The sequence below is a fragment of the Periplaneta americana genome, chromosome 6 (assembly GCF_040183065.1).
Source record: "Periplaneta americana isolate PAMFEO1 chromosome 6, P.americana_PAMFEO1_priV1, whole genome shotgun sequence".
Lineage (NCBI taxonomy): Eukaryota > Metazoa > Arthropoda > Insecta > Blattodea > Blattidae > Periplaneta > Periplaneta americana.
In genome coordinates, this window is record NC_091122.1 from 69336775 (window position 1) to 69480953 (window position 144179).

At 35.8% G+C, this 144179-nt stretch overlaps 1 protein-coding gene across 1 annotated transcript; it reads right to left on the reverse strand.

The window, feature by feature from the left end:
* Positions 1–8095: 8095 nt before the first annotated feature.
* Positions 8096–115846, reverse strand: LOC138701416 (knirps-related protein-like). Its single transcript, XM_069828281.1, has 3 exons — positions 115287–115846; positions 40208–40285; positions 8096–10080 (listed from the first exon to the last, which is right to left on the reverse strand). Exons 2-3 carry the CDS (start codon positions 40283–40285, stop codon positions 8917–8919), a joined length of 1242 nt encoding a protein of 413 aa, XP_069684382.1. The 5' UTR covers positions 115287–115846; the 3' UTR covers positions 8096–8916.
* Positions 115847–144179: the final 28333 nt, after the last annotated feature.

Consider the following 144179-nt stretch of genomic DNA (forward strand, 5'->3'; position numbering starts at 1 on the left):
CTCCGATCAACGTATTTCAGCCAAAGACAGTCTTGTAGTGTTACTCCGTCCCGGCGTCTTCCAGGGAATATCGCACCTCATTTTGGACTTTGTTTTATCTTGATCTTATCTTTATGAAACCAAGTACAGCAGATGATGGTTCGAGAGTACCCGATCTGAATTATAATGGGAAATGGAAGCGTAAGTTCTCATACATTATTATCGAGTCTCTCTGTGCAGAGATGTGTAGCCACGTCATGCGTGTTTGGAAGCAGATAACTTCATTTCCGCAAGATATCCAGTGATTTGCTAACAAGCGTTCCACAGATGACCAAACAACGCATGATCGCATACTACGCGTCTTTGCACGAGCCGAACAGATAGGAACTTCTCCATTCATCAAGCTGTCCATATCTGGCATAACTGGATTATCACCCGTTTGGTTTTGTAACAGATACATAATGACCAATGAAGATGTTCAACGGATTTCGCATTATTGTCTGTAGGATGACGGAAATAAATTGTACCGCAGAAGCACTTTTTTAAGGGGTTAGGGACAGCTTACAGCAGTACAAGTTTTGGAAATATTCAACATTTTTTCCTTCCATTACTGTATCTTGTGCAATAATGAAAATTGGTATGTGTAGAACACTATTTATATATCTTTTCAAAATTCAAAATTGTGGCAGTTTACTGTGCAGTGATGAAAAGCGTTTCCCTCATAACTCATAAACTTGTTAACTTTTTCATGTTCTCTCTCTTTTATTTTATTGCTGAAACTCATGTTTACAATACCATGCTCTTTCAACTACATTCCTTAATAAATAATATTTTTTTTATTTTGTGTTAGAAAAATACTGATATTTGACCATTTTTAAATAAATTTATTTTTTATCAATCTATCAAAGGTAGAGAAGTGACCTTGCATCATATTTAGATATGACATGCATAAATATACACAAAAAGTGTCATCACATAATGTTGTATAGTTTTTGAGTTATGTGGGAAACGCTTCCTCACTGCACAGTGAACTGAATTTTGAAAAAAAAAAAAAAGATTTTTTTAATTGTAAAAATATATATCTTTATTTTCACATAGCAGGAGTACAGTGTTTTACTCATACCAATGTTCATTATTGTACAAGATACAGTAATGGAAGAAAAAAATGTTGAATATTTACAAAATTTTACTGCTGTAAGCTGTACCTAACCCCTTGAGTTCGAAGTTGTCAAAAATGTGCTCATCTACATTACAATTTCTTAGGAAAATACTATGAGTTTAATACACGTCTCTCATAAAGAGTTTATTCCTATGAATGTCTTTCTGTGATTAGGATATTTACATTCTGGTCACTTTTGGTAGGTACTACTATCCGCTTGCCTCCTCGAACACAATTCACCTTTGGGACGTCTCTTGACCACATCCTTGGGGATGATAATGTGTAAATATTTTCTTTTGCTTTATGCATTTGCAATATTAATTATTATAAGTTTTGAATAAGTATTACAATTGCGGTGGAGAAGCTTTAGTAATCCAAAACAATTGCTTACTCTACACCATTATTCTTCGTCACATATTCTACTCGATGTAACAAGATCCACTCATTCCTTTCGACTATGTTTTGTCCTTTTATGTCTAACTTAGAGGGTTTATAATTAGTACAGTTATAGTAATTGTTGAAAATTAAATATGTACTGCAAATACTCCGTTATTTCATTTAGTTCTTCGTTTACGTTAACGAATAACTCACTGTTTTTTTTTTTTTTTAACTTTTAGTCAGTAATCTATGTATTGCGCTATGAAATTAAAAGGTATTTTGATAAACCTCTATTATGAAAGGAAATAAAAATTAAATATAATTCTTTAGGAATATTTTATTCAAAATATTACTAGCACATTTGCTGATTTCCCATACTTTCCTTCATAATTACATAGAAATATGGGTTCAATTAAAACAAATTAGTTCATCTTTTATGACCATAGCCTTGAACTTCTATATTTGTTCTTTCGCAAGTAGAACGATGTCCGAAATTCCGCTAGAAGACTAGATTTAAGACTTATGGATTTTTTACTCATAAAATTGCTCGTATATGAAAGATCTAGATGGAGATAGCTGAGTAAGAAAAAAATAGATTCCTTGCAGAAATATTACGGAAGGGCTATAAGAAAGAATAATTCCAACGTAGAAGACATGAGGAAAGCAATCTGAGACACTTACTTCCATAAATTGTTTATCGATGAGAATCTGATGCATCAGTTGTGCCCCAAAAAAGGATGGTGCAAATATAATATCGATAGCATCAAATATACTGATACACATTCACTCCTTGAAGCAGAAATGAATGAATAAAACCTGTATTTAGATCACTGTCGGATCCTGCATGGCAAAACTCAAAATAGAAATGAAAGTTTCAATAATTTAGTATTGATTAGGAGTCCCAAAACCATATTTTGTGGAATGAAAATATTGAATATTGCTGTGTATGATGCTGTCCTATGGTCCAATGAAGGAATTCATGGCAGGATTCAAGTATTCAGAAAAACTTGGCTAGAGGCTGGAGTGCACACTAGGATGTTAAATGATATTATATTGTTCAGAGGCAGATAATGAAGGCGGAAGAAAATTTACAGAAATTGCAACAGAGAGCAAGGCAAGAGAGAAGAGGTAAAAGGAAGAACCTAAAGGATGGTGAGGAATATGGATATGGGGAACACTGAGCTTTTCTGTCGTCTGTAAGTTAGGATGTATTGTTTCAAATAAATAAAAAAAAAAAAACTTATGTTCCATTTTCCCAGCAACCATGAAGTGTAGAGCCATGAAATTTTCAGTGGAGCTTTATAGCATATTTATAATGATTTTAGGCGTAATAGATCGATTATTGATCAGATTTTTTTGTATTCGACAGATAATGGAGAAAAAATGGGAGTATAAGGGTACAGTACATCAGTTATTCATAGATTTGAAAAAGGCATATGACTCGGTTAAGAGAGAAGTTTTATATAACGTTCTTATTGAATTTGGTATTCCCAAGAAACTAGTTCGATTAATTAAATTGTGTCTTAGTGAAACTTACAGCAGAGTCCGTATAGGCCAGTTTTTATCTGATGCTTTTCCAATTCACTGCGGGCTAAAGCAAGGAGATGCACTATCACCTTTACTTTTTAACTTCACTCTAGAATATGCCATTAGGAAGTTCAGGATAACAGAGAGGGTTTGGAATTGAACGGGTTACATCAGCTTCTTGTCTGTGCGGATGACGTGAATATGTTAGGAGAAAATCCACAAGTATTTATATTTTAAACGTGCAATTGGCGAATAAGTTTCATATAAACATAAAAAATGTGTGCAATTTGTCGATATATTCACGAAGAAAGCGAGAAGGAACTCCACTGCGTTGATAAAATTCATATATTGAAGTTCAGAATTATTTAAAAAAAATTGATTTATTCATCGCTGTATTCCCACAATGAGCGTATGACAATAATCATAAATAGGTGTTCTCCCGTGGGTAGGTATTTCACTACAAACCCAGCATTCTCCAATATTTCCTATTTTCTGCCTTCCTCTTAAGGTGAGCGTTCACAACATCGTATCGCACTCATTGGACGAATCGCACGGATCGGGAAAAGACAGTCTTTGCTGTAATTCTTATGTAACCGCGTTCACTACATCGTATCATACGCATCGGCTCTCGGCAAATCCGTCCACGTTTCTCGGATGAGCAACTTTTCCGACGCGTGCGATCATGGCCTCCTTTAATAAATCAATGTTAATTCCTCAACTGTTACTATTATGTTGTGCCATGTTCAGTGCCGCGCCAAAATATCAGACGGAGAACTTCTGTCGCTTGTAGAAAACTGAGAAGAATTATATAATTTGAGGCGTTCCCATTACAATAATCAGGTCGTGTTTTACATATATATTATGTAACCAATATCTCTTTCGTTTCTTCCTCTTCAATTAAGACGCATGAAGCAATTACAAATTCTTATTCGCTAACATTCATAATTAATAGACCTTACCTCAAACTCCTCTGTTTTCAGCAATGTCAATATCGTACGACGTCATGTTTTAAACAGCTGATAGGGAATCCTCTGAGGCGATGAGATGGAGCCGTTACAGTGAACGCACTGCACTTAAATATCCATTTGCGTGCGATTCGTACCGTAAACTGGGGTAAAAGGATCACATGTGATAAAGTGGATCATATGTGTATTGCCTAGATAAGGCAGCGCCAGATGGATCACACATGAAAAGAAAACCTTTTTTCTATAAGTGCCACTAAAAATAGTTTTCTTTGCATGTGTGAACCATGTGGCGCTGACTTATCTAACAATACACATATGATCCACTTTACCACATGTGATCCTCTTTACCCCAGTTTACGGTACGAGGAGTGCAGTACGATGTAGTGAATGCTTACCTTAAGATGACAATAATAATATGTGAAATATTTATTTAATGAAATTGGTATCAATATGAATAGCAGTAGAAATATTCATTATTCATTACCTGTTTGTGTTGTATCTGTTTTCTATTGTATGATGGAAAAGTAAAAGTTCTATGGACTTTAATAATTTGTTTTCATATGTGAACTCTTAATTTGTATGATTTTCTTCAAAATGGGTAACATAGATACTGTTTCTGCCTCCGATTACGTAAAAGTTTCTCTCAGGCATGTTCCATAGTAAAAGGGATGAAGATATTGTCTATAGTACTCAAAATATTAGGAATAATAAATAGATATCAAGAATTGTTTATACTTTCATTCAAGGAAATTAAAATTTTACTATAAATACTGGCCACTTATTTAAAATAACAATCCTTTGGAATAGCAAAATTGAGTTGATTCACAAGTACATATGAATGAATTCTGTAAGTACATGATCTATAATATTTTTATGTTGCATTACATTTAACTTATAAGACTAAAAACGGTACTTGATATTCAACCCAACAGAACTATTATCTCGAGGAAAGATAAGCAAATCTCTATTATACAGTATATATGTACATAATAACTATGCTATCTTCTCAATTAAAACTAAACATATTTTCGACTATTAAAATTGTAACACATTTATGTGCTAATAAAGTCATTGGTAACATTTTGCACAAAATCAACAAATAATTAAAATAATTGTCTGATCATTTCATTCACGTTTCAACAGTCTTCTATGGGATTAATATTCATTCACAAAGCACAGCATTCAGTTCTCTCCCATTTTTAACAATGTTACATTCTTGAATCTCAACACTTTTATAGCTAACTGCACAGCTCACGTTTTAGTCCTGTGATGTAGTTTCTCTTTTAAAAATGGACAGGACTGTAACAATAATCTTCAAATTCTTTTAATACTTAGTCCATGTGCTAATGTGTAAAAACACTTACATTATAGTTTGAATTATTTATTTGTTTCCTATATTAAAATTCACAATGTTGCAAGTTACTATAAATAGATCTATTATAATTTATAATTCAACTTCTATTTTTGCATGTGTATGATGAATACATATTCATCACTCTGCAATACGCCTGAATTAATTACCACTGAATAATTTCATAGGATTAAAAGGCGAGGTCTTCTTGTTTTTTGCGAGCTCTCCATTTCTTTTACGTTTCACTACTGCTTACTGATCAGATTAACATGAAGAGGATTTTTATCTGTTGGTATTATGTTCATGTATTTTGTCTATGTTTACAAAAGAAAGAATATTGATTTCCCGCTAATATTATTACAGAAAAGGAACCTAAAAATTGACCAATATTCCCTTTGACGTTGGAGGATGATGGCCACATATTACATGAAATGATCCAGCGCAGCTGAAATTTTATTTTGAAAATGCATCTGGTAGCACTTTTGAAGAGTTGTGCGGTTGTTAGTGACGTCGTGTAAAACTTTCCTGCCATGAGGAGCTATAAAAATAGTTAAAGAAGTAGGAAGTAATATACAATAGCTTGAAAAGTAATGATGCAGCAATTAAAGAAAATATTGCAACAAAGTTCGATAATACAGGCATCAAGATTAAGGAAATTTCAGTAAGCAATGAAGAACATGTTATCAGTAGCGCTGCATAGTCATAAATAATATTAAATCCTCGATTCCGATTAAAGGGGATAGTTCGTAGTTGCGTGAAATATCGAGAGTAGAAAAATAAGTAGGCCTAACATGACTTAGCAAACAACCAGTTTCAAACTGCGAAATATGCAATCATTAATATCATTTATTAAAACATTGATTGTATTTCATACACAGTGTTCTCAAATACTTTTGGAACCGCATGGTCCACACTGCTTTGAGCCCATGCAAAAGTATCACTTTTTGTGGTGATTTTTTTCTAAGGGGTAAAACCATTGTTATGGACTAGCATTGAGATGTTTATGAGCATACTGCCCTCGTGAATTCACTGCAAACATATTAATAATATTATGGTATACGTTTTATAGCTTTTAAAATATGAAGATCTCCATAGAGAGGCAAATGATATGTCAAAATCACTTAGAAGATCTCTATGAAGGAGACTAAAAGTGTGTATTTTAGTCAACTTGTCGATACAGACACTATACACCATCATAACAATGCTTTATTTGTACTTTATAGATTTAATTTCGATAGGTAGTTGAGTGTCAACATTTCGACTGCATCTCATTTCATGGAGATACAAAGTTTCTAGCAACTCGTTCATCTATATGGTCTTCGTAGAAATATTTCTTCTGAACTAGTTAACACCTACAAGTAAATTCAACCGAGCAGTATGCACATGATAAATAATAAATCTTACACAAGCTCAATGAGTTTACTTGAAGTTCCTAACCTAAAATTTCACAGAACTTTGATTTGCTTAAAATTGACCTTAGCGACATAATTGTTCTTCTGCTAGGATAAGTACAGGATGAAATGGTATATAGCAATACGTTCGCATAAATATATTATTCAAAATGATAATTTTGTACAACATTACATCGGAGCTACAGGCCGATTACTATTTAAGGGAACACTCCACTAAAATGACAACTTTTACCCAATCATTTTTTCAACGAAATTCTGAGAGCTTGTTTACTATGTAAAGGACTAACAAAATCCAAATTTTTGGCTTCCAAATGCTTTTCGCTTCTGATTTTGTATTATTTTTTTATATATTTTAGAAATATTTTCAAACCCAAGATTTTAGTAGATCTTAATTTTTTAAGTTTTTTTTTTTTTTTTTTTTGGTTACATTCACAAGACATAGAGAAACCCCACTGTAAGGTTCGAGATTAATGAAGATCAACCAAAGCAGGTACATGAAGAGAAATGCGCTATTTACCTTCCATGATGTGATGATCTCAGTCATAAATATAATATTCAAGATTGGAATGTCATTGGACTTATGTTTGGTACGCGAGGAACAATTCCCAAATTTACATTAGAGATCCTCAGAAAATTAAAGGTTCCAGATAACACTCTTCAGACAATTGCATCAACCATTTTAAAATCTTCACTGAACATCATCAATCACCATCTCTATTCATCTTTATAATATTCAATGTATATTATTTATTTATTTTCAATAATTTTATACCATTTTGATAGCCACCACATCTTGTCGCAGAATATTCTTTTTTAAAATTTCATTGTGTATTTTTTTAACATTAATTTACATTTCTTTTTTGTTCATTTGAATTGATAAGGATGCCGATATTTTAAATCCAAGATTTGGCCGGCTATCATTTCGATGATATTCTCTCTTCTATGCATTAAATTTATGAAATATTTTATTTATTCATTTTCAAAATTCTTTTTTTTTTTTTTTTTTTTTGAAATTTTGAAAATTTATTTTTCTGTAATTCATGAAAAAAATTAATAAAATGACCTAGCAGCATTTCTTAACAAATAAATGCATAGAGACATACAGTTACCTCATAAATACTTGCAGTAAAAATTTCATCCAGAGTGATTAATATTTGGCATAAAAAAGTTGGTGCTGAATCAAGAAAAACAAACTTGCATAAAAACTGATTTGAAAGAAAAATGAATATTTATGTAACATATACTTATTAAAATTCTCCTCCGTTATATTCATCTAGTAACTTCAGCGAGCCAACTTTATAACAAAAAGTTACTACATTTTTAATCAGAAATTTGTAAAAAGAATTATTTTATGAAAAAATAATTTCGACAGCTCTTTAATACCACGCCCCCTTACAGCATTTATTTAAAACGTAAATTTAATCATATTTGTAATCAGAATTGAGCTAAATCCATTTGGGGTATGGAAATACACATTCTAAACAAGTGAAATAGCCAATAAATTTTTGTTTTTAAAATGTTCATTATTTTCAGTGGAGTCTCCCCTTAAACTTATTCAGTTCTTTAACTATCAGTATTTTATCTTGTTAGAAAGTTATACGACATTGAAAAGGTGAGGATAATTTAACAAAGAACTTCATAACATCACGACTGTTCAATTCATTTGGAAACAACGATAAATCTTAAGTAGAGTAGCATTGGGTAGTTTTTTTAGATCGTGCTCACGTATTACTATGTTTACTCTAAGTTTCGAAAATGTGTGTGTGTGTGTGTGTGTGTGTGCAGGAATTGGAATTATTCCATGCAAACTGAATTATTGCAGCGTAGTTGAAATTTTGAAAACAATAAGTGTAGCAATGTGAAACAGTTCATACTGAATATTAGAAGCAGGTTCGAACAACTGTAAAAAAAGTATAGAGCACTTGATATTAGGAAACTGTACTCAAAAGAAATAAGGAGATAATGATACAGTTGTGAGAGAGGACGAGTTAAAGATTTGTACTGATGGGAGCAAATCTTTTTTCATTATAACGACCTGACTATTCTCATTTTGAATGCAATGTACGATGTATAAATTATGGTGCTTAAAACTATCCTGTTTTAAAATAGTGCAAGCACACCATGCCGGCTTAGTCTCATACAGTCTCATGCCCGGGTCGTGAGATCCATCGGAGTGGCCACCCCTCTGGCGAGATGTTCTGTGTGCTCACTACCCAAGCTGTCGCTCTCCCTCTCGTACGCATCGTCCTCAATATCCTTAACCACGATGTCCGTGTCCTCTTCTTCTTCTTGGTCTGTCACTTCTCCTTCCATACTTGCTCCAGACAACGATCTCCTATCGTCGTCACACCTGCTCGTGCAGCCTTTCATCGACAAGTCCATAGGGTTCTCCTGCACTGGCTCCTCTTGCCTAGGAGACGTGGAGATGAGCACCTTCCTGTTGTATTCCAGACTTGGTTGATGTTTGGGCGATGCCGTGTCCTCGGTGGGCGCCTCGTCCTCATCCTCATCTTCATCGTCCTCCCTGTGGACGCTGCCGCTTCCAGGAGATTCCTGCTGTGACCGCAGGATCGCGTCTAATAAAAATCTCTTGCTGTACACGTCACTTTGGCCCAGAGGGTCGTTGTTGTTTTGAGTGAAGCGGTTGTTGTTTTTGAGGAGGGTCGAGTGTGTCTTGTGGTGTTGCTGGTGGTACAGATAACTGGTCGGTGGGAACAGGAAAGCCCCGTGTTGTGTTGTGGCACCGTTGAAGGCTGCGTGGGGAGGAAAGAAAGCCGCAGGCGGTGGGAATCCAGGCGCCAGGGACGCCAAGGGTGGAAAAGGGATAGGAACGAACATGTCCTTCCCGGGACGGTGCGCCTGCGTGCTGTTGTTGATGAAGAGGCCGCCGCGCGTTTCGCTCACCTCGACGGAGGTGTCCGAGTTGTGCGACTCCGGCGAGCTAATGGACGGCGACGTGGAGATCTTGTACTCGTCCAGGCCTAGCAGCAGCAGATCGTCTTTGCGTTGCGACATGGCGGCTGCCAGTTGGTGGTGGCCCAGCACGCTGAGCGCAGGATGTGCGCCGGGGGGAGGCGTCTTCTGCTGTCGTTGTTGTTGCTGCTGCTGCTCCTGCAGCAGGCAGTGGATCTTGAACCAGTTGGAGCGCCGGCCATAGCGGGACCCGCTCTTCGACATGCCCACCATCAGACACTTCCGTAGTCTACACGCCTTGCACGACGTCCGGTTCTTCTTGTTGATGATGCACTCACCGTTGTTCTTGCAATCTGAGATGGAGTTCAGATTGTTGTAGGATCGCCCGAAAAATGACTGAAACACAGAGGAAGACCTAATGTCAATATTTTTTTTATTATCCAATTTAATAAACCCTATTTCACCCTGAGGTATATTAAGGTTATTATTATTCTTTATTAGGTTATTTTACGACGCTTTATCAACAGCTTAGGTTATTTAGCGTCTGAATGAGATGAAGGTGATAATGCCGGTGAAATGAGTCCGGGGTTCAACACCGAATGTTACCCAGCATTTGCTCATATTGGGTTGAGGGAAAACCCCGGAAAAAACCTCAACCAGGTAACTTGTCCCGACCGGGAATCGAACCCGGGCCAACTGGTTTCGCGGCTAGACGCGCTAACCGTTATATTAGGGTTATAGTTGGCATCAAAATACATATTTTATAACCAATAAACAATAGTAAAATAATATAAAATTGTGGTCACGGTTACAATTCACATGAATTATGTAGAAGAATACACCTTAATGAAAGAATGGATCCTGTTTAAGATTAATGAGATGTTTGAGGAATAATCAATGCAAAAGATATACAAGAATGTCTAACCGTTTCAGAGTAAATACACGACCTTAAAAAGATAATCAATAGTACATTAATATAACAAAGTTTGACTTTCACTTTCAAATTAATACTTAATTCATGAACAATGGAACAGTTAAGAGTAATAAAAGGATATTACAAGCAATGATTTACGGTTACAAGTTACATACGTGATTCAGGAACAAGTACAATAATTGAAATAATAACACAAGTAATGACTTATAACTAACGAATAACGAAATTCTTGAAGGGCAATATATAATAGTAGGGGCAATACAAAAGATTTAAAAACAAATGTAAACAGTAAAGGAATAGTAGAAAAATTGACTTAAAATTACAAGTTAAACACATTCTTTTTAAAGCAATAGGTAACAACAAAGAGATACTAATATCAATACACTGACTAGTTACAGATTAAACACATTATTTAAAAAAAAAAATAACACGCAAAGGATCAATAGCTATTTTCAGGCATTATATACATGGACCATGTCTTAAATTCACATCTTTTTGACGTTACTTCGTATATTATTTTGTGTTTCAATCTATTTCAGTTTGTTATTTTTCACTGTAACAACAAAAATATGTTTTACAAAGCCTCAAGGCATTTCTCTATATTTATTGTATCATGGTACTCTTTGTCAATGGCAACCTGTAATGGTTATAGGAATATATATATGTATATATATATATATATATATATATATATATATATAAAATAGCTATTAAACATATTATTTTAGAAGCAATAAATAGCTATACTGAGAGATGACTTAAAATTTACGAATTAAATACCCGGTACATTATTTAGTAACAACAGTTGGCAATAAGGAGGTATTACAAGAAGTGGCTCAAAATTAGAAATCAAATACCTAATTAAAATAAAAATTAAAACTAATAGTACAATTATAGTATGCGAAATTGAAGACTTACAGTTTCATAATAGTTGATTAGAACTAATACGATTTTTTTTCCCGGAATAATTTAACATTTTACAGTTTCACGAATATTCTATTCAAGAAGGACATGAAATAATTATATGATTTAGAGTTGGTAAGTATATTGGTTAATGGTTTGGTAAATGTATGATTTAAAGTGTTCAGTAACAACTCAAACTCGTATCTTTCACGGTAAAAGACTGGACAATCATATAATACATGTTTGACATCTTGAGATTCCTCCCCACAAATGCAAGTTGCATCGTCTTTAATATGGAATCTATTTAAGTATTCCCCGAATTTTCCATGCCCAGTCAAAAACTGTGTCAGTACGAAATTTGGCGTTATTACTTTACATTTATTTCGATCATAGACCGTTGGAAAATATAGCTCTTTTGTAAGAATTCCCTTATCACTATTGACCCATCTTTCGTTCCACTCTTGCATATAATGTTCTTTGGCTACTTTTTTGATATAGGATATCGGACATAAATTGTACGACAGTGGCACATCAGAGTTGGCTGCCATCCTTGCCAATTCATCGGCTCTCTCATTTCCAACTATCCCAGTGTGCCCTCTGACCCAAGTTATACAAATATGGACGGCACTTTTCATTACTAAAGTTCTTATCTCTGATGTCTAATATCAATATTACCAGCATCCATATACCGCCTTCTAGCTCCACTGTTAATATTACCATTCGAAGTGGTAAACCTAGTACAGTGGACTCTCCTAAGTTCGAAAGAACAGAATTGAAAGTTCTGACCAATAAGGGTAGTGGGTGTGGCAGGTGAAATGAATACAAATTCTTATTGGTTATCCATCAACGAATACAGAACTATACTTCCATTTCCTGCTCGTCCCGAGACTTGTGTATGCGCTTCTAGTATCACAGCGGTTTCGACAGTTCCGTGTCACAAACTGCACAATTCTCAAATAGAAAAAAAAAGTTCATTAATTTAAAATCAGTGATCAATATGGATGTCCTAATCAATAAAATATTCTGTTTTCCTTTAACAAAAGTATCACTATAAGACACAGAATCAATTTCCATTCAAATGGCAAACCCATTTCTTAGTGCCCGTATAGGGGCGTGTCTAATTCTCCTACGTAAGCAGTCGAACTGTAGAATGTCGAACTTGATTTCCACTGTAGATGTAGCTGTTGTTGGTCGGTATTGGTTGAATGTGTATTATATCTCTCAACCACATGATTGTCAGCAGCACCTAAGCCAGCTGTTTTAAAATTATCGGATCACTATACTAAATATATTAACACAAAGAAAAGTAAAATTAAATTTCTATAACCAATATAAAACGAATTCTTATACTGAGACACAATAACACTATCATAATCACGAAGGTACACACTGGCAAAAGTGCATAATATTTTTCTCATCAGAAAGAATTTGCTTGTAAAATAGGAACTCTGTTAACACATGCGTCACCGTTTTCTAAGTCCTGGCTGCTGTCTTCAGAGGATTGTCATGATTGAGTAAGTCTCTCTATTTGAAGCAATGTTCTGTGAGCCGTGGCGATGCTAACAAATAGGCTACCACCTGAGTGCTTGTCGTTAATTCTTAAATGAGAAAAAAAATTATGAACAATGAATGCCGGATTCTAATCAATCGAAAATAATATTTAATCGTATTGACAGATATGCATTTACTTTTGTGATGCTGTTATTTGGGATAAGGATCTGAAGTCACTGTAATACAACGGCTGAAACTTGTAGTGTGCCTACCATACGAGAGATAACGGAGGACAATATTGAACAATAATTTTACGTTATACTAAATATTTTATCCTAGTCCATTTTAATCTTTTTAATGTTAGTTGACGTGCAAGTTAAATAGTGAAACGAAACTGCGGAACACTTAGTGGGCAGTCTGTAGAAGTTCACGTCTTGTCTTACCATTAAGTCTGCTGCTTTACGTAACACACCATAGTCATAAAAAATACTTTTCTAACTGGAAGAGATTTCATAAAAGGTCAATGATGGGCTGGAAAGATTTAAGTGATTTCTGAACATATGGCATACTGTGAAAGATTCTGAGTTACGATTGAGAGGAAGGACCTATAGCATTGATCAAATATGTGTCAAAATTAACAATTTTTAGCCTAAAAACACTTTATAGGATTGACTTCATTTGAGCGAAATTTCAAGGTCATTAGGAAAAAAATAATTGCTTTTACGCCATTTTTAAATATGTGTGCTCAAACTTCTTCGTTGAATATCCAGAGTTTATTTTATATTTTTCAACATTTAATAATATGTAGGTAATATCATTCTCAGACAAAAATGGAGATAATTGAATAAAATTTTCAGGACATATTCTCACATTATTCATGAATAATTCTGTAAGAGGAAATTGTCAAATTGCAATAAGTTAAAATATACGTGCAATTTTTCTTTCTGTTCATAAAAATGCAAAATAAAAATAAAATTATCTTCTTCTTCTTCTTCTTCTTCTTCTTCTATCGGTTTCATGACTGCTGACGCCGTCTTCCGGCTACTCTGGTGTCAAATTCCTGGAAGTCACAGCAGTGTGTACCCCTTCTATCCACGTCTTTGCTGGACGATCTCTTTTCCTTCTTTCTGTCGGTATCCATTCCATAATTTGTAGTGGTAATCGTTCTTCTGTCATTCTCTTTACATGTCCATACCATTGTAGTCTTTTCTTCTCTATAACGTCAATAACGTCTGGTTCTTCCTCTACTTTCATAATTACTTTTATCTGTCTATTTTTTACTCTTTCTTTTCCTGATTTCCCTGCTGATCTTCTTAAAACATCCATTTCTGTAGCCAAAATTTCATTTTGTTCCCTTGTAGAAATTTGCCATACTTCTGCGCCATAGGTGAGAATACGTTGAATTACTGTTTTATAAATTTGCAGTTTCCTGTTTCTTGTTATATGTTTGTTCCACCAAGAGATTTTAGAGCATTAATTGCTTTCTTTGTGTCGGAAATTCTATGTTCAATTTCTGTATTACTTTTCTCAAATTGATCTATTTTCGTCCCTAAATATATACATTCCGTACTTGGTACTGTAATTTCTCCATTGTCTAGTTGCAATGGTGCTACCTCCTCGCCAATACATAAATATTTAGTTTTCTTTATATTTATCGTCAATCCCCAGCGTTCGTTAATTTTCTTGTCATGTATCCTATGTCGTCATGATCTTGTGCAAGTATTACTTGGTCATCTGCATAATTGAAAATTAAAACAAAAAATGCTAAACAACCAAACACAAAGCCTCGGAAGGCTGACATTTAAGATACGACATACGCGACGGAAAAGGATTTTAAGATTCGGAAAAATAAAATTATAACAATTAAAATTTTAAACAAAATTGGTTAAAAGTCTTTTAGCTTTCATTTAAGACAAGATTTATGATTATGTGATACTCTTGAGAGCAGATATATTATTTTCTTTATAATACATAAATTCCGTTCAGTGAATCAGTAAAGAATCTAGGCATTTATATGGATAAATTGGAACATTCAAGTTGCAGAAACCTGCAAAAAAGTATTCTCATTAATCCACTCGTTTAGACGATTGAAGAATTTTCTACCCTTTTCCATGAAAAAAATGTTAGTGCAAACACTCCTGATGCCCCACTTGATTACTGTGATATTCTGCTTACTGACCTAAGCGTTACTTCGGCGAAGAGACTACAACGTGTTCATAATATGTATGTCCGTTTCGTCTGCAATATTCGCCGGGCTGAGCACGTAACACGAAATGTTGTCCTGACTCCGTCCAGAAGATCGTAGGAAAATCCACTGTCTTTCCCTTCTCTTTCACATATTGCATTTCTCCACTCCTGTCTATCTTGCGTCTCGTTTTCAAAATTTATCCACCCATCATAACCTAGACACACGATCACAACACTCCTCAATATTATCCATTCCCTCCCACCGAACATCCTCATATTCATCTTCTTTCACTGCGGCTGTTCCTCGACTTTGGAATTCCCTACCGAGTAATGTCAGGGACTGTCAGACATCAAACCAATTTAAGAATAGGCTAACGAGATATTTTTCTAACAATTCTTGTTAACAATAATAGCAGTTTCAGGTTTCTCAATGTATAATGGTTATATATATAATAAATATTTAAATTATCTCATTATTATTACTATTATTATTATTATTATTATTATTATTATTATTATAACTATTTCTTACCGATGTTTATTATTGTCACACTAACATTACTTATCCAACTCTCATTATTTACTTTCATGTTGTTTTATGGTCTAGATATTAATGCAATAACTATGTAAGCAATTGTATTCAATTATAATTAGAGTCTGGCTGGGCGGAAGAGAAGGCCTACTGGCCTTAGCTCTGCCAGATTAAATAAATAAATAATAATAATGAATAATTATATTGCATTTCTTTTATGTCTGTGATTGTACCATAAAGGGCAAAAGCGAAAATGTTTTATTTAAAAGGCTCCACTCATTGATATGAAACTATGTTAGGAAATAGAGGCTCTACTTAAAATAATATGAGAGAAGAGATTTCCAGTAGGCCCTTCCTCTTAAGATTTGTTTATAATGCTGGTCTATAAAAAATATACGTATTGTTGAATCACAAGTCTGTGCAGTTCCTTTCTCTACGCGCATGAAGGAGCTACGTTCACAGTCCAGTCGTCAGATGACTCTACATCCAACGTCATCCTACAGAGACCTCTTGTGTCGAAAGTGAGGAACTCCTTCGAGTTCAACTTTCTGACGAGGTGCGTCAGAGTGATACAGAGAAGTGCATAAGAACAATACGGTAAACCAAGCAATCAGTCCACAGCATTTTATGTAGATAAAAATATCGTACGTCAATGCGATGTTCTCGAAATTACTTTAAGAATGGATGTACAAAAAGTAGGTACCATATTTATTTCAGCATGACGTACTCTACATGAACGCTTATCATCGGTACAGAAGTCACCAGAGAATTTCAAAATGTTCTTGGTCTGTCTGTAGCAATTTTGAATTTGCAAGTCTTTTTGTGAGTATCTCTGATCTCCCTCCCATCACTATATATTTTTAGAATAATGAAACATTAATATCTTCTCATACAAAGATAATTTTTCATATGAAAGTTTATTTGCTTTAGTTTTAAAGGGAAAATTAATTTAATTATCAGCACATTCGCAGTAGATTTACTCATTTACAAAAATCTACCCTTCCTTTACTTAATCTTAAATACAGTATTTGCTTAATTCACAAATCACAAAATTACTTCACCGTAATTTAAATCCGCTTCGCCTGTAAGACTTTACTTAGTAGTAATGAACACAACGAATACAGTTTCCCCTTTCAGTGGGGAAAAAGGGAAGACCTCACATAACAAAATAATACATTCATCACTTATCCAATCATCTTCCTAGGAGAAAAAGCTGCGAGTAAATAAACTATAGAAGAGTGACATTTTTCTTCTCTTATAACAGTGAGGGATAAGATAAAAATGGAAAGCTACCATTTTGTTCTTGTTAAGAATTATAATTCTAAGAAAATATTTAACTCAAATTTAAATATATATCAAATTAAAATAGAAGATGAAATGAAAGAAAAGATTGATATTTAAAGAGAACATAAAAAATCCCTACAAACATTTAATTTAGAATAAATTATCTGTAGTAATGTCGCGAGAGGTCTGAGATCTGCCGATAAATCTCAGATCTCGAGTGACATTTATTAGGACTATTTCGTGAATAAAATAAAAATTTAAATAACATATCCCTAAAATTCGATCACAAAATGTTAATAATTGTATATTAACGAATACTTAACCTATTCAGACATTGTGAAGTTGAAATACTCGTAGATGATTATCGAGTATTGCAATAAAGAAATTCGATGTTATTATTCAGTAATGCCAATTGCGAAAAGCGAAATACAAGTTTAACAATGTTAATTACATGTACTGCACTTTTATTATTATAACAAATACATTTTCATTATCTACTGAAATCATAATTTAATTTAACAGTAACAGTGGAGACAGCTATATAATACCAATGCTTACGTATTCACAGCGAGACATGTTGCTACACAGTGAAGCCATCTCTGTATAGATAGGCCTAATTAAAACACGAATTTTATTACGCCATACGAAAGGCAGTTTGATCAAAGACGTCATTACTATGCAAGGTGTTTGAGTTTGATATGCGATGATGTTACATAAATTTGAACGTCTATTAATTGTTTAATTTCAATACAAATGTTGTAGGCTACAATTTTATAGGTTACGTTAGGCCTACCTGTGGAAGCAGGACCAATGTCAGCTGTGCCTTGTTTCGACCGTTACTTACAATGAGTGCTACACGAAAGCATTTTTTATAGCTCGACAAACGCATTCTCGCTGTAGTGTGTAACGGAACTAAAGCTGCATCTACACAGTTCAATATTCCAACCGCGTATGCGTGCAATCTGGGAAGAATAGAATCAAGTTTAAAAGGTACGTTCAATTAAGATGCATAAAGATTTTGTGTCTACATGGTGCGCCGTTTTGAACGTGGTCTTCACTGCGTAAATATATTAATTAATATTAAATATCAATCTTGCATTCATTGCTTTAAAGTTGAAAGAAAAGTTTAACCGTGTAGTTGCATCTTAATGTATTCATGATCATCAATTTACGGGGAAACAGTTGGCGACGACTAAACAAAAGAACGACCATGCGATAAATTGAGCGATAAATCTAGCTGCAGAAATTATCGCAAAGTGTGACTGTGATCGGTTGGAATTCAAAATTTCATTACACTTCATTGGTCGAAAATGGAATGACGTCATATAAACGAAATAGTCTATACAAAACTAGAAAGGTATTGACAGTTCAGCGGCTTCAATGCGTCACCATGGCAACAGCTCAAATCAGCCAACCAGAGTCCATGGCAACACGTCGGCGTTGCCGACTTTTTCACAGCCAGCACGTGCTAGCCAGTTGTTTCGTTCGGAAGAGTTTAATCTACAGTACTGTGTCACAGAAATGATTGGTTCTGTCGTGGCTATTGTTTTCGTAGTTATTCCGGTGGCATGTGTATTTATATTACTGACTATGTTCAAAAAGATGCAAATTTCGCTGCGAGAAGCGGAATCTTCCACTGCAGTGTTTCTTCTCTGCACACTATCGTAAAGAATGTAGGTTTCATATCTCCGGTGGGAGGGCAAAAGGACTTAAGTCATTACTTTTTGTGATATAAGATTTCCTTAATTAAATTCGTTTCGTAAAAGAAAAACATCAATTTAGCGATATGATTGCGAAGGTGTTAATTTATTATCCACCTTGTAGGATCTTCAGAAATAGGATCACTATCTTTAACCCCTTGTGAGTTATCGGTATAATATGATAATTTCCTAGAACTTGGAATAAATCCCTAGGGTTGACAATACTGAACAGACTTAACATGCATGCCGTTTTAAATTATTTTAAACTACAGATTCAAACACTAATTTCAATTGAGGCGGTTAGAAGCAAAGGGATGTAACCACATCGCACATTAACGTTTAAAATTAAAACTTCACGGAATTTACAAATGCTTAGTAAATTTTAATCACATTTTATGGAAAATAACGTAAGTGCACTTACACTGCTTTGCTTCTGACCGCCTCAATTTAGAAGCGATTTGTATGCTAATGGGCAGTAGCCTATTTTGTAACGCTGTTAAGATTCTTTCAACATTGTTAGTTATTGTTTACGTTGTTGAACGGATTGTAATTTTGCTGACAAGTTTATTAAAAAATATCCTCTCTACTTTTGTCAATAGATAACAATGTTGTCTCCAAATATTTAAAAGACTTACAATTTTTAATTGCTTATGTTCCAAGCAGTGGCGGCTCCTGCACATTTCTTAAGAGGAGGAAAGAAGTTAACAGCGCAAAATGACACCTTCTTGAATGAAACATGCTACAAATTAGCCTATATGCATACATGTAAGACCAAGTAGTGTTAGGGTTGGCCTTCCCTTCTGTATAGCAATAATCTGTTTTTGTAAACTGAGTTTCCTAAATTGTCCAAAATATAATATGTTTTCACTTCCATTCATTGTTGAATAATTGCGCAAATTAACAATTACGAGGATATTCACAACCTCGCAGCATTTTTCATGCACACTACAGCATCACACGTGTTGGAAGAGACCAGCTACTAACACGTAATCGGAACCGTTTTACGGAAATGGGAATGGGAAACAATCTGTTAGGAAAGCGAGAACACTGCACCCACCCACGTGGTCTGTGTTGCCATATGTACATTTTACAAGTTCAGTATCACATGCTTTTGAAGAATATCAGTTCTTGTAAAGTCATATTACCATTATTGTTCAAAGCTGCCGGTGGCCGATTAATTTTTTTATGCTAAAAATAATGTAGTTTGCAGTACCTTCAATTTCAAATATATTTGTACAAAACTGACAACTTGGCTGTTGTCCTGTCTAGTAGACAATGAATGGAAATGAATTTCAGAGGCCAAAAAGATCTGCGATACTAACTTAGAACTACTTCCTCTTTATTTTATATAAATCCAACTTCAATTTTCAGATATCCTCGTAAGTTTCAAATCATGAATATAGCTTATATAAAGTGCAATGAATAATATATTTTGATTTATAATTTAAAAAAAGTTTATATGGTGTCTTTCATAGCTTTGCGTTAAAACTGTTTTTATTGTGTCTCCTCCTAGATGACTAGTCTGGTTGAATGCAGCATCATTAGATGGCAGCGGTAGCGAGCTTGCTGCAAGACCAGTCGGTTTCTATTTCCCGCCCATGCGCTGATTCAGAGGAGGATCTCCTCCCTATCCGTTCATTTACTTGCTTTAAAACTCTGCTTCTTTTTCTGGCCGCTAGCGCGCTGTTGTCTATGTGTGTTAACTGCAGTAAAGGAGGAATGGATTGGCTTTCCTCTACACAAACAATCTCGCACCCTTCTCACAGTTTTCTAGCAGGACATGAGTGCGCGTGGTTTAAAACTCGATGAACCGAGATTTTCTTATAGCTGTGAACTTAAAAATTATCGAATCTTCCTCGAATTTCAAGGCATATATTACATTTGGTATTTACTTTCAAAAGAGGAAAAATGTGAGGAGGACGTTCCTCCCTTCCCTCCCCCGAGGAACCGCCACTGGTTCCAAGATCCAATTGTTGGGAATTTTCTTTCCCAATTACCAGATGGCCTGATTTGGAAATGTTCTGATATTCGTGTTGCAAGTGTCTTACCATGTAACTTGAATCGTCGTCTCCCCTGGCCACTATTATCTGATCATCGGCAAATAGTAACGTCGAAAGGGTTCCATCTCCTTCGTATTCGACCGTATTTCCATTTACAGTTTAGAAGAGTTTCTTCTAAATATATCTTGAAGGGTCTTGGTGCCAATAAGCAGCCCTGTCGTAGTTCTTTATTAGCTGGGAATTCCTCTTGTTAGAGTTGTCTGCTTATTTTAACCATGTTACCGCAGCCACTACATAAACCTTTAATACCATAGATCTTACTATTTTTTTCTCTATTAGTCCACAACTTTCTTAACGGCACCGTGTCGTAAGCCTTCTCTAAATCTATAAACGTCAGATGGACTGTTCTCCCGCACATTACTTGTTTCTCGACTAAATTTTTATTGTAACTATACCATCAATACATGAACGTCAGTTCTCAACCCATTTTGTTCTTCCGACTGTTTTATCTGTTGATCTACTTTACATTTTCTTAGTCTTACATTTATAATCTAGCCATAGAGCACATCTCACTAATTCTACGATAGTTCCGGCAGTCTTGTCTACTTCCCGTTCTATATATTATTACATTGTCATTGCTGTTGCTTTTTCTACTCATCTGATACTTTATCTCCTACAAATTTATTGAAAAATTTGCCTAACAATTCTACCAGTATATCAGGAACCATTTTTAGAAGTAATGCATTTCTATGTAATGCTGAAAACAAAAGTGCATCTTCTTCTTTAGATGCATTCGAGTAAATTATTTAGATGTGTTTTGAATAATAGCTCAAGAATATAAACTATAAATAGTAATACCTTTCACAGGATAAAGTAACTATTGTTACGTAACGCATAGAATGAAGATTACAACGACTATGGGTCATATTTGTGGCACTTTTTATTTCATTTTACATATTTTTGTGAATAACTGAGAAAAATTTCTCATAATTTAATGACGACTTTAGATTCGGTGTCATCTTGTTTCGAGTGAAATTGAAGGACTCCCTGCAAAAATGAGGTAGCTCCACTTTTACAAAGTTGTGGAAAACTACATAAAACATTAAAAACATTCTAAAAAATTCAAAATTTAACTGAGCTTCTTTCCTTTTTCATAGTAAGTTTTAGTTACTTAGAAGTTTCATTTTTATCACTCAGTCATTTATTGTAGTCAGCAATTTATTGGGGGGGGGGGGGTAAAATATAAACAAATAATGGAGCTACCCACTTTTTGCAATAAAATTGGATGTAATTAGCCACATTTTGCACTCAGCAGACAATTAGGCTTACTATGTTAATATCATAAAATACAACACAAGACATAGCAGATATATTTAATATAATCGGGAATTTAGCGGGGTAAAATATAAACAAATAATGGAGCTACACGCTTTTTGCAATAAAATTGGATATGATTAGCCACATTTTGCACACTGAACACACAATTACTATATCAGTATCATAAAATGCAACACAAGACATAGCAGATATAATACGTTTATATTAATCATTTCATAGCGTGTTTCGGGAAAACCATTGATTTAATCCCTAATGTGCTCGGTTATTTTAAGAGAGCACTGTAGTATTATGGTAATGAATTATTAAGAGAATAGTTTTGTCCTTTAAGTGTGCAGAAATCCGATTCGACCAAATGTAACACTGTAAAATTCCTTTGCAGAACGAAAAGTTACATTTGTTGGGATGAAATTTGTGCACATTTGAAGAACAAAACTAAAATTATTTCAGTAATTTATTATCATAATACACTGCTCTTAAATTGAGTGAGCGTAATGAAAATTATATCAATGGCTTTCTCAAAATACGGTATGCTATGTTTATATAAAACATTTTTCATCTCAAAAAGGAAGCAAAAACGAGCAAAATTATATTAAACATTTTTGTTTGAAATGTCTCAAAGAATAACCCCCTGAAATTAATGACACTACTTACAGTTCACTGTATATAGCTGTAGGAGCTTTCTCCTTTTTGCAACGAAACGAATGGGAGCTCAGCTCCAGTTCCACTGTAACTTAATAGAAATGCTCGGAATCACACGTTCTTGCACTAAAAGGTCGGGCATATTTGTTAACGTATTAAACAAGAAAAACATTAATTTTACCAAAAAGTGGAGCTACCTCCTTTGTGTAGGAAGCCCTTCAATTATTAAATGTATGCTAGTTATATTTTATGAACTTTTGGTATATTTATGGTATAAATATTTCGTAAAACTATAAAAATGTGACTTTATGTTATATCCCTGAGTTTACAAACTTAGATTTCGAATATTTAAATTTCAAAATTTTTAAAATTAACACCACTATCACCATTAATAATAATCAGGCTTAGGATCCGGGACATTTTGGCAACCAATGTACGCACAACTTGACTATAGAGTTCCTAGAACATAGTAGACAGACATACTGTGAATGTAAACAACGACGTCAGTGTGCTGCGTTATATTGTACTGTTAATAGTATAATCTAGTGACGGTGGAAAATGAAGTAGAATACATATCTCACAAGTTTTCATGTCCTTCGGCGACGTTGAAGGCGTTAGCGTTACAATAAACAACCATATACATACTTGCAACTAGTTCGAAAAACTGTTCACTATGAATTGAAAATGGACTGTGATGGCCTCAGTTCGTTTCGTAGGGAGAGACGGAAGAATAACCTACTGTACCTCTGATATGAATCGGATTGTACACTCGCGCACAGGTAAATAAAACTCTAAGCACCACCTCACTCCATTTGTACTCCGTTGTACCACATTCACGAAGCTCAATACGTAGAAAATATGCATCCATAGATAGTTGCTTATCACTAGGATTGCTAATATGGCCTCATTACACACAATGCGAAATAGTACCGGCACAGTCTATTGTTCCTAGCACCCTGACAACTCAAGCTTCGTGACTGTATATACTAGACTGTGGTTGCACTGTAACTACACTTCATTCTTAAGTTGTCTCGGATCGTAAGCCTGATAATAGGCTAGTAATAGTAGTAATAATAATAATAATAATAATAATAATAATAATAATAATAGGCCTAATAATAATAATACTTACTTACTTACAAATGGCTTTTAAGGAACCCGAAGGTTCATTGCCGCCCTCACATAAGCCCGCCAGCGGTCCCTATCCTGTGCAAGATTAATCCAGTCTCTATCATCATACCCCACCTCCCTCAAATCCATTTTAATATTATCTTCCCATCTACGTCTCGGTCTCCCTAAAGGTCTTTTTCCCTCTGGTCTCCCAACTAACACTCTATATGAATTTCTGGATTCGCCCATACGTGCTACATGCCCTGCCCATCTCAAACGTCTGGATTTAATGTTCCTAATTATGTCAGGTGAAGAATACAATGCTTGCAGTTCTGTGTTGTGTAACTTTCTCCATTCTCCTCTTACTTCATCCCGCTTAGCCCCAAATATTTTCCTAAGCACCTTATTCTCAAAAACCCTTAACCTATGTTCCTCTCTCAGAGTGAGAGTCCAAGTTTCACAACCATACAGAAGAACCGGTAATATAACTGTTTTATGAATTCTAACTTTCAGATTTTTGGATAGCAGACTGGATGATAAGAGCTTCTCAACCGAATAATAACACGCATTTCCCATATTTATTCTGCGTTTAATTTCCTCCCGAGTGTCATTTATATTTGTTACTGTTGCTCCAAGATATTTGAATTTTTCCACCTCTTCGAAGGATAAATCTCCAATTTTTATATATCCATTTCGTACAATATTCTGGTCACGAGACATAATCATGTACTTTGTCTTTTCGGGATTTACTTCCAAACCGATCGCTTTACTTGCTTCAAGTAAAATTTCCGTGTTTTCCCTAATCGTTTGTGTATTTTCTCCTAACATATTTACGTCATCCGCATAGACAAGCTGATGTAACCCGTTCAATTCCAAACCCTGCCTGTTATCCTGAACTTTCCTAATGGCATATTCTAGAGCGAAGTTAAAAAGTAAAGGTGATAGTGCATCTCCCTGCTTTAGCCCGCAGTGAATTGGAAAAGCATCAGAAACTGACCTATACGGACTCTGCTGTATGTTTCACTGAGACACATTTTAATTAATCGAACTAGTTTCTTGGGAATACCAAATTCAATAAGAATATCATATAATACTTCCCTCTTAACAGAATCATATGCCTTTTTGAAATCTATGAATAACTGATGTACTGTACCCTTATACTCCCATTTTTTCTCCATTATCTGTCGAATACAAAAAATCTGATCAGTAGTCGATCTATTACGCCGAAAACCGCACTGATGATCCCCAATAATTTCATCTACGTACGGAGTTAATCTTCTCAAAAGAATATTGGACAAAATTTTGTACCGACGTCAACAAAAGTGATATTCCTCGAAAGTTACCACAGTTGGTTTTGTCCCCCTTTTTAAAAATAGGTACAATTATGGACTCCTTCCATTGTTCTGGTACAATTTCCTTTTCCCAAATAGCAAGTACAAGTTTATAAATTTCGCTATATAATGCACTTCCACCCTCTTGTATTAATTCTGCTGGAATTTGATCGATACCTGGAGACTTGTACTTTTTCAGATTTTCGATCGCAATTTCGATAATAATATAATAATAATACTAATACTAATAATAATAATAATAATAATAACTTCGCTCTAGAATATTCATTAGGAAATAACACAGAGGGTTTGGAATTGAACGGGTCACATCAGCTTCTTGTCTATGCGGATGACGAGAATATATTAGGAGAAAATCCACAAATGATTAGGGAAAACACGGAAATTTTACTTGAAGCAAGTAAGGCGATAGGTTCGGAAGTAAGTTCCGAAAAGACAAAGTATATGATTATGTCTCGTGACCAAAATATTGTACGAAATGGAAATATAAAAATTTGAGATTTATCCTTCGAAGAGGTGGAGAAATTCAGATATCTTGGAGCAACAGTTACAAATATAAATGACACTCGGGAGGAAATTAAACGCAGAAAATATATGGGAAATGCCTGCTATTATTTGGTTGAGAAGCTTTTGTCATCTAGTCTGCTGTCAAACAATCTGAAAGTTAGAATTTATAAAACAGTTATATTACCGGTTGTTCTGTATGGTTGTGAAACTTGGACTCTCCTTTGAGAGAGGAACAGAGATTAAAGGTATTTGAGAATAATGTTCTTAGTAAAATATTTGGGACAAAGAGGGATGAAGTTACAGGAGAATGGAGGAAGTTACACAACGGAGAACTGCACGCATTGTATTCTTCACCTGACATAATTAGGAACATTAAATCCAGACGTTTGAGATGGGCAGGGCATGTGGCACGTATGGGCGAATCGAGAAATGCTTATAGAGTGTTAGTTGGGAGGCCGGAGGAAAAAAGACCTTTAGGGAGACCGAGACGTAGGTGGGAGGATAATATAAAAATGGATTTGAGGGAGGTGAGATATGATAGAGACTGGATTAATCTTGCACAGGATAGGGACCGATGGCGGGCTTATGTGAGGGCGGCAATGAACCTTCGGGTCCTTAAAAGCCATTTGTAAGTAAGTAAATAATAATAATAATAATAATAATAATAATAATAATAATAATAATAATAATAACTTTTCAGTGCTACAGAAATACAATGACAAGAAAGATACACGCAGTCCTTGAAATGACCAGAATAGACGACTAATCCGAATGTTGGGGGTGACAACAACTATGACGACTAATAAAACAGGAAGTCTTCAAAATGTTCCATCGCTATCGCCGCCTTGCCTGAACTTATATCTTCAAGGTTAACTTGGCATTTAGTTCACTAGGTCGGAAGTGTTGCGTATAAACTTCGCTTTTATTTACTACTCTGTTCCGGTTAAGTCACGGGCGGCAAGGAACAGGCTTTGTGTCTGTGTACAGCAGGAGGCAGTATTTACATGTTGGTAATTCAGTTAGCACTTTCCCTTGCCAAGTGCTGGGCTCTGCTGGCCAAGTGTGTAATGTCAGAACAATTAACGGTGCTCATCAGACGAGAAAACAGTGTATTGTTAGGATGATGAAGTGGGACTTGCTTGTTTTGCATATTATCGGCTATTTCGATGATGTTAGTTACCTTCATTTTCGGTGCGTCTTTCATACAATGTAAATATGACGAAATCCTCTTGTTATTCATTCTAATTGAGTTTTAGAAGAGGAAGGAAGCTGAGTGAAGTATTATTGCAGTTATTAAAAATGAAAGCGAAATTCAGATCATTTTTACAGTCCCCAGTGTTTTGTTTCGACACATGTAAAAACTTCACATTTTTATAAAAATCTTAATTTATTACAATAAAAATAGGGTAGATGAGGGCAATTGTAAACAGGGGGTAATTGTAAACAAATGCTGTAAGAAATGCAAAACTGTCAATATAAAAATTTTAATTAGGGGGAAATATTTAAATTAACATGTTGGCTAACCTACAAAGCAGTTTGGCGCCAAATAGGAGTAACTGCTTAGTTGTGAACGAATGTTTAGTAAGAACCGACAAAAAGTTGAGAAAGAATTTTGTTTCACCTTCATTTTTGGCATTGTAAGTAAACGTACATTGCTATTTTTTAAGAATATGTTGTTTTTATGAGTAATGTATAGTAGTTAACATTTATTACAATGGTTTTGGGATCTCCCATAATCTCAGTTCATTAAATTATGACGTGTTTACATTTGCCCCATAGTTTTAATAGCTTGGCGTAATTGTAAACATGTTTTACTATGGTTACATTTCGTACGGTTCAGTAATCAAAGAGCCCCCACCCAACTACACTGTAGAGGATTTAGAGAGGGTTGTCACAGATGTGAAAAATAGTAACTACAGTTATCGTGAAGCTCAGGACAGTACTGAGTTCCTATATCCGTCATATATCATAGGTTAAAGGGACGAAATGTACCAGTGGCCAAAATTGGAATTGGAAGAAGTACAGCTCTTTCTTCTGAAACAGAACAAAAAATGTTCAGTGTCTGATAGCCCATGCGAAAATTGGTGTTTACAATTACCCCCTCTCAAAGGGGTAAATGTAAACAAGTGGGGTAAATGTAAACTAGCAATTAAAAGATGAAAAAAGTCAACCTTATTATTTTAAACCCATTTTCAGGGAAAAGAAAAATCTACAAATAACACAATGTTTCTTTGTCATGCTTACCGTTACTGAGGGTTGTGTAATGTTGAAATATATTTGAAATCAGTGAAAAGTGTTTACAATTATCCTGGTCTACCCTATTTCCGTTCAAATATTAATGACAATTTTATGAAAACAACATAATTGATTATAAATAATACTGAAACATTATTAGCAATATGCATGTAACTCACAATTTTCTGTAATTTTCGCAGAACTTGAAATTTTGAAACTATCTCGGATCACGATTTTGTCAATATAAGGCCAATGAAAACAAAGTTAAGGTTTACAATGAACCTCTTGACGTCACTTATCACTAAAAGTGAATATTTCCACCCCTGGCGTCTATGACAGCCTGTAATCGTTGAGGCATACTGCTCACTAAACGTTGGAGGGCCTCTTGAGATGAGATCCCAATCGTTCAGCAATGTTGCCCTCAACTGTGCCAAGGTGTTGATGTCACGCCGTTGGACATTCCTCCCGAGCATATCCCACATGTGCTCAATAGCATTTATGTCGGGATTACGAGCTGGCCAGTCTAGGATTCGTATCCCAACTTCCTGTAGGTACTGCACAAGACAATGAGCGGTATGCGGACGGGCATAATGGTGCATGAGTATAAACTTCTGGCCAATGAAAGGTGCAAAGGGCATCACATGATATTCCAGGATCTCTTCGATGTACCTTTGTGCATTGAGGGTCCCGCGTTCGACGAACACGAGCTCAGTGCGGGCTACATTGCTGATGCCAGCCCACACCATTGCTGAGCTTCCCCTAAACGGAGATCTCGAGGAGAAAGCAACGGGTGAGCCTCTCTCCAGGCCTTCTCCACAGCCTTTCTCGTCCATCAGCAGACCTCAGATTAAAACGGCTCTCTTCAGAGAAGAGGACAGAGGCCCACTGCTCTGGAATCCATCCTTGATGCTGCCTCGTGAAACGAAGGCGCGCTTCCCTGTGCCGTGGTTCGAGTTGGGGTCCATATGCAGTTTTCTGGACAGAAGATTAGCTTCTGCAAACCTCCTCCTCACTGTTCGCTCACTCACGCTCACATGTCTGACATTTTCCAGTCGAATTCTTGCCTGTACTGCTGTGGTATAGCTATAACGCAGAACTTGCAGGGTGAGAAATCTGTCATCCCTGGCACTTGTGCTCCTCCTACGGCCTGATCCCCATCTTCTATCGTATATTCCAAGTTCCTTACAGCGCACAGTGTGCGATTTTCTCAGTCTAGGTCGACAAAAAAACAAATTTCGACTTGTTTGATTAAGCATAGGTGAATATGAATTCATGTTCTTTAACATTTGAAGAATGTTGTGAAAAATAGCTTTTACTGTTTTATCAGCGGCAAGCTGTATTTAGAACAGTATGAACAATGAGTTTTTCCTAACACTTCTCGCTCCTGTTCGACCATAGACAGAGACGCTTATTATGTGGATTAAAAAGAGCTATTTGTTAGTGATTTATTGTGTTTTGAGCCATGTAATCTGTTCAGATAGGTACGTTCTTACATATGTAACTTCAATTACAAGTTCGTAAAGTATTTTTCGTCTTACAGAAGGGTTTAAACATTACAATTAAAAAAAAATTTAAAGTTCTCCAAATATAATGTGAGTTTTAATATAGCCGGTCTCGTCCGGTTACAACAATTATTTTACCAATTAATGCAGCATCATTTAGAAGAGTGTTGAAACCCTGTTTAAAGTTTGCGCGTTTTTGCGCATTTATCAGTAATTTTTTTTTCCAGTGATGGGGCATATGATACACTGTTCCATGTTTGACTTAACAGTAGAAAAGAATCATGGAATAAATAAGTTTTTAATCATTTGTGAGTGTTTTAGGCCTGCAGTATTATCCACATAACATCGAACATCAGGTTGAAAATACATTGGACACATTTTTATCTAACTTTAACAAACGCACAGTGAGTCAGACCGCAAATCACTAGCTGGACAAAATGAATAGCAGGTAGACATTAAGGAAAACAAACTTATAGGCGATCAAGAAAATTGATTGAGAGCATGTAAACGAGGCAGAAGTAAAAATATAATAAAAAAAATCGAGGCATTTGAACAGCGGCCGGAATTTTAGAAGATTCTTTCAGTTACATAGCTAATTAAATCTTCAAAATAAGTAAGCCTTGTATGAAGTGATATGTTTAGATATCCCTCCGAATACAGTACTTGAATTATCGATATCGTTTTCATTTAATGTGTTAACTGATTATTTAGTGCCATTTTGAGACAAACGTTACATGAAAACTACTGTAGGGTTCAGAGCCATAGTGGGCCAAGCGCCATTTATTAAAAACGGAGAAAGCAAGGGTTAAAGTTAAGTGAATACCATATTTTAATGAATGTCATTTAGTTTGAATGTGTATAAGCCTACTTCATATTACTTGCTTTGTGTTTCCATTTAATTATGGTAATAACTTCATTTTAACCCTTGTTTTCTATGGTTTTAGTAAATGGCGCTTGGCCCATTATGGTTATGAACCCTTCAATTACGTACAAATACTATTTTATAGCAGTACGTATTGTTGAGCTCTTAATCTAATTTCTCATATCCATTTTTCTCCTGTTCTCCAAAGGTATATGCCTATATAAATACACAGCGGCATTGTCGAGAAGCTAGGGAGGCGATCCATAGCCGCACATCTGCCGAAGACAATCATCACCATACTGATAACGTGGTAACGAACGAACAGCTATGACCATGGAATCCTATCAGCGTTAAAGCAGCGCTCAAGCGTTGCTGAATTTCTTCTCTGTCATTAATAAACTTTATTGAAAGATTTACTTAATAAAGGAAGGCAAGCAAATTGTTGCAGTTATTTAAAATGAAAGAGAAATTTATTGAATTCCATTTTGCTTCGGTCGTTCCGTTTCGTTTGTGATTCTAAGACCAAAACAAGAAAAACGTTCTGTGGCTATGAATTTGTATTGTTTTCGACTAGGGAGGAGGAGAGATTGTGTTGGATACGCTCCGGTTCGCAGATTTTTGTGGTTGATGTTGTAACTAACATATATTATTCCTCCCCTCCTACTTGCGTAACCGTTTTCAGTTTCAAATTCATTGTTGCATGAACCCAGAGTCTGTGGAGCATGTAACACTCTTCAAGAGGGAGGGGAAGAATAGATGTTGTGTGTCAATTTCTGACGGCTATGTCCGGTGCATCGTAAAATAGACGATGATCACGGGATCTTGGCCAATATTGCAACTCTTCAGCGTTGTTAATTGGTGTTTGTAATTTTCCTTTGTTAGATTTCCAAACCTGTAAGAAGCAATTATCAGAAAAGGTTGGTGCAAAAGTAAAGATCTCTATCGAGAGTGACAACAATGATAAAAGGTCAATTATCCAAAATAATGAAAGCGAAGGGTCTCAAGTTGTTGTGTGTTTATTTGCTAGCTCATGTACTCCCCAACAGAGATACCACTAGAGATGTAGTGTAGAAGAGATGGGAAAAGTTGTTATTTTCTCATAACAGTTCCAACTGTTCCTCTTCCTTCAAAATACTAGGTTCGAAATAACAGTACCATATGTAACTACACCGGTGCACAGTGGTATCTTGGAACATGCACGCATGACTACTATCTGATGGGACAGTACTATTTCGGAACAGGTACGTACTACTAGTATCTAATGGAACAGTAGTAGGCCTATTTTGGAACATGCACGTACGTCTAGTATGTAATATAACAGTGGTATTTTGGACGCTAAATGACCACATATTTTACTGTATGCCATGTGATGCAATATGATATCATAATGAGCTGGGATGTGAATTCGTGGAAAACAAATGTTTTCTAATGTCAAATTGAATTCGTAGATAAGGTTTGTTCGAAGCAGGAAATGTAATTTTAAATTATTTGTAAATTGGTCACGAAATCGAAGTGGATTCCAATGGTAAATAAAAGCTAATCTAGACTTTCTCGTCTGCTCAGCTCAAGTTCACAATGGTGTTCAGTTTCTCAAAAAATTAGTAAATAAAAGCTATAATCATTTCAACTGTACTAAAATTCATATTAATACCGTCATGAAGAGTAATAATCTCACTGTAATAAAATAGGAAAATTTACCTTTGTATTTTCGTAAATAAAAAAACTTCAACAATAGTCATGTTTCAACAGAGTTTAGTTTAATTTCAAGAATTCGTAATGAAACTAAAAATGTAAAATATTTATAAATAAAACATAACCTATATATTTTCATCTCCCTTGATAAAATTCACAATGCAATTATTATATCATAATACAGGCATTATGTTAATAATTGTTTGATAGCTAACATCAGTTTCAAGATAATTTGTACATTTTTTAAGGAAGCTCTTCATGTCTTTACTATCTTTTACTTTAATTTCCAACATTTCTTTCAGTGCGACGAAGGGATTCCCACTTCTGCTTTAAAACAGTGATGCCAACTTATATGGCCTCGTGGGGTCCGAGCCCACCCAATAATTTATCGTGTTACCATTATACTTATGAGATTTATTTAACTTATACCTTAAATGCTTGAGCCCACACAGTATTTTTCGAAAGTTGGCGCCACTGGTTTCAATAGTGCCAAACATGTTCCTTTCTATGGAACAGGCGTTGTCATAATGTAGTTCCAAAGTGAAACGAGTATTTGTAACAGCAAGTATCTCGTACTAGCTCAGAACAACGTAGTTATTTTGGAACGCAGTATTCCAAGATGCTATTATTTTTTGGAACAATTCCAAGCAAGGAACTGTTCCAAAATAGCCGTTACGTTATTTTTCCTCACCTTTATAGTGTAGTGCTACACAAGATAGCGACATAGAAACAAGTAAGAGGAGATTTCCGTTATGGAATTCGCACGAACTTGGGGCTGATACGACAATAAAGTGAAACTTTAGGATTAAATTTGGTAAGAACACACCACATAGAAACTGCATTGCGCGCTGGGTGACGTAATTCGAAACTAGTGGTTGTTTATCCCCTAGGAAATGCCCGGCCCATTCTCAGACTTTGCAAGGTGCAGTAAACAGGATACAAGCCGTAGCCCTAGAAAGTCAACAAGGCGTGATCGTAGGTAACTACAAGTGCCATAATCCACAGTATAGTGTTTCTTATGTAAACTTAATAATATTCTCTCAGAACATTGGATCGATCATGCAGAATATCAATGTAACTCTGGCCTCCGCGATCGCCAGACTTAACCCGTGAATTCTTTTTGTGAGAGTATACCAAAGATTTCGTGTCTGTCACCCCATGCCACAGAACCTGAACGACCTGATACGACGCATCATAAAAGCAGTGCAGTCAATATCCGAGGATATGCTGGCATCAGTCTGGACAGAACTGGAGTACCGTCTCGACATCTGTCGTGTCACCAACGAGGTTCAAATCGAGCTTTTGTAGTGAAATTTGTAAGTTAATGCGTCTTTCCATGTTCATACAGTTGTGTTAAGTTTGTTCAGTCATGAATAAATCAGCTATATATATATGTATATTTTTTCGATCGTGAAGTTACAAAAATATTTAAAAATTCAGTAATTAAATCTACATAACCCTTTTATAAATATTTTCTTTTTGTTTATTTTAACTTGTTCAGTATTCCATCATTAACGATTTTATAATATTAGCGTTGTGAAAAATACGAAAAAACTATGATTTTAATTTAAAGAAACACAAATGTTAACTAGACTTTACAAAGTCTAGTTAACATTTGTGTTGTTGAATTTATGATGATTTTATTTAACTCGTTTTCAATATTTTGTCCATATTTCCGTCCTTCATTCATTATAGAGTGAAATATATAGTGATCACATTGGTCACATAATATTGTCCTAGTCTGTGAAACTGTTTCAATCTTATATACTAATATGCCGAGTATTAAGGGGGGTATTGGGTGAAATTTCTATTTTCTACATTTTTCATCCTGTATACTTGATTTTTGTACATATAATCACGGTGTGATAGATAAAGACGTAGTTATTTCAGTCATTTAGTTTCTGAGTTATTGACAAACGAAACTGAGGATGACAATTTTCACGGGCGTATAAGAATCTGTTTACTCTCGTGTGCTATACTTACAATATTTTATCCATTTCAGGTGTCTAAATTTAATTTTAAATTGTAGGCCTTTTCTTTGTAATGTGTTGTTTGTGAAGGAGTTATTAATGAATTCATGTATGGATTTTATTGTTGCTAATGTGTTGGTTGCCACGGAAAGAATTATTTAAGAAATTTATGCTGTGAGATAATAGTAATTTAGAGTATAAGAGAGTAAAATTGGATTTTATGCGCGAGTAGGAAGTTTAGTGCCCCAGGCGAAGCCGAGGGTGATAATTTCCACGAGAGAATAAAATCTGTTTACTGTCGTGAGCTATACAGTATTTTAACCATTACTGGTATCTACATTTCACTATTGGTATCTAAATTCAATTTTAAATTGTACGCCTTTTCTTTGTAATGTGTTGTTTGTGAAGAAGTTATAAATAAATGAATGTATGGATTTTATGGTTGCTAATGTGTTGGTTGTCATGGAAAAGTTTTTAATTCACAGCAGTGAATTAAAAACTTTTAATTCAGTGCAGTCATTGTTTAGGTTGCAAGGATGATGAAATAAAGACCAGTTTAGAGAACAGTTATGGATGAAAACTTTTTCCACTCCCACTGCCTTAAGAATGCTGTTATTTGCTTGTTTTTAGGGAGGTAAATTAAATTTTTGCACGATAGTATGTTTTCTCGTCGTTACAGCAAAAAACCGCTACGATTGAAAGTTGATTTTTCTGAATTCAGAGTTGCTATCCTAGATAAGTATGTTAAAATATTACAAATAACTACTCTAGAGTCCACACCTGTGGAGTAACGGCTAGCGCGTCTGGCCTCGAAACCAGATGGCCCGGGTTCGAATCCCGGTCGGGGCAAGTTATCTGGTTGAGGTTTTTCCGGGGTTTTCCCTCAATCCAATATGAGCAAATGCTGGGTAACTATCGGTGTTGGACCCCGAACTCATTTCACCGGCATTATCACCTTCACTTCATTCCGACGCTAAATAACCTGAGATGTTGATACAACGTCGTAAAATAACTTACTAAAAAAGCTACTCTAGAACTGTAATGAAATCCACTGCCGTCTATGTATGCTACAATCCTATAATGCATGTAAAATTCGTATGCAAAACGCAGTGTTACCATACGAAACAAATCACTGCATTTGAAATGTACTGAATTTTATTTAAACAATTGAAACTTCACTTAACAAAAATAAATAAAAAATTATTCCAATTGAACACAAAATATTATAAGTAGTCTACTTAAATCATTATTACTCCTTCACATTAAAGTTGATGGTGAAGTTTGTACGTTGGCCAGACTGCTTATGTTCAGTCAGCTGTTCATAGTGTAATGTACATACTATATATTAAGATTTAAAAAATATATATATTATTTTCAAAATATACTATCGTGCAAAAAAATACTACACAATACACGTTTATGAAGTGCATTACAAAATATCTGAAATTGAAAAACGAGCAGAGCGATTGATTCCTTGATTTTGTAAAAAGTACTTCCGAACTTGTATCGTAATATACTATTACCACAATCTAGTATATGCAGTCACGAAGCTCAATAATGTAATAAATATGCATCCATAGATAGTTGCTAACCACTAGGATCGCTACTATCGCCTCATTACAGACAATGCGAAATTGTACCTGCACAATCTATTGCTCCTAGCAACCTCATCAAGTCAAGTTTCGTGACTGTATATACTAGACTGTGCTATTGCTGTGATAGTCTTGGTTGCTATTGACGACGGGACATGAATCACATTACTTATCTAGGGAAGTAAGTGAAAATATGTTTCATTCGAAGTAATACAGCAACAAATAAAAGGATAATCAAAACTTGACGATCCTCTCAACAGATCTGATACTAAATCATGTAAGACAAAAAAATATTTTTATTTCGTAAAATGTGGAAGTGGGGAAAAAAAAACATTGTCTATGCAATTCGTCAGTTAAGCGAAATTTACTAGTCCCGGACAACTTAATTGCAGTCCTCGCTGTCTCTCCGGCACAAACTCGTCCTCGACAACTAAAAACTACTTACTTCCCTTAATACATAGATAACTATCAATTCATTGTTGTGAATAAAGCCATTGTTTAGGTTGCTAAGGACGACGAAATTAAGACCAGTTTAGATACCAGTCATGGATAAAAAATAAATGCCTCTTTCGGAAGATATTAAAAGCTAGTGTGTTGTTGTTATCGATGACTTTCGGAAGATATTAAAAGCTAGTGTGTTATTGTTATCGATGACATCACAACTTAATCGTAAAAACAGTTCTTTTTACATACAAGATACGGCATGTAAAACAAACTCGGCTAATTTCGTGACACGACTAATTACGTGATATTTAAAAAAACTTATCACGAAATTATATAGCGACAAATGTAATTATGATGGTGTAGTATAAATTGCAGAAGATGCATTATAACATAGATTTTGTTCACGGACTTATAATGAGGCAAGTAGAAAACCTGTTAATCCGAAAAAGGAAAACTGCCGCAGAGAAACCTCGTCTTTTTCTTGGCAAGTTCGACGAGGACCAGGAAGGGACCAAAGCAGTAGTCAAGGAAATGACATTTCCAGTCTCTCAAGTGAGTTAAAAGAGGTAGACAACGAAACAGCATCATCTTCAGAAGCCAAACAAAGAAGATCTGTGCTTGCCGAATAATGAGTGTAATGATTTGTGCTGATCGTGCTCAGGAAATTTCGAGGACGACAAGCATGGTGAAAGATGGATTCAGTGCGTTAGTTGTGATCAGTGGTTTCATGGAACATATCAAGGCCTTTCAAAACACCGAAGGAAGTTTACTTAATTGTTTGATTGTAGGTATGAATCTGACGGAGGAATTTAAAATTTGATGGAATATTCCTAAATATTTTGAATTTATGGACTATCACGGAAATACCCTTGTAGTATCACGAAATTATAGTAAATCTTCTAGAGTGCTATTTTTTTTTTCGTTTATTTGTATTGCTTGTTTGTAATTATTGTATAAAGTTGAGGCAAAAATTGCTGACATGTAACTTCGTAAACCGTAATAATACACGAACATTAAAACATTCCTTTACTTTTTTTTTTTGTAATTTTTTTCCTTATTTTTGCATCAAAACCTTAGTATCACGAAATTAGGCGAGTCTGTCCTATGTTCTTTTTGTCCAGAATCCTCTCATTCAATTTTAATTGCAATTATGCGTTACTTTTGCAGAACTGTGTATAGAGAACGGATGACTTAGTTCCTTCGCTTCTGTTATCTATCTCCTGAACTACTATGTCAAGGATCGGCAGAACATCAACATAGGTGACGTCATATGGAACGCAATCCACCTTGCAAGACGAAGGGTGATAGAAAGCAGTAGGCTAGGGGGAGGAGAGGACAATCTTGTCCCCCCCCCCCGTTTAGTCTGGAAATAAATAACCGAACTATAATATGATGTCTTAGCATCCTTCTGATGGATTTGAAATTACTTATCACCCTATCCCGATATTTTAATTAGTGAAGTAAAATCCGGTTCTCCATCATAAGTTGCAATTTGTAATTGCTCAAATTAATATTGGTCCGTCAATCGGGAGCGCACTTTACATTTAACGTGTTTAATTTTTTTAAGAAATTGTTGCAGGGTGATTCACGAGGATTTGCCGTCCTTTACGGAACTTATTTATGAAGATATTTTGAGCAAAAAATGTCATATAAACATAGTTCCTATTCTCAATATTTTCAGTTACATTAATTTAAATTTGTTTGTAAAATACATTTTTTCTTTAGTTTGAAGGTAAAAGAATAATACAAATAGAGAATGAATCATTCAAAAATATTATTTCTTTAATTGGCAAGTATTATGACACTAAAAATGTGCTGCGAACTCCTTAGTTGCTTCGTACAGACATCTTTGTCTATTTACAACTAGAAAATTACATTATTCTTACGCACTTAACACAACAATTATTACAAATCACACCACTTCCACAGACTTAATTATTTGCAGTTCAATTTTGCATCCTAATTTACAGTCTTGGAGAGTTTACAACGCATTTTAAAAAATGTCGCCGTCCACTTGAGTATACTTGGCCGCACGCTTGTGAACGGCACTCTTCGCTCTACGCAACGTCTAATGATTTCCGTAGCGCTCGCGCTGGCTGCTGACTGCACGCTGACAAGATCACGCGTTCACGGCAAAGCGTTCCAATAACGAAACGTAACTCTGTAAATACTGAGAATAGGACCCATGTTTATATGATTTTTTTGCTCAGAATGTCTTCAGAAATAAACTCCGTAAAGGACGGTAAATCCTCGTGAATGAACCTGTATATGTCGAGACGAACACTGAAATAAACCTAGCACAAAATGACCTAAGGAGTGGCAATTTTGATTTGTAGTGAATTTTCGGGATATGTTTAAATATGAGAAATTTTACCTTATTTAGGCTTCTTTGCAAAGTTTCAAAATTGTATAGTATCAGAAAATGATATTCGGCAACGCTTTTCCCTTAATCAGTATTAATATTATGACAAAGTACACGTGATAATGGAGTTTTGTATAATGTCTCTTTATGGTGGTAATATGAAACCCTTTAAGTAGTTTAGAACATAAAACACATGTTACATTTTCTTCCTCTACACAATAATTTCTCTTCCCATTCTTCTACAAATATTCGTTTTGCTGCAGTCTTTACGTTTAATGATTTGAAAACAGACATGCTGATCGCCAGTTACGTATGTACTCTGCCTGTCCTACGTGGAGTGAGTGCGTGTGGAGGGATGCATTAGTGAACTGCCACTACATAACTAGGACGTAAGATGCAGCTTGCCATATGAAATACCGATCGCTGTTCTAAGTTAATATTGAGCGTCAATGGGATTGATGATAGCGATCTGGTATTTGGCGGAATGAGTTGGAAGATTCGCAGTTTCATTTCGTGACATTCATCTTACAATTGGTTAAAACTCAGGAACCCCAACCACATAATCAGCCCAAGCAGAATCAAATCCACTCCCAAGCGCAGCCGAAGCCCTTCTCGTTACCTCTAGACCACGCCGGTGTCTGAATATTTATTATTAGAAAATAGTGCTGATTAATGATAAACCTACTTCACGAAATCTTCTTTCAAAATGTGCGGTGTTAAAATTCGATGGAAAGTATAGAAATCGATCACTAACTAATTCACATAAATTACTATTGATTTTAAGATATTACGTAACAGATTGATTTGATATTATTTCTCCCGACTTCATTTGCTGCCGTGCAAGTTCTTTCTACGTGATAAGTTTTTTACGTTTTTTTAAAATATAAAATTAAGTACCAATTCTTTCTAATTAAATTTATCAAGGCATTACCGTTGGACTTCATCAAAATTAGTGGGCATTTTCGCAACCATTTATTTGCAACAAAACACACTGACGATTCTTACTATGAATAACCATTATGAACTTCTCTGCTTCCGTGTAAGATGCATGGTAAAATTGTTGACGAACGTTGTTGAAACCAGACTTTTTTAATCATTAACATCTGTACAAAAGTCCTAATACTGTCTGTAAATTCACCGGACACGTTTTAATTCCAGTTCCAGAAGAACTGTGTATATTTGAACATTTATTCGAATATCATTATAACAGCTGCCGATGTTATACAAATCTGGCTTTCAGGTATAGCTCCCTATAAAGCTGACTTGAATAATTTCAAGGGAAAAATTTTTCCAGTGCCGAGTATCGAACCCGGGACCTTTTACTGAGCTACCCAGGAACTATACCAGACTCCAACTCAATTATTCACCTTATATCAATATACCTCGAGTAGATCGACAGAACGTCAGAGCCTAGCATTGAGTGCACACTTTCTGGTGACTTAAATTTGTGGTTTTCTGTTAACGAACAGTACAGTGTATTGTACAAATCTGGCTTTCAGGTATAGCTTCCTGTAAAGCTCAGTTGAATAATTTCAAGGGGAAAATTGTTCCAGGGCCGGGTATGGAACCTGGGATCTTTTGGCTGAGAGCGCCAACGCTCTACCGACTGAGTAACCAGTAACTATACCAGACCCCGGCTCAATTATTCAGCTGCCGATGTTCTACACTCGTGAAGTGTTAAAGCTGGTGCCACGTTTGGTTGAATCATGCTGACCACATGAACAGAAAGTTCTGTCTACTACTTTTTAATACCATAGGCCTATGGTTTCTAATCCTAGGCTATTAAGAACGAAACGCGTTGACGTATTTAGTCACTGACGATGAAGATGATGATGACGACGACGATGATAGGGCTGTATTGACAATATCTTACTGATATTTTTTGCTTACCTTGCAACCCTCACAAGTGAATGCGCCGAAATGGAATCCAGCCGCTGGTTCCCCACACACCTTGCACTGCTGGTTCATCTGAAAACACAGAGATGGCACCTCAGTCTACTTCTTACTGTAGCGACTATAAAAAAGTCACGGTACAGTCACTGTCAAGTAGGATATACAGTCACCAAGCTTGAGTTGTGAGGGTGCTAGGAACAAAAGACTGTGCCGGTACTATTTCGCATTGTCTGTAATGAGGCGATATGGGCAATCCTAGTGGTTAGCAACTATCTATGGATGCATATTTACCACGTATTGAGCTTCGTGACTGTATATATTAGACTGTGATAATAGGTACCATTAATTTATAAGTTGTTTTGTAGAACTACTGTTTCACTACTGTTAAACTCTCCATCTCTCTATTAGTTTTAATGTAAACTAGTTTTAATGGTAAATTAACGAATGTGCTAAATTTGGGTTCTATACTTTACTTAATATGCTCTTACCTGAGGGCCAAAATCATGAATGTGGAAAACAAATATGGAGCACAATTGAGGAGCTCTCCGGAATAAGATAAGCGACACTTTTCGCAGGAACGATGATTTCTGTGGAATAAGGAAGTTTGTTCGATTCTCTACATGTTCTCCACTTCAACTTTCCGAAGCATCAAAAGAAGCTGATAATCTGCTTCGCTTTTCTCTCATTCCCGCGAATAAGGGGCTATGTGCGTGAGTTCAGCAAGCTATGGCGGACAGTTCACAAGCTAGTGTTTATTTTTTATTTTAGTAGGTTATTTTACGACGCTTTATCAAGAGCTTTGGTTATTTAGCGTCTGAATGAGATGAAGATGATAATGCCAGTGAAATGAGTCCGGGGTCCAACACCGAAAGTTACTCAGCATTTGCTCATATTGGATTGAGGGAAAACCCCGGAAAAACCTCAACCTGGTAACTTGTCCCCACCGGGAATCGAACCCGGGCCACCTGGTTTCGCGGCTAGACGTGCTGGCGTGCTAACCGTTACTCCACAGGCGTGGACAAGTTAGTGTTTCTCATGTTCAAATAAAACCCTTGAATAAAGGATATCGTACGCGAACTTTGTGTTATTGACTTTTACAACATGTATTGGGTCATCCATATATCTCGGTACCGTAGCTGCGTGAAGCACCTCAGCCGACAACAGCAACCCGTTTGTGCGGACCGGAGGGGAGCAGTCTGAGTGGATAACTGGTTTATTCAAGGTCTCGCAACGCAGTTTGTTCTATGTTTCAGTGAGAGCGATACGTGAATTGAAGTGATAGTTATGACAAATAATAGACCTAATTATTCTATTCCATATCGGGTGTTTATTTACGATTCGCATATCCGTAGAGAATCCGCTCGTGCTGTCAGGAGATTATTTAACTGCTTGTGGGCTGTTATCTTTGGGGATCATTAGGATAACATTCGCCAAGAGATCAATTCAATTTCTCAAAAACTAAGAAAAGTAAACTGTAATTTCAGAAGAAGATGCCAGAAATGTGTTGAAAGCGAAGGCAGGCAGTTCAGCATCTCTTTTAGTGACATGGGTGAGTACATAGCTTTTAAAGTGCATTAGAATTTATTAGGTAGCCATTCTAGCTTGCTAAACATCGAGCTCTTGTATTGCCCTGCCGACGGGAAGTGATAGCTTATCGGCTGAGCCAGATCCCACCTCAGCTGCAGTGCCGCGCTATATGGATGACCCAGTAGTTGACAGAATATGTTTATTTGATGATTTCTCGAAATGGGTTTAGGGCATCTTTTTTACAATGGGCAAATGTGTAGTGTATGTAGTAGCAGATAATATGATATTGACCGAACTTTCAAATGTTTTCTGTCTTATGTTTGTAGTGAATTATGAAGAAAGTGTTAAAATAAAAAAAAAAGTCGATACCAGTTGTTATAAGAAATTATTGTTAATCACTACTTATGGGAGTATATCCTTGCATATTCCCCGTTATTTCACTAGAGTTCAAACAAAAGACAACGTTTCTAATATTATATGGCTTTTAATGATAATTTGTAAGCATTATATAAAAGAGCTACAACCTTGTCTTACCAGGTATTGTGAATTTCCGGGCAAATATTCCGTATTTAAGTTGTAAGATAGTTTTTTTGTATCTCCTGAAAAGTTTTCAATATGACGGTTACCCCCTTATTCCGTGGAATTCTTCAATTTTACAATTGTGCCACATTCATTATTTTCGCATAAAAATGTGAACGGACATACGAGTAATCTAATCCAAACCAAAAAATGTCAACATAGTCAATGTTTCCGTTAATAGAGAATCTGACAACAGGAGTATTCCTGTATATGTAAAAGTACCGGTAATAAAATATCTCATTTCAAATTAATTATATTTTTCTTGCGGTTAATAGGCCTATGAGATATACGGTTATAAGTGAAGACAATATAGAATACAGGCATTCCATATTACCCGCATAGATGTTTTGTAAAATAAACTTCTACCACGTGATCGCGAAAAACATAAACACGTAAAACCACTGAGATAACAAAGAGTAACTGCTTCATTACATGGTGCATTTCGTTAAATTGTATATTAAATGCATATTTAGTAATTGTCTACTAATATCAAATTACATGCAACAGATTTAGAAAACAAGAGAACATAGAATTGATTACTAACAAATTGTCACAAGTTAAACCCAAGCGAGATTGCAATCGTAGCGCCAGGAGGATTATATGAAGTAGTTTTCGTGGTTTCCGGTAGGTTGTGACAATTTACAGAGATGAAATATCACTATTCCATATTACCCGTAAGTTCCATAATACCCGAAGCTCCTCTATAACATAAATTGTAGCCTAATAAGGTGTAGTTTGAGGCCACGTCCTATAAAGAATGTGTTGCTATGGCAGTAGTAATATAATTAAATATTACTGCGTGGGGAATATTAACTTTTGGCACAAAGTTTCATACTAGAGATTTATTCAACTTTGTATTTTATAAATGTGGATTAGTAGTATGTATAATAGGAGCGGATTTATTAATAAATAAATAAATAATAATAATAATACAGTACGAAACCAGGTGGCCAGGGTTCGATTCCCGGTCGGGGCGAGTTACATGGTTGAGGTTTTTTTCGGGATTTTCCCTCAACCCATTATGAGGAAATGTTGGGTAACTTTCGGTGTTGGACCCCGGACTCATTTCACCGGCATTATCACCTTCATCTCATTCAGACGCTAAATAACCTAAGATGTTGATAAAGCGTCGTAAAATAACCTACTAAAAAAACCGCACCCTCTTATTCGATCCTTTACCAGCGTGTTTAAGCCTACATAATAGATACATTAACCCGCACCCTCATTCTCAAACAACTTTCCTCAATCGGCCGTAATTTATTCTGGAAATTTCTGCTGTTCAGTTTGTTTTCTTTCATGTATTGAATGAAGTCTCTGTGATCTCTATTACTCTGATATTAATTTTTCATTGCAATAAGTGTTTTTAGTGGGTTATTTTACGACGCTTTATCAACTACTGTGGTCATCTAGCGTCTGAATGAGATGAAGTGATAATGCCAGCGAAATGAGTCCAGGGTCCAGCGTCGAAAGTTATCCAGCATTTGCTCTTAATGGGTTAAAGCAAAACCTCAACCAGGTTGACTTGTCCTAATCAGGATTTGAACCAGGCCCGGCTCGTTCCACGGTCAGACAAGCTAACCGTTACTCCACAGCGGTGGGCACGGTAAGTGTTAAACGGAAAACTCTTGTTCTTATTATATTTATCAGTCATTGTAAATTCATAGGCCTATTTAAATCGTCTTGAAAATGCGAATATTCATTATAGAGCTTCACATACCAGGAAAACAATTTTAAATGACTATCTTTTCTTTCTCTAAATAATTAAATACGTACTGGTGCTGTAAATGTCTTTGACATATTACACAATGGAGTAATGCTGTACTACTGTCCTTGAATGATGTAATTCAATTAAAAAATCGCTTGGGCTGATTACCTGGTTGGGTTTTTCAGAGGTTTTCCCCAACCATAAAATAAATCAATGTCAGATAATGTATGGCGAATCCTCGGCCTCATGTCGCCAAATACCATCTCGCTATCATAAATTCCATCGACACTAAATAACCTCGCAGTTGATACAGCGTCGTTAAATAACCAAGTAATAGATTCTGTATATAAGCCAAAATTACAATACCTCCTTAATACGGAGTCTCTGTAAATAAGCGGTTTACACGCTATTCCTTGAAGAGCGTCTTGTCGGGGTTTTACCCTATAATAATAATAATAATAATAATAATAATAATAATAATAATAATAATAATAATAATAATAATAATAATAACAATAATAATAATATCTAATAATAGTAATAACAACAGCTGGAGCAACAATAACAAATATAAATGACACTCGGGAGAAAATTAAACGCAGAATAAATGTGGGAAATGCCTGTTTTTATTCGGTTGAGAAGCTTTTGTCATCTAGTCTATTCTCAATAAAGCTGAAAGTTAGAATTTATAAAACAGTTATATTACCGGTTGTTCTATATGGTTGTGGAACTTGGACACACACTTCGAGAGAGGAACAGAAGCTAAGGGTGTTCGACAATAAGATGCTTAGGAAAATATTATTGGGGCTAAGAGGGATGAAGTTACAGGAGAATGGAGAAAGTTACACAACGCAAAACTGCATGCATTGTGCTCTTCAGCTTACATAATAATTAGGTACATTAAATCCAGACGTTTGAGATGGGCAGGGCATGTAGCACGTATGGGGGAATCTACAAATGCATATAGAGTGTTAGTTGGGAGGCCGGAGGAGAAAAGACATTTGAGAAGACCAAGATGTAGATGGGAGGAGAATATAAAAATGGGTTTGAGAGAGGTGGAATATGATGGTAGAGAATGGATTAATCTTGCTCAGGATAGGGACCGATGGCGGGCGCATGTGAGGGCGGCAATGAATCTCCGGGTTCCTTAGAAACCATTCATAAGTAACTAAATAATAATAATAATAATAATAATAATAATAATAATAATAATAATAATAATCTTTTTCGAAGCACGTAATATTATTTTATTTACGATTGCATTTCTGTGTATACTTGAATTTTTCTCAGACTTTGGTGTAGAGCAAGTAAAAACATTATTTATAATAATAATAATAATAATAATAATAATAATAATAACAGAAAGAATTCATTCCTTCTTTTACACTCTGTGTATACTATACAATTTACAGTTTTTAATGATTTCTATTTCACACAGTATCTTTGGGGAATAATTAAGCAGCATATCTCGAAACATCGATACCAGACAATTGAAGATTTGAAGCAAGCTGTTAGGGAGGCATTCAGGGAAATCACACCGTCTTTGCTGCGGAAAATTTCACACAGGACATGGCGCCACATTATTTTGTGCCGCGACAATGATGGTCCCATACTGATGTTCTGGATTCACTAAACAAGCTGGAACGTAAAGTGTCAGCCATTGTCACACATCTGCTATGACATGTTCAAAATGAATGCACATCAACATACAAATAAGGGGGGGGGTGACAAGACTTTCGGACCTTACTGTGTTCTTGTATAGCCCCTACATATGAGTTATAGTCGTTGGGGCATACTCAGTAAATGAAAAAAGAAAATGAGAAACTTATAGGCCTACTGTACCTGGATAAAAGGTAAAGATATCCCCGTAACATGCCATGAAGGCACTTGGGGGGCATAGAGGTAGAGCCCCATGCTTTCCATGACCTCGGCACTGGAATGACGTGGAATGGTCGGCCTTTTGCCCCCTGGAAAGACCCGGTACTCAATTTTATAGGAGGCTGAGTGAACCTCGGGGCCGTTCTGAAAGTTTGGCAACGAGAAAAAATCCTGTCACCACCTGGGATCGAACCCCGGACCTTCCAGTCGTAGCCAGCTGCTCTACGAACTGAGCTACCCGGCCGCCACTGTACCTAGAGCAATGGTTTTTTTTAGTAGGTTATGCTGTATCAACATCTTAGGTTATTTAGCTTCTGAATGAGATGAAGGTGATAATGCCGGTGAAATGAGTCGGAGCCCAACACCGAAAGTTACCTAGCATTTGCTCGTATTGGGTTAAGGGAAAACCCCGGATAAAACCTCAACCAGGTAACTTACCCCGACCTGAAATCGAACTCGGGTCACCTGCTTTCGCGGCCAGACGCGCTAACCGTTATTCCACAGGTGTGAACCGGAGCATTGGCCACATGTTAAAGGACTTTAACGACAGATTATAATATTGTGTGTTATGAATATGTAATTCAGATTCAATTCAGTATTATATTATTAAATTAATAGTTCAGTATGCGTTTAGACATAAATTCAGATATGTAGTCTATTCAATTTATAACCAATTAACAAAACGTTTGTAATGACTATCGATAGTATCGTCATTGTTGTCCGAAGACAGATTTGAACCTCATAAATGACACCAATGAGGCACACTCATGAGGCAACTAGGGCAGGAGATAATGGAATAGGGTGACCAACTCATTTCCCCCTCCAATACATACATCGCCGATTAGCAACATATTACACTAACTAGACTTCAGATACATACAAACAATTGTTTTCTTGTGACACATATCGTCAAGTGAGATGTACTGCCTAGTAATATATGCACAGTACATATCAGCTAGAATCTCAACCAGAGATAATAATTCTAGATATTATTAAATGTTCTGTATATTTAGAATTCTAGTGTTGAATCTGTTGTTTTGTTAAGTCAAGACGCTTGCATTTAACGTCACGTTTGCATAAATGGCTAACTGTTTAAATGTGTGGAACTCCATGTTGAACTCCCACGTGAAAGTGCGTTAGATTTGTGTCAATAGGTTGTATTTAAAAATAATCTCCTGTGTTAATGTCGTCCTTGCGTTGAATTGCTTTAAGTTTGTGTGAGATATTTTTATTTAAATAATATATGCAAAATTAAATAATAGTAAATGTCTATTAATGTATTACATTTAAATTAATATACACTTCAATATTGACTTCTTTTTATAAATTTGCATTTTGAATGAATGAAGTGCATTTATTGATACATAATAAATTATACAAACTCATGTACACAATATCCTTCGCACGAGCCGGTACGGCCATTCGTGCTACAACTATGCACAGTTTGAATCTTCAAAGAAAACAAAAATAGTACTACTAATAATAAAATAGTAAAACAACAATTATTATTGTTACTACCGTTATCATTAATTATCACAATTAAAACTAATCTAACTTCAACCCAATTTCACACAAAAATAATAAAAAATAATAAAAATAAAATAAATGTAAGATATGAAAGAAAAAGACAAAGTGTAACAACAGATATATATATATATATATATATATATATATATATATATATATATATAAACAATTCAATTCCTTATTAAAATTTGAATAAATAATCCAACTAATAAATATAAATGTGAGACATAAAAAAACATATACACACGCAATAAAAAACAAATAAAAGAAAACGCACACAATAAATACAAAAAAAAAACATTATCCCCTAATTACCTTATTTGCTCAGTGTTAATACTACTCATTGCAACACTAATAAATAACTCTTCCCCTTATTTCCTCGGCCCCCTCCTCCTCGGCCAGTTCCACTCTCAGCTGTCGAACTTTTGCCATAAATTTTCCCACGCTCTCACAGAATTTAGCGTTATTTAATATAAAAAAATATATTTATTTTCTGAGTAACAACAAAAAGTTGCAATAAAAATTATGTATACAAAATTTATGTCATGTACGAATATTTCTGAAAATATACAACCAAGAAAAATGTATAGCCTATTACTCAAGTTTAAGTAAACTAAATATAAACATTTACATAGAGATAATAAATTTTACAGGAGAAAAAGTTCGTCGAAAAGGCTGGACTCTGGAAGAGTACCCAAAAATCTCATTGCATTTCCGCGTTGAATAGCAATACTTAAGCGTTGACGCAAATAAGTAGTGCAACGGCGATCACCAATAATGGAGATCAAAATTTGGCCGATCTGAGATACCAAAACTTTAGCGTCATGACTCCAAGGACCGAAGGTCTCCACAGCAAATGGCCTCTTGCTAGATGTAATGAATTACTCTGGCAGGAATCGTTTCCTCAGAGCTTCTGTGGCTTCACACTCCGATAAAATATCCAAAATTCGATAATTCGATTGAAAACAAAATTGCATTATGCTACTTTAAGTTTGTGTAGATTGTTGACATTTAAATATAGGCCTATCTTAAACAGCAGTTTTGAACTCGTACGTTATGTTAAGTCTGCTCGTAAAGGACTTGCACATAAATGTATACGTGACACTGCAGTGTTGAACTGGTTCCTACATAAAGTTACAGTAAGTTTTTGTAATGGAAGTTTGAAGGACGTCCCAGTCGTAACTTTGGACACCACTGCTACACATCATTCACTATCCTTCTGCCATCTTGTGGTGGACAGGGAGAATACCGGTAAGTTGCATCGGCTAGAGAAGACACGGAAAAGAAGACGAGTTGCAGACCTTGGACAGAGACGGAATGAAAGCCAGGCTTTATATTTAATAGCCACAAAAACTCAATAGAACCGCTATAAGTATGAAGTTCCACAGACCGTATATCAGTCTCCATCTCTGTTCTCTAGAGGAGGCCCATAGGTATTTTTAATTCCTGGACTTGTGAATAAATAACACGAAAATAAATCTGGTTAGGGGTGCGTCAAGATCTGTGTTTTACGTAAGGTAACGTGAAATATTACAAGACGAAACCAAATTCCAGCATAGCACAGATGACCACGTCAGTTCTGTTAAGACGAGGAAGAGTGGGAAGAGAGAGGGAGAGAGAGAGAGAGAGAGAGAGAGAGAGAGAAGCAACACACTATATCTTAGACTTAGAAACTATAAAAATTATGGTAGGACATCGGTTTAAAATGGGTTAAAAATATTAGTTGGAAAACTGCCCAATTCCATTAACACTATGTAATAAAAGGGGCCATAAAGTGTAGAACATAGTTTGAAGATATGCGTATCTAGGACATTAAGTTAATAGCGTTTCTGCTTCAGGTGTGAGTAAAATGTAAAATCCTTTGCTTCACTGTATCCAAAATCCTTTGGCGGTAAATTGGAAATCGTGGTAGTTAATGACTCCGAATTTAGAAATACACAACTAGAGTTAACTATCACGGAAGAACATATCGAGAGGTCGGTTATCTATTGCTTCATATTGCGCACCAGAGACTGCAAAGACAACTTAAACCTTCGGGCTTCGTTATGAACTTTTCATATTTATATATTGATAGGGTCTATGTTGCTCTGTAAGTCCGTCGAGTCAGCTCTGTGGTAGCGCGTCTAACCCCAGACTAGCCGGCCCGGGTTCGATTTCCGGCGAGGTCAGAGGTTTCATGTAAAATTTCTTCTTCAGGACTAGGAGAGATGGTGGTATACAACTTCTAATCACTAAATTGTGCACCAATATGTATGGGTTAAATCCCAAATCTCTCCGCAGTGCATATGAAGGGAAGGCATGTTAAGGCCCATTCAAAATTAAAATTAAACATAACCGTAACATAAACACAGAAGTTTGCGCCCAGGCTACCAAATGGGATCATTCACAATGATTCACATAAACATTGTCATAAACATTACCGTAAGACGTTAACATGAAAGTTTGCAAACTCCAAACTTTCATGTTTATGCTTACGTGATTTGCAAACAGAACACAATCGTGGAGCGCTGAAGTATACGACAGAATATGAGGAAATGGCGTCGTTGCTATGTTTCCATGGTTACCAAGTATGTTTGCTGTTATGTTTATGTTCCCATCGTGAATGATGGTATGACTTCTTGATTTTACTGTAACGTTAAGTTAATGCTTATGTTATGTTTAATTTTCATTGTGAATGAGCCTTTACTGTTGATAGTGATTCGTCTGTCGGATGGGGACGTTAAGCCTGGTGCTTTTCGACAGGAGTAGGCTATGTGACGGCACCTTCTCCCTTCCTCACCTTCATCATCATCCTCACCCATTCCCTACGGTATACGAACACTTAACATACACTCACCCTAGTACAGCGGTCATCAGCACAGAGCACCCTGGGGCTAGCGTCTCTTATCCGCGGAGAACACACTGCGTTATGTGTATTCGTAGCTGCTAGCGGGTATGCTCTCTACCTCTTCCTACTGCACGACGGGGCACACGGGACGGCTTACTCTTTACCCATTTCAGCGAGTGCTGACGACCACTGCCCTAGTACACGACATAACTCTTCACAGTCCACACCTGTGGAGTAAGGGTCAGCGCGTCTGGCCGCGAAACCAGGTGGCCCGGGTTCGAATCCCGGTTGGGGCAAGTTACCTGGTTGAGGTTTTTTTCCGGGGTTTTCCCTCAACCCAATACGAGCAAATGCTGGGTAACTTTCGGTGCTGGACCCCGGACTCATTTCACCGGCATTATCACCTTCATTTCATTCAGACGCTAAATAACCTAGATGTTGATACAGCGTCGTAAAATAACCCAATAAAAAAACTCTTCACAAATACACATCATGCATAACGTGACCCGCTGAAGTGGTGTGCAACTTGAAAATGGGTCACAGTCCTGCCATCTATCAGTAGTATGCGGAGCCCGAATCACGCAGAGTGAAGTGGGCAAGCGTTAGAAACACACACACACACGTTGCTCTGTAATGCTGGAAATTCGACTAACTGTTCAACTAATGAGTTCCAACATGTGGACAATTCAGAAACAATTCTATTGGTTCATTGAACCGAAGTTTGCTAAAGGGTTAGAGGTTTGATCATGTATGGAAGTTTGATGGAAGAAATATTTTCCAGACTGGCTCAGGAGTCTTCGCAGTTTTCTATAGATGTTTTATATTGAACGTAATGTCTGTGATGTTTGGTCAGAACATAACTCCAAAAATGACCTTTTTTAACTGAAAGTGCATCCCTATATAGAAAACAGTTCTCCTTCTTTTGGTATAATCGTGATATCTCCATCTAATCTTATGTTATTTTCATTCACATTTTGTATGTAAACTGAGTTATGATTTGTATATGAAAAATTAAAATAAAAAATAAATGCTTGTATCTCAAAACAGGTTTTATTTTGGAGTTATCATGTTTTGACCAAACACCAGAGATATAGGCCTATGAAATGAGGGGGAGATAGAGAGGTCGGAGTGTGTTGGTAGAATGAAAGAGGAAAACGGGAGAAATAAATTCGGGTCGCGAGCCTGGAAGGAAGACAATTAGTCACAGATGCGGCCCGGGTCAGAAGTACACACTCTCTCGCATAAATATACTGTCACGGCCGTTAACCTTAATCATTTTTATAGTTAAGATTATCAATTGATAATATATACTTCCTTCTAGTGTAGAAAAAAACGGCGTCTTTGATGTTTTCCACACCTCCACCCACATCGTAAGTTGGCAGGAAATAGCTCCATATACTACAGGGTGATCTGTTTGGGTATGGATAAAATAAAAACACCTTAAAACATTTACTACTGAACTTTATTTGTTGAAACTTTGTGCATACAACACTGAAAGATGGGAGATTCCTCAGAGCTCAACATGACCCCCATTTCGCACCCAGCACAATTCACAATGGTGATGAAAATCAGCCCATGTCCGTTGTAACATAAGAGGGGTGATTTGTTGAAAACCTTGAGTAATTTTTACTCTCAGATCATCAATGTCCCTGGGTTTCTGTGAATAGACAATGTCTTTAACAAAACCCCACACGAAGAAGTCAGAATGGGTTAGATCTGGGGAGTTTGAGGGCCAAGCCAAGAGATATCTGCTTCTCGTACTGTGTTTCGCCTGCGACCTCCTCCATGTTTTTTTAAACACAAAACCTGTTTCAATAAATGTTCGATACCACAACATTATTGAATCGTATTTAGGTACATTACCCACACAATACTGAGGTCGAAATTCCCTTTGTACTCTTTTAACACTCTCAAATTTAGCATAGCAAGGAACACATTGTGCCCGCTGTTGATTTGTAGTAGCCATTTTAATCATCTACGATTTCATTTGTCCTTTCAGATTGTGCATTGTTGATTGTCATATATGGAAACTCCCATCTTTTAATCATAATATAACTAGCAAGAAATTTTTCCTACTATCATAACACCTTTATAATATTAAAGTAATTATATCCATACCCAAACGGATCAGACTGTATTTCTAATATATAATATAAACAACATTTGAAAATTAGGTACATTGTCACATTCAACTTGCGGGACGATACTGAACAAATGATAAGTGCATTTGAGTGGCTTAGAACAAAAAGCAGGTAAGTGACATTATTAAGAAAATGAGGTAAGTGCGTGTTGTGATAGCCTGAAAGGATGTTTCTTTGGGATAAAATCAGGTAAGTGATCACACTGTGCAGTGCTGCTATATGGGCATCATTTCACCAAACTAGTGTATGATATTTCATTGCATGTAGAACTTTAACTGTAATTTCCTCAAAACTAGGTTTCCGTCACTTACCTGCTTTTTGTTCTAAGCCCCTCAATTTGAATTTACAAAAAATTTTTACGTACCGACATCAAATCCTTAACTAAGAATGACTATTTCATTAGGGAACAAAAATAAATTAAATATAAGAAAACGCCAGGAAATATCACTGGTAGGAATATGGCAAAAATTAATTATATTAACAAACTAGTTTCTTGTATCTTTTATTTAAGATTTTGTATTAAAGGTTTAATCTTTTTAACCATATGGTTTATTTTATGTTGGTGAACCTATGGTCCAGAGCATTAGGGACTAATTGCTAATACTACCATAATTATAAATAAATGATAGCTTAATAAAAAATTCCAATAAAATACTTAAATACTCGTAATAATAAATTAACAAAATATAATTTTCACAAACATAAATTCATACCTTATATTTCTACTTATGGAATATCTAATATGCCTTTACTTTTAGGATGTAATTCATTATAAGGTAGGCTATTTGATTCTGGTTATTCAATATGGTGACAGCAGCGAGTGGTATTTTAAATTCTCCCCCCATCATCGTAAGTGAATGGTTGCCCTATAGAAACAAGTTTCATACTTTAACGCCGGATTCTACTACCAGCTGATTATGACGTAATGAAAGTAGCGCGCGCTGAGGAAAGAGGAAGGAGAGCGGGGAATGGTATTTTAGGCTCATGCTCTGCAAATCACTTAAAATGCATTTTCGGGTATTTTTTTTAACTACAAAACATATTTTGTTGTAATTTTATTAATTGATATTCTCATAAACATAGACCTCCGTATGGAATTACTTTACCTTTCTGATTTAACTAGCACTATACAAAAAATGGTAAAAGTGAAAAACATAATTCCCTCACCCTTCCCTGTAATATGTTTTGGTGTTTACAGTATATGAGTAAACGTATTGAACTCACTTCGGAAAACGAATCGCTTATAAACTTATAAATAATAAAATAATCCTAGACACGACAGCCCATGAGGGACCATGACCAACCAGCCGGCTGCTGGCCTCACGCCCACATGCCGAAGCAGAGGTGGACGATCATCCAACCAGAATGGAGGTATTGTGTGGTTAGCAATGTGTGACCCCCACAGCCGTTATAGCTGGCTTTAGTAACCGGATTTCGCTACCTATCATAGCTCCCCAAGTGCATCACGATGCTGAGTGGAAACCGGTCCCATACACTGGCCGAAATTTTATGAGAAAATTTCTTCCACCATGAGGACTCGAACTAGCTCGCATTCCGTAACGCGAGTCTTAGGCAGGATGCCTTAGACCACGACGCCACGGCGAGGGACACTTCTGAACTTAGCATTTCAAATTGTACAGAAAACATGAGTTTTATTTTTGTTTTCATTACTTTTTAAATTTAGTATATCTTAATCATGTTTGTTACTTTCCTAATACAGAGCATCGTTTTTTACTGAAACATATTAGTTCATTTCAGCTGAAGAGATAGCGAAAGTGGCCAGTCTAACAATACCAATTAACTTCCATTTTTTTAAGCAGTATTAAATTGGCTGTTGTATTGCGTGTTTTAAATTGTGTTTCACTTCATGTTATTTAATATAGATAATTTTTTAGTCGGCCTGGTTGGCGGAGTTGGTATAGCGCTGGCCTACTATGCCCGAGGTTGCGGGTTCAATCCCGGGCCAGTTCGATGGCATTTAAGTGTGCTTAAATGCGGCAGGCTCATGTCAGTAGATTTACTGGCATGTAAAAGAACTCCTGCGGGACAATATTCCGGCACTCCGGCGACACTGATATAACCTAGGCACTTGCGAGCGTCGTTAAATAAAACATAACATTTTGATTTTAAAATTTTTATACCGTCGACCGGGGTTACATTACACAAGGGGGTAACTTTACACATTTAAAGAATTTCTGCTTACAGGATCCCCTTAATAAGGACACACAATTCAGACTACTACATACATGTGCTGTTGTCACATAGAATCAGTTCAATGGAGTTGCTACACATTATCTCTAATGTGCTCCAATCTAAACATTTTTTCTAGAAATGTGTAAAGTTACCCCATTGTGTAAAGTAACCCCGGTCGACGGTATTATCATTTTTTCACGGTTCATATTTTAGAATTGTGTAGGCCTACAAGTTATACAAATGGAACATATACAGGAATTATATTGATAAGGGGTCATTTCATTACAATTCCTAAGGAAAAACACAAAGATATTACTTACTGATAAAATAAGAGGCCTGTAACATTTTATAGTCTCCCGATCACTTCACCAAGACCTTTAGCAGAAATACGAGTAATAGTGATACTGTTCTCTATATTTCAAGGCAGTTCACGAAACCTGCAGCTATGTCTATTGTTCGAAAGCATGGCAAACCTGACATTTTCTTAACTCTCACCTGCAATACGCAATGACCTGAAATAGCTACTGCTTTACTCTCACATGAAAAACTCGCTGATCATCCTGATATTGTTACTTGCTTTTTCGCATCGAAACTCAAAGAACTGAAGATGGATGTGTTGAAGAAAAAGTATTTGGCATAAAAACCATTAGGAGGGAAGCTTCTTAAAAGAGATATTTTTGACAGGGTTACACTTCATTGAGTTACTACGTTGTTTTGAATGTTACATCATCATTATTGTGTAGTCACTGTCCGAAGACAGGTCTGAACATCATGACACCAAGAAGGCACCACTTATGAGGTAACTAGGCCAGGAGATAAGAGGGTAGGGTGGCCAGTCCCTTTCCCCCTCCATTGCATACATCTCCGACTAGCTACATATTACACTAATCAGACTTCAGATGTATACAAACAGTTGAAGGGTTCAGAGCCATGGTGGGCCCAAGAGCTTTTGTTAAAAATGGAGAAAGCAAGGGTTAAAATTAAGTGATTACCAATATTTCAACGAAGCATATAGCAAGTACTATAAAGTATGCACATTAAAACTAAATGATATGTCAATCTTCATTAAACTATGGTATTCACTTAACTTTAACCTTTGCTTTTCCCGGTTTTAATAAATGACGCTTGGCCCACTATAGCTCTGAACCCTTCAATTGTTCTTCCTCTGACAGATATCGTAAAGTGAGATGTACTCCCTCAAATAGGTGTACATATCAGCCAGAAACTCAATCAGAGGATATCATCATTATTATGGAAACAGATAACTTTCAAAATGTCTGGTATTCTTTCTGGAAAATAAATCTGAAAAAATTTTATTTTAACTTCTATAGTTTGCAGCATATGCTGCACAAGCCACTAATTCGGATGTAAACTGATGTAAAGTCGTTTATTAATACGGAAATAAATATATATTATAGCTGCTACATATCGTCGTTGTTCCTGCAATAACTCCTTTCGATTTTCAGATTTTTGCTCTTTTAAATAGCTTAAATAGTGATACAGCAAATAATAAAATCTCCTATATGTAATTATATTTCTTTCTTTCGAAAATGTAAGAATTCACGGCTGCCATGGGATGAATACATGTGTTTTTTCCTCCTACTGAAAAATGTTATATTTTGTACATAGGAGTTATTGCAGGAGCAATGACGATATTTTAATTACACTTATGTATTTTATTTATTTTAGTAGGTTATTTTACGACGCTTTATCAACATCTTAGGCTATTTAGCGTCTGAATGAGATGAAGGTGATAATGCCGGTGAAATGAGTCCAGAGTCCAACACCGAAAGTTACCCAGCATTTGCTCATATTGGGTTGAGGAAAAACCTCGGAAAAAACCTCAACCAGGTAACTTGCCCCGACCGGGAATCGAACCCGAGCCACCTGGTTTCGCGGCTAGACGCGCTAACCGTTACACTTATGTATGTGTTCCATCTATAATATGATCATGGTCTGATAGCCGTGCACTAGGCTGGATCTCAACATACTGTACAGACATTGTATTGTACAAAAAATGGTACTTAGTTTTGCCATGCTTAAGGAAATGGAAATAAGATACACGTACAAAGTAAATACATTTGAATGCAACAACATTGCTCTATTTGCAGCCTTATTGCCTCAAAGACAGATGATAGTGAATTTTAATCGCCTACTTAAAACGTGCTGTGAACATGCAAGTGCTTAATAATTCTGAGGTAAATTCAGGTTTTATATTCTTTTATTCTTGGAGAAATCACATTTCTGAGCTGTCGTTATGTTTACTAAATGTATTTTAGAAAGTAGTTGGCATAGTTTTCAACGAATTGTACCTATTATACATGTTTATTTACTTCGAATAATGCGTAGTACTTGTTTATCATATTTTCAATATTTGTGGCCGATATGAACCAATCTGAGCCATTGTTCCTATTTATTTTCACTAATATTATTAACGGCCAGACGTGATATAGGCCTATGCCGCAGTTTTAAGGTGTACAACTATAACCTTGTGTGAAAAACCATAGAAACGAATTCGAATTTCACGTTCTAAGTAAGTAGAGACGCAATTGTGGATTATTTTTAAGGAGTATGAACTGAACAATCTTCGTTGGTGAAATATAGAAACTACGACGTTCAGAAAGATGTATCTACATTTTCCATAGAATTAAGCAAAAGAGAATGGGAAACTGACTGACAGACGGTTGAGAACAGAGACAAGAAATTATAGGAAAATTAACTGGAAATTTCAGTGTGGTGGCTGCAAATCAATCAAAATAATTTATTAATAAAAGAAACTATTAAGTTATTTACGAAATGGAAAGATAAAAAGTGGAAACTTATCCTTTGGAAAGGTGAAAAAAATTCAAATATCTTGGAACAACAGTAACAAAATATTAATGATACTCGGGAGGAAATGTGTGTTATTACTCGGCTGAGAAGCTTTTATCATCCAGTCTACTCTCAAAAAAGCTGAAAGTTAAAATTTATAAAATAATTATATTAACGGTTTTGCTGTATGGTTATGAAACTTGCACTCTCACCTTGAGAGAGAAACAGAGGTTAAGGGTGTTTGGGAATAAGGTGTTTAGGAAAATATTTGGGGCTAAGAGGGATGAAAATATTTGGGGCTAAGAGGGATGAAGGCCTCCGTAGATTGTATTCAACGAGTTAGAAAGAGAATAATCTCTTTCTAACTCGTTGATTTTATTCATGTGATGAATAGCTTCTGCAACGGAACTGCACATTTTCTGATTTAACTCCATGGTTACAATCGACCAATCAGAGCGCCTCATTGTCGGTAATGTTTTTTGATTGCTTCTAATGATTGTCTGTTGTGTATATTGTGATTTAAAATGTATAATTACTGCACTGATAATGTTATAGTGTTGTTCAACTGTTACAATGTACTTAAGTGTTACTTGAAATGATGGGAAGTTTGTATTGTAATGCGATGCAAAGAGAGAAGGTATGACTTACATATTTATAAAGATAAATTATTAATGTCAAGGATTTGAAAATTTACTGGAAATGGGATGGGCTCTTATTCCTTTCAGGCATTCAATTCCAAGATAATATCCATAATGTTTTAAATGTAATTTTCCTTCAGTAATTAACATTTGCTTTTAAAATGTATTAATGTGTTAAAGTGCAATACATTTTTATAATATTTTAAAATAACATTATTAGAGAATTGATTTTGGCAGAAGATTTGATTTTTTATAGTAATACATTATTACATCCTTTTCTCTTATTTAAAGCAGAGGTATACCCTTTTGGCACGTACCACAAAGAAAATAATAATAGAGTTACATATTGGAATTAAACTGCAATTTATACACTTTGCTTACAAAGGAACCATTTCGGGTTATGGTGCTTGAATTTAATGAAAATGCATATTTAAGCTAATTTTCGATCGTTAAAAAATGTGATAATCGTCGTTCGTTTCACTTTTCCCTTGTTTATAAAATATATTGACTTGAAAATCGTTGCTACTTATGCCGCTTCTTGCACGCACTCTGATCCTCATAGTTCCGCTATACCGTATCACAGCTCTCACATTAATGCTCTAGTCCACAGACCTCAAAGTGGGCTGACAACCGTCAAGCAACCAACATTGAGTGCACACTAACTCTGTGTGACTTCAATTGTGGTTTTCTGTTAACGAACAGAGGTCTGTGGATACAGAGGGAAAAGTTGGATCGGTGTCGGGTAGAGTTCTCAGGTAGCTTAGTTGATAGAGCGTTGGTACGTTTAACCAAAGGTCCCGTGTTCGATACCCGGCCCTGGAACAATTTTTCCCTCAAAATTATTCAAATCAACTTTACAGGGAGTTATACCTGAGAGCTTGATTTGAATTTAATTTTGCCTTTTAAACTCATGTTTGCTATCATTAGATAGTTGAAGGGTTCAGAGCCATAGTGGGCCAAGCACCTTATATTAAAAACAGAGAAAACAAGAGCTAAAATTAAGTGAATACTATAATTTAATGAAACATAGGCCTATAGCAAGTAATATAAAGTGTAAATATTAGAACTAAATGATATATCAATTTTCATTAAAGTATGGTTTCACTTAACTTTAACCCTTGCTTTCTCAGTTTTTAATAAATGGCGCTTGGCCCACTATGGCTCTGAACTCTTCAATTATTTCTTGACCTCCGGTCTCGAAATAATTATCATGCCAGCAAACATTCGTTAAGCTCAATTAAATTACCGGAAAACTATCAGCACTCGTTGCATTATAAAAGATAATTTTACTTGATTATTGTGGTTGTTAATTCGTTATTCTAAATGGAAATTATTTCACTCTTTGTCATATGTATTGGTGTCTTGAAATTTGAATAATTTCGAATGTTTAATGGCCTATCTGTACTTGTGGTATTGAGGAAGGGACGGAGAGCTAAGGAAGTGGGATAGCAAATTTGCGTGTGTGTCGCCTGCCAAATGACGTGCAGACTAACAAGTTTCGACTGCCATGAAGATACTCGGTCAGTCTCTTGATTCATCTAGATCGTGCATCTTCCTACTTAGAAATGCACGATACGAGATGTTGCCAGAACACATCACTCAATTACTTGCAGTGACAACACATATTTATATTACATTCTGAAAGTGTCCTTCGCTGTGGTTCTGGTGGTAGCGCTCATCCTGCATGTGCAGTGGATCCGGGTTCATTTGACGACAGAGAGCTGGAAATGCACTCCTCCTCAAAGAAACTGGGTGCGTGCTCCTCGTCTTGCTTTTATTTCGTGTTGTCTTAAATAGTCTTCTGACGTCATGTCGACAGTGTGACCGGGGAGCTGCGCTACGTTTGTTTGGATGAAATACCTCACGAAAATAAGGACAGAGTGGACCAGCAGTGTTGTCGTAATAACTCACCATTAAAATGGGACACACTCACGGACCGGAGAACGCGAATTCGATTATGCGCTATGTTCAAATCATACAGAGGTGAGCCTGCCTGGAGAGAAATAAAAAATAGGTTGCAGCCGCCAAATTACTCTTCAAGGAACGACCACTCATATAAATTGAGAGAAAGAAGACAGAGGACGGACACTGGAAAATTTTCTTTTCTGAATCGTACTATCAGGGACTGGAATGCTTTACCTGCAAACTTACTAAAGGCTTTACCAACAACCAGAAATGTATTTAAAAATAGGCTTAAGGACTTTACTAATAGACGGTAGTATATTATACACACTACTTAAAGGGTGTCATTGATATCTTGTTATTTGAAGTGTTCTATCAGTGAGGAAGTGTGTTGTGTCAGTGAAGTGTGTAGTGTCAGTGAAGTCTATTGTTTAAGTGAAGTGTGTTGGTGTCAGTGAAGTGGCTGTGCAAAGTATTTGAATAGTGAAATGGTTAGAAGTGTTAGTGAAATCAGGTAGAATCAGTGCATTGAGTGAGTTGACAGCGAAATAAGTGTAGTGCCGAAAGGTGCTTGTGGAGGTATGAACCTGTCACACTCGTGGGTCTTAGTTCGAACTTAGGGTTAAGATACAAATCAGATTTACTTTAAATGTTATTTTAAGTGACCATGCTTCATTTAATTTAGGATGCTCATTATTATTATTATTATTATTATTATTATTATTATTATTATTATTATTATTAATTATTGTTTTTTATTAGTTGTGTTTATTATTAATTGTCATTATTGAGTGTAATTAGTTACCACTGCCACCGGGTATATACCCATTTGCAGTGTGAATAAATACATATATACACATACAATATCATCATTATTTTATTGAAGATGATCTCGAAGTGTCTGGCGGGGTGAGAAATCACTCTGAATATAGAAACAAGTTATGGAATTGAATGGAATTTCGGTAGGGGGCCATATGACCCAGCTCTAAGACCTTTCACGATCTATTGTGATAACCCAATCTATGGTCTGTCCAAAACTACTTCCGACCTGACAAATGGCGCCTTTAGCATGTTACCATGGCAACCATTCAAATCAACCAATTACGAGAGACGCGTAACCGTGGTAACGGGACGGTGTTGCCGTGTCTAAGTTTACAATTTGCACGTGAATACCACGGCCTAGTGTTAGCGCGTGCTTTGTGTGAATTAAAAATATTATTTAGTTGTATTATTGTTTTAGTATATCGATAATTATTGTGTTTAAATTATATTACACGTATTATCTTCGTTGCTATTGGTGGAGTGTGTGACTAGTGTGTGTGTTCTAGTTCTGCGAGCGTTTCTAAACAGGTGACTTGTGCAATGTCGGAAGGAAAGGCAGGCGGAGAACAAAGAATATTGGACAGGATGCCCCGTTAAAGAGGCAAGCTCGAAGGATGGTGTGTAATGAAAGAGAGTATTTTGAGGGGGAAAAAGATAATGGCAGGCCCTTTTACCTTTGGCGCAAGTCGTAATGAGAACTGCTGTTTGTGTTAAAAATAATAAGAGCATTGTATCGATATTGGAAAAGAAAAAGGCCGTGTAGATTTTTAATCATAAATAATTTTACAGTTTACAATTTTTCAACGCCTTTCTAACGGTATTACATTGAAGAATACCGATACTACTACTACTACTACTACTACTACTACTACTACTACTACTACTAATTATTATTATTATTATTATTATTATTATTGTAATATTAGACTAATAAAAATAATAATGTACACCAATTTTAATGCCTAGTGTTCAACAAATTGGTTAGAAATGTATGTGTTGATGTCAGCCGTTCATTACTGCACTCTATCGTCAGCGTGCTCGCTTACAAGAAAGATGGGCAACATGACAACACTGCTCCCCCTTCTCTATAAGCTGTCAAGTCGGAAGTAGTTTTGGTCAAGGTATAGGCATAGTCTAGTATATACAGTCACGAAGCTTGAGTTGTGAGGGTGCTAGGAACAATAGACTGTGCCGGTACGATTTCGCATTGCCTGTAATGAGGCGATATTAGCGATCCTAGTGGCTAGGAACTATCTATGGATTCATATTTACTATGTATTGAGCTTCGTGACTGTATTTACTAGACTGTGGTATAGGCGCATTCCCAAACCTGCACCGGCTGACTGTGCGTACCCAGGTTTCGAGCAGATAACCTCCTTCTCTCAACGCCAGTCTCCTTCGTCAGATCGGCCTCGGTAACGTACTTGGTATAGCACTGGCCTTCTATGCTCGAGGTTGCGGGGACGATCCCGGCCGAGGTCGATAGCATTTAAGTGTGTTACAGTGCGACAGGCTCATGTCAGTAGATATACCGACATGTGAAATAACTCCTGCGGGACAAAATTCCGGCACATCGGCGATGCTGATGTAACTTTTGCAGTTGCGAGCGTCGTTAAATAAACCATAATTTAAATTTTCCTTCATGCGTCGCCAGCCGGCGTTCGGAGAATGCTATGGAATGTTGACGAAATGGAGAAATGTTAAAGAAATGACGTAGATGCCTAATATGGGGAAACGAGAGAACCCCGAGAAAAACTCCAACTGCGACCTTGTCCACAAGTGTCACCAGACCTGACCGGGATTCGAATCCGGACCGCTTGCGTGACGAGTTGATCACTCAGCCACCGCAGGGAGTTCAGAAAGGTGTTAACTATCACATCATCACATCAACTAAAAATGAGAAGATGACACGTAGTTTTCGCAGCACTCAGTTGGTCGGTGTTTGTGGCTGCTTGTAGAAATGCAAATAGTTCGTGTAATGTTCCCTAACTTGAGACACATCTCAGACACACTGTCTTGTCTGCTGCATGTCTTGACGCATGCGCATGCCGGTCTAAGACTGCATTTTAAGACAACACAGAACATGTCCTGCATGGGATCAGTATCCACGTTAAATTTCACACCTTAACCATTGCAGATGTCGAGAAAAATATAAGGAGTTTTATTGAAGTAAAATAAAACCCGAAAAACAGCGACCCGGAAAAATAAATATCAAGCGCTTCAATCGACGCAGATATTAATTTACATGGAGTACAATATATAATTTACGGCAAACTAAGAAATAAAATAAAATAAATCGAATAAATGTCGTTGCTTTTTGCAACAATTATGTGAAAATAAACCACGTTGCAACAGCGTGTTGAATTTTCATAGGATAATAATTACTAAGAGTAAAGAAACTGACCACTCTACCTCATTATCTCCTGGCCTAGTTGCCTCATAAATGGTGCCTTCTTGGTATTACCTGTCTTCGGAGAGAGAGAGAGAGAGAGAGAGAGAGATATGTATGACAAAATTGGGCTCCATACTGAAACTTAAGAGATTTGTGGACAGTCGAAAATATCGTAGAGGCTTGTCGGTAAGTTACATTACTGAACATAATATAATTTGAGTAATAAGAGAACCAATCATCATCATCATCTTCGTCATAATGCAGGCAATGAGTTAGACTCCTTGGAGTGGTCGCGCTTCAAGTTTCAGTCTAAAGGACATCGGCCTCTTCCTGAAGCCGGATATCTCATTAAATATGTTATAGCATATGGCGGACTAACTCTACGTATACATGCGGGTTACATGTTGCAGCCATTTGTACGAGTATTAATTATATATACAACTGGAATAATTTTGAGTTCCGTTCATTTTTGAGATTGCTTTTGTGATATTGAGATTCTGTACTACACTGTCACTTTTACGAAACTCATTTCTGCATCCCCTATCCTGGATTTGTTTTGTTTTCGTAACACTCCGGTATCATTTTCACAAAACGAGCGATATGGTTAGCGTACGTTTTTAATATGTGTGTCTAAATTTTAAAAGGGTTCCTGTTAACTGAAGAAATTTTGTCAATTTTGGCATTCAATCTCTTCTTCTTGATTTAATTTATTTAAAATTTGCTTCTGATGTATCAGCGTAAACTTAATTTAAGTGAAATAGCATTTGTCTCCGTAGTTTAAATTGCGAATTCAAGTTTCGATCCTGCCATGCACCAGTAACAACTATGTGCATATAATATTAAGTTACACTTTTATTTTAAGCGTAAATGGTAGAATGGTAGAGTGCTTTAAAATATTTTAACTCCGTGACATATCCACAGCAAATACCTTCTGGATATCGTGATGCATTCCTATGCTTTCCTACCAGAATAGGTAGTAACATTTCTGTTTTCAATTTTACAACTGACAACTAAGAGGACGTTCGCAGAGTCGGGCCGAATAACGGAGAGTTAAAGGCTCTGACAATGTAAAAATTAGTGTGTGTGTATATATATATATATTGCTTGAGGAACAAGCAGGATTTATAGAAGGCGGTAGCTGCACTGGTAACATATTCGTTACAAAATAAATTATTGTATAACATAAAGAGTTTCTAAAAAGGAACACACATATTTATTTCATAAATTACCTCAAAGCAATTATTCATATCGTAAATATAAATTGACTTCGAAAAATTCTAGAGAAAGAGGCATTTCATTCCGATTAATTTGAATTAAAGGTATATATAAAATATCAGCAATATCGATCTCGAGCCAGGTCGATGGTATTTAAGTGTGCTTAAATGCGACAGGATTATGTCAGTAGATATACTGGCATGTGAAAGAACTCCTGTGGGACAAAATTCCGGTACACCGGCGACGCTGAAATAACCTCAGCAGTTGCGAGCGTTGTTTTTTATTTTTTTATTGGGTTATTTTACGACGCTGTATCAACATCTAGGTTATTTAGCGTCTGAATGATATGAAGGTGATAATGCCGGTGAAATGAGTTCGGGGTACAACACCGAAAGTTACCCAGCATTTGCTCGTATTGGGTTGAGGGAAAACCCCGGAAAAAACCTCAACCAGATAACTTGCCCCGACCGGGATTTGAACCCGGGCCACCTGGTTTCGCAGCCAGACGCGCTGACCGTTGCTCCACAGGTGTGGACGAGCGTTGTTAAATAAACCATAACATGTCTCTGCAAATTCTGATGTTTGGATGTGAAACATAGTTTATAGAAGAGATTGCTGGTGACCAAAACAAGAACCTCTTAGGAGCGTTGCTGGTTATAAAAGAAGTGATATGAAAAGAAAACCAGAAATAGGAAAGAACATAAAATATAAAAAAAAATCATACAATTAAATTTATTATTAACGAAGAAAAATTCGTGCAGAGACTGGGGACCGAACCCAGGACTTTCAGATTGTACGTATGAATGCTCTACCATTGAGCTAAGTCGAGGCTTTATATGTAGCACCCGATCGACTCCTCTCTTTGGTTTTTCCCTTTTGACCTCCATGTTTCGACGTTACGGTATGTCATTTCATTATATAGGAGCGCACCCATATATTATGTGACGTGGACGACAGACGTAGCACAGTTTTAGAGCATTCAGTACGTAGAAACTAAAGGTCTTGTGCTCGATCCCTAGTGCCGGAGCGAAATTTTCTCTTTTGATAACAAATAATAAACATAACAGAGAATTCTGTAGGCTTAAAAATAATATCATATATATATGATATATATATATATCGATTATCGTATACATTTTGGCAATATAAAAACACTGGCAAGAGAAATTTGAAGGAGTTCTTGTAACGCTGAAACGACCAGTAGTTCCTACAAAATGATGTTACGGATTATTATTATTATTATTATTATTATTATTATTTTATAATTCACACAATTATAAGAAGGTAATGGACAGTAATATACAACTTAAACATGCTCTTAATTACAGTGTTTCGTTTTATTCTCCGAGTGAACGAGCATTAAATCCTTCTACATACGACGTTAGGGTTTATTGTTCTAACGAAAAATATAGCATATATATTGGTGGGAGGTGTATAATGTGTATGAACTTCTACGGCAGAATTTATAATCCCGGAAGTAACAATGAAATGGGTCAGGCAGTTCTCTAACGGTCACCAAGACTAAATATAACTTTTGTAGAGGTATGGGTCTCACCCTAGGCGTCTCCAGCATTGTTCATCAGTGCAGTGTTGTAAGTTTTACTGAAAGAAATTTGTACTTAGCCGATTATTTTCAACTAATTCACAGAAGAAGTGAAATGAGAGAAATGCATTGTGAAATGAATAGGATTGTATTGGTGAAATTGAATTAGTAAAGTAGGGGGAAGTCCACCGTTGTGGCTGAGGAGTTAGCGAGTGTAACTCCTTTCATTCATCATCTCGTTACTTCTTTTGGTTTTCAGAATGCTCTATAGGCGACCCTCCGAAGCTGCTGGCTCCCTCGATCGACCTCCGTGGATTATATTCATGTGATGATGGATAACTTCTGCAACGGAACCCGGGGCAGATCTTCTCGGGGGAGGACTTCCGCCTCAGACCGTTAAGGAAGTCTTTGGGGGTTCCCGAAGCAGGAGTGGTACATGGACTCTGTTGGCTGTAGGGACCGGTCGTTAAGGGGGTCAAATGGTTAGGTCTGTGCGCGTAGAGGATCGGTGGGCACGCAACTCATCCCATATCGGGGGATGTACAATTGACCTCAGGTCGTAGTGCGTGGGATGTTCCCTCCTTCCCTCCCTCTCTCTTAACAAGGAAAAAAGTGGAGGGAAACGGGGGAGCCCTGGGTTAAGCATTCATTTCCCGATTTGGCCCAGTAAAGCAATTATCAACACAGGGGAACTGACCGCGTTTTGGCACTGAGCTACCTGATCAGCCTACAACTACTCGTACCACAGTATTGTGGGAGCTAGACCTATATCTATAATTGTTGTTCTATATTATATCCAATTGTGTTTCTCGTATTATGATATAAAGATAATTAATCTTTTGTTGTAACATTTATTTTTATTATTATTATTATTATTATTATTATTATTAATTATTATTCTTAATTAACTTTGTAAACAAATGCGATGTTTGAAAACTTTAACTTAGACCGCTCTTAGATTTACATTAGGCTTACTATTTATCACTCATTTTTATGTTTGGCACGAAAAATTATTTCTTTTAACAGGTAAATGATTTTAACCATGCAGTATTTTTATATTTAAATAACAACTTCATAGTGTTCATATTTAAATAATAGTCCTATTTTTCCTAATTGACTAGTTTCGATGTCATATCCATTATCCTCAATACTCTCTTCTTTATACATGTTACAAACTCATTGAATGCAGTGAAGTTTGGATGGAAACCGATATTAGGACGTCTTGGAAGTGCAGTATTAATTTAACGTGAGATACGAAAATATGTGCAATATAAGGCAGCATTTCTTTGCCATGTCACAATTATAAGAAGATTCTCTAATTTAATCTGCACCTGAAATAGTTATTTAATATGTTCATTCAGGGCTTCCAGATTACAAAATTCAAGCCTATTATGAAGCAAAAAATCATGCTAAACACACGATATCGCATTAATAGACATACGAGCGTTAGGTATACTTGTGGTTTGAGCTACCGGCCACGTTTGGCTATTATATCCATTATTTTACTTTACTCGTGCGATGTTTCTTTTGGTCTCACGCTACTTTAAAATTGCGTAGCGGGGTCATTATATCCCACTAGCACGTGGTTCAAAGTTGAAGAATAATTGGACAGACCGAACGTATTAGATAGTTATGGTAGCCAAATGTAAGGCGCACGATTTTTTCTCCAGCAAAAATTCCGACAGTGTGAACGAGAAAAATTCAATATCCCAGTGAAGAGATTCCGTTTGCTCTCGGCGGCTTTTAAAACTGATTTCAAGGAGGGTGGTATGTAAAGAAGTCGTGCACCGCCTCATGCAGGATTCGTGCAAGCCCCCTTCACAAGAATGGCCGTAGCGAGACCCTCTACGTCCCTCGGGAGTTTCATTATCCTATTACCAAGTGAAGCCAGCAATTCAGAGCGAAGTAAATTGTATTTAGTGATTTTAGAGGTCAGAGTAATAAGTCATCTGCAGTAAAATGGCTTCAGTTCCTTCCATATAGAAAGGCATAGTCGGCCAACTGACGGCATGTCGAAAAAGTTATTTAATTACGAAAGAGTTCGCTTGTTTCAAAATTAAATCTTCACATTATAACTGTACAATGAGCAGTAGTAATGATTCTTAGCTAATAAGCTAATAATAAAATACGGAAATTTATTTTAAAAATAAGACAACTAAACACAAGGATGGTTGCTGTGTTAATGTACTATGCAGTATACATTAACATAAACCAGCTGGAAGGGAAATAAATATATTACTGAAATGTATTTCGTTTGAACTATAGGATAGATTAATACTACCGTTTAATTAAGTAGGACAATCCTACGTTCCTGCCGCCTTTACCCACAAGGAAATGTCCCTGGTACTCATTTCTGTTAGAGGCTGAGTAGACCCCAGGGCCCATAGTGCGGCTGGAAGAATTAGATCAATGGAAAAGTCCATGGCCCTATTGGGAATCGAACTTGCGACCTTCCGGCTTTGTAGTGTTACGCCTTAACCGTGACGCTACCGCGCGCCCCCCCCAAATATATATTACCATAATAAATTTAAACATGATGAACACAAATGGAAAATACTAAGGAGTTGTAATTACGAGGCATACAAAACCTGTATGATTTGCTGTGGAGGGAGCGGCAGGTTTTCTTGGACTATTTTGATTTCCCATACTATTTGATCGTCGCATCGTCAACTCATCGTCTTTGAGTGATCTCTATAATTGAAAAGATTCTTTTAAGTGTAAGAATTGCAGTCTAATGGTATGGACCGAGTTAAAGTAGTCATTGGCCATCCTTATTAAATTACATAAGTGTGCAGTTGCAAGACAATAATGATAAAAGGTTAGTGAAACATGAGAATGACTTTGGAAATGAAAATGTCGGGAGGAAAACCTGATACTTTTCTCGTCAGAAGTATCACAGAATTGCATAGAATTTAATCTCTGTTCGTACGGTACCGTATTTACTTCGGCTAATTGGTCACTCCTCAACTATGAAATGTCAGATATGAAGATGAGTCATTCTAATTCAGTTTGCTTATGTAATTTTGATTTAATGGTTTTAATAAGACATTAAGATTGTCACTATTCACTGTTCATTTTTCATTTGAACACCTCTTAGGTTAGGTTAGGTCACGGTGACTACGGGCGGGTTAGGACGACCCCTTGGCACATCGGCCATACTGAGGCCTATTGTGCACCCCGAATTTATGGTATGAATGAGGATTAGGGTGTACCAGCCCACCGGCCGCATGTGACTCCTCACCCGCTCATCTAATGGCGGCCTCCTAGGCACCCCCCCGCTCCAAGTTCACACTGCCAAGGTGACCAAACAACACAGGATCCATTCCAACGGCCCTTTCAAGGTGTCGAAGCGTCCTTGAAAGTGCTCTTAAGGGGATGGGCACAGCTTACAGCAGTAAAATTTTGGAAATATTTAACATTTTTTCCCCTCCATTACTGTATCTTGTGCAATAACGAAAATTAAAGCATTGTCCTTCTGCTATATGAAAAAAAAATATTTTTACAATTAAAAAAATTATTTACATTTTTTTTTTCAAAACTCAGTTCACTGTGTAGTGATGAAGTATTTTCCACATAACTCAAAAACTATCCAACATTCTGTGATGAAATGTTTTGTGCATATGTATGCCTGTCATATCTACAATATGATGCAAGCTCACTTTTCTACCTTTGATAGATTGTCTGATAAAAAATAAATTCGTTTAAAAATGGTCAAATATCAGTATTTTCTTCTGACACGAAATACATATATATATATATATATATATATATATATATGAATGTAGTTGAAAGAGCATGATATTGTAAATATGAGTTTCAGCAATAAATAAAAGAGAGAGAACATGAAGAAGTTAACAAGTTTATGAGTTATGAGGGAAACGCTTCATCAATGCACAGTGAACTACCACCATTATGAATTTTGAAAAAATAAAAAATAAGTAATTTTTTTAAATCGTAAAAATATAATTTTTTCATATAGCAGAAGGACAGTGTTTTACACATACCAATATTCATTATTGTACAAGATACAGTAATGGAGGAAAACAATATTGAATATTTCAAAAATTTTACTGCTGTAAGCTGTACCTAACCCCTTAAGGAATGAATCCTGACAGAGATATTGCGAAAGGATGGGAACCCAGGAACGGTTGCGGAGAGAAAGCCCTCTCCCGTAAGCGGATGAAGACATGCGTCTTGACCTGAATATGTCTATTGAATGAGATGAAGATAAATGATATGAAATTAAATCTAAATTCTTTTTCTTCACGGGAGGAAAAGGGAAATGGACCATGCCAATGAAAATTCCAACCCAGTATTTGTCTAAGTAACTGTGTAAAATCACGAAAAAAAACATAGTCAGGTTAGTCTATCCGGGAATTGAACCGCGGTCTTCCCAAATGCGAGTTCCATGCGGAATTCATGAGCCAACTGGCTAGGCTGAACATCACTTGCACTGGAAACAAAAGTAAGGTTAAAGATAAAATTTGAAGAAAATTGTACATTAAGCATAGGGTGGAGTACGGGTTAGCTTTGAATGGCCACTGTCCTATTAAAAAAACACGTATGTGTTAATAAATTTCTGCAACGGTTAACGAGTAAGCAACAAGTAGGACTGTAAACATCAAGCGCAGGAAAATTTAACCCCGTTTGAATCAGGCAAACACTGTTGGAGCAAATACATTGTCATTCCACAGAATGAAATTGCAACTCCTTGTCACGTTAGAGTTCTCAAATTTTATCGCATTTCAAGTTTTGATAGAGAATTGCAGTGTTTTGAAATATGTTCCATCATAATGCACACATTTTACGAAATATAAATTCCATTTTTGTTCGTCATTTTGTCTTCAGTCGCAAATGTCTTAATACAAGAGTTTTAAGGCTTGAAGAGATTAAGTTAAATCAATTTAAAGATTAAGATGACCCTAGTCATTTAGGAGATAAAGAATTAGTATAGTAATTTAAACTGATTTACTTGTACCACTTCATTCCGGTTCGCAGACGTCTGGGTATAGCTTTGGATATAGCTATAAAAAAACTTTTGAGTGTAAGTGTGTGTTTTAATCTTCCTGGATCTGAAGTTTGAGTATGTAAAAGTACCAGTTATGCGATTTTGACTTTGCAAAAAGAAAAGTATATATAATAATTCCTCAAATGAAGCAAACTAAATAAAATAAATATAGGTCAGCAGGTGAAGAGTAAAAAGAAGGCAGGGAAGGAAGATAAAGTGAAAAGGAGAACTGTGTTGTCTAGTAAGGGAAGCACAGACAATGAAAAGCAAACGGAGAGTGGGAAGCAAATGTGTAATAGTAAAGAAAAACCAACCTACAAATTAAGAAAATGGTGTGTAAGTGGTGAACAAGTGGCAAAGGATATTGAAAAGAAAAAGGATGGAGTGTAGTGGGGAAAAAAGAGTGAGGAGATCGTAATGTTATAAATAGGGGGCGGGTGTTGATGAAAAGTCATCTTATTTTTCACATTAGGACGATGCCTATTAATATAGAAATTCTTTCTATGTTAATGTCAACGTAAAACAGTATTTTCTTATAGGCCTATCGCATTTTCTGCATGTTTTGACGTATTTGAACTAATAGGTCATTTTTATATTTTTTTCGGCATTTTTGGGCATTTTTTATACTTTGAAGAACTTTTAGATCATTTGGAATGCATTTTACTTTCTTCTTTACTGATAGGTCTGTTAAAACATTTTCTAACCAACTAGGTCAGTAGTAATTACCTACTGAATAAGTGAATAACAGTGAAGTTTAAGTTTTATAGTTTGGAACAGACTCTAAAGTCCATCCCACTGAAGGCTTCACTTCACACAACGGAAGTAATATAAAATGCTTGACAGGAGCTTAGTTTAAATGAGGGATTTGACCGCTAGTGTTCTTTTGTCAATATGAGGATCTCTTTAGAATTTATTTGGAAGGGGGGGGGGAAACTTTCACCATGTCCTGGATAGGAAGTTGTGTCCTCAATATGGTTCGGAAGGGATGTTTACTATAGTAGACAGTATTTTTAACACAAAGATTGCAAGAATGCACGCTGTGCCCATAATTTGTTTTGTCATTCACACTCCCCTCTCATCTCGAAGATCTGATAACAAAAGTGAAGCACGGAAGTAGGAGGAGACGGAGAATGAAGGCACTGACATGGACCACTCCTGATGGAAACACATTGTAAACCCTCATTAAAATCTATAGTTTTCCCTTAAAACCTTCATTTTGTTGCATGTTTTTTTCCTTTATCTTAGCCAAATTCCAAGGAGTTGCCTCCTCTCTCCGAGATTTGCAGGTCAGTCATTGAAACAAAATGACTAATTTTTAAGAAGTTGTGGTGCGAGTATGGTGAATAATATTTAAATGTCATTTTCTTTGAATTTTACGTCATTTTTCCATTAGTTTAAGGGCATTTTAATGATCATTTTAAGTAGATTTTTGGATCATCAACATCCGCTCCCCAGTTATAAATAATGTAAAGTGTAAGAATATAGTGTAAAGGTGTAAATGAAATTATAAAGTGTTGTAAAAAGTAAAGTGAGCGAGGAGTAGGAATTAACCATAATGCATGTCGGTAAGGTCTAAGAAGTAGGAAAGAAAGGAATGTAGTAGCAGATGGATAGAGAATACGAAAAAGATTTTATGTCATATAAGTAAAATAAGAAAGAGATAGAAACAGTAATGAATAGTATGTGTAGTGAAAATAGAGACTGAATTTAATAGTAAACGAAGTGTAAGGGATAGGGGAATTTGATTTAGGTAGGTTTTAGGATGATAAATAGTGTCAAATGATTAAAGTACGAAATATTTGAATTGATAAGAGAAAAGAATGGACACGGGAGGACTCCGTGTTGAATAAATGAAGATAAGTGCATGAGTTGTCCACTAAATTTGTAAGTTATGTAAGTAGTGTAAGAACGAGAATGCTGACCCGAATACAGAAATACGAAGGGCCAGCAGGACCAAACGGTTAAGTGCATCATGTTTCTCAAACATATGCCTCTGTGGAAAGAGGACCTCTCCGTAGCCTTTCCGTGCTGGGATATTCGCAAGGAGCAGCCGGAGCGCTGTAATATTGGTAATAATACAGTAGTCTTGCTCTTCTTGTCCAAGCCGCGTTGACTGTTGTCGACTGTAGTCAGTATTGATGATAGTGTTACCCCACTCTCGGGGTAACCACGACTGGTGGTGAACTGTGCAACGACCTAAATTGTTATCAGGTGCAGTCTGCAACTTCCACATACTCAACTTGGTACTCGTACAGTCAACAGATCTCCGTCCAGATCTGGTTAAGTAGGCACAATTCAATTATAACCACAGTACCTCTTAGGTATCATTTCAGGACATATCTAGTTCTATCTAAGTGAAAGTATATTTCTGTCATTTATAAAGTTCGTTCTCATGTTTCTGGTTTGTTTCGTTCTTGTGCCAACATATACACTTAGTTTGGCTGAACGAATCTCAGAATTATATGAGAGTACGTGTGTTCTATGAAACTCGATAGAAGGGATTACCCACTGTCTAAAATGCATAGGAACCAATTAGAAGTGTCTCTAATAATTATACAGATCGGTAAAATTTAAGAATATTATGATGGTGTACACAACACTTACAATGTGTGGAAATCATGTTCGTAGCTTTGACACTTCCTTTTTGTCTACTACGTATGACATACATAATCTCTCTTTATTAATGGATTTCTATTTATGTGATGTTGCTGGTTGGTTTGAAGCTAATGGGTTGAAATTTAATAGATCTAAAACTTAACGGATACTATTTTAATTAAATCATGTTCCTGATGAAATGATTTCAGAAATTATACTTCTTGGCATTACATTAGATTCAAATCTTACTTGGGCGGATCACATTGCGTTTGTGTGCAAAGGTTATCTCATGTACTTTATCTTTTGTGTAAATTAAAAGCTCTTGTATCTAGTAGATATTTTAAACAAGCATATTATATATATACATTTTTCCATAGTGTATTTCGTTGTGGTATTCGTTTGTGGGGTAACGGTGCTAATGTTAATAGTGTTCTAATCTTGCACAAAAAAGAATCTTTTAATGCTCATTGTTGACCTCTATTTCGTAATGCTAATATTCTGACTAATTAATCAGTATATTTATGACTGTTTAGTCTATACCAAGATTAATTTAAATAGTCATGTTTCACAATCACAGCTTCACAAATATTGTACCAGAAATAATCATTATATTGTAACACCTACGGTCAGGTTGACAAAGACCAAGAAATGGTTCAGTGTTATTTCTTTAGATATGTTTAACATATTGCCTAAGAATGCCCACTCAGTTAGCTTATTTAGATTTAAAGTTGTTTTAAAAAATGGCTTTTAGATAATTATTTTTATTATATTAATAAATTTCTTGACACCCATATGAACTTGGAATTTTAATGTGTTTGTTTTTGTTGACCATTGTCTTAATTATGTCATTGTAATTATAACAAATAAACATGATTGATTAATTGATCCAGATAGATCATAGATATTTGGAAGTTTGTTCTCTCGCTCCCTTGCAGTCACATATTATGCCCATCATACACTCGTACGCTTAGTGCAGGGATGCAAAACTGTGCTACAAATGTGATAGATGTCATAAGCCAGACACGTAATTCATCCCTTCCTTTCAACCCTCGCGTCATTGGACATGGTAGGAGGAGAAGAGATATGTATTCAGTGTGCTTGTGAAATGTCACAGTTACGTCATTGACGGACGGAGGATTGGACGGGAGAACAAACTCTTTCCCCATGCTTCCACCCCTCTCTTCCCCTGTTCTGCATCCCTGGCTTAGTGTCACATTGATGAAGGTCAAATAGTAGTTAAAGTTATGGCAACGTTTCTCGAAAAAGTTGTATCGTCATTTCCCATAACTATGGTCCTGGAACACAACTATGGTTCAAGATACAACCATTCAAAGAACATTGTGGAAGTAACGTAGACCGTTCGTAGATAGCTGCAGTGACTTGACTTCAAACTACAGTGCAGCAAAAATATAGATAAACGAGGTATACGTTATGGAGTACAAAATTTGCATGGACCATAATTATGGGAAATGACGGTACTTGTACTTTTGATCTCCAAGCTTAATTTTTGATCATGCAATGTAATTCGAAAACATCTTCTTTTCAGGAATTGCTGAGCATTGTGTGGAAACGAGCCCATCAAGGTAGGAATTGTTCTTTTACTGTGATTAATACCTTTCTTTCTTATTGTATGGGACGGCATATTTTAGTGAGAACATTTTAAAATGACATGATATGCAATTATGTATGCAATAGGAAATAATTTGAAGTCATTGTTTAATAGTAATATTTTTATAATCTTATAATTTTATTTGCTCGTATCTTCCTTCTTGTCTGCTTTGATCGTGTGTCTTTTTCCATTTCATTTGTATTAATTTGCTTCTTTTTACCTGTTCCCTAGCATTTTCTCACTCTCTACATTCTCAGTTCGCCTTCTTTACTTTTCCTTTTCCTTCTGTCTGAGTTACTTTCTTTTGCTTTTTCATCTCTTCCTCTTCATCACTGTATTTTCTTCTATCTTCCTCTCTACGTTTATTCATTTCATCGTTCCTTTTTCTTTTTCTTCTTTTCTTTCTTTCTTACTTCCTGTCTGTCTGTCTTCTTTTCTTTCTTTCTAAGTTTGTTTACTTTCGTCATTTGCTGTTTGTTTCTTCTTTTCTTTACTCTTCCTTTTCCTTTGTTTGTTCATTTTCTCGTATTATGTCTCTTTGTTTGCCTTGTCTTTTTTTTTCCTCCTTAGTACGGGCATTACATTATTTGTCCTCCAATTTTACGAGCGTTGAGAAACTGTCACATCATCAAACCTCAGTACGAACTAACCTTCAGTGTACTGTACGTACGAATTCGTGAAGAACTTGTGTAAGAGCTTTAAATATACGAGACTGAACTACACTGTCACAACCAAATAGATAAATAAAAAAGTGTTTCTCTATTCATTGCATTTTTTATTTTTATATTAATCACATGCAAATATATCGTCATACCCTGTCATTAGCAAGCATTCAATGCAAATAGTTCAATCTCGTGCTTCATTCAATTATATGGCTGACGTAGCCTATTAAATTTGCCCTATGGGTCCCGTATATATATCAACACCGAAAGCAAATTAGACAGAGTGGAGTACTCCATTATTCTAATGTAGTCAATGATTTGGAATGGTTGCTACAAACGTAATTAACAGGGAACGGATTTATATGGACTAAAAATATATGAAATATGTAAATATATATGTAGTTATTTTTACCAAAATATGGAATTAAATATGGATTTTTACCAAAATATGGAATTAAATATGGACTTAAAATTATAAAAAAAATGACTATGTACGTTAAATATTGGTACATTTTAATCAAACTAAACAAAAAATATAATGGACGTACCTTATCTTCCAATGTAGTTTCAACAAAACACAATTTTTATTGTCTGTTACCATAACAATAGGTTACAAACATTTCTTTCAAGTGCTGAAAAGTGAATCTTCTTCTATTGTCTCTGAGGATAGATTTATACTGACTAAAAGAGCGTTCGACGTCACAAGAAGTAACTGGTACATAATTCAATTTCACAATGTCTGCTGGGGATAAGTCCAAGTTAATCTTCACTGTTGATTCACCACTCATCACAGCAACAACCTTTTGTAGTTCTTCATATCCAGGGTTTTTTGAAAGTACAGTGTCCACCTTAGCTCTTACTGCATCTGCAACTTTACCTCTACCACGATTCAGTTGTTCCACAGTACTATTTATAATTTCAAAACTTTCAGATAGTGAAAGGTGCCTATTTTGGAGACTTTTGAGCGTTTTTATGATGCATGAAAATGTATGCTGAATGTGAGCTAAGTCATTCTTCACACTTATGTCACAGGTAACTGTTTTCGCAGTATCAATTGAGACTGCATCTTCAGAGTCCAATGCAAGGAGAACATTGTTAATAGAGTCTATATGTTCGGCATAATATTCAACTGCTTCTAGCCATGTACCCCATCTAGTTAAAATTGGCTTTGGTGGCAATGGAATTTCAGGGTACATTTCTTTCAACACGTTAACTCTACTGGGAGCTTTGAGAAATACTTTTTTCACTGATGAAATCAACAAATCTACTTTAGGGAAATTGTCTCTGACCACTTCTGCCACACGATGAAATGCATGCGCCACACAAGTAAAATGAGTCAATTTAGGATATACAACAGATAATGCTTGTCCAGCTTTGACCATATAAGGGGCAGCATCGCTAATAAAGAATAACACATTATCGTACATAATACCCTTTGGCCACAGGATACCCATAGCTTCGTTGAACAGTTTAACTATAGTTTTGTTATTGCACTTTTCTAGAACATCACAATGTAAAAGAATTCGTTCAGAATATTGTTCACTTAACAAACCGATAACTACATTACCAACAAGTCTACCTTCTTTGTCGGGAGTCTCATCAATGGAAACCCAAATTGAACTATCTTTAATTTCATCTCTTATCTTCTGTATTGTCTCATCGTAGATGGATGGAGCATACGTCTTCCTAAGTGTTGACTCATCCGGGATTGTATGTTGAGTATATTTTTCAAGGAATTCCCTGAAGACCTTATTCTTTAGTTTGTAGAGAGGAATATCAGCAGAGATGAGAGAACGGCACAGGTCGATGTTAAACTCAGATCTTACATTCGATGTTGTTGGTTGTGTTAAAAACAATTGTCTCTGCTTGGAATTTAGTTGTTTGTTGGCCTGATGTTTACTAGTTGTAATGTGTTGTTGCACCAGGAACTTTTGTGTAGATGATACTGCACACTGACACAAATTACAAAATAATATTTTATTGTCAGTTGATAAACCATCTTCTTTAAATTCTGAAATGTAACTTGTTAGTTTTGATTTTAAATTGACTGAATGACGTACTTTTGGCATATTTACCGTCTTTATAGTATGATTTACAAAACTGAACCTATGTGTACTCTGACTGGCATTTAACTGTTGAGCTGCACAACTGAAGTCTGTTAAAAATTTTAAATTAAATTAATACAGTTTTGTAACTTACTTTCCCATTGTTGATAGGACTGCTAATTTTCAAATAACTCTGACGTTAAAGGGATTACTGAACATGTGTTTAAATCTCTATTGTTGAAATGTATTTTTAAAAGTTAATGGAATTTTGTTTTGTTTTATTGTTAAACCTAATATAATATGGACTGTTTTATATGAAATATGGAAAATATATGGAAATTAACGAAAATATGTACTAAACTCTAAAATATGGAAAAATATGGAAAATAAAAGTAGGATTTTTCAACCCTACACATTGTGAAACATAAAGATAATGCAAAATATAAATTATATTAGCTTTATAAGTAAATATGTATTTACATATCAATCCTTTCCCTGGTAATTAAATTCGAGGTTTTGTGGTTAAAATCGATATAAACGTATTACGCATTTTTAAGATTATTAGCATGGTTTCTTCCGAACTGGAACTACGTTTTGGGGGGAAGGTTCGCTCGCCATATTTACGACAAGTGAAAGGCCGTGTGTCGGAATGACAGAGATTAAAATAAAATTTACAGGCGGTTAAATATTAAATATATTTATATTTATGGTGTAATGTGATTTACAAAGGAAATTCAGAGATTTAAACTGAAATAAATCTGTGGCCGGGAGGAAAAAGGTCTTAAGTCAATTTTTTGTGAAAATGAGATTTTTATATATTCTGAAAATGGAAACAATTCTCAAATAAGACTCCTGACTGGATTTATAGAGCGTTACCAAATGTTCTAAGTACTTTTGTGAATCGAGCACACACAGAATAAAGAACTTAAGAATATTTAATACTTTATTCTTTACAAACCACCACATGTTTACTTTCCATGCTTCCCTATTAAAAAAGTCTAATTTGTATTTTAGCCATTTTATCACATACTTGATGTCCTTTCCTTTTATAACTTTAAGCACCAGGGTAAACAGTCCTTTAATTGGTTAAGATCCATTTCGCATTCCTAATAATTTACATTTCTCATTTATTTTGATATGAAAAAGGTCTTATGTTTAAATAGTCCCTTCTACTCAGTTTGGGCTCTAGTCTTAAAAGGGCTCAAGTGCGGCTATTTTTTGGAAATAATCAACAAAATTGTTAAATGAGCAACATTATTTATTTTAGGAGAAATAGCCTATAAACAAATAATAGTCTATCCAGGAAAAACCTCTTAATTAAAAAAAACTATAATTTATACCAATTTCAATCTTTCTACTGCTCTCCTGAAAAATATAAAATTTTTACTTAAGACCTTTTCCCTCCCGGCCACAGAAATATTTTAACTGCAGTATTTCTGTAGAAGAGTTCGCCAAATATTAGGAAAGTCAGTTCGCAAAGACGTATTATTGAAGTTTTATAAAGTAATGGCTCTAAAGTACTTCTTTATGGCAGTGAGTGCTGGGCACTTTTTCGTAACGTATTCAGTCGCGTGGGGGTCAGCTGTCACCCAAGTTATATTCTTGTTTAGAGAATGAATTTGAACATTCTTTTGAATGGTTACATAATTGTGTTACTACGGATTATACACAGTTTATTTACAAAGAAATATAAAAATTGTTTTGAAATAGAATTAGTTTATTTATAATTAATAGATATTTATGTGTAAAGTTCAATAATACTTTCTATATTTACCTACAAAATTAACTCTGGAAACACGTTTATAATCCTTGCTTTGTTGTGAAAATCTTGTCCTATTGTTTTCCTTTCCTTGGATTATCCTTCAAAAGTCTGTATTCATGAATGCTTTCTGCAGACATATCTTTACAAGATCTAGTTATTTACAAGCAATTTACACAGGTATCCCTCAAATGGTCGGCACATATCCGTTTTGAACATTTCACTCACCATTTCTAGTCATTTTGTCTCGAGAACTACCAAATTAGTAACAACGGCTTCTGGATTCATTTTTTGTTGTTGTGAGGCTGGCGTAGCAGATTCTTGAATTCACAGTAACACTTGAGAACGCCTTCTAATCTCTGAAGGAATTTGTGTAAATAAGTGAAGTGCGTGTAGCATAAAAATGGTATGTGTTGGAAAATTTTGGTTTTCAGAAATGAACTCAGCACCTCTCATTTAGTTAAAATTACATAGTTTCATCTAAAGGATAGAAACAAAGATTAAATTTGTCGTCCAGTGTTACTTATTTAAAAAAAAAAATCAAATGAAGAACAGAATATAGGCCTAAGTTTGAATTAATGATATATGAAAGGTGGTTCAATGATTTTATAGGTACAAACTGTAGGGGTGAGTATAGGCTTATGAACTAATACAAAAATCTTCTTAAACATAATTCCGAAAACCAGGTGCTTCCGAAATATATAGGATTTAATTATGTCTCATCAGTACAGGTGCTCAGGGGTAACATAACATCCGATATGTAACTCTACTGGAGAAAAAGAGCGTTTAACATGTGATCAATATGACCACCATTTATGACAAGGCAGACATCAGCACGTTTCCTCATCAACAATCGTACACTTTTGAATATTTATGCTGTGTCTCTAATGAATTGAAAACCATTGAAAATGTATTCCCGGAAATTGTCAACAGGACTGGAATAAGTACACAAAATATTTCAAATATCTAAACAAGTTCCAGATGATTGAAGTCTGGGGACCTGGGAGGCCAAGGTGTTGGTAAGCCACTGCCATTACATCTGTTTTGAAAGCTTGTGCGTAAGAACTCTCGAATTTCAAATAAAAGTGAGCCAGTGCTCCATCATGCATGTACCACAGCAACTATCATTCCTATTGAGGCAAATCATCCAAAAGATCGCGCAGCTCATGTTGCAAAAAATTGATTTACGCACAACCATTAAGTCTGCCAGGTAAGAAATGAGATTGCAAATGTACGAAATGTATTCAGTTGGTGATCACAGTAACACATAATAATTCGGAAACGGTTGGTTTCCAGACCTACATATGTTTATTAGAAGTTTTTTCCTTGTTTTATTGTCCTCTAGTTACTCCTGTGTTTTGTACCCATAATTATTAAACACCCTGTATTGGTATTAAGAAAAGTAAAGAAATCAGATATGAACACTAAAAAATTTCTTAATTGTATTCTTAAATTTATCAAAATTAGAACTACCTATGTCTGATTTATTTCCAATATGGAGTTGTATAATCTTGACCCGTAATTCTGGCTGTGATTTAGTCCAGTGGTTATGTAACATTTATGGTCAGTTAAGTGGAATAGATTTCTGACTTTCAATTTGAAATATTTTAAATTTAAGTAAGATGTTCTATATTACATTGCTATGTATGTTCGCCGAGTTAGCTCTGTGATATTGTGTCTACCTGCAGACTGGCCGGCCCGGGTTCGATTCGTGGCGCTGTCAGAAGTTTTTATGAAAAATAAAATTTCTACCTCGAGACTAGGAGGTGTGGTGGTGCACAGCTTCTAATCACTAAATTTTGCACCAATATGCCTGGGTTAAATCCGAAATCTCTCCGCAGTGCATATGAAGAGAAAGCATAATATGTCATTGTTGATAGTGATTCGTCGGTCGGAAGGGAACGTTAAGCCTGGCGGCCCCCTTGGTGTTATTCGACAGGAGTAGGCTACGTGCCGGCACCGGGTTTCCCTTTCTCCCTTCCTCACCTTCATTCTCACTAATTTCCTACACTCAACTTACACTTACACCCACCCTAGTACACGACATATCATGTAAGTATAGCGTGGCTACTCGAAGTGCTGTAAAAATTGCAAATGGGTCACAATCCTGCCATCTGTCCGCAATATGCGGAACACGAACCATGCAAATGAAGGAGGTAGGCATTAGACGCGCACACACACTACACACACATTGTTATGTATTTATACTACAGCAGAGGACAAAATCAGAAGGAACAGATAGCTATAACTATAAGTGGAGACCGACTACACAAGTTGACTGCAGCTTGGTACATAGGCGGGGAACATGAGCTAGTACGAGGACATTGACTTGGTTCTGCGATCGATTATGCGATGAAAAAGGTGTGCATAAACAAATATGAGAAGCTCTAAAAGTAAATATACGCTACATAGCATTACAAAGATATATTTTTACGTACTACCTGTCCACACCTGTGGAGTAACGGTCAGCGCGTCTGGCCGCGAAACCAGGTGGCCCGGGTTCGAATCCCGATCGGGGCAAGTTACCTGGTTGAGGTTTTTTCTGAGGTTTTCCCTCAACCCAATACGAGAAAATGCTGGGTAACTTTCGGTATTGGACCCCGGACTCATTTCACTGGCATTGTCACCTTCATATCATTCAGAAGCTAAATAACCTCAGATGTTGATACAGCTTCGTAAAATAACCCAATAAAATTTAAAAAAACCTAACTACCTTTCGTTATGTGCAGAAGAATTATCATACAATTAATCGTGAGTTTGAATTTCCTCCTTTTTTTTTTCTTATGCTACAATGTCTCGTATATATACAGGGTGTTTCAAAAATACGGGGCATAATTTCAGGTATGTATTTCTCACATGTAGACAATCAAAATAGTTCATTACAACATGTGTCCGAAAATGCTTTATTTCCGAGTTATGGCCTTCACAACATTGAAATTCACCGGAACGTTTTTCTTTCCGCAGGTCGTTGCCGTCAAAGGAGACATTAAGAGGGCACTCTGACAGTTCATTCCGAGGCGAAGGTTACATTCAGTGTTGTGTAGGCGTTAGACTGTGCGACATGTATTCAAATCAAGAGCTGGCAGAGATACACTTCATGTACGGTAAGGCGGACGGCAATGCTGCGCTGGCTCGTCGTTTGTACCAGTAGAGGTACCCACAGCGACAATGTCCAGATCGGAAGACATTTGTACGTCTCCATTACCGTCTGTGCGAGAATGGAAAATTTAACTCTCCTGGTTTGGGAAGGGGACGACCAAGATCTACAACTCCAGAAGTACAGGAGGAGATTCTGGAGGCTGTGAACATGACTCCTTCTATCAGCACACGAAGGGTAGCGTTGCAAGTCAATGTTCCTCATACGACTGTCTGGAGACTGTTGAAAGAGTATCAATTGTATCCTTATCATTTGCAACGTGTACAGGCCCTGTTACCAGCAGATTACCCTGCACGAGGTAGGTTCTGTCAGTGGTTCTTGCAGCAGTGTGGTGTAAATCCGAACTTTCCTGCCTTATTATTATTTACAGATGAAACACAGTTCACACGAGATGGCATAACAAATTTCCACAATCAGCATGTATGGGCGTATGAAAACCAACCCACGTGCAACTGTTCCATCTCATCACCAGCTGCGGTTCTCCCTCAACATGTGGGCCGGTATCATTGGTGGTCGATTAGTTGGACCCCATGTACTTGTAAACAGACTTTACGGGGTAGGCGTACACAAACTTCGTGGAAAACACCATACCTCATGTTTTAGAAGACACTCCACTGATCAATCGTCAACACACTCACTTCTTGCATGATGGGGCTCCTGCACACTTCAGTCGTACGGCTCGCCGGTACTTGGATCGAAGGTTTCCTGATCGAAAGATAGGTAGAGTTGGCCCAATTGCTTGGCCTCCACGCTCACCTGATCTGAACCCTCTCGATTTCTACTTGTGGGGCCATTTAAAATCATTGATTTATTCGTCTCCGGTGCCTGATTTGGAATCCCTTCGGAATCGAATTGTGGCATGTTCTGAGGACATACGCAATACTCCTGGAGTTTGGGATCGTGTTCGCAGGTCAATGAGACATCGATGTGAGGTGTGTATTCAAGCAGGAGGTGGACATTTTGAGCATCTTCTGTAATGACAACGACCTGCGGAAAGAAAAACGTTCCGGTGAATTTCAATGTTGTGAAGGCCATAACTCGGAAATGAAGCATTTCCGGACACATGTTGTAATGAACTATTTTGATTGTCTACATGTGGGAATTACATACCTGAAATTATGCCCCGTATTTTTTAAACACCCTGTAATATTGCTTGTCACCTCGTATGTTAGTATTACATAATTTACATGTAATGTTCCCATCATTCACTTCAAAACATTCACCAAGTTCCGCTGCAGAAATATGCGCCTGAGAAGCTTTAACCTTCGGCATTATTATTCAGCAGGTACACTGTGACTGGCGAACGGACAGTCAAAACCAACGTAACGCACCCTATTCGTCCCCAACATTACAAGCCTAGCTATAACCTTACTCGCTATATATAGGGTAAACAATTGAATAACTAATGGTAGCAGTAAATTACATAGTAGGTAATGTATAATTAGGTGGGATAGTTGATACTAATTACGAACTAAGAATCGAAGTGGCTGATTTAATGAATTTTTCATATCTCACTCTTCTTTAGATTCACCGATATGCTCTTCAGAAATGACTGGGAATTCAATACGATTGCTCGGCGTGGAAAACCTAGCCATTGCGCTTTTAACATACGCTTTAATCGTTCCTCAAGCTTTGCTGCTTCAGCCATGCCCACGAGGCGCCCAGAGTTCAGGATAATCGAGTATCCAATCAACTGAGAATAGAGCTTGCGTCACATCTTGTACTGCTCATATGTTACTTTATTCAAGAGGACCAACATACGGTAATGGCCCAGTCTGACACATAATGGCTTGTTTCATGCTGGTTACACATAGTGGTGCTGGAGAAATAAAAGGGGAGAGAGAGCGAGAGAGAAAAATGTTCCTTCCTAAAACCAGCCCCAACCAGCACCAAGAACTTAGATATTACAGAGGAATTACGGATTCGTGCATTTTGCGACCTTGGACGAACCGATTTTTATCTGTGAGAAAACCGTTCATTACAGTGGGTCGAGAAGTGGAAGAGGCGGCAGATTCTATGACGAGGAATTGGGAGTATAAATAGAGGACGGACAGGAACTTCATAGTCCGTGCGTGCATTGAAATGCAAGGTAAATTGAATTTTATTTGACTTGTGTAGAGATTTGGCAGGCCATGCTTTATCAGCTGCTATGGTTATCTAGCATCTGAATGTTACGAAGGTGATAATGCCAATGAAATAATTCCAAGGTCCAGCGCCGAAAGTTATTCATCCTCCTTCAGGTAACTTCACCCAACCAGAATTTTAACATGCTGCGCTAGGAATAACCTAGCACGATTTTTCCTGGTGCAGGAATTTTAAAAGTACATATCTACGGATTTATTTTCTTTATTTTAGTTTGTTATTTAACAACGCTTTACCAACCATTACTACGTTATTTAGCATAGATGGAGTTGCTGATAGCGAGGTGGTATTTGGCAAGTTGAGGGCTAAGATTCGTCATATGATTTCCTGACATTCGCCTTTGCCTATAATGGGAATAACTCAGAACAGCTATTGAGGCTGGTATCGAACCCCATACCGGGCGCAGTTCTGAATAAGCAGGAAAACTCACTACTGCCCGAGCTACACCGTATAGTGGTCCAAAATCCATATATAGGAGGACAAAAGTAGAGAAATCATGTGTGAAAAATTAAATAGAGCCTTTAAATTATTTTTCCTATATAACTGAGTAGTCCTCACTTGATGATCTTAATCAGCGGAGGTGGCTGCAGAGCGAGATAAGAGATCGGTAACATACCACATTTCGACCACCCAGCATTCTTACTCAGCAAGTGCCGCGAGTCTGTCGTTTTCTTTGTGCTGTATCTATGTTGTAAGTGGTAGATTTCCTCCCAGATCAGATATTTAACAGATTGCTCATCCCCATGTTAAAATAGGTAGCATTTAAAAGAGAACAACCGCCAGGATCGTCAACTGTCCGCCGTAAATGAACACGAAATGGCAGTACAGTCGCTAATGCAATCCAAATGGGAGTTATGACGTGACTCCTTGTGTAACAACTAGATGGCAGCATAATAAACCTGACAAAAGATGTTACCGTCAAATCCTATAAGGCCGAGCAGTTTGGGTATATATGATCTAGGATTTCCTTCAGTATCAATATGTCATGTAGTTTTTCAGGTATGTAAAATTGTATGTTTATGTTATATTTAATGCTGTTATAGCACGTCAAATGAGCATGAATAGACACGGGACAAAATATAAATATGACCATTTAGTACACAAATGGCTAAGGTTGAGAAAAGAAAACACTCTTTGTTGCGTCCAAAAATGATTTTTTTTCACCTCCTCGAGTATTATCTCTATTTTAAATGAAGTCTTAAAGTGCGTAGATTTGCGGAAGTGGTAAATTATGCGCACTATTCTTTCCAGGTGCAGTAGTGCAATTTTTCTCGAATATCTGAGAACCATATCTGCTTCCGAAGTACAATCCAGCGAATGGAAGGTGACAGCTTGTTAATTATGTATCAAATAAGTTTTCCGAGTGCCCAAAAGGTGTAGGCCTAATAGTAACTAAAATATTACATTTTTCCTATAAGATAATTTATCGTTGAAGAGCAAGAGGATAAAGAATATGAGTTTTTTTTACGAAACGAACACTGGCTTAGTGAGCTATTTATTAGATTAGGTTCTCATCGTGATAGTAATAAAAATTTAGGGAAAACGTACACCTGGAAAAAGTCGTGGTCGCCCAAGAAACCTTTTCCAATACAGCAAGTATGAGGTCGAAACAAAGGCAATTCAAAGAATTAGTTATTTCTTGTAGTTCAGAAGAATTAACTTTTGCAATGTAGATAAGTTTTGCCAAGGAAGGTAAATGAAATGCTTCCTCTGCTATTAAGAAAGCAACAATAGAAACTCCACGTAAGATACGGAAAAAAAAATTTGGAGCTCCCTTATTGTATGTTTCGCTTACAACACACTGCGCATTTGCAGTAAATAAAAGCCACTGTAGGGGCTATATATGCTACTTGTGGACAGTCGTGTGAAATTTTTACCTACACACAGGTGGACTCCCATCAAGACTCGCTCCAAATTATGTTCCGTATCTGTACGATTCGACCAACGAAAAGGAGTAGGCCAACCGGTAGGCTGTGCCTGCATCTCGTTCATACACTCCAGAAGAAACTTTGGCATTGACAGTGAATCTCAAACTAACCAGACACCGATAAGTGTGTCTAAAAAAAGAGTATAAAAGTAGACATTTTGAAATATGCCATGCTTGTAACAGATATTTAGAAGTGAAAAACACTCTTACCCCAAAGAAGAAAAAATTACCTAGTAATACAGAAAAATAACCGAGGTAGGATTACAAAAATTGTTGGCTATAGCAGTTGCACATAGGCCTATATATATATATATATTAAATGAAGTCATACCGAGTGAAATAGAAAGAGAGATGATAACTGTTAATTTCAAAAGATTCATAAATGTGAGTTTAACGGTAGTTCCAGTCAGTCCATTTATAAGCAAACATTTTCGAAGACTTGAATGGGACGGACTCTGATATGTGACTAACATCTGTGGCTCCATTGAGATCGGTAACCAAAACAGATTCCACTGAAAAGATTCTTAGGCAAAATCTAAGAACATACTTCACGAGATATATCCATCGAATAAGATTACAATTTGTGAAACAATCTACGGAAATATTGAGAGAAGAAAATGATTATATCGAAACCTCAATTTCCAAATTAAAACACCTTAATACAAAAGTTGTTAATTTTGTGTAAATGCATTCTCCTATACGGGGCATTTTCTCCTACACAAAAGTAATCAGAATTTGTATACAAAATAAATATGGAGTCTCTAAATACTATATAAAGTTTCACGAAAATATATTATATAGGAGATAGTTACTAATTTTGTCTAAATGCAACCTCCATAAGGGTCATTTCTCTTATACAAACGGTAATCAGAGTTTGTATATAACACAAATGTACTACTTGAAACTACTGTATAAAGTTACATGAAAATCTGTTACATAGGAGAAAAGTTATTAATTTTGTCTAAATGTACCCCTATTAAGAGATTGTTTCGTTATACAAACGAAATCAAAGTTTGTAAACAAAACTGTAACTACTATATTATATTATAATATCATAGAAATCTGTTAGATAGAGGAAACGTTATTAATTTTGTCTAATTGCTATCTCCAATAGTGGGCAGTTCACCTTGTACCGACGTTCGACCTGGTTGGCGAGTTGGTATAGCGCTGGCTTTCTATGCCCAACGTTGCGGGTTCGATCCCGGGCCAGGTCGATGGCATTTAAGTGTGCTTTAATGCGACAGGCTCATGTCAGTAGATTTACCGGCACGTAAAAGAATTCCTGCGGGGCAAAATTCCGGCACATCCGGCGACGCTGATATAACCTCTGCAGTTGCGAGCGTCGTTAAATAAAACATAACAACTTTTATTCCGACGTATTCAGAGTTTGTATACAAAACTACCTGTAACTGCATTGCCGCGACTTTTTTTTATAAGGGAACCCATCGGTTGTGTAATTGAAGTTGTGTTTGATATAAAATAGATGAACTTCACGTTAGACAAATCGATCCTTGGATGGCAGGCAGCATTGTCTAAAACAGTATGACCTTATAACCTTGACGTTTCATTGCTCCATTAAAATTATGAAGCCACTGTCCCATTATAGAACTGGTCACGTAGGCTTTTTTATTATTTATTATTGTTTTACTTCATTCGCACTGTTATTTAACACTGTATTGGCATATTAACACAAAACTTAGAATAAATAAACGGAAATGTGAAGCTAAATTGACACTACACTACAATTATTCGCAGTTTTATTCTACTCGCACTGTCCTCTATCACTATATTGGATTATTAGCACAAAAGTGAGAATAAATGAAAGAAAATGCAAGAGGGTTGGAAGAAGTAACGGTACAGGAGGTCAGTAACCTGCCTAGGTCCTTGACAATAAGCACAGGATAGTGACATGGTTAGAAAAGCTTTACCACCAACGCCTGACAAAGAATAGCGAAAATCTTCCAGATCATTGCAGGTAGTCATGCTTCGTACAGTATTATCGCAAAATTAAAAATGGTTTGAAAGAATTTAGCAACATTTGCGCTTAGAATTATCCGTTTTAATCAGTTTTTTTTTTGTTTACCTAAATGGTGCCTAAAAATGATTCCGTTTTCGCGTTAGGCAGTTTTCCGTTTTAAATTATTATTTTACATAGGAAATCATTCCGTTCCCAAATTTATTTTTCGTTTGTGCAGGTTTCCTTTTTATAGAGGGTACGTTTTAGCAAGGTTTTACTGTAGCAGCTATGGATGCTAGAGGATTAAAGTCAGGCCAATGGATGAACAGAGAGGAGTGGCGTTTGGTTTCCGGAAGACGGCGACAGCTGTTATGATTATTATTATTATTATTATTATTATTATTATTATTATTATTATTATTATCATCATTATTTCTGAAGCTTAATTATTTATCACCTACTTTGGCGAACTTCGCATGTCTAACCATAAAGATACCCTATTTAACAATAGTACATTATGCAACGAGCCTATAATGAAGGTTAATGTTATGTTTTATTTTAACGACGCTCGCAACTTCAGAGGTTATATCAGCGTCGCCGGATGTGCCGGAATTTTGTCCCGCAGGAGTTCTTTTACATGCCAGTAAATCTACTGACATGAGCCTGTAGCATTTAAGCACACTTAAATGCCATCGACCTGGCCCGGGATCGAACCCGCAACCTTGGGCATAGAAGGCCAGCGCTATACCAACTTGCCAACCAGGTCGACATAATGAAGGTAATTAAGAAGTGAGTATGGATATTTATGAAACGAGCGCAAGCGAGTTTCATAATTTTCATACGAGCTTCTTAATTACCATTATAGGCGAGTTTCATACGACTTTTTATGCTCGACCATATTTCTAACTTGATATTATTAATTTTAATTGTATCTGACCTTCAGCAATGTACCGTATGTTGTGAGATGTGCGCAGACGCGAAAGTATTGATTTTTTCCGAGGAACAGATATCCACATTGGCCTTGCTAGGCCATAAGAACCTACAGAGATAAAATTGAAATTAAATTAGACATTGAAAAACGAGATGACAAATTGAATTTATTTGAATATTATTTACAATTAACGCTAATTATTATAGTAACAGAACATAACCTTCTGCGACAGTATTGGATTTCCAGCCTCCGTGACTTTTCGCTAATTCTCTTTCGATTGTATATCCGAGAATAATCGATACTTGCGGTTTTATAAGGTAGAAAGCTGACCTGTCATTGGCTGAACAGTTGTAACCTGAGTCGTCATTGGCTGAAAGACCTGACCTTTAATGAGTAGGTGTACTTTAATGACATGCATTAAAGGTCTGCTACCAGGTGTATAATTACTACGTTTGGGCATGGTCGAGCATAAATTTAATATTAGTATGTGGCAAGTGCAACGTTATTGGTTTGTAGTACTCGTATATTTGGTAGAACATTTGTTGTGAATAATTTTGTAATGGGTGTTATAACAGCTTCTGATTTGTTTGTTAACAGAATAATAGTTTTGTTAAATTTGTATTATTCATTTATTTTTTACACTCGAAATTTCTGAGAAGACGGTTTTATGCCAAGTATAGGTAAGATATACTCATTTAGGCAATGGAGGCGCAGCGATAACTGGATGTAAGGCTCCCCTCTTTCTTACTAAAAAATCGGCATTAGTGGCAGTACTGAAGTCACTCCTACGTACTTGCCGCCTTTATCCTGGTACTGAATTTTGTTAGAATTTGAGTAAAGCTCAGGGCCACAGTGCAGCCGAAATAATGGGATTAATGGAGAAAATCCTTGATTCGCGACTTTCCGGCTCTCAGAGCAACGCCTTAACTGCGCGCTTCTGCAAGCCCTTGTTATGCCAAGTACAGGCAAGAATGTAAGACAAGAAGTATATAAAAATAACTGGCAGTACTTCATATTCATCACCATTACAATGCATATCTTAAACTTCCTGATCTTTTTCAGCTACGAGCAGTACAGTTTTAAGACGCATTACGCAACTTGTCTATGAAAAACTTTTACAGAGATGTACTTTGTCAAGTCTACAATTTTATGCATTATTATTACACAACTTTTAACACTATATCACTTCGGAATGTATATTATATTCTTTCTCGTGTTAAATTTTACAGTACCTGTTACATGTTTAAGCCTGTTATGGGCCATCGTCAGAACTACATTTTTATAATGTATTCTTTTTTATCGATTTATTACAATGTAGAATCAGTAAATTTACGATATCTACCGTGGTAGCTGATATTTACTTATGTTATTAATGCACATCCGAAACCATATTCACCAAATATGAATAATTCTAATTTATTTTCTGTTCTATTTATCATAAAAATAGAATGAAATTTGTAACTCAGCCACATGATCACAATATAAGACGAACTGAAATTCTTAAATTAGATGAACCTAAATGTGTCACATCTGCTGATTTACTATACAGTAATTATGGTCCACGTCTACATAATTCGATAATAAAATTTCATCTAGAATTGACCACTTTCAGCAATGAAATTTTCAGATCCAGAATTAAAAAATTAATATCATGGCCGACACTTCAGCTACATATCCCATTGTTACCCTTTGATATAAAATAGCATGACGGGAAGTATTGTGATACAAGAAATGTTAATTCCTATAATTTGACAATAATACACTAAAAAATTCGTCAATTCGAACAAGAGATTTTCTCATGCGCCGTATCTCTTATAGGATCTTGAATCCAAAGTATGTCTTTGCTCAGATTTCACCCACATTTAATATTTCTAGATGAATCACAAAACGTATTTATCCTCATGAGCAGGGAACGGATTTATATGGGCTAAAAATATATTAAATATGTAAATATTCTGTATATGTACTTATTTTTATCAAAATATGGAATTAAATATGGACTTAAAATAATATAAAAAATGACTATCTACGTTAAATATTAGTATAGTTTAATCAAACTAAACAAAGAATATAATGACGTACTGTACCTTATCTTTCACTGTGCTATTTTGTTATGTGAATATTGTTCACTTAACAAATCAATAACTACATTGCCAACAAGCCTACCTTCTTTGTTGGTAGTCTCATCGATGGAAACCGAAATTGGGACCATCGTTAATTTAATCTCTTTTATCTTCTGTATTGTCTGTTGGTAGATGGATGGGGCATACGTCTTCCTAAGTGTTGACATATCCGGGATTTTATGTTGAGTATATTCCTCAAGGAAATCACTGAAGCACTCATTCTTCAGTTTGTACAGAGAAATGTCAGCAGTGATAAGAGAATGGCACAGGTGGATGTTGAACTCGGGCCTTACATTCAATGTTGTTGGTTCTGTTGAAAACAATTGTCTCTGCTTGGAATTTCGTTGTTTGTTAGCCTGATGTTTACTGGTTTGAATATGTTCCACCAGGAACTTTTGTGTAGACGATACTACACACTGACACAAATTACTTACAAAAATGGCTTTTAAAGAACCAGCAAGTTCATTGCTGCTCTCACATAAGCCCGCCATCGGTCCCTAACCTGCTCAAGATTAATCCATTTCCTACCATCATATCCATTTTAATAGTATCCTCCCATCTACGTCTCGACACCCCAAAGGTCTTTTTCCCTCCGGTCTCCCAACTAACACTCCATACGTATTTTTCTGGATTCCCCCATACATGCTACCTGCTCTGCCTATCTCAAACGTGTAGATTTAATGTTCCTAATTATGTCAGGTGAGAAATACAATTCGTGCAGTTCTGCATTGCGTAACTTTCTCCATTTTCCTGTAACTTCATCCCTCTTAGCCCCAAATATTTTCCTAAGAACCTTATTCTCAAACACCCTCAATCTTTGTTCCTCTCTCAAAGTGAGAGCCCAAGTTTCACAACCATACAGAACAACCGGTAATATAACTGTTTTATAAATTCTAACTTTCAGATTTTTTGACAGCAGACTAGATGACAAAGCTTCTCAACCGTATAATAACAGGCATTTCCCATATTTATTCCGCGTTTAATTTCCTCCCAAGTGTCATTTATATTTCTTACAGTTGCTCCAAGATATTTGAATTTTTCCACCTCTTCGAAAGATAAATCTCCAATTTTTATGTTTCGATTTCGTACAATATTCTGGTCACGAGACATAATCATATACTTTGTCTTTTCAGGATTTACTTCCAACCCTATCTCTTTACTTGCTTCAAGTAGAATTTCCGCGTTTTCCCTAATCGTTTGTGGATTTTCTCCTAACATATTCACGTCATCTGCATAGACAAGCAGCTGATGTAACCCGTTCAATTCCAAACCCTCTCTGTTATCCTGAACTTTCCTAATGGCACATTCTAGAGCGAAGTTAAAAAGTAAAGGTGATAGTGTATCTCCCTGCTTTAGCCCGCAGTGAATTGAAAAAGCATCGGATAGAATCTGGCCTATACGAACTCTGCTGTACGTTTCACTGAGACACAATTTAATTAATCGAACTAGTTTCTTGGGAATAATAAATTCAGTAAGAATATTATATAAACTTCACTCTTTACCGAGTTATATGCCTTTTTGAAATCTATGAATAACTGATGTACTCTACCCTTACACTCACTTTATTTCTCCAATATACAAAATAATATTTTATTGTCAGTTGATAAACCATAATTAAATTCGGAAATATAACTTATTTGGTTGAATGTGTTATTTTTGGCATACAACCGTCTTTATAGAATGATTAACAGAACTGAACCAATGTGTATTATGTGACATGTAGGCCTAACTGTGGAGCTGCATATCTGTTTTCTGTTACAAACGTCAAAATTAAAATAATACAGTTTCTTAACTTACTTTCCCATTGTTGAGAGGACTGCTATTTTTCAAATAACTCTGATTTTAAAGGAATTACTGAAAATGTTTAAAGTTATTTTGTTGAGATGTGTGTTTAAAAGTTAAGGGAATTTTATTTTATTTTATTGTTAAAAGCTTATATGGAATATGGAAAATATACGGAAATTAATTAAAATGTATACTAAACTCTGAAATATGAAAAATAAAAGTAACATTTTTCAACTCTACACAGTGTGAAACATAACGATAATTATTTACTTATGGCTTTTAAGGAACCCGCAGGTTCATTGCCGCATTCATATAAACCCGCCATCGGTCCCTATCCTGTGCAAAATGAATTCAGTCTCTAACATCAAATCCACAACATAAAGATAATGCAAAATATAATTATTAGCTTTATTAAGGAATATGTATTTACATAGAAATCCTTTCCTTGCTCATGGGGTACGAATATTGCTTCTCATTTTTCTTCTTCTGGTGCTACGTCTTCACATATTGGGCATTCTGCATCCGTTAAAATTACAAATTATTGCGAATAACTCTTCTTTCGTTTTCATCGATTTCATTTTCCTCTTGATGTACGAAGGCCTCTTTTGTGTTTCATTTGCCATTTCTTCTGGGTGGTGTCCCTAGTTGATCTCATTCAGTTCCTTTCGTATTTCGATATTTCTTTTCTTTGCCAAGTCTTGTGTACCCAGCTACAGATATGCCTATAGGTAAATTGTTTTGAGTGACTTATATTCTAAAAGTCATTACTCAGAGGCATATTCCCAGGGATTTGTACAAATTCAATATAGGTATATTTATAAGGAATGACTGTAAATTTTGAAATAGAGGCGTTCTCTGAAACAAGAACTTAACTGCAAAATCTTGAATTTGAGGTACAGAGCATCCAACATTCAATATGTACTGGAAACGAAAAACAAAGTAAACTGCGTTAAGTTGTTATTCCAGAGCCCCTCAATTTCTTATATAGGCTTAGCCTTCTCTCTGTTATAATTCTTTCTCTTATTGAATATATCACAGATATTTTAAAATTTATGGAAACTGCTGTTTATGTCATGTTTAAAAGTTTCTTTCACAACACAGGTACATGACGGGGAAATATAGGACTTTAATGTGAATTGTCAATAGGTTCGTTCCAACAACAGTCAGGAACCGTCCGTAACCATCGTGAGCATGCGCAGTACAGAAAAAGCGTTCCAACACAATCCGAACCAGTTCTGAACCGCAAACATGTACTGCAGTCGGGCGTTCCAACAAGCTTTTGACACGGGTTCGGAAAGGTCAAAAATAGTCCGTGGATTGAGGCATGTACGGAAGAGTACGAGAGACGCGTATGCGCATAAGCTCATCAACGTCTCCTGGATACTGAAGAAAGACATGATCGACTGTTCACATCAATGTGGTTAAAGATGAAAAGTGACAGTACAGACGAATAATAAAACTAGAGATTTAATTTAAATTTTCGCCAAAAAGAAAGGGAATGGAAATTATTTGGGTATTGAAATAGTTAATTACAATTTCAACATGCAGCTTTGATTAAAAGTATAATAAATAACGTACATACATTAATAATTTAAAAAAAAGAACTATTTTTAGATGAGAGTCCCCCAGTACACGACATTGAATTAGCGGAATTCTTGCCTTCCATATTTTTTGTCATCTTTTTATAGAAAATGATCGAAATTCTATTTTCTGCAATTAGAATTAGCTGCAAAACGATGATAATAAGCATCTCGTTCTTAGCAAAGATGATCACAGTTATAGCATTTCTGGATTTAGTACATAACGATCCGCGAAAGCGTTCCAACAGCGACCAGTCCAGTTTCAATCCCATAGCAGATGATCAACTAGCGCATGCGCACAAGATGGTACAGGAACCGTACATGAACTGATCCATGAACCGCTTGTTGGAACGAACCTAATAAGAATACTACGTATAACATGCATATAGTAGGAGAGTATATAATTTTTTTTATTTTTTTTTTCGTGTTTATTGCTCTTATAATTTAACTATTTTATACAGTATCTGTGAATAGAATAATGACGTTGGATCGACATACGTATAATAGAGGTATAGCGATAGCGTGGAACATGAAGCGTCCCTAAGCAATTTAAGGGGTTAGGTATAGCTTACAGCAGTAAAATTTTGGAAATATTCAACATTTTTTCCTCCATTACTGTATCTTGTACAATAATGAAAATTAGTATGTGTAAAACATTGTCCTTCTGCTATAGGAAAAAAATATTTTTATAATTTGAAAAAATTATTTACATTTTTTTTTTTTTTTCAAAATTTAGTTCACTGTGCAGCGATGAAGCGTTTCCCACGTAACTCAAAAACTATCCAACATACTGTAATGAAACTTTTTGTGTGTATTTATGCATGTCATATCTACAATATGATGCAAGATCACTTCTATACCTTTGATAGATTGTCTGATAAAAATAAATTCATTTAAAAATGATCAAATATCAGTATTTTCTTCTAACACAAAATAAAAAAAAATATATTATTTATTAAGGAATGTGGTTGAAAGAGCATGATATTGTAAACATGAGTTTCAGCAATAAAATAAAAGGAGCGAACATAAAAATTAACAAGTTTATGATTTATGAGGGAAACGCTTCATCACTGCACAGTAAACTGCTAACGTTTTTAATTTAAAAATATATGTATAAATAATTTTTTAAATCGTAAAAAAATTTGTTTCATATACAGTAAACGCTCGATAACTCGGACCCCGATATCTCGGACTTCGGACAACTCAGACCAAATTTTTCGAAAATAAAATTTTGATTATGAACGTGACACACATTCTGATAGGAGTGTACGTGAGGTAATTGTTCGCAAGCAACATCAAACGTTTTCACAAAAGAAGATTGACAACTTTTTCAAACGTTCTGCTGGGAAAAACAACAACAAAGTGGCAGATAAATCACTATCGTGCTCCTATAATAGTCCAATCGAATTACAATAGACTCTGATTAATGCATTTTGTCCACTATCTGTGTTATTGGTGTTTCCGTTTTACCTGGCATGTATTGATAATCTTGTTGCATTAAAGTTCAGTATAATATTGCTTTGAAGATTCTCAGTAATAAAGATGTAATAAAGATGGATAGACGACATAAACTTTGAAGACGGAACAGGCCAATAGGCCTAATCCCTGTGGTTGATGATGATGATGATAATATTGCTACTGTATAGATAACATATGGTGTTAGTGTTCATTCCTAACGTATTTTATTTCTCTTCAGTAAGATGGACTTTTCGTAACTCGGACAGAATTCCGCCCCCTTTAATACGAGTTATCGAGCGTTGACTGTACCAATTTTCATTATTGTACGATACAATAAGATACAATAATGGAGGAAAAAATGTTAAGTATTTCCAAAAATTTTACTGCTGTAAGCTGTACCTAACCCCTTAACCTAAATAGGTTTTTGTGTATTTGTGATGTAGTTGGTAGCGTGACAAGTTTGCTGCCCGGCTAAGCAGGACCCATCATCCACCACCCCACGAATTTCTAGTCATCAAATTCGTAAACCGTATATCTGGTTGTAGTGATTTTCCGTATCTCACGGATCTAAATGAATCTTTCAGGAGGAGGAAAAAACCTTGGGGGCTTCGGTGCCAGCGACGTGCCATCTTTGAACAAATCGCGAAGAACTCTCACCATGACAGAGATCGATTCAGTGTCACGTAAACACAAGCAGTACTCTATTTTCTAAGAAAGAAATTATAATAATGAAAGGGGAAATGTGGAGAGTATTAACAAAATGACGAGGGGGAAAAGGAAGAATCTCTTGAAAGCTTTAACAAACTTGACTTTGTTGACCACAAATACAACCCTGCCTTCCCAGAGATCTGAACTCGGGTCCACAGTCGTTATAAGCCAGCGATCTGCCGACTGAGCTACCAATCTGGTTATAGCTTGAGTACCTACAACTTAATGTGCCCCGTATGTCACCGCGCATGATTACATCAAAGTGAAATCAGACGTAGCGGAAAAGGCCAATGACTGTTACTAACGTTTTGTCATGAATGAATTGCAAGTGTGATTTAAAGTCATCTGTTTACACCACGATCCAGTCTTCGTGAAAGATTCTTAACCAATACTCACACTGACTAAAGACTTGTAACTTTCGTGCCAACAACTCTCAATAAATACGCATGAAATATAGTTTTTTTAAGTAAATATTTTCTACAAACACATTTTTAATTCTAATAATTCTAATACAGTTTATACCAATTAATTAAAAAAAAATCCTTCCGACAATTCATTCATTCATTCATACATTTCTTCATTCATTCATTCATTCATTTAGTGTTCTGCCCAAGGGCAGGTCTTTCACTGCAAACCCAGCTTTCTCCAGTCTCTCCTATTTCCTGTCTTCCTCTTCTTTTTATTTCCAAAACAGCGTACAACTCATGCATTTTGTCAAAACACTCGCGATGCGCAGTAGGGTAACAACGTTTCTGTGGAGCGGGTAGGAGTAGAAGGGAAGGTCGGGCGTGTGTCTACCGACTTCAAAGCAAAAGACTAACCTATTCCCCTATAATTCGTAAGTAGACTCATCCGATCTTGTGCGCAGCTCTGTAGGAAGAGGGGGGGGAGTGTCTGGACATAATGCAAGAGCTGTATGTCTTTGAGGTCTCTGCTGGTTCTAACATGTTAGGGTTTCAGGCTACAAAACCATACAAGTTCGATTTTCGTCACGGAAGTGGAGATTTATTTCGATTTCATAAAAACTACAGTGTCTACACCTACCCCTGTACTTCACTTATGTTACCTTAGCTATTTATATGGTCATAAATGGAGCAAATTGCCTAGTCTTTGAAGACGGATAATAATGTTGACGATGACGATATTATCCATGCCTAAAAATATTTAAGTAATTAATGTTACACAAGATCGTTTCATGTGATCTGCTAATAGGCACTAAAGTCTCTCGATAAACATTTTCCAAACGCGATGCGTTACAGACATTATCCTCTTAACGTAAAGAAAATGTAATGTTTTTCAATTTATTTCTCTATATCCATTAGGAAACTATCAATTACTAATTCCGAACATTGCCACACACTAACAATTTTTGACTGGAAGTGTTGTGAATTATCTAATAGGCCTATTTATTTTAGCTTCTTAGCATACAATAAGGACGCAGAATAATGAATTAATACTGGTGTATCTAGTCCATGCTCCAAGAACTCAATACACAAGCAGAACGGCAGGCCTATCCATGAATATGACCAAAACAAAACTGATGACTAGAGAGGAGAATGTCATGCAAATGCATGTTTTTATAGCAACATAGGACATAGCTGGAACTTAGTAATTATGCATTTCATTACTTTCCGATTTCAAATATGTGTACTTTTTCCGTGCATATTTGCATGTTTTGACTTTTTTGGGGATAAAAAACGTGCATAATGCATATTTAAGAAATGTTTAGCTTAATCGTGCATATAATATACATTATATTCAGTTTAAATGCATGTTTTAATGGTTTTGAGTGGAAAACTCAGTTCCTCGATTTTTATATCCCTTATTTTAGCTTCAAGAATCAGGATTGAAGAAGGAAAAGAAACTGAATAACAGAAAAAGGTACATTCAAGTTTGCATCCATAACTTTTTGAGATGTAGAAACATCATTCTCTGGCTACAGAAAAATATTGACTGACAAGCGCAGGAACCTCACAGAAACCAACTTAAAAATGTTGTTAGTTGTTGACTGTGCCAAAAAAAAAAAAAAAATGAAGTCAAATAAGAAATTTGGAAGAAAAATGAAAGTGTATATTTTAATGTATTTTTTGCTTGATTGTACATGTTTCATAATTTGATAGTGCAAGAATGCATGCATATTTAGTGGTTTTATAGTGCATGAAATTCTCGTCTCTACTGATCACTAATGGACCCCAAACCCCAATCACAGTAGACCGAACGATTGTACCATATGTACATGTACCTAGGGCAGAAAGTATCCTTCGAAGACAGCATGGAGAGAGAAATACAACGGAGAATTGCACTGATATGCCGTGCATTTTGGTCCCTTAAATTCGTGCTTCTAGATAACACTAAAACTAGACACCCTAGAAACCTGCACTTACCCAGTATTGCTGAATGGAAATCAGACATGGTCTCCAACATCTAAACAGACGAAAGCGATACAAATATGCCAACGGAAGATGATACGCAAAATTCTAGGCTTATCCTTAAGAGACAGAATCACCAACGAAGAACTGCTTCAAAGGGCATCAATTACAGATATCGCACATCTAGCTTTTAAAAGTTAGTGGAGCTGGGCAGGCCAGATCGGAAGAATGGAGGACGGCCGATGGACCAAGTCTACCATGTGGGATCCCAGAGCAGGCAAGCGGCTTCGAGGCTGACTTAGGAAAAGATGGGCAGACATCTTCAAAGAACACGCAGGTCGACAATGGTCCACGACAGCAAGAAGTAGAGGAGAGTGGAAAATTCTATGGAGCAGTCTGAACAGTGTCCACGATAAAGTGTCCACATTAAAGCGGAGTAGCTCTCCGTCCGCGTTAAGTATGTAAAGCCTTGGTTTTTTTTAACCGATGCATGCAAGGTGCGAGGCCCGCAACACACAAATCCGGACTACACGAGAGATAGTGAGTGGTTTCTGTGTCTGCAAGGTGCGCAGAACTCGCACCTCGCAGCCATAGAACCACTCACTATCTCTCGTGTAGTCCGGATTTGTGCGAGGCGGGCCTCGCGCCTCACACGTTGCATGCGTCGGATCAAAAAAACCAAGGCTTCAAGAGCTAAAACCTTTACAGGAGGCCAGCGACATGAAGAGGCTTATCTTAATTATCTTAGTATTTCATAAGTGAATGCATAATACTCAGTGAATTCTTGGAAGTGATATTGATTTTTACTCAAATCTGTGTGATGTATCTTGCCTAACTGTAAAAAGAGATAGAAAGGAGATATGTCTTACTTCGTCTGTGTTGTTAAGGTGATGGGGGAGTGGAGCGATGCCGTCCATCCATCCAGTGGCGGAAGGAACTAGTTAATACATTCTGTAGCACAAAATAAAGTAACAAAATATCTCTCTTCGTACTGTATAGTTCCATCACTGAGCTTGTCTTTCAAGAAACTGAGTTCCGGTAGCCTGTACAATAACAAGGATTTGAAAGGAATCCACCCTCATTTGAAGGGACTTGGTTTTATTGCTACTGAGACAAGATAAACCTTACCAGGTATACATAACTTAGCTTAAAAAGTTCTTACACATGGATGTTAACATAAAATTAAAAAAAAAAATCTTAGAGTTCTATTTCTGTTTAAAAAACCACAATCATCTACTGCGCTTGAAGCAAGTTTATCTAGGTTTTCTTCGTATATTCAGTTTTTTCTTACTTTGGATGGCACAGTCGGTAAGTGTGCTTAAATACCACAGGTTCATGTCAATAGATTTACTGGCATGTAAAAGAACATCTGCGGGACAAAATTTCGGCACACCGGCGACGCTGATATAACCTCGGCAGTTGCGAGCGTCGTTAAATAAACCATAATTCAATTCAATTCTGTCCTTTCAACTTCGTCTAGTCAAGTTCTGAAGTGCAGTACACCTCACAATTTCAAATGGATAATAATTTTACAAAAGTTGATTTTACATTATTTAAAGGTTTGGGGTGAAGCTATTGACGGTGTACAATCCTATCAAAGCAAGCTTGCAGGGGGATATGAAACTCGCAAATATTTACTGAAGTCACTCCTCAACGATTAACGCTATTATAGCCTATAGAAACAACAATTTGCGTCAGCATCATTATCTTCAGTATCATCTTCGTCATCTAAATTTAAGAACTGATCCCTTTACTACTTACATTTCATTCTTACTATTCCGGACATTTTGAATCAACATTAAACATAACAGACCTTGTGATCAGGACGGAGCAATGTCTCTGTCTTAGGCCCGGCTTTATAAATACAGTTAATCTAAAGGTTATTTTAAACCTAAGTTAAACCTAACCGTGAGTTTAACTCAACATGCCGTATTATAGAGTCTCGTTTAAGTTAAACCGTAGTGAAATAGATTGGTATTCATACTCCTAGGAAAGAAAAGAAGACGATCACAACTGTTTAATTATATTGTTGATTTAAAATAGCCGACGCTCGTGGAGAATATTCATTAAGGAACATCTTTGTTCTTCGATATCAGAGAGAGTATCATAAAAAATCTAAAAAGGATCAATACCGCGTACTCCAGTATGCTTGTCAGACTTATCCTCAAATAGTTTCTCAACGCTGGCTACGAACGTTATACTCCCAAACACAATGCAACCAAACTAAACCTTGCATGACCATCCGCGACGTAACTCCATACAGAATCAACTGAGTAATGAAGTAAAAATATTAGTGTGCGTATTTTATGTGTCTAGAATATTTATGAAACATAATTCAGTCAAACAATAAAATTATTATAATTATGAGTCTAGTAAAATTAGGTAATATTATTAGTATTTATAAATCAAACGCTATAGTAAATCTTACCAGAGACTGTCTGCCACACACACTATTATGCGCAATAGGTTTATGGTAGATTTATGGACATCTTCGAAATCTATGTTTTCAGTATGCCTACTACCAGAGGAAAAATAGCGCAGCATAACTAATAACTGATGCAAAGATTCGACAGAATATTTTGAAAAATAAAAAATAAATCATTTATCTTTTGAAATAATTTTTTAATTCAAACTCTGGAAGACATGTTTACACTTTCTTATTTTTCTGTCGCATGTTGTATCCGAGTTTCAATTTTTCGAAACAAAGTTAGGACTATAAGCCTAATTCTAAAGGTTATGACTTTCTGTTTCGAAAGCCTCAATCTGTTTTAAAATTTATGTTCATTTATGTATATTTCAATGTGGTGCACTCTACTTCGAAAAATTCTTGGCTGCCATGGTTGTTCAGTAATATTGAGCACTCACTTATCGTCACTCATAAGTTCTTGGAAAATATCTGCAATATTCATATGAATTGTGGAAACCGCCATCTTGCACTGTTGTGCCTTGAAGTGCAGTTTAAATGGCAGAGAACTGCCGATTAAGTTAAGCTTAAGTTTAACTAGTAGTTAGGGTTTATAATATGAAGCAGAACGGAAAACTTCAGTTTAAACTGAAGGTAAGGTTTAAACGGCGTTTATAATACCGGCTCTTAAGGTAACCTTAGAACATGTACCGAAGACACGAAACTAGTTTATCTGGATAAAAATTAATATTCACTTCCCTATTGAAGTTCGATGCCGTGTCCGTTTGTACGAACACTAGGCCTGTAACTTGGATCATAACGGAGGACTAAGATGTATCTACTTGCGGCTTTATTTTGTACATAATTACTAAAATATTCTTCAATAAATGAATGAATAAATGAATGAATGAATAAATAAATAAATAAATATAATCCATACTATATTCGGTATTAGTTATAAGACAAATAAATAAACAAAATACATCAAAACGGATTTCAATTAATATAATCATTTTATGCCTTTGGCCTACAAATACGTTAGTACATTTATTTCTGTTAATGAAGTTCATATTTCATGCTCGAAATTTCCAGATCAAAAGTATCGAATGTATTTGTATTAATTGTAGACCTTGTTGAGTGAAAGAGAAGACCTCAAGGCCTTAACCTGCCAGGTAAAATAAAATAGAGTATTATTATTATTATCATTATTATTATTATTATTATTATTATTATTATTATTATTAATGTAAAGAAATTTCGCCAGTTGAATTAGAAGAAAAGTATCTTAACTTCTTCGTAATTGCAATAAAACTGAAATAAAAAGGAAAAAGAATTAAAGTTCACTAACTTGAAATGATGGTTACTTACTTACAAATGGCTTTTAAGAAACCGGGAGGTTCATTGCCGCCCTCACATAAACCCGTCATCGGTCCCTATTCTAACCAAGATTAAATCAGTCTCTATCATCATATCCCACCTCCCTCAAATCCATTTTATGTTATCCTCTCATCTACGTTTCGGCCTCTGCAAAGGTATTTTTCCCTGCGGCCTCCCAACTAACACTCTATATGCATTTCTGGATTCGCCAATACGTGCTACATGCCCTGCCCATCTCAAACGTCTGGATTTAATATTCCTAGTTATGTCAGGTGAAGAATACAATTGCATGCAGTTCTACGTTTTGTAACTATCTCCATTCTCATGTAACTCCATTCCACAAATATTTTCCTAAGCACCTTATTCTCGAACATCCTTAGGCTCTGTTCCTCTCTCAAAGTGAGAATCCATGTTTCACAACCATATAGAACAACCGGTAATAGTATAACTGTTTTATAAATTCTAACTTTCAGGTTTTTTGAGAACAGACTGGATGACAAAAGGATGACAGGTATTTCCCATATTATTCTGCGTTTAATTTCTTCCAGAGTGTCATTTATATTTGTTATTGTTGCTCCAAGGTATTTTAACTTTTCCACCTTTTCAAAGGATAAATTTCCAATTTTTATATTTCCATTTCGTACTATGTTCTGGTCACGAAACATAATCATATACTTTGTATTTTCGGGATTTCCTTCCAAACCTATCTCTTTACTTGCTTCAAGTAAAATTTCCGTGGTTTCTATAATAGTTTGTGGGTTTTGTCCTAACATATTCACGTCATCCGCATAGACAAGCAGCTGATGTAACCCGTTCAATTCCAAACCCTCTCTGTTATCCTGGTTTTTCCTAATGGAATATTCTAGAGCGAAGTTAAAAAGTAAAGGTGATAGTGCATCTCCTTGCTTGAGCCCGCAGTGAATTGGAAAATCTTGAGATAGAAAGTGGCCTATACTTTAAAGTGATGGTTACTATATAAAAGAACATGGATAGAAAGGCGCGGAAAAATATCGACGGAGAGAGAGCTAAAGGTTTTTTCTTTTCTTTCGACATTATGTTAGAATAGTATTTGCCCCTTTGAAAATGTAATGCTTGGAATAGATGCTAACGATAAACGGAGAACCTGATACAGTGTGACTAATCGTGTAACAAACATATCGATGAGATAATGAGGAAGTCATACAGAAATATACCATCTTGAAGACGTGGTGATTCAGTGTAGTCTATGATGTATGTACCTCTCCACATGGAATTACCAAAGTATAAAGTTCGCAGCGATAATATAAATGAAAGGAAAACTAAAATAGTTTTATGTACAATTTCATTCATCTTCTTACTACTGTTTTCGATTTTGTTATTAACGCACAAAATTATAGGACAGTGCCACATAAATCACGCTATCTTTCTGCACATAACCACTTTGTGTAAGTTAAATGACAACCAGGTTTAATGTGAGCTAGTTTCGCGATAAGCTTCTTTAAGCATCTGCCGTCATATAAATGTTCTGTGTTATTCATACAACATTTATTTCACTATTTGTAGCTTAAAAAAGGAAATTCACCCAAATTTTGGTGTTCAGAGCTTTTGTATCATTAGGAATGAATTAGAAATTTCATTTTTAAGATTGTTGTTTAGTCAACTGTCCGAACCTCACAAGTAATACGAACAAAACACCACTTATGAGGCAACTAAGCCAGGAATGTAATATGTAGCTGTTATTTTATCAGTCATTATTGGATCTATTGGAGCATTAAATCAAATTTATATTCGCCGTATATAGTAAGTTAAATGATTTGACATCTAGGCCCTTCATTTCAGAAGCTACTCATGACTGAAGAGAAAAATGTTTTCATTGCACAGGATAGGGATCGATGGCGGGCTTATGTGAGGGCGGCAATGAACCTTCGGGTTCCTTAAAAGCCATTTGTAAGTAAGCACGTAAGTAATATATAGCCTCTCATTTTACTCTTCAATATTCTTCAAACCTCTAACCCTAGCTACCTAGCTTCTCGTTTTCAACATTTGTCCTCATATCACGAAATAGATACTCGCTCACAACACCATATCACACTCTCCATTCCTAAACACAGAACATCCTTCTACTCTTCATCTTTCACCGTCTCTGCAGGTCATCTCTGGAACTCTCTACCACAACATGTCAGAGACTGTCGGACATTGTCTAGTTTCAAAAAATAAATTAAAATTACACTTTTTGAATTAGATTCCTTTCAGTTATAAGCCCTTTTCTCTGCCATAGTTTTGTAAAAATATAGGCTATATATTTCTTTTTACTTCCTTTCCCATTTTCGTTCTCTTTATCAGCCGATGAATTTATTATCATAGCCTTTTTATCGTGAATTTTATTTAATTTTCGTATTTCTTTCTTTTTTATTATTATTTTATTATATTCCATTTTGATATATTCTTCCTTAAGTTTTTCCATATTAACCATTTGTACTAAATGAGTTGCTTTCACTATATTCCAATGTATTTTACTTTCCTTTTTTTCTATTAAGGTATAATTTTCATGTTGTTTAGTGTCGATTTTATTATGCTATTATTATTATTATTATTATTATTATTATTATTTTTGTAATATGTTAGTATTCTGTTCTTTAACTTTTTGTTAAATTTTAACTCCTTGTATACTTTGTGACCTGGTAGAGTATAAGAGAAGGTCTTAAGGCCTTAACTTTACCAGTATAAATAAAGAATTATTATTATTATTATATTATTATTATTATTATTATTATTATTATTATTATTCTAGCCTACATACATACAAACAATTACGATTCGTTTAAAATGTTTAAATGTTATGTTTTATTTAACAACGCTCGCAACTGCCGAGGTTATATCAGCGTCGCCGATGTGCCGGAATTTTGTCCCGCAGTTCTTTTACATGCCAGTAAATCTACGAGCCTGTCGCATTTAAGCACACTTAAATGCCATCGACCTGGCCGGGATCGAACCCGCAACCTCGGGCATAGAAGGCCAGCGCTATACCAACTGCGCCAACCAGGCCGACATTTACGATTCGTAAACTCACAATAAATAACTTCAGTTATAACAATAAGATACATTTCATTTTAGAAGGTAATTACAGTTCCTACTGTTTTGAAGCGTGGATGAAAACTAAAACGCACATTTTTTAAATATTATCAAAATTATTATATAAAATTGATGATTAATAAGGATAACTACAAAAACCATTGAAAGCGTAGCGCAATCGAAAGTAAAGAACTCATCATACGCCAGTTCCTTCAAACAATTCAATAATATATTCGCATATCACTCAGTAAATTCTAAATCCGGATTGATCAGGAGGACAAATTTTGAATTATAAACAGATACTGATGAATAAATTTATTCATAATGAACATAAAATATTCTGTCACTCATGAGAACAAGGAGTCTCGAAATAACCAATGAACATAGCTGATACAGCCTTCAATGATCTTAATTTGGAAACGAATAAGAAAACAGCAGTATGAAGTCCATATTTGTATATTTAAATGTTGATGGTAGTTATTATTATCACTACCATCATTTCAGGAATTACCCGGCTACATCTCCTTTCAAATTGAATGACATTTTACGAAAGCTTTGCTAAATTTCTTACGTTATATGTCGGGAAAGAAGTATTTCTGTTATTTAGATCTGTGATATTTTATATATATTGAAATGTTCAATATTTTCAGTAGACCTCTAGCAATAAACCTTAGTTTGATAATATTAAATATGTGATGTGGATAATATTTACTTGCTACTCTTATTACAATTATTTCTAATTCATGTCCTGAATTGATGAATGTGGCGGCAGATACAGACATGCCAAGTGAAGATATAGTGCTCTAATTTTTTAATAAACATTATTGGTACCCATTTCTAAAATAGGGTGCTCGGAACGAAACTGGTTTATTATTATTATTATTATTATTATTATTATTATTATTATTGTTACTTTTTATGGTTATACAGTACATATTTTATTAATTACAAGTATCTGGCAACATATAGGTAGACACACGGGTTATCTTTATCAAGTAATTTTCGTTATTAACCGTAGTGAATTAAATTATCGGATAGACTACATTTCTGGACTTTCATTTCCGGTATAAGAGTTCACCTAAATCTTTCAGCCATCCAAAAGTATGAGTAGTTAGCTGTTTAACATTTTAATTTCCAGATATTGAAGACCATTTTATTTTCAAAAGATCTGTAATTTCATGTGCATGTTGACTTTGAAATATTATTGCCTGCTACTGCAATGCCACTGATCTATCATCATTATTATAATCATTTTCGTCTTCTTCTATCACAGTTTGTGTTCTTTGGCCCAATTTTTCTTTGTTGAGGGTTATGAACCGAACATTATACTTTCAATAACAGCGATAATTTTCTACCAGTATAGCGCAAGTTTATCCCTGAGATAACATAGGACAAACACAAGACTAAGTACAAAAATTCAGTTTATAGAAGGAAGGCACATTTCTATCTCTGTGTACAGAACCGAATCTGATTACATTATCATTTAATCCGTACAAGGAAAGAATTAATAATGTTACTTTTTTCATCTTGAAATACGTCTTTCAGGTGGATTTACCAGCATTCACCGGCAATAGATTAAGGTTATGATATCTCGAATTCCATTCGAGTGCGGAAAATTTTAGAAAATGTCGGACTGTTTAGCAGGTACAAATAACAATTGCTATTTCTAATTTTGTTTGTAGGGTGTGTTGTAATTCTAAATTCTCCAATTTTTTAGTGTATCTCCATTTCTTTCTTCTACGTTTATCTCTCTTTTTTTTTAAAGATAGCCTGCTTACTCTTTTTTTAGATTTTGCCGAAGGTTCTGTATGTTTTCCATAGTAATCTAACATTTTATATATACATATAGGGCTATATTTAAGCTCTAGTATTATGTTTGGTTTAGACGTATTTTTATAACTATCTCGCCAGTAATAATTGTTCGATTATATATATATATATATATATATATATATATATATATATATATATTTTCAATACGGCCTTAACAGTATAGTCATAATAGGATGCATTTTTCTTTCAAAAGTTTGTATTCTTGAGTATTGTGGCTATTAATCTTCTCGGTGACTTGGTTACTCTGTTCATATCCGTCACAAGTTGTGTCTGATATTCTGCTATTCTTTGCATCGCCAACAAGATTTATTTGGAATGTTCTTATTTTACCTTATGGTCTTCTTGGAACTATCTGATCTTTTTTCGGTAGTTATGAAGAACTTTATTAAACCTTATTTCGTTCCTCATTATACGGCTTTAACTAAAAGTACTGTGATGCAGAAAGAAAAAAAAAACTGATTTCGGAACAGTCACTAAAGTACACTGTGTCCCATAGATTCACTACCACAAAGAAATATAAATATCTTGTCATTCAGTGAATTAGAAATATGTTGCTCATCTTGTCTTATGTAGAAACTCTCCAAGTTTGGTAACAATGAAAATTGTGACTCTATACTTGTTTTTTTGAAAGATGGGACATGACAGTTAAGCGGCCGAGCTTGGAACTATAGTGCCATGTTGCCAATATGGACTACCACGCTGCCAGCTGATGGAATCTAGCAATTGTCGTTAAGATGGCTGACGTTAAAACATTAATTGACAATTGACGCGAAGGTAAGAAAACAATACAAAAATCGACAGAGAATCAAACACGAAACGTACCAATGCTAACATTGTGTGCACAATAAATGTCGCCAAGAGAGCATTAAGCACTCGCTACGTGGGAACTGTAAGTTTGGCAACTCAACCGTTGTTACCATAGCAACAGGCCTACCACGCTATGTGACATTCAGTTGTTTTTCCGATCGCAACGCTTCTGTCATGTCCCATCTTTCAAAAATCAAGTATAGTGTGCATGCGCGGGGTACGACAACACATAGAGTTAAAATGGCGGAATTCACGGTACAGCAGAAAGTGAAATGTTGTTTTTGGTTAGCCGAATTGAAGTTCTAATTGCAGTGCAAAGACGATTTAGGCAAAAAATGATGCAAATGCTCCAGAGGGTCATAACATTGCGAAATAGTATAATCAGCTTTTGGAAACAGTCTCTGTATTGAGGAAGAAGGGAAGCGGCAAAAAAGCAATGTCCGCAGCTAAAGTTGAAGATGTTAGGCAAGCATTTCAGCGCAGCCCAAGGAAATCAATTCGACTTGTCAGTTCAGAGCTGGGTATTCCGAAGTTAACTGTTCACATTGTCCATAAAAGATTGCGACTTAGAGCATACAAAATCCAAATTGTGAAAAGCTGCAGCGAAATGATAAATGTAATGCTGCGGAACACATGGAGGGAGATGGAATACCGTCTTGATATTGTTCGGGCCACCAGAGGAGCACATGTGGAGATCTATTGAAACTTAGTGAGTTTTTTCTGATATAAAATCTAAGTTCGGTTATTCTGTCACTATTAGTTTAGGATATATTCAGGTTTCTTTGTGGTAGTGATTCTACGGGACACACATTGTAACATTTGGACTCCGAAAAAATGGTTTTGGACATGTCATCTTTCTTCTACTCTTTCATTCTGATTTTCGACTCAGTACATGCTTCTCTGTGTCCCGCACCGTGGCGTCGTGGTCTAAGGCATCTTGCCTAGGACTCGCGTTACGGAATGCGCGCTGGTTCGAGTCCTCATGGGGGAAGAAATTTTCTCATGAAATTTCGGCCAGTGTATGGGGCAGGTGCCCACCCAGCATCGTGATGCACTTGGGGAGCTACGATAGGTAGCGAAATCCGGTTGCGAATGCCAGCTATAACGGCTGGGGGGGGATCATCGTGCTAACCACACGATACCTCCATTCTGGTTGGATGATCGTCCACCTCTGCTTCGGCATGTGGGCGTGAGACCAGCAGCCGGCTGGTCGGTCTAGGCCCTTCAAGGGCTGTAGCGCCACGGATTATTATTATTATTATTATTATTATTATTATTATTACATGCTTCTCTTTAACGCCTCCAGAAAAAAAATACATATAATAAATCAACACAGAAAAACGTTTGACGTTCGGGGTTGAACACAACCTTCTACCTCATCTATTGGCACTGGGCTAGTCACTGAATACCGGAGAGGGGTGGATAATAGAACAGTAATTAAGAACAATATTTCGACAATGGTTGCAAGAAGATATGTGCACTTGTGGAAATTTATAGGTAATATTTGAATACATAAAGCAACATACAGTATTATGTTTTAGCATAAATTTTATTTGTATGAATCTCATTTCGCACATTTCAGTATTTCAGTACCGTGTCTGACATGAAAGGTATATAGCCTATCATACCGCTAGGAATCTTTTGATTTTGTATTTACTCGAACTGAGCTGAACTGAATTTGTTGTAGGCCTAACTATATTAAAATGATGGATATTACTTGTGGAACCTAAGATGTTGATAAAGCGTCGTAAAATAACCTACTAAAATAAAAAAATAAATTACTTGTGGATATATGCAAATAATATATTTATCAAAATAGTGGGTTCGCACAAATCGACACGAAGTTACATAGGCCTATAATAATAATTTGATTACTTTTGTTAAAATGCCTAATGGAATAGTTGGCCTTTGTTCGTATAACCTAGCAAATTTTTTTCTGCAATTTTGTCAATTCCCTTATTAGTTTCTATGGGAATATTATACTTTTGAGATGAATTACAATTAATAATAATAATAATGATAATAATAATAATATTAATATTTTTACTAATTTTTCTCGAATTATTGGTGATAATACACATTGACTACTTCATAGTAGTCGTGGCGGGACTCATTTAATGAATATGTGATGTAATAATATATTATAATTTTTTTTTTCTTTTTTCCTCGCTGTTATTTATACTCGCTTTAACACATTTGGTCATATCGCGAGTTATCTTTGGGTGAAATCCGAAGGCCTGTGTACTATTGTTGAAACTGGTTCTATTGTTGTGAACTAGATGGGGGCTGTATATATGTTACTGATTTGTTATGAATATGATTTCGGTAATGAATGACACCGGTGATTTTCAGGGATGTTGTGGCCCGAATTTCCTGGCATTTGCATAACGGTTGAGGAAAAACCTTGAAAAACCTCAACCAGGAAATTCAACCCGACCGGGAATCGAACCCGGGCCCTCTGCGTAAGAGACCAGCATGCTGACCCCTACACCACAGAGGTGGTCAAATATATCATTATTATTATTATTATTATTGTTATTATTATTACTATTGTTGTTTTGTTTTAGATCACCATTGCTTTTTAAAATATTTATTGATATACGTCTTAGGAACTGATCCAGGAAGTAGGCCTATAACACAATGGGAATTCCAATGAACTAACGATATTTTTTTCATCGACTACTTACCTTTTGTGGATGACAAAGTCATAATTTCTCAGGACATTGAAGTTGCATCGTATATGATAAGGAAATCAGTAGAAAAGTATAAAAATTGGTGGCTGAATACAAATATCTAATAATAATAATAATAATAATAATAATAATAATAATAATGATAATACCACTAATGATAATAACGCTAATAATAACAATAATAATAATAGTAATAATAATAATAATAATAATAATAATATTAATGGTTGAAGACGGAAGAAGGAAGATGAATAAAAGCTAGAAATTGAAAAAGAAGAAATTAAACTGGGTAATAAATTTAAGTATTTGAGGTCAATTTAGAAGTTGATAGGAAGTTGTCTGGAGTGGGAACATTTAAAATAAAACGAAAATCCTTATTTATAAATCAATGGTACAAAGTGATATGTTATACAGTGAAGAATCTTTTCGACATTAAACAGAATACACCAAAAGCAAACAAATTATTAGTTTCTGAAATGCGCTTTTGGCGGAAAGCAGCGAGATCAAAAAGAGAGAAAAATTATGGAGGTTGAGAAGAACATTATTAAAGTAATTGAAGAAAGAGGATTCAAGTGGTTTAAATACGTGAACAGGATTATACATGGGGGAATACCGAAGATGGTGCTGGAATGGAGGCGGAGAGAAGCAGGAAAAGAGGGAAACCAAGAGAAAAATGGATGGATGACATCAGAAGAAGAAGCCTATGACTAAAGGAAATCTTACTCAAGGAGATGCTGAAGATGCAAAATTTCTTTCGGTGTACTGTAGAAAAATCCTAATTAAATTTATTATTATTATTATTATTATTATTATTATTATTATTATTATTATTTAAGCGAAAGTTATTAAAAAGCAATGATGCATAATATTAATAACTACGGTAATGATTATATGCAAGTGCATGAAAATGAACATAAATTCACTTTACTGTTTTCCAATATAGTGTTATTCAGTTGTAAGGTTATTGAAATTATTCGGTTCTAGCTGTAAATGGTTGTGCATGTTTGTTCATTGCTCCCTCACTCACATATTCCCACGCCACGTGGTCTGTTTATCCCTTCCACTCGTATAATAAAATATCTAATCACCACTTACAGCTTTCATAACCCACTCGTTTTCTTTGTAAACACTCATGTTTCCAAGAACGCACACATATCTAATTTTTCAGCCACAGCAACAATTTTAACCGTAACATTTTCAAACGTGCAATTAAAACTTCTCGAGGTCGCGAGTCGAGCATGATGAACATACGTGTATACAATGGGAAACAGGGAATTCTGCTGGAACTTACCCGATAATATAGCATGATAAAAACGCTTTTACGTAACTGAAAGGTGTTTTTATTTCCACGAACAATGAATGCAGTGTGCGAGATACTTCCGAAGCAAGAGCATGTGATGGCTGTGGACGTAGTCCAATCGCTTCGCCGAATATCGGCAGCCGGTTTTCCGAGATCCTTTCATCTTTCGTGGGAAATAAAAACTGCCTAGCTAATTGCAAACAAATTGCCACGTTCTCTCAAAACAAGAACCTCCAGAACGTTGTTGAGTCTCCCGTGATGTGTTAAATGCATTGTCTTCTTTTTAATTACCGAGATTCCTCTGATATTTCATTTCTTTAAAATAATACTTTGCTTTATATGAAATGTAAAACACCAAACTTAAATAATCCAGAATATAAATTTGTTCTAAAGTTTTCATTGTTGAAATATAACCGATGATAAACATAAGCGACGGGCGTGCATAGCTTTCATACCGTTTGGAAACGATGGTAGTTATTTCCATTCTCGTCTCGAGCATGGACATTTGTCCGCGACGACATGTCTAGGCGGGCGCTCTATGTCACGGGAACTCCTGCTTTTGTCCTTTTAATATGATGTTGATAAATGGAAGGAAAATTGTTATAGGCCTTTAGTAAAACCCAACTATATTATGGAAAAACTTTTAATAGGGCACGGATTTACAATCTTTTAAAGTATGCGATTATTTAAAATCATACTACTACTTTCTCATCATTTTCCGTTGGTCTTAAATTATAATATTGTCCATTTATTTATCTTACGCTGAGTTTTATTTAAATAAATTATTTTTCTACGAACGAAAACTTATTCTTCTGTCAAGGAATCATAACTGTAATGATCAAATAACATTATTAATTAAAAACGGGACATGTAGCTGGTTTGAATGTTTTCTTTCAATTACAAATCTTTTGTCTTTATTGTACCAAATATATTTCTACCTTTATGGCCACCTAAAAGTCAAATTATTGTTTGTATTTTGAGACTTAAAAGCGTACAATCACTATTTTGTAACCTCAAAGATAAGAAGATATTTTAAATTTAACCCGTATTTACGACGCATATTTCATGGAATTATTAACTTACAGCTTAATTACTAAAAAAAATCATAAATTTACATTTGATGTGAAAGTTTAAATTTATGAATTCACTTCATTTGTCATGCTATAGAATTCACAAATCAGTTAAATATCTTGCGTCTCTGTCCCACTGATAATAGCATTTGTTAGTAATATAATCATCATGCTACATTTTTCACTTCCAGCTTTATAATTCCTCTTGTAAGAATGCAACTGTACAATTGAAGACAATATTTACGGGAATAACGTGCAATTTAGAGAAACATAAAGACATATAATCTGCCCGGTCATTTTTGAATCAGTCAATTATAATATTCCTGCTTGACACACTAAGATAGTATGATCAATCGCATTTAATAAGAATGCCGTCACAGTGTACTGATCAAATATTTATCTTGTTTGTGTCTTGATCGTGTTTGGATTGAAGCCAGTTTCCTTTCTTGCTTCTTTTTCTTACTGAAGTTGTGTAGTACAGTATTAACTGGTAGTACTCGCGGTGTTTAACAGTAACTAAATAAACGATTACAGCGGTACATAGAAAGGCGTACCTGCATTGAAAATTATTTTAAAGTAGGCCTAACACGTGGTAAGTAGTTGCAAAATTTCAACAGAAGATTGTATCGTTAACATTGATTGTATGAACAAAACGTTACTTCCATTCTTATCTGCTTTACCTCCAGATACTCCAGATAGTTTTAGGTGTTCAATCAGAACTAAATAAACAATGTAAGACTACTGCGACAAGGAATAAACGTATTCGATGTCTTCTAAAACGACGAAAACAACACATGACTGAAAGTATTTTCAAACATTTCCAGAAATTGAGTTTCATATATTCACATTTCAAATTGATTTTATATGATTATTTATGTTTAAAATGTGCAATAAACTGAGTAATTTAACTTGTTATTGTTGTAATTGTAGGACACAAACTCTATAAAATCGACTATTATAGAATTGAAACATATAGTCGAAGTGAGCTGAATGCCGGTAAAGACGTGAAACCATCTAATATCCTACCTTGAAGCTTTGATCAAGTGGGTCCCACGAGAGTAACGCCTCCGTAGCCGTGTTGGATGCTGCAAGACGCGCCGTGCCGCGTCAATGATGAATGCACACTATATAATCCCTCTTGACGCTTGGTCGAAAAGTATCCATCTTCTGCATCACACTAAATATAACACCGTATTCTCTGCAGTTAGTTAAACACTAATTAATAATCACTTAAATATATATTCTTATTTAACACCTGTCAACTCTTGATGGTGTCGCTTACTTTCAGGCATAGATGCACTGGCAGGATGTCCACAGCAATTAAATTCACAATTAAATAATTATTGTTAAACTTATACGAAGTCCTAACGTCGGGTACGTTCGATTAAAGGGATCTTGTACGATGAAAATCAAATTTTGTCCTGCAGGAATGCCGCGCGGCTTGCCGTTGGCTTTGAGTCTATCCTGTACCCTGTCTCCGGCGCTCGTTCTTGAAGACCTCGCCCCTTTCTATTGGCCGTCGTTCACCACACCGCCTCGCGTGCGCGCTGTCCTGCTAAAGAAAAGATATCGGTCGGGAGAGAACGGTCTCCACCACGGGAATGAGCTAAGAAAATCTCCTCTCGGTCGCAGCAGTGCCAGGTAGAGGGGGCACCTCCAGAGATTGGCGGGGTGACGGTACCAGAAGAGGGGGGAGGACAAGAAGAAGCTAGCGACTTTACCTGAGTCCAATGCAGCAAGTGGATGAGGACTTGTGCTATATTAAGAATATGCGAGAAGACGATAAGATGCGCGGCGGGGGTGTCGGAAAGAGGAGGAAGAGATGGAGGAGGAGAAACTGTGGAGGAAGAAGGACAGTGTTGTATGTATACGCTTCAGAAAATGATTGCACAAGTATTCTCTCTCTTTCTTAAGTTGGCAGGCAGTCAGATAGAAGGAGCCGCATGTTCAGCACTTGCTGGCGTGATTGAGTGGATGGAACAAGATCTTCTTCAGCCCTCGGGGCAAGAAATTCCACTTCTGGACTATATGCTACCCATTCCACGACACTGCAATTACTGGAAGTCTATATTTCCCAGAAAAGACGCTGCGAAAACATTGTAGACCAATTTCCACTTCAGTAGAGATGTACAACGTTCAGCGAATTCTTTGTCTCATTTGGCATAACGTATATATTATCGAACGCTAGCAGTATGAAGGAATTTTACGGCTATTTATTTCGAGTTTAAGGAACCTACCCGTTATATTCTCTGAATTCTGACTTTTCAGAATAGCCAAATATGCCGATGTTTAAAAAGATTGTTAAAAACAAATATTAATTAGATCAACGTTTAAAAAATTTCAATACCTATAACAATAATTAAATCGTGTAACATTTACAAGATAATAAAAGCCACTGACACAATCATTTTCTATTGAACCGAAAGAATATGAGTAAACAGACCGTAGATTTCGTGAAAAGTGTGATAGGTGGATGGGTGCATGGATGGATGGATGGATGGATGCACTGGCGTCCACAGAATTTTGTCAAGGGTGGGTCATTATTAAAACTGTTTACTATTGACATTGATATTCCAAATGTTGTGTATTATTATTATTATTATTATTATTATTATTATGTTACATTTATTAATATTATTATTATATTAAATATATATACTGTCAAATGCAAGAAACGTTAAACGAATGTTTCACAATAAAGTCAGAACTCAGACTAACGAACGGATCAATACCTCTCTTAAAATGAGTTTAAAATCGACAACGCACAATATTTAACTCCTGCACAGCAGAACTGTCGAAACAAGCTTTTCAATGTGTTTCGCAGCAAGTTAAATTTTATATTGTGTCCGCCTCATTTTTTTACAAGGTCAGTACTAAACGGTAGGTCTCTCTAAAATAAAGATAGCATTGTTATAATTCGAACGTGCCACAGTGCCAAGCACAGATTGTATTGAAGGTGGGATAGGACAGTATCTTATGTCGATGTAGATTTTGTTACTTTGACAGTGAAAAATTAGAGAAGGGAAAATGGTTATGGAGAAAAAACATTCAATCTAAATATAAGTCCTATCAATCTTTTTAAAAAGATCAAGAGGGTTCAAATCCAGTAACACTCTTCCGTGCCTACGCTCCTGGATGGATGGGTGGATGGGTAGATGGGTGGATGGGTGGATGGGTGGATAAATAGACGGAATAGATAGACGAATGGGGTGGATAGACGAATAGATAAATAGATGTATGGGCGGAAGGACGGACGGACGGATGGATGGACAGATGGACAGTCGGATGGGCGAACGGGTGAATGGATGGACAGAAAGGTAAGGGAATAAGTTGATGGTTGAATGGATTGATGAGTGATTGGCTGGTTTGTTGGACAAATGAACGGATGGTTGGTGAATGGACGGATAAATCTGCAAATATATCAAATATATTCCCTTGTCATGAATTATTCAAATGATTCACATATCTTGAATCCTTTGAAGGTAGAACAATGTGGCATAGGACACTCAAATCTACATGAAGTATAGTTTCCATGTAAGAAAACGTGGAACGTCACACAGAAAAGGTGAATTATGCACAACATATGTGTTATCGTGGCCGTAAATCTTAAATTCGGCATCAAATAAGCGCCTTATATGATCCTTATATTAAGGCCACTTCGAGTGAGAAATTAGTTCCGAAATTGAAAAATTACTTCTCTTAGTTACAGACATTACATACATACTTACATACATACATACATGCATGCATGCATACATACACACATGCATACATACATACATACATACATGCATGCATGCATGCATACATACATACATGCATGCATACATACACACATGCATACATACATACATACATACATACATACATACATACATACATACATACATACGGAGCATTTATTTTAAAATGAGGACCTGCCATTGCTACATTGTTGGAAATAATGTCCTCCCGTTTCAATGCACTTGTTAACAACAATTGATTTTTGCTTGGTTACTAATTATGGCGTAGTCCTATACATATAAACAATTTTTCCTCGAAATTATTCAGACCTGCTCTACAGGGAGCTACTACCTGAAAGCCAGATTTGCATAATATATTCGTTACTGGAGGTACGTTAACAGGAAGCACAATTTAAGTCACACAGTATTGTGTGCACTCAAAGTTGGGTTCTGGCGTCTTGTCAGCCCATTTGAATTGTGTGGATATAAAAAGGAAAAATTGTGACGGTGTCGTGTATAGTTCCAGGGGTAGCTCAGTCGGTACAGCATTCGTGCGCTGAGCGAAGGGTCCCGGGATCGATACCCGGCCCCGGACAATTTTCCCTTGAAATTATTCAAACCTGCTTTACAGCGAGCTATTGCCTGAAAGCCAGATTTGCATAGTAATAATATATGTTCACTACAAACAAAATATACAGATAAGCCTAGTTATGTTTCTTATGTACTCATCATTGTGCGGTCCCGGTTTAAATTGAACGCATATATATATATATATATATATATATATATATATATATATATATACATTGTATATAAAACAAATGTAATCATGGCGACTAAACATGATGTACACAAAGTTAAAATTTCAACTTCGAAGTTTTGGGAAAGACTCTCGTTGTGAGAGAAGAACAGAGGCTAATGGTGACTGAGAATAAGGTGGTTGGGAAAATATTTGGAGCTAAAAGGGATGAGGGGGATGGAGAATGGAGAAAGTACACAACGAAGAACTGCATGCATTATATTCTTCACCTGACGTAATTAGGAACATTAAATCGAGACGTATGAGATGAGCAGGGCATGTAGCACTTATGGGTGAACCCAGAAATGCATATAGAGTGTTGTGAGGCCGGAGGGAATAAGACCTTTGGGAAGGCAGAGACGTACATGGGAGGATAATATTAAATGGATTTGAGGGAGGTGGGATATTATGGTAGAGACTGAATGAATCTTGCTTAGGATAGGGACCGATGGCGGGCTTATGTGAGGGCGGGAACGAACCTCCGGGTTCCTTAAAAGTCATAAGTAAGTATCATTACAATGTTTGAAAAAATAATTTTTCAGCAGTGAAAAACTGAAATTAAAATGCAAATAATAAAAAAATTGTATATATGTATTTTAATTTTTTAATTATTTAGAAAAAAACACTGTTGAAACAGGACTAGATTCAAACTTGTCTTTCGTAAACATGTCCAACATTAAAATACAAATCTTTATTTAGTTGATATTGCCTTTCTGCAGTTAGTGTCTTCCTTCTGTACGTCTTGAATGAACTGTAAAATCTCTTGAAACTGTGATTTTGTTAAACGGAGATATTGTTGAAACGTTTCTTCATCATTTTCTATATCGTGATATAAATGATGGGATTCCCGCAGTTCCTTCCTACGAAAATTAATTTCGTGAATCCAGGTCTTTCGCTTCCGTTTTAAAGCCAATGCAAATAATAACAATCCCTCTGGATCCAGCCTCTTGGCCATCTTGTAGGATATGCCTCTGATGAAGCAGTATTATATATAGCATGTAGTGTGCGCATGTTCATATCTTTTCGGTAGCTGTAATATCGCACAAAATTATAGCGGTATGTTATATAGCGTCCGGTGTGCGTTTGGCTTCAATTTACTGCATCGAAATCAAAGTTCTATGACGAATGTAGTAGGATATTAGATTGAATTAATGACTCACGAATGTTGTGACGGAACGAATAATAGAACATAGGCCCGTCGCAAATTGAAATATTGTAAGACCAAAAGAATTATGAATTGAACAAGTTTAACTCTCAGATTTTAATGAGACTGTAACAGATTATGAGCTCTATCTGATGTGGATTATGATATTGGTGTTAGTATGGAGGTTGTCATGATGATGAGTAAACATTCACAAGTAGGAGAAGTCCCCAGTCAATATATCAACATAAGGCTTGGCCATCGCCCTTGGAAAACAACAGACATAACTGTAAGTGCTGCCTGCCTGGAATCGAATCCAGTTCACTGGTTTTGTGGCCGAGTGAGTTGTTCATATACGATTTACCATACCAAATTTGTCCCCGATTAAAATATACGGCACCGAAATTCTGTTCAGTGAATCAGTAAAGAATCTAGGTATTTATATAGATAAAAGTTTAAATTGGAACATTCAAGTTGCAGAAACCTACAAAAAAGTATTCTCATTAATCCACTCGTTTAGGCGATTGAAGAATTTTCTACTCTTTTCCATGAAAAAAATGTTAGTGCAAACACTCGTGATGCCCCACTTCGATTACTGTGATATTCTGCTTACTGACCTAAGCGTTACTCGGCGCAGAGACTACAACGTGTTCATAATATGTGCGTCCGTTTCGTCTGCAATATTCGCCGGGCTGATCACGTAACACCATCCCTCGAAATGTTGTCCCGGCTCTGTCTAGAAGATCGTAGGAAAATCCACTGTCTTTTCCTTCTCTTTCACATATTGCATTTCTCCACTCCTGTCTATCTTGCGTCTCGTTTTCAAAATTTATCCACCCATCATAACCTAGACACACGGTCACAACACTCCTCACTATTATCCATTCCCTCCCACCGAACATCCTCATATTCATCTTCTTTCATTGTGGCTGTTCCTCGGCTTTGGAATTCCCTACCGAGTAATGTCAGGGACTGTCAGACATCAAACCAATTTAAGAATAGCCTAACGAAATATTTTTCTAACAATTCTTGTTAACAATAATAGCTGTTTCAAGTTTCTCAATGTTTAATGGTTATATATCACAGATCAAGAAAAAACTAGCAACTTAACTTTCAGCCTAAACTATCTAATAGGCCTAAATAAGGACAACAGACTCAACTACACAAAATTTCTGGGACTTTTTATAGACTCCAGTTTAACATGGGATAAGCACATCGAATACATATGCACAAAGCTATCAAGAGTTTTATATTTGCTAAAGAAATAAACTACTTGCGTTTCTCAAAATTATTTAAGATGTGCCTACTTTTCTTTCTTTCAGTCGGTAATTCGATATGTCCTAATTTTCTGGGGAAATGGAACCAAAATTGGAAGCGTCTTGATTTTACAAAAGAAGGCCATTAGAATTCTATGTAAATCAAACTATCTGGAACATTGTCGGCCACTTTTCAGACAATCACGGGTTTTAACAATCATAAATTTGTATATACATATGATCTAGTACTTTACACTCGACAAAATATCGACAATTACTCCATAGTGGCCAATATCATGAAGTTAGAAACAGTGAACAAATTAATATTCCATATTGTAGATTATACAAGAGCAACACAAACCTTTTAATTATGGGGATGAAATTATATAACAAGCTCCCAAGTCAATATTATAAATTACCAATCAATAGTTTCAAAACTATATTTTACAATTGGTTATTAAATAATCCTTTTTATTCTGTTGCTGAGTTTTTCAACACAAATTTGTACGAAATTGTATTTTAATAAATAAGTTTAATTGTAATTTAGTTAGTTTTCTTCAATTTAAAAGTTTCAGATTATTTCACGTTTTCAGTGTATTACTTAAGTTTTACTGTTTCTGTTATTAGTGTTTTTTAAAATGTATTTATATGTTTTTTCAATGTATTCTGACGAAGCCTAAAACTGTATGTCTAATGGCCAAATAAATTGAATTGAATTGAGTTGATAAATATCTAAATTATTTCATTATTATTATTATTATTATTATTATTATTATTATAACTATTTCTTACTAATGTTTATTATTGTCACACTAACATTACTTATCTAACTTTCATTATTTATTTTCATGGTGTTTTATGGTCTAGATATTAATGTAATAACTATGTAAGCAATTGTATTCAATTAGAATTGGAGTCTGGCTGGGCGGAAGAGAAGGCCTACTGGCCTTAGCTCTGCCAGATTAAATAAATACATTATTATTATTAATATTATTATTATTATTACTATTATTATTATTATTATTATTATTATTATTATTATTATTATAACTATTTCTTACCAATGTTTATTATTGTCACACTAACATTACTTATCCAACTTTCATTATTTACTTTCATGTTGTTTTATGGTCTAGATGTAATAACTATGTAAGCAATTGTATTCAATTAGAATTAGAGTCTGGCTGGGCGGAAGAGAAGGCCTACTGGCCTTAGCTCTGCCAGATTAAATAAATAAATTATTATTATTATTATTATTATTATTATTATTATTATTATTATTATTATTTACTGCTAGGAAATCTGCAGTTTACTTCACGTGTCGAAATAACATTGTCTCCTACTATGCTGTTTCGTGGGAAATATTGGAAGGTTTAAACAATTTCGAAGAAGAAATACTTTGGAGTCTTATTTATTGGTAAACGAGAAGTTTAAGGAAGTACGTTTGCACCGCAGACAATGTAGTCACCTACACAGATGTGCTGTGTCTGATTTGAGGTGAAACCCGGTGTGACTTTCATATGCAGACGACTGTTCCCCGCACTAGTCGAGTCTTGTGTCGTACCTTCTATTACCGACTTTCGAATCCTATTTACACACGTACGAACAAGCGCTTTGAGGACGACATAAACAAGGAACGACAAGATTACTATCTGCAACATCATTTATCGCCTTAGGGTATGACAAAATATCTCTTGCCTATCTTTTCTTTCTGCTTCTCCAAATAAGAATAATTAAGAAATTCTCATTGCGAGTTTCCCACGTTCTGACAATTGTTATTCTCCCCTTTATACCTCAGCTAAAGGACAAAAATATTACGAAATGTGTGAGTAGAGAGTATTTGGTCTTGAACTATTTTGCTATATTCCAAGCATGAACTACATTTGAATAACAAACAATACACATGATGTCAAAATAAGTAGACTTCACGGCTTTTCAAACTGCTGACCTCAAAACATTAATAGTTAATAGAGAAAATCAGTGAAGTCATTATTTAATATTATTTTATCGATTAAACAGGCTTTTATTTATTATTTATTTTTATTTTACTGGGTTATTTTACGACGCTGTATCAACATCTAGGTTATTTAGCGTCTGAATGAAATGAAGGTGATACTGCCGGTGAAATGAGTCCGGGGTCCAGCACCGAAAGTTACCCAGCATTTGCTCGCTTTGGGTTGAGGGAAACCCCCGGAAAAAAACCTCAACCATGTAACTTGCCCGACCGGGATTCGAACCCGGGCCACCTGGTTTCGCGGCCAGACGCGCTGACCGCTACTCCACAGGTGTGGACAACAGGCTTTTAATTTCCTATATTACTATGATGTACCGAAGTACATACGATATTTCCGTGCAGGAATTCTGCGTTACCATATAATGAAGGATGGATAGAACAGAGAAAAATTCTCTCCGGCACCGGGACTCGAACCCGTGTTTTCAGCTCTACGTACTGACGCTTTATCCACTAAGCCACACCGGATTCTAGTGCCGATGCCGGATTGAATCCTTCTCAGTTAAAGTTCTACCTCTCAGTTTCCCTTCGGTGGCCTCCCGACAAATCAAATGAGTTATATTATATTCGTTATGAATGCAGATTTTATTGCTTCATTAAAATATATTTTAGAATGTGAAATAACTCAAAGAATAAACAATAGGTTATGTACATATAATAAAAAAATACGCTACAGCAGCCAATGGAGTGATGTAGACTTAAGGAACGGAATTCTTGTTCCAATCCCGTTTGGGCCTATTATGTGATTAGGCATTTTCCCTATCTGTAAGGCGAATGTCGGGCAATCTCTTGGCGAATCCTCGGACTCATCACGCTACTACTGTTAGTGATTGGTAAATCCGACCCTAGAACTTGGAGAAGTTTGGGATGAAAATTGCTCCCCATCAACCACACTCTTCAGTAGCAAGAGTTTGTCAGTTTATGGTTGTCAGGTGGTCAGGTCCTCAGTCTTGCCTCCCTGCCTGCCTGTGTGTTATACGTGTTGAAAACATTTGGTCTGGTGATCTTTCGCTTTCACGTTCTGTAATATATTACTAGCTCTTTAGTTTTTGTTATAACAATTTAGTTTAGTTAGTGTGTTCTTCTTTGTAATTACTTCAAGTTTTTAGTTATAATAAATGTCGTCTTGGACTTACTCATTCGGTGTTAACATCCGACTCCCTCTGCCTAGTTTGAAAGCGGGGACCTGATTTCAATGCTAAGCCTGATTTGATAATTACTGATGATGACGCGTAATGAACGTCTTCGTTACTTTAGCCCTTTGTCCATTTCTTAACGATTCGAGGGAGTCTCGCTATCCTTTGGCAGGTCTTCATACACAACTTCTTTCTTTGTCTTGTTTTATCTCCGCCTTAACCGACTCAACAAGCCAACGAGATGTAGGGGATGACATATCTCTCACAATACAGGACCATCGTGGAGACGTTACAGGACAAGTGCAAGACCTACCGAGTCCTGTGGCATAGAGAAAAATTTCACCCCACGTCAGGAATGGAACCACGGATTGCCTAGTTGGGAAGCACACGTTGTCGTAACTGCGGACCCTACACTTCTTTCTTGTGAAAATTTATTGCTAGCTACTTTCACAACGCGACTTATTAAAAGTATTATTTTATTCTATTTTTACAGCAAAGTGCTGGCTGGCACTTTCTCTTAATTTGCAGTTAGCTTATCGAAACAATTTTGAAATTACTGATGAGTGTGATTAACTCGAAATTTATTAAAGGAGTATGTTAATTCATTTACAGCTGTTGAAAGGACTGCGACTGGATTGACATAACGTTTTCCCGTTACTAATTAAACTATATATAGATGTAGTTATAGTAATTTTCAGGATACCCTCAGATCGCTTTAATGTGTATTTGCTATTTGATATATTACATTTAGGACACTGCAGTCCTAAGTTTCCAATAATGTTTTAATTATCATCCGTCACAAATGTTTGATGAAATAGTTAATTTCGGCAAACTAATGTACGTAGTAATTTACCAAGGGTCTTAGAAATCTTTTCAATCTTATTTTCCTTCTGATTTTGTTGTCAGAAATATGCAATGTGAATTCGTCCCTTTCTTGTAATATGTCATTTTGGTTAATGTTTGAATTTCGGCATTTCTCGTGCGATTTATCTCAGTGTATCCAACCGTTCATATAGTGCTGTTTTTTTAAACAGCGCCCTTTTTTCGTAACAGAAAATAAGCAAGTAATATGTAATAGTAAATAAAATATTTGAACAGGTTAATGTGTTCAGTTAATGGGATGGCTGTTATCAAACACAGCTAAAACGGTTTCTGAGGCTAATATAATTGAAGCAACACCATTATGATTCACCGGTGAGTAAAATGTTTTCTTTATCAACAGTAGCTGTAGCAGGACAGTCTCTTCTCTACCCTCTATCTCTATTTGTCACGTGTTTGTTGACAGCGTGCGGACTGTTAGAAGTGGAGTGGGTGAAATTCGTTACAGGGCCGGATTTACCAGTCACCAACAATACCAATTCCATCGAAGTTAGTTGCTAACCAAGAATTTGATACAGTTCACAAAATGGGCGCGTATGCTGAAAAACGTGTAGCTGGTTGAAAGACTCATCAAATGACAGATTGACAAAAACTGAAATAGGCCTACTATGTTATCAGGGTTATCACTAATTCTGCAACAATACGTACATTATATATTTTGTATACATTTAATATTTATGTATGATCGATATCTGTGTGATAATAAATTTGATGAGAAGGGATTCAGTCGGAGAAATAATGCCAATGATTTTTAATGACCGCTAAATTACATACCTACAAAAGCTTCTACAATTTCAGGCAGAGTTTCAATTAAGGGGAAGGACCTACAGGAATGTCAAAATGAACGTTGTTTGAGCCTAAAATACTTCATAATATTGATTTGATTTGAGCGAAATTTCAAGGTCGTTAGAAAGAAATTAACTGCTTTTATGCTGTTTTTAAACAAGTGTGCTCAAACTTCTCCACTGAATATTCAGAGTTTTTTATTTTACATTTCTTTAAGAGACAATTGCATCAACCATTTTAAAATCTTCATTAAACATCATCAATTACCATCTGTATTTATCTTTAAAATATCCAGTATATATTTTTGATTTTTCAATAAATTTTTATTGTATTGATAGCTACCAGATTATTATTATTTTTAAAATTTAATTACGTATTTTTATAACATTAATTTACATTTTATTTTTGTTCATTTGAATTGATTAGGATGCCGATATTTTAAATCCAAGATTTGGACGACTATCAACATGACGACTCTCTCTATGTAATATCTCAGACAAAGTATAGATAATTGAATAAAATTTTCAGGGCATATTCTCACATATTACACATTAAGAGGAAATTGTGAAATTGCAAATTAAGGAATAAGTTAAAAATAGACATGCAATTTTTCTTTCTGTTCATAAAAATGAAAAATAACAATAAAAATGTAAAAATTGAAATTTCTAAAAATCATCAAACAAAATTAATTAGCAATCTTTTAGCTTTTATGTAAGACAGGATTTGTGATTCTGTGATACTCGTGAGAAGAGTTACATAATTTTCTATATAATACTGCATTTTTTATGTCTGTGACTGTACAATAAAGGGCAAAATTGAAAATGGTGTAGGCTATTTGAAAGGCTTCATACATTGATATGAAACTCTGTTACGGAAATAGAGACGGTCACCGGTGTAGCTCAGTTGGCTAAGACGCTTGCCTGCCAATCCAGAGTTTCGCTCGGACGCGGGTTCGATTCCCGCTTGGGATGATTACCTGGTTGGCTTTTTTCCGAGGTTTTCCCCAACCGTAACGCAAATGTCAGGTAATCTATTGCGAATCCTCGGCCTCATCTCGCCAAATACCATCTCGCTCTCACCAATTTCATCGACGCTAAATTCGTAGTTGATACAGCTTTGTTAAATATTCAAGTAAAAAAAATAGAGGCTCTACTTAAAATAATATTAGAAGAGAGATTTCCTGTAGGTCCTTCCCCTTAAAATTCATCCCTTTTCATCTTGCGTAGAAGTTAATAAAATTTGGAGGCTATTCTCTTCCAAGTTTGTCGTACTTCTCTGTCCGAGCTAGAGGAACACTTTTTCCACGAACTATGTGCTAGATACAGATGGGGCATTAGTTATGTCTGCGAAATATGGTATGATATTTATCCTGTTTTGAGTAAAGAAACACACGACTACTTTGTTAGAGATTATAGACTACTGTTTCTTATATCGATACTAACGCAGATATTTAATAATAATAATAATAATAATAATAATAATAATAAGGTTAATAATAATAATAATAATAATAATAATAATAATAATAATATACGTAGCCTACCTGCAGAAACTGAGACTTTTATCTTTTACAGTTTCACTTTTACGAAGATTATGAACTAACATACACATTTTATGGGAAATAAAACTGTCATAATATTCGATATGATGCAAGCAACAGAAGCAACATCATTGACATCTAATGGGTGTTCCAGCAAGAACGCCGGATTTAATAATGTGGATAAATGCAACAAAAACTGATAACACAGTAGATAACAGTGCAGCCAAACCAACAACAAGACAATGGCGCTATGTCTCAACAATATCTTGTTGGGTTTTGGGCACAGCTATGTGATCTGTTATGTGTTTTTGTTTTATTTTTAAACATTATTATTGAATCTGGCGTTCTTTTTGGGACAACTTCTAGATACATCTTCATAGTTTGACTAACTTTATTTCTTGTTCACTACTGTGATAGGACTTAATTCAACACTCATGTCCTGGTAGCATGCCGCAGATCAAACCCAAATCTACTGAGCTTTCAGCTACAAACTCAATTGCCTAAGCCATCTTGATTAGTGCCGCAAAACATATAGCTGTAGCTGAATTTCAAGCACTGTGAGTGGAATTGTACAAGAATTAACAATGTTGAAAATTATTAAGAAACAGATTGACAATAATCTATTGAAAGAAAAATAGCTTCATATTAGCATATATGACTACCTTGATTACCTGGTTGGGTTTTTCCGAGGTTTCCCCCACCGAAAAGGCAAATGCCGGGTAATATTTTGGCGAATCCTCTGACCTCATCTCATCTCATCTCATCTCATCTCATCTCATCTCATCTCATCTCATCTCATCTCATCTCATCTCATCTCATCTCATCTCACTACATCTCGCCAAAATGTAAAAAAAAATTGTACAAAATTGTAAAAATTGTAGAAAATTAGGCCTACTAAATTGTAAAACTATAAAAATTTGTAAAAATTGTAATTGTAATATTGTAAAATGTTGACATGTTCCACATCTTAAAGCTTCATTGCTCATGTAAGATCTATGGAATAAAATAAATGAATGAATGAATGAATGAATGAATGAATGAATGAATGAATGAATGAATGAATGAATGAATGAATGAATGAATGAAAAAGTAAGGAATCAAGCAACAAGATTACTTAAGGACATATCTCGTATATGAACGGCCACAAATAATATCGCAAATGCAGACTCTAAATTTCTAAACTTTTACAAGAAAATGAACTCACAAGTGAACAAAAATTACAATGTACCATAACAAGACTTATTAGATCTTAAATAGATGATGAAAGTATAAAAAGTTGATAATTTTTTAAAAGCCAGTTTTATCAGAGCATGAAAGAAAATGCAATTATGCCATTTGATAACTATAACATCGTTAAGATTTCTCTGACATCTTCTATTTTTTACTGAATGTAATGAACACTTATTTCTAAAAAGTGGACTACTCTCAGACATGTGGAATTGTTAATTTTAATACAATTAAATTTTTACATGTCCTATATAAAATACATTAAAATTTACATAATATTTTGTGACTTATTTTTTATTTTCAAAGATATGGGCATTACTATATTCTACTTTTTGCATAAATGGATGTGAAATCAGTGTGCAAAATTTGAGCATTTTATCTCTAATGGTTGTGGAATTATGAAAGAATATATGTAGAAAAATGAATACTTTTAGAAAATTTAATTTAAAGTTACAAGTTAATGTCTTAGCTGACCTATATCATGTTAGAACATGTCCATTTAAATAGCACAAATAAATAAATAAATAAACTATATATACTATGCAGGGTGGAAGTGAAATAACCTTGCTATTGAAAGGGACGATAGGGTACACTGAAATGAATAGAAAACCTATATTACGTTTTGTGATTAAATGCACGGTTAATTAGAAAATTATATTTTAAGTTTCAGCAGTTCTACAACATCGCCGCGAACATACGCTTTTAATGATACAGATGTAAAAGGTCAATGAACTCGGTAACTCTGTGTGTCTCGCTAGATGAGCTGTTCTCTGGCGCTGAGTTGCAACCAACTCGCATCGTGCAGAGGCTTGAATTTAGAGTTTTTAAAATTAAATTTACACGAAAACCGTCCACAATATTGAAATACGCCAGAGGGATAAATTATTCTTTTTTAGTTTTCCTATCGATATGGACGAAAATCACGATCCTACTCACAATAGTTACCGAATAAGAGGTTGTTAAACATTTAAGAAAAAACTATTAATTTTCCACGAATATATTACCGGTATAGTTTTTTGTTGCATACAAAATAAGCTATTCGCTCTGAAAATCTGCAAGGCTATTTCTCTTCCACCTTGTATATCACTGGATTCAGAAAACTCCGCGTATATATTTTAATAGTAATAAAAAAAACAAAAATTGATTTAAAAATATATTGAGTACATAACTCTTAAATGAGTGTTACAGTTTTTATCAATAGAAAAGAGAAAGAGAGATATTGTCCTACAAACAGATACATTTGAAGTCTAGAGATCGTATTGAGAGACAGAAGAAGAATGAAACAATTTTGAAAAATGGAGGTAATTAAAAACGATAATAAAAAAGGTAAAAGGTAAAGGTATCCCCGTAACATGCCATGAAGGCACTTGGGGGGCATGGAGGTAGAGCCCCATGCTTTCCATGACCTCGGCACTAGAATGAGGTGGTGTGGTCGGCACCACGCTCTGGCCGCCTTTTACCCCCGGGAAAGACCCGGTACTCAATTTTATAGGAGGCTGAGTGAACCTCGGGGCCGTTCTGAAAGTTTGGCAACGAGAAAAAATCCTGTCACCACCTGGGATCGAACCCCGGACCTTCCAGTCCGTAGCCAGCTGCTCTACCAACTGAGCTACCCGGCCGCCAAAAACGATAATAAAGCAATATAAAATAAACTAGTTTATTTATTATGTTTTCAGGTATAGGTCTCAAAACTTCGACTCTGTTAGACTATTATAAATAATTGTATTCTGAGACGATAACACTTGTATGACGGATTTTATTACCACGGGTGATAGATTGATTATTGGCGAGAATGATGAATAGCTAAGATTGAATTTGACGTTTACAAGAAGTGAGCTTTATTCTTTGCCTGCAGTCATCTCAGTCGTATCATAAACTAGGTCTATATGAGCCTCTCAACCTCGCGTCTCATTCGAAAGAAGTCGTGTCAGTGCTTTTCATGGCCCTTAGAAATAAACTGCCATTGGTCGGGTGTGATCTCGTGAAACTCAAAATCGTGTAGTAGCAAAAGTGGTTTATTCCGCTTTCGAAGGTGACTTCACAAAAGATCTAAATTATTTTGTTACTTCGTAAACTATCTTCCGACACCGTACGACATAGAGGACCGTTTTTCCAAAACTAGCTTTCTTAAAAAATTGGCAAAATTAGTTATACACTACATCACAAACGTAAAATAGCCCTTGTCCATCGTATGCAATAAGTTTTTCCAGAACTCTTTTTGTTTCAGTGGTATATAAGTGGCAAAGTTCAGTCGTTTTGCAAAATTCGCTCTCTATTACTCGATTGTTACAGCAAAACTCGCTTTCTGTTTCAGTTAATATCTAACAATCAAAGCAGCCAGTATAGTTCGATAAACTTATCATTTGATTTTATACATTGCAACAATGTGACGTAATTTATACAGTATACAACAGCTGTACTCACTCATTGTTGAAACGAACTTTGCCCGATATTCGTAGTGTAGCTACAGAAAGGTTAGAGGCAGGTTGTTAGGAGTTCCATAAAAATAGTTTGTCTTTAAATTAAAAATATGGTTTATTTAACGACGCTCGCAATCGCCGAGGCTCCACACCTGTGGAGTAATGGTTATCGCGTTTGGCCGCGAAACCAGGTGGCTCGGGTTCGGTTCCCGGTCGGGCCAAGTTACCTGATTGAGGTTTTTCCGGGTTTTTTTCCTCAACCCAATATGACCAAATGCTGGGTAACTTTCGGTGCTGGACTCCGGATTCATTTCACCGGCATTATCACCTTCATCTCACTCAGACGCTAAATAACCTAAGATGTTGATAAAGCGTCGTAAAATAACCTACCGTACTAAAAAAAACTGCCGAGATTATATCAGCGTCGCCGGTGTGCCAGAATTTTATCCCGCAGGAGTTCTTTTACATGCCAGTAAATCTGCTGACATGAGCATTTAAACACACTTAAATGCTATAGACCTGGGTCGGGATCGAACCCACAACCTCGAGCACAGATAGCCAGCGCTATACCGACTACGATACTGAGGCCGACGTTTATCTTTATATTTCACTATGGATGGCGATTGTTCTGCCTCCATCACTACAGTGGGTAGGAGAAAAAAAAGGCATTGTAACTTTGTAGACATTATAACGTTTAAACAGTTTAATATAAATGCTTTCCATCCTTCATTAAAATGCAAATCAAAAGATTTAATGCTTGTTAATAAATTGATTGTAAATATAGAAAATGTAGCGTATTTACAGGTTTTTTTTTAAATAAAACAATAATGCTGGGTAAAGTATCATTGTGGGGCTTCAATTCATAAAATATTTATTATTATATTAAGTTCGTAAAATCTAACCTACAAAATGTATTTTTTAAAAAGCCTTAAATTTTTCCACTGTAATAAATCGAGACACAAGAAGATTTTTTTGCTAAACATGGTATTTCATATTTAAAATTCCATGTAGCTAACATCATTAACATTTCTTAAGATCTATAAAATTATTTGAGATTCTAGAAAGCGAGTTTAGCAAAAACGATATTTCTTATTTTAAACTTTCCTGACTGGTTGGGTTCTTAGCTAAAATTTTACTTTCAAATCTGATTTATTTACGTCTAAAATGTGCGTTGAACTCCGAAAAAACAACAAATGTGGCTCTTTACCACTTCTCGGTAAATGGTTTTTTGTCTATCCTGAAAATTTTAGTTTTTCCACACAGCGAGTTTTGGAAAAACGGGCCTGACTTTCACTTGTGTAAAGGTTTGGACCAAAGTTAGCGGTGTCTGTAGAGAAACACGTTGCAGACAGAAGAGTTCTATTTAATCACGTGATCACTCATCCTCATACTGGAACTTTTCCGGGGATAAAAGTCCTCCAAAGCGTGGAGTAGATCACATCTTCTTTTAGTGCCTCGGTCAAGAAATTATAGGAGGTCGCTGAGGTTTGACGAGCTTGACTCATGTTCCGAGGTTGGCTCGGGCATGGGTTCACATCCCGCTTGATCTCATTACCTGATTGTGTTTTTTTTTTCGAGTTTTTCCTCAATTGCAAAGCGAATATCAGGTAAACCTATGGTGAAGCCTTGGATTCATCTCGCCAAAAAGTATTACACCACCACCAAGTCAATCGATATTACGTAATCTTGCATTTGAAGCAGCGTCGTTAAATAATCGATAAAAATTAAATATAGGTAGGGTTACCATCCGTCCGGAAAAAGAAGGACGTCCTATTTTTTAATCATTTAATCCTGTCCGGCAGGCATTAAAAAAAAATTGAAATGTTCGGCATTTCGCATTTCAACTAGAATTAATGTGAATATTGAATAATGTGCGATGTTAGGCATAAAATATTTAAATACTCGTAAATGGGAAAACTTATGAAAGAATTTAACTGCTTTCAATGGTTGAAGCTGGAGCACATAAAAACATAAAATATAATGACCTATTGACATGCATTGAATTATTACACTCTAAAAATGTCACTAATCATGATTCATGCTTCTAAGCTATTTTATCAGTTTTATTCTGCAATGTACAAAGATATGCCAATCAAGTTAATTTGTATGTATGTATGTATGTATGTATGTATGTATGTATGTATGTATGTATGTATGTATGTATGTATGTATGTATGTATGTATGTATGTATGTGTGTGTATTTATTCACACTGCAAATGGGTATATACCCGGTGGCAGTGGTAACTAACTACACTCAATAATGACAATTAATAATAAACACAACTATTAAAAAACAATAATTAGTAATTATTTATTTATTTATTTATTTATTTATTTATTTATTTATTTATTTATTTATTTATTTAATGTGCTGTACAACAGCCAGTGGCCAATTACAGTTCAGCACAAATATAACAGAAAACATAAAACAAAAATAATTATTACACATAAATATAATTACAATTAATTACAATAATGACGATGAATGGATAACTAAGAATACTATGAGACAATGTTAATTGAGTATAATGCCTAAAATAATACATAAATGATAAATCGTTGCCAAGAGCAAACAAAGTCTATACATTGAAGGGATCGAATTCGCAGCCATGCATGTTGGCATTTTTAATGCATCTGGAGACTGGTGAAAGAAATTTCGAATTTCTAATATAGAAAAGTTTGTGGTCTCTCATATCTTTTGTTGGAATACGTAAGGTAATATTGTTTAAGAAAGAGTCACAGGATATATCACCTTTGAGGACTTTACAAAAGAACAGATAATCTAGTTCATGGCGTCTAGCATATAGATTTTGACAATTAAAATATTCACATTTTCTCTCATAACTATACCCGGAATTAATGGGCAGAAATCTGAATGAAAATAAGGATATAAATTTTCTTTGTATATTTTCTAATTTAGCCGAGTCCGTAGTTGTAATCGAGTTCCAAACTACAGATGCATATTCGAGTTTCGATCGCACCAATTTATAGTATAGCATTAAAAGAGAATCGGGCGTGGAAAAAGAATAAGTTATTGACCGTATTATTCCTAGCATTCTGATTGCGTGATTGTAAATGTAATCAACGTGACTATGAAAATACAATTTACTGTCAAAGAATATTCCCAAATCTTTTACGCAATCCGTTCTGTTAATTAGTACATTATTTAGATAATAATTAAATTTCAGTGAAGAAGTTTTTCTAGAAAAGGTTATTACATTAGTTTTGGATACGTTAATTTTCATACCATTGTCTTCCGACCATTTAGCGACTGAATTAATGTCACATTGAAGTGATTGACAGTCAGTACTACTTTTGATTGTACGAAAAATTTTTAAATCGTCTGCAAATAATAAACAGTCAGAACTTATTCTTTTACATATATCATCTATGAATATAATAAATAGGAGAGGTCCTAAAGTAGATCCCTGCGGGACTCCGCAATTTATATTATAAGAACAAGAGTGTATATTAAACAGTCTTACACATGAAACTCTATTACTTAAATAATTTTCGAACCACTTTACGTAGCTTACAGAAAGGCCAATATTTCCTAACTTATGAAGAAGTATATAGTGCGGAACTACATCAAAAGCTTTGCTGAAATCAAAATATATTGAATCAGTTTGTCCCTGCGTTTCAATTATTGGTACAATTTGATTTAGATATGTGACCAGGTTAGTGACAGTGGATTTAGTTTTAGTAAATCCATGTTGTGAAGAATTGAGCTTGTTTTTCACATAAAACGATATATGTCTGTGAATAATGGTTTCAAAAATTTTTGAAAAGTTATTTAGGATCGAGATAGGTCTGTAGTTTCTGACATCATCTCTTTTTCCGTTTTTAAATATAGGAATAATTGCAGCTTGTTTCCATAGTGAGGGAAATTCACCATTTTTCAAACTAATATTAAATATGTGGGCTAAAAGAGGAATAAATATATTAGAGCATCCTTTAATTATAAAATTTGGAATACCGTCAGTGCCAGTTGTTTTTGTTGGTTTAAGTTTTTTAATTGCTTTACGAACGTCATAATGTGTTACTTTAGGTATAGGTATTGAGTCTGTTATATTCGTAATAATGTTTTCATATGTATGGCTGTGTTTAGTCTGAACAGATTTGAAGTGATCAGCAAAAGCATTGACAATGTCTAACTGATCTGTGATGTGTTTATCGTTAAGAATTAATTCAGAGGGATAATTATCTGTCTTCCGAAATGATTCAACATATTTCCAAAACTTTTTTGGTTCCGTTTTAAGATTTTCATTCATATTTTGAAGCCATGATAATTTATCCGATTTAATTTTAGATTTCACAAGTTTTCTATAGTAGGAAAATGTTTGATAATAAAATTCAGTTTTGAATTTTTTATATTTTTTATGTGCATGGTCTTTCTTTCTAATAAGTTTACGTAAGGTGTTAGAAAACCATTGTGGATAACTAGACCTTTTGACTCGAGTGACAGGAACTGCCTGGGATATGACACTATTAACTACTGAACATAGTGAGCTAGCTGCATCGTTAACATCGACAGCTTGGTAAACACAGGACCAATCGTAATTATATAGACTCCAATATAAATTCAAGTAATCACCTTGAGAATAATTTGGGAAAGAATTTTGTTGATTCTGGGGAGAAAAATTTAGTGTGACTTCAAGAGTTATTGTTAAGGGAGGATGATAGTCATCCTGCAAGACTAGCGAGTGAGTGGCCAGATTGACCTCAGTCTCGGTTAAATTTGTAAATACAAGATCAAGTAAGTTTTTATTATTAACTGTTGAATTTACTTGTTTCAATCCAAGAAAGCAAGAAGATGAAAATAACTCTTGAGCCTTAATTTTGGAGTAGTAATGGATGTTATTAGCACAACAACCATAATAATAATAGTAATAATAATAATAATAATAATAATAATAATAATAATAATAAAATAATAATAACAAGGAACATCCTAAATTAAATGGAGCATGGTCACTTAAAATAACATTTAAAGTAAATCTAATTTGTATCTTAACCCTAAGTTCGAACTAAGACCCACGAGTGTGACAGATTCATACCTGCACAAGTACCTTTCGGCACTACACTTATTTCGCTGTCAAAAGATTGGACAAAGATTTAAGTTTAGATAAACAATGGTGCAAATTCTTCAATTCCAATAGATCTGCGAGCACTGAAACTTTCTCAGAACTCTTAAAAATATGTCAATTCTATTTATTTATCCCAAGTCACAATGGAAGTGCTGAGAGAGTATTTTCCCTAATATCTGCTCAATGGACAAAAGAACGAAATCGCATGCTAACGGAGACAGTCAGAGGTGTCATCATGTGAACTGTTCCATAGTTATTTGTTACAAGATATAAGTCTGTCTCTTCAGGCTCTTGTGCATAAAGTGGGCTCCACCGATAAGTAAGATACATATGTAATACTGATCCAGCAACTAGTGAGAAAACTAAGGTGAGTCACTGTTTTTATCTTTAATTTTTTATCATACCAATTTTTAAAAAGTCCTACATTCTTATTTTAGATTCCATGTCCTCCTACAGAATTTCTTCTCATGGTAACCCTATATATAGGAGAGCTACCGCCCTGTTTCGTAGTAACGGGTACTGTACCTTTTTACTTCTGACAAATTCTAACGGAGTTACTAATCCCATATATCTGTTATGTAGCTAGTCCAGTTTTAATCTATGAAACGGGCTGCCTTCAAATGAACCCAATGTAAAAATGGTAGGGGATAACAAGAAAACTAGAAGTAAACTTGATTCATCTATAGCCATCTCCCGGGAATCAAACTGCAATTCCTTTCGTGAGAAGTCCTCAGCAGAGCTATTATAATATTGATAGCGTAAGCAGTGACTGTATTTGGAGGAAGACGTCAGATGCAGAAAGATTGCTGCAAATGATAATAGATGTAAAAGCTTTATAACACTCCTTGCAAAGTCTAACGGAGAATCTTTGTAAATACCCCTTGGAGGTAATATTATGTACACTTCCGCGACTATCCGACCTCAGAAGAGGCTCTGCTGCATAGTGGGTTAAGACAATAGTCATCAAATAAAATATTTGAAGTGTGAAAGAATGTGACGGTCCAAGGTTGTATCGCTCCTGGCAAGTGTGTGTGGGGCAACGTGTGTTAGTTAGTTGTTCCGACAGCCAATAGATGGCATGCACGGTCCATAGTTTCCATTGCACCACAGGAAGGAGTAACTTTAGCCTTGTGCTCGTTACAACTAGGCCTACGCAAATAATTCCAGTTGCGAGATACTGGCAGGAAGGATGTTACACACTTCAAATTCGCTAACTCATTAACCTCGAAAAGAAATGTGACTCAACTTTTAATTAAGGTATCTCAGTACAAGAGATAATTTCTTTCATTGGTATCTCTAGAAGAGTCACGCGATTAGTACAGTTCTTGTAGGGCACAATTACATAGAAGTAGAGAAATCTAATGTAAGGGCTAGATTAGCATACAATTCAATTGAATCGGGGATTGCAGAAACAGCACATGTCATGAAAACTAAATTTTTCAGTAGACACAAAAAACGGTATTATTGGTGGTAGACTACATCATTGGTTATAGTACTGGCTTCTTCAGACAGAAGCCTAATAGATGTGTCGTTTTATACCAAATTTATTGGAATCTAATAAATTGTTAATTAAATCAATATATATATATATATATATATATATATATATATATATATATATATATATATATATATATATTAGCTTGATATGTGCTGTTTCTGCAAGGAATCAAAATAATAGTATAATAATTTCAGTTCAACTAAAAGTTTATTTGTCAAATTATGGATATAATATATGCATAGGCCTACTGTGTACTTAATACATAAATTCAGTATATAAATTAACTTATTTTTCCACAATAGGCCACTGAAGAATATTATTGTAAAATTCTTGATATTCATGTGGCATGTAACGCATTAGTTTGAGTATATCGTCAAGCTTCTCTCTTTGAATTGGCACGATTTTGCCTGGATATGCCAATGAAGAAGGTAAATATGGTAGGCCTATTCTCCTTTGTACTTACAAGCAAACATTCTCATGGGGACAGATAAAAAAATAATCTTTTTCCTTCCATCATTTTAATAATGTCAAAAGAAGTGCTTACACAAATTTTGGCTACTCCAGCGCAATTACGAAGGCCGTAAAAAATAAGTTTCCCTGGGGCCGTTTACAGAAAGAGAACAAATTTTCATGGAAAGTTTTATTGGAACAGATATAGCAATTGTTGATTATTTTTCAACGTATTCACCATTAGAATGCAGACATTTGTCATTCAGTGGGATCAATTTTTGTATCAATGTGTCGTAGAAGTCTGCCGTCTGTAATCGGAACCAATGTGTCGGGACATGACATTGACATGAGTTATTTCTGCGCGCTTCCAGGATTTTACAGGTCTCCAAATGTGAGACGGCTATAGTGACATACTGTATGTGGTTTCTGCATGGAATGATAGCCCTATGTATATTAACAGTCCATGAAACTGGAATAAACTCATTTCGCCACAGATAGCGACATGTGCTGTTTCTGCAATCCCTGATTGAATTGATGATTGCAGAAAGGACCTCAGTCACTTCAATACAATTTTGAGATATAAAATAAAAACTGTTTGAATGTTTCCAAGACATTTATATATATATGTAGTTAATTTGTCTGGAAAGAATATCTCAAGATACATATTTAAAGCTGTCTTATTAACACTCGCTACTGCAATTAAAACAGGGATTATAATTTATAATTGATAGATCCAGGATCTTTCTGCAATCAATGGAAATGGAGGATAAAATTGAATAATCACCTCAATATTATAGTGAATATCTACTAATGAAAAAAATTAAGTAATGGACCAAACCAATGTTTTTAGGTATTTGTTTTTACTTTGTTATTTAACGGCGCTCTATCAACTACTAGGCTATTTTTTGCGTCGATAGAATTGGTAATAGTGAGATGGTATTTGGCGACATGAGGCCGAGAATTCGCCATAGATTATCTGAAATTCACCTTACGTTTGGGGAAAAACCTCGAAAAAACACTATCAAATAATGAGCCCAAGCGGGAATCGAACTCACAACCGAGCGCAACCCCGGATCAACAGGCAAACACGCTACCACCTGAGCTTCGCCGGTGGATTTTAGTTATTAATGTGTATAAAAATTATCATATTTTTATTATTCCATTATTGAAAGTATAAAAATTTCAAGTTGCTACTAACATTCTTCACATTTTACATTAAAACGTTAATATTATAAACAAAGTCTCTGTAATACAGTAAATGATAATGCTTCCTACATTTTTGTATCTTCATTCCATACTGGTCATCGGAATATATCATTCCAGAATTCTTCATTTTCGGCAGTTTCTGACAGATAAGCAGCTGATTTCTTAATATCAGACATTTTGCACATTGATTGGAACAGACACCGGCGTAGCTCAGTCGTCTAAGGCGCTTGCCTGCCGATCCGGAGTTGCGTTCGGGCGCGGGCTCGATTCCCGCTTAGGCTGATTACCTGGTTGGGTTTTTTCCGAGGTTTTCCCGAACCATAAGGCAAATGTCAGGTAATCTATAGCGGATCCTCGGCCTCATCTCGCCAAATATCATCTCGCTATCACCAATCGCATCGACGCTAAATAGCCTCGTAGTTGATACATCGTCATTAAATAACCAAGTAAAATAAGAAAAAAAAATTATTGGAACGTTCACACCTGTGGAGTACCCGTTAGCGCGTCTGGCCGCGAAACCAGGTGGCCCGGGTTCGATTCCCGATCGGGACGAGTTCTCTGATTGAGGTTTTTTCCAGGGTTTTCCTTCAACCCAATATGAGCAAATGCTGGGTAACTATCGATGTTGGACCCCGGACTCATTTCACCGGCATTATCACCTTCATCACATTCAGAAGCTAAGTAACCTGATCTGTTGATAAAGCGTCGTAAAATAACCTAAAAAATAAATAAATTGATTGGAACTGCATTGTCTGGATATGCAAGGCGTACAGGCAGAGCAATATTTTATTTTTGAGACAAAGACAGGTTAAATGTGTTGTAGTTCAAGCCATCAATATACTCAGAGGTAGTGACCAACGGTTTCTTTTCACTTTAATGGACAGACTGGTTGAATATAGACGCAATGAATGAAATCTTATGGTCCCTTTCAACAGAGCGTGGAGAAGTTTCAACTGAGATGCAGGTCTTCTTATACATTGATGGCCACCATGATTTAAAGTATAGCATGCATACATACATACGTAGTGTGTCGGCCTCGGTAGCGTTGTCGGTATAGTGCTGGCCTTCTGTGCTCGAGGTTGTGGGTTCAATCCCGGCCCAGGTCAATGGCATTTAAGTGTGCTTGAACGTGACAGGCTCACGTCAGTAGATTTACTGGCTTCCGGGTTCTCTAAAAGCCATTTGCAAATAAATATTGACATCCCATTGCACACTCATTATTGTTCATAATTAGCTGCACAGTCCACCATCAAAATTCATCAAGGTAAAGCTTTCCAACAATGACTCAGCTATGTGCAGTATACATATTCATCTACGTAGGCAAACATGTAAGAATCACCTAGGCATGTCCTCTCGAATGGATACGATAGTTTGATTGTAAATTCTGTCTACGTAATTTATTCTTAAGCCAGATTTAGAGGGGATATTTTGTTTGTGATAACGTCTGTAAAATTCTCTTAAAACTGGATTTTCAATCACATTCGACGGAATATTGGCAGGAACAAATGTTTAGTGACGTATGCATAGGAAGTGCTATTGAGATATTATGAAGTAGGGTGAGTTAGTAGAATTTGTTTTATTTCATTTGCTGTAAATCCCGCGCCTTGCATATACTGCCTCAGATGACACTTCTTTTCTTGTGAAATCTGAAGAGTGTATAAATAAGGTGAATTAAAATCCTAAATGTTGTATTGCCGTATTTCAATTACATACTGAGCTTGCTCGGTTCGAACCAATAACCTCATGAACCGTGAACTCCACACCTGTGGAGTAACAGTTAGCGAGTCTGACCGCGAAACCAGGTGGCCCGGGTTCGAAACCCGGTCGGGGCAAATTATCTGGTTGAGGTTTTTTCCGGGGTTTTTCCTCAACCCAATATGAACAAATGCTGGGTAACTATCGGTCCTGGACCCCGGACTCTTTTCACCAGCATTATCACCATCTCATTCAGACGCTAAATAACCTGAGATATTGATTCACCGTCGTAAAATAACATTACTTACAAATGGCTTTTAAGGAACCCGCAGGTTCATGTCCGCCGTCACATAAGCCCGCCATCGGTCCCTATCGTGTTCAAGATGAACCCACTCTCTATCATCGTATTCCACCTCAATAATAATAATAATGATAATAATAATAATAATAATAATAATAATAATAATAATCATGCATCACGTATGGACGAATCCAGAAATGCATATGGAGTGTTAGTTGGGAGGCCAGAGTGAAAAAGACCTTTGGGGAGGCCGAGACGTAGATGGGAGGATAATATTAAAATTGATTTGAGGGCGGTGGGATATGATGATATAGCCTGGATTAATCTTGCTAAGGATAGGGACCTATGGCGGGCTTGCTGTATGTGAGGGCGGCAGTGAGCCCCGGGTTCCTTAAAAGCCATAAGTAAGTAAGTAAGTAAGTAAGTAAGTAAGTAATAATAATAATAATAATAATAATAATAATAATACTAATAATAATAACAATAATAATAATAATAATAATAATAATAATAATAATAATTTCATGTGCGAAGTCACAGCAACGAAAGTAGCAAGTGACTGACGCTGATGTATTCTGAGGACACCCTATGACTCTTGCGCGCAAAACGTTCTCAAATGGTCGTCTATCAATGTTGGTGGCAAAATAATAATCTTCATGCTTGTCGGCGCCGCTCGCTAGTGCGCAGGCAAGCTGGCTGTTTACTATATATGCTTACCCATTGATAACAGTATGATAGTGTTACGATGTGATACAGCTTTATAGCTTGCGTAATTGAAGGTTGTACACATTATTAATTATTGGCATCGTCTGAGAAGGGGAGGGAAGAGTGGAAAGGTTGAGTGCGATATGGGAGAATAGGATGACCTACCACGGTGGAGGGACGGATGACTTGCTTTGTAGGCCACACACCTGTACGGCGATGAGGTCAGTGGCGTTACAACAGGCGAAAGAATAGCTTATACATGTAACATTTGAATTAATTGGTTAATCAGGATAAAGTCTTATCATTTATACATAGCTCGCCTATCAGACAACCAATTGGCTTCAGGCGTGTAAGACGCAAGTCAGCAGATACTTTCAAACTATAGAAATCGGATTTAAATTCTGCACAGACCCTGTGATAATTTATGGTTGTTAAAGTGACCACGAACTTTCTTTCTGATATATTATTTTCATATGACAATACCAACGACACCATATGACCTTTGCAATTTCTTGAAGATCATCATCATTTTCATCACCATCATCATAATCTTCGTCCTCGGTGATTTTGTGGTTATAACCAAATTCACCGTTTCTGGCGCGTGAATTCAGTAATGGGAATGTTGAGAGCGAGTATCTTATCTTCGTAACAGTCTGTGGGCGAGAAAGCTGACAACTGTGATAGGCAGATTGCTGACATAACATCTGTTTAGAAGTTGGTACCACTCTCAGCCTAAGTGGTAACAGATGCCACTGACTGGACACACCCTATGAAACGAAAAGTGCGAGTGCCTTGCCTTTGACGCAGTCAGTGGACAATAAGACTGACAACTGTGATTGGCACATGGCTGGCTTGACGTGTTGGGTGGTACCGTTCTCAGTTGCAATAGCAACAAGTGCTCACTGATTGGCTTTTTATTCAAGGATACGCGCCAAAAACGCTGACACTGGCTGTACCATTCTGACCTCTGATTCATAGGTTCGATGGTTTAAACTGGCCGTGGTTGATGCATTTTTAAAAGGCGATGAGGTCTGTCCGGAAGGTATCCAGATATTTTGAATATTTTGAGAGCGCGGTCAGATGGGTTCTTATAGCGCATGCGTAAGCAGTTATTCTCTGGTGGGGTTAACCTGTCGGGAGCAAGACGCTGTTCAGTAAGCCCTTCTACTACGTGACTGTCGTATTCACAATGACCGAGCGAGTAGGTCGATGATTGTGCATCACTTTTTACTCCCAACTTGATATTCATCCGCGAAAATTATTCGAATAATGAAGAAGGATTTCGAGAATGATTAATTTGAATTAAGTTGAGGTGAGATAGTGCTGCAACTTTTGAATAAGATTGAGGATCTGTTGAAATCTGTCCACGTTCCGGAAAGTCATCAACAAGCAGAACACCTGGAAATGTTGATCTCTTGAGGGCTGCTACGATTAACAGCTTGATAATTAAAAGATTTTCAAACTTCATAACTATTGTTTCAGATATGTTCATGACAGATTTTGTTATGAAACTTTTGCAGAAAAATTCGTTCCAATGCTTCTATTGCAAAAGCAGAAAGAAGTCACGTCTAGTGCAACCTTTTTGGACAAAACATCGGATCTTTGAAGTCTATCAGCCTCCATAGAGCCAAGAATTGATTTCCTGCAACGCCTGGATATTCACAAAGCTAAAAGTCCCGGTTAAGTGGAGGTTATTGTAGAATGTGGACGATATTAAAGAGAATGCGACGAGGCAAACGAAGACGATCCCTAAAACGGACTTAGAGAGTGATTTGAAAAGTGAAAAGGACTGTGGGGTAAGTGTGTGAGATCCGAAGTGTAGTACGTACTTGTACTAAGTGGGTTAAGGAGCATTGTCCTACATAATCCGTCCTTCATTGTAAAATGTCGGAATACTTTCCTCAGATCTCTGTGTCTAATAGAGAAGTTCGAGAAAAAAGTTTAGGTTATAAATCGTTGTTGAATATTCTTTAGTTGAAAGCGTCGTTAAATACAATATCACTACTGTTACTATTATTCCTACTATTACTATTACTACTCGTAGTCCTACTACTAC

What these genes read in the sequence shown, in the direction of transcription:
- LOC138701416 (XM_069828281.1), bottom strand. Translation starts at nt 40,285, where the DNA reads ATGAACCAGCAGTGCAAGGTGTGTGGGGAACCAGCGGCTGGATTCCAT. An exon ending in TCACTTGTGAGGGTTGCAAG is followed by an intron (nt 10,081 to 40,207) that starts GTAAGCAAAAAA and finishes TCTGTGTTTCAG; the next exon opens with TCATTTTTCGGGCGATCCTA.